General features: G+C 40.8%; 2 protein-coding genes and 1 non-coding gene across 3 annotated transcripts; 1 reads left to right on the top strand and 2 right to left on the bottom strand.

Moving 5' to 3' along the window:
• Positions 1-7,740: 7,740 nt before the first annotated feature.
• Positions 7,741-82,528, top strand: MATN2 (matrilin 2). The gene is made up of 27 exons (XM_059836050.1): positions 7,741-7,765; positions 18,329-18,496; positions 31,894-32,463; positions 36,989-37,111; positions 41,061-41,183; positions 46,957-47,079; positions 54,778-54,900; positions 58,833-58,955; positions 61,083-61,205; positions 62,745-62,867; positions 63,025-63,147; positions 63,445-63,567; positions 63,660-63,782; positions 63,996-64,118; positions 67,239-67,361; positions 67,456-67,578; positions 67,669-67,791; positions 67,964-68,086; positions 68,292-68,414; positions 68,557-68,679; positions 68,846-68,968; positions 71,072-71,485; positions 74,099-74,251; positions 78,358-78,417; positions 78,983-79,093; positions 79,343-79,432; positions 82,207-82,528. Exons 2-27 carry the CDS (start codon positions 18,343-18,345, stop codon positions 82,257-82,259), a joined length of 3,819 nt encoding a protein of 1,272 aa, XP_059692033.1. The 5' UTR covers positions 7,741-7,765; positions 18,329-18,342; the 3' UTR covers positions 82,260-82,528.
• A 1,604-nt stretch (positions 82,529-84,132) lies between these two features.
• Positions 84,133-88,122, bottom strand: RPL30 (ribosomal protein L30). Its single transcript, XM_059815439.1, has 5 exons — positions 88,081-88,122; positions 87,940-87,990; positions 86,819-86,964; positions 85,579-85,709; positions 84,133-84,302 (listed from the first exon to the last, which is right to left on the bottom strand). The coding sequence occupies exons 2-5, from the start codon at positions 87,958-87,960 to the stop codon at positions 84,253-84,255; spliced, it is 348 nt and encodes a 115-aa protein (XP_059671422.1). The 5' UTR covers positions 87,961-87,990; positions 88,081-88,122; the 3' UTR covers positions 84,133-84,252.
• Positions 84,537-84,671, bottom strand: LOC132316813 (small nucleolar RNA SNORA72). Its single transcript, XR_009483943.1, has one exon. It is a non-coding gene; the product is annotated as a small nucleolar RNA SNORA72 (small nucleolar RNA).
• Positions 88,123-101,925: the final 13,803 nt, after the last annotated feature.

Below are 101,925 nucleotides of genomic sequence, written 5' to 3'. Positions count from 1 at the left end.
TAATTCCAAAACTGATGCCTAGACAGTATGTTCAATGGCTGCCCAACCTTACAGATGCTTCAACTTGCTTGATGTTTCGCTGTTCCGTTGGTGCCTGCAGTTCTGCATTGCAGACCAGGTTTTCTCCAGCCTGTGGAGCTTGGTATTCACCTCCTGCCTTGGCCCCAGGGTGATCTGGTAAGGAGAAAGACCTGATAATTATGTTTAACACACCACGAGTTTGGACAGGGCTGAGCAGGCTGGTGCCCAGGTCATGCACAAGCTCCCTGAAGCCACCTGAGTCCCGCTGTGTGCTCTTACAACACCCCCAGCACAAAACAGCAGAAATCTGCTCCTCACAAAATGCAGAAGTGGCTCCTAGTGTCTTCTGCAGGACAGTCCGAGGTGCAGGTGTGGCTTGGCTGTTGCTAACAACTGCTGTTTGCACAGAGGCTTGGAGCATCTGCCCTGGAAGAGTGCCCGAGCGTGAGTACAGGGTGACCAGCTCAAGGACTCGTGGAGAGGCAGACAGACCTGCCGTCCCTTCTCGGCTCCTGAGGTCCTCTGCACAGCCCTGGCAGCAAGGACCAGACTTCTTGTCTTATGGGTGTTGCAATAGGATTGGCAACATAAGGAATTAACATCTACATTTCCTTACGCACATCATGAAGCACCAAGTTTTCCCAGGGCCATTGCCACAAACCTAGGTGTTGCAGGGCCAATCTTGCAGGAGTCAAATATTTTTTAAGGGATGTTTTTTTAAGAAACAACCAAAACCTCTGAACACATGCTTAACTTGAAGACCGTGAGTAATCTCCTTTAAATCTAAGTTCAGTGCAGGCTTTGATGCCTCCTATTATCTCCTCAAGATGGTTCACGAGTCAGACTTAACTGGAGGTTAGCATCATAGCTGTACCGTAGCCAAAAGAAAAGGTGCTTCCAGTACGCAACATTTAATCAACACCAAACTGGTTCATAATAGCTACAGTTCTCTGTGTTAATTAATATATGTTACCGTAATAGCCTTTTAATAGAGCTGGGTTATTCAGAGGCAGGCATGTTCCACTCATCATTTTTTTGTATTCACTTTTTTTTTAAAATATGGACCAGTGTATATGTTTAAGTACTGTGTTTTTGTTGATACCTGCTACGAAACAGTCTGCTTCCTTTTTAAAGTAGTAATATCATCAACTAATTTCATTGAAGATGAAATCAGGGTAAATCTCAAGTCAGGAGCCTCAGCAATGGCAGATCAGTCAGGCAGGTATTTCTGCTGCAAATGATGCCACAAAAGCACCCAGGGATGCATCTGAATTGGTTACCATTTGGTTGCTTGGCATCTGAATCACCAAAATTTAAATGTTGATGTCATTTTCCTTTTTTAAACTGTGCGCTACATAGTATGAACACCGTTAGGTCAAGAGCCAGACTGCCTAAATTCTGCCAAATGTGTAGTTCAGATGAAATTTGGGTGCCTATTTTGAGCACAACACAGACATTACCTAAGATTCATGAAGAACCTTGTTATTTTGCTTAAGATCCAGACATGAGTGAAAATTCAAACCAACACTACATTTAGAATATTTTTCATCATGCAAGGAGTGATTTAGAGCTAACAACTTGCATACTTTCTGAATCATATTGTAAGATCTAAGCTCAGCTCCTGGTGTATGTGATCTCGATTTTGTCCCAAGAGCTGAGTAAACAACCATTGTCTTGGATTCTGAAGGAAAGGAGGGTTGAATTTAAGCATGGCATGGCTTAAATTACCTAGGAAAATGCTGAAAATGCAATTTTACTGTCCACATGTTGAAAGTTACAGCAAAAGTAAAGCCTGTGAATATACTTGGCAGAGCGGCAATCCCAGGACAATTTTTCAGCTAGTTTAAGTAGGTGAGTGCTGTCCACAGATGAATTCTGTATATATTTTATCAACAGCATATAACTTAATTGAGTTCTACCTCTGATGATATCATATATCAAATTTTTTTCACCAGTAAACATTGCCCAGTCTGGACACTAATCATAAACTACCACACAATTCTTCGGAGGAAAATGAAGAAAGGATATAACCTATACATAAGGCAAATGCTTGCTTTTCAGGTACCAGCTGCAAGAGTTCTCATTTTCTTCTTTGAAAATATTTTAAAGAGTCAAATGGAGTTTCCAAGAGAATTTCAGTAGGAAAAACTTTGTTAATTGCAACATCTGGACTTCAATAAGCAAAACTTTTGCCTTTTGCCCATTTCTCTGAGCCACTGCAGGTGACTTAGGCTGTTACCCATGCCAACCAGAAAGATCGAAGTCTGTAGTGGTACAGAGACAGCAAAGCAAAAAGGGCTGAACTGTGGTTGTATATTGTCTGTCCAGGCACACCAGTGAGTTATTTGCTTTTTTCAGATGCCTTAAGAATATGAAGTGATTCTTAGAATTAAGTACAGAGCCAGCCAAGATCCTAATCCTCAAACATCTGGAACTAAAACACAGTAAAATCAGAACAGAAGTGTGGGAGAAAAGTAAGTGCACACTCTTCACAATTTCATAGTCCTTCAAACCCTTTGATCTGTTTCAGTTCCCCTGGTTTTATATATATATACATATATATATATATAAAACTAAGTTCACAAACAGTGAACAATGAACAGAACCATGTAATTCATGTATCATCGATCCATCATTAACACTCAAATGAGACCTTTTTACCACAGGTGAGAAATAAACACTTTGTCATTACATCTGTGTTTGAATTTTTACTGAATTTGTTTTTAACCAGCAGCATGTTCCTGGAATGTCAGCTGAACAGAAAGGATCCATGTAAGAAAACAGGATGTGTTTTCAAAAAATATCTCTCTTCCTTTCTTTTTAGAGGCTATGTAATGTACTATGTACAAATTAGAATCACGTAAGGGTCAAGGAGGTGGCTAGCTATGGAAGACGTGCTCAAAACAGCAAAGAAAAGAAGTTAAGCGTACACTTATAGTAGAAAGGGCTTGTGTACATAGCAAAAGGCTAATGTTTTTGGGGGGTTGATGAGATATAGCATATTATCTATCTACTTCTTCAGAAAAACAGATTAGATATAGCCTTGAACCGTATATCCTTATCTTTTATTTAAGTGATTTTGAGTGATAACAATGGAGAATGATAAAGTAATTGACAACTACTGACCAACTGTAACATACCTGCTTTACATGACAGTAGTTTCAAGCACAACAGACATCTAAGCCCAAAAAACCCCAAACTCTCTTGTCTTTATTTAGAAGAGTAGTAGAGGAAGAAAAGATTGACACAGTTTTACTTTCAAGCTATTGTAGAAATTTGAAAATCCCGCTGTAACTAGAAGGAATTTGCATTGTATGTTTCTTAAGATACCAAGCACCTGCTGATCTGGCACTTAAGGAGTCAGTGGAGACAGCTTCATTTCAGTGAGCACTGGACCCAGGAAAGGGTGTTGCTTCTAATTATATAATTAAGGCTGATGCTTCCATTGATAGCCTCCAAATTGCATATGCGTTGGAAACGGCTTGATTAATTGCAGTGCAGTGTGGCTTATAAACCCTGTGAGTTATTATTACTTGTACGTTATAACATTTCCAATCATAAGGCTGTCAGATACAAACTTTTGAAGTGATTTAAAAAATGTGGTTTGATTTCTCTATAGACTAATAAAGACACCTAATAGTACAACAGCTTTATGATCTTGTTTATAAGCATTTCAAACCTTGCACGTCAATAAACAAAAAGCTGAATTCCTCCACCAGCAAAAGCTATAGACTTTTTATTGCACTAACAACCATTTTTATGTATTTATTTCAACCTTTTTTACTAAGGTCTAAATATTTTCTTGTTTGCAATAGAAACTAACAAAACTTTTATCTAGGCCTTTGAGAAACCTGTCTTGCTTCTGCTTGTCTACCCAATGCTAAAAACTTTGCTATCTATAAATGTTCTATTACAGTCAACACAAACAAAGGCAGGATAATAAGCAAGAGCAGCAGCAACTACAAGCAAGGGAGACATGAACCTTAAAACACATTCACGTCAAAGGGAGCAGACAATTTCCATCCCAAATGACAGCACAGGTATCATAAAATTTTCTTAACAATTGGATTGAGTCAGATGGTGTCCAATGAAAAGCAATTAATACCTTAGAGCAACTTGATTTGTACAAATGCCATCTCAGATTTTATTCTGATCCGAGTAGTCCTAAAGACTTCAGAACAAATTTTGAAGCAAAGAACAATTAAAGATGTTGCAAAACATGAACAAGTGATAAATGCAGGATTAGTTTCCCAGCATTAGGTTGTGCTCATCTAACCTGCTTTTTTTAGGCAAAGGAAATGCAGTAGATCTAATCTGTCTGCACTTCAGAAAAGCATTGCCACAGAGAAAATTACTAATTGAAATAGGAACTAGGAGAAGGACTGTGAGGTAAGTATGGACCTAGCTCGTGGCAATAGGAAAATGGGATGAGGGAGTGTTCAAAGGGGAAAGTTAGAGAAAAAGTTGTTAGCAATTACTAAAAGATCAATCTAGGAATCTTATTTAACATTTAACTTTTTCATTCACTAAATTGGCAGGCAAAAGTGGACGTTTTCTGATAAAACATAGGACAGTCAATAGGCATTGTAAATGTAAAGGAGAAGGAGGATCTCATTTGGAAAGACCTGCATGATCTTAAGAATGAAAGAACTAGAAGAGAGATGAAATACCATAGCATAAAATGAAAGATCATGTATTAGGTAGCATTCATCCACTGGCAAACAGGTGCAGCTGCATATATAAACTGAACACAAAGATGACCATCAGCCATCAATGGTAACGCGGCCACTGAAAATTAAAATGAAATCCTAGACCACACCAGGCAAAGTATGTTCAATAAATAGAAATGTTCCAGTGAGAGCTCGTACAGCGTATCATGTTCAATTCTGCCACACACACCCACAAGGAATCAGATCAGCACATATACAGTGAGAACTTGCTTGTTGAGCGAAACAAGAGTGAAGGCTGAAAGAGAAGATGATTGCTGTCACTAAATACACTAGCTAGGCAAGCCTTGGAGAAGAAAAAGAGCTGTTTAGGTTGAAAGACAACATTGGTACTAGAAAACAAGTATAAAATGGCCATAAATAGATTTAGGCTGGAAATTAGTAGGAAGTGTCTAACTACCAGGAAGGTCTGAAACAGTCCTCTAACAGCAGGAGGAAAAACAATTCACTGCTGTTTTACTAAAGCACCTGCTTTTAAGATGGAACGTACTTTCTGAAATGTGTTTTTTACATTATGTTGTTGCCTGTGATAATTCAAAAGCAGCCTACATCACTGGAAGTTTCTTCCAGACTGAGAACTATCCTTCCAGGCACTGAGAGAAGCCAGGAAAGGAAAGAGAAGACTCAGAAATCTGGTATCCAGTTGGCAATCTTCAAGAAGCTTAGTAATTGCTTGCAGATCAAACCATGGCTTGATAGAAGCCTCCAGCTTTTTCTAACTTAACATCTTCCAACTTTCCTCTACCCATCCTCCCAAATGTTGACAGATGGAACAACATCTCTCCCAAGTTGAGAAGAAGTCACACCGTAGGAGTGGAGGACAGAAGCTCGTCATTTGAGGAAGGACAAGTTGCGAAGAGGCAGCAAGACTCTGTAATGTGAGGAATACACGGAACTTCTGGTACGGTATTAAATAAATAGCAAAGTTGATCAATAAAGTCAAATAAAAATCCCCCCATCTTCTAAGCTGCCTCTTATGAAACAAATAGATGCTTTAACATGCTGACTCACTGCCATTATACCCCTTCCTCTGATCTCCAGCTGGGATACCTTCCGTGTGTTCAACCTGCCAACAGCAGCAAGCTGCATGGCCTCTGGGAATAGCTAGTGTTGGGATTTCTTATGCGTAAGTTGGAGCTGAAGCCGCCAAGCCGAGCCTCTGGGACTCACATCGTCTTCTCACCACAACACTTTCTCTCCTGCCTTTTGCCTTCCTCTGGCAACACAAGTGGTGCCTCAAGCCACAGCACAGTGAAATCAGGGGTACAGATTCTGTATTTTGAGATGACGGAGCATTAATTGGGACCATGGCTAGGGCCTCATCCTATGCTGCATTACAAAGGATGAAACAGAATGTGTGAACTGTTCTGCACTTGGCTTTGCTGGGTCTGCTATAATGTCTATCAATGTTCATCTGTCTTTTAAATTTTTCCCTTTACTCTAGCTAGGAGAGTTTCAGGATCCAGTGCTCATAATGAAAGATGGGGTGAATCCAACCCCTTTCAGTTTGAGATTTGCTTGTCATTTACATCCCCCTTTTTAGGAATAAGATTTTGTACACCTACCTCATAGACAATTAATTGTGCCTTGCAAAACTTACCCAAATCCGCTGATTTCCAAAGTTTGCTTGCCATCCCAGCAACACTGGGGGGTACAAATCTCCTCTTTCAGACCCCGCTGGCACTTGATGCATCGGAATTGGCAAGGCTTGGCAATTTTATCCCTTTCTTGTTGGACGTGACAGTAAGCCCGGCTCACCTCTGCCGTTTGGAATGGCTTTCACTGCTGTTTTTTGCCAGGAAACAGAAATCGCAGTTGCTTTGGAACAAAGCAGGAATTTTACTTTTTCTTCTTCATACATAATAAAACTGTAAGTGCTGATATAAACCCCACACTCAGCTTTTTCCACCTGGACTATTGACTGTGCCGCTGCCGTGACAGCTGAGAAACGACCGTCCCCTCTACCTGGCCCATTTATTTCACGCCTCCCTCAGCGCTTTCCCCGCGGGAGACTCCCACAGGCTCGCCGCGGTGGCAGACACCCACATGATTCGCCAGGGACTGTTTGCCTTGGCCCGGAGGTCCTCCGCGCGGGGAATGGGATTTCCATTCCCCGACGTTTCCCTTGGTCGGCTTCCCTGGAAGGGAGCACGGGCCTGGCCCGGGGAGCACGGCGCTGGCCGGGGAAGGATGCCGCCGGCCCGGCACTGAGCCGCCAGACCAAAACCACACCGCTTTCCTCTAGCGGGGACCCCACGGCCCTCTCCTGCCGGGAGAGCCCCCTCGGCCGGAGCAGGCACTCCTCCTCGGGGCTGCAGGAGCTCCGATCGCCGCCCCCTCGCCGCGCAGGGCCAGGTCTGACAAGGAGGAAGCGGCGGCGGGGCCGAGGTGCGCGGCGGGCACCGGGCGGCGGGGCCGAGACGGGGTCCCCGCAACCGGGAGCCCGGAAGGGCGGGAGGGAGCGTGGCCGGCAGCCCGCGTCCCTGACGTGGCTGACGGGAGGGAGCGGGTCCCGCGTCCCTCGGGGGGCAGGCGGGAAGGCGTGGGGCCGACGGCGCGTGTCCCGTGAGGGCCGTCGATCCCGTTTCTTCCTGCACCGCAGGCGGGAGGGAGCGGGAGGACAGCCCGCGCACCTCACGCGGGACGGGCGGGAAGGAGCGGGACCGCGTCCCTGACGGCAGAGGCGGCTGAGGAGAGAGAGGGGCCCGGCCATCCGCGGCTGCCTCCTGGGGCCGCGCGGGGAAGAGCCGGCTTTGGAGGTCTGGGCAGGGAGGCCGGTATCTCCCTAGCGGGACCCCCCCTTTTCCCTCCCCTCAGTAAGGCTGAGCCGGGCTACGGCCGCTCGGGGACGGGGCTGGCGGGAGGCGGCAGCTCCCCTCAGCCCGCGGCGCTCCCGCGGGGGCGGGAGGGGGAGCGCCGTCCGGGGCCGTGCCGAGGGGGGAGGAGGCGCTCCCGCGCTCGCTCCCAGCCGCCGCCGCTGCCCGCCGCCGAGCGGAGCGGCCCCACCAGCCCCTCAGGTAAGCCCGGTCCTGCCCGGCCTCGCCCCTCCCGCCCGCCAGGCGGGTCGGCGGCGTCCCGCCCGGGGGCACCGGCAACCCCGCTGCCTCCCGCGCCACCCGGCGGGCCTCGGCATCGCTGACACCTCTGGGGCACGGCACAGCCTGCGGTCGCCCCCGTCCCAGGGCCCCGGCTCGGCGGAGGGACGGTCCTGCCCCGCGGCAGCGGTGCCCCGGGGGCCCCTCCGGGTGAGGGGGCGGCCGCGGAGGGCCCTGCGTCCGGCGGGGGCTGCAGCGCGGGCGACATGGGCCTGGCGGGGAGCGGGAGGCCGAGGCAAGGGGCCGCGGCGGGGTCCGGGGCTGGGTTAGATGCTCGTTTGCTGGGTCCTGCTGGCGTGGTTTGCTGCTCGTGTTTCAGCCGCAGGAGAAATGTTTCCCTTTCCTTTGGACTGCATGGGTCTGAGCAAACTCCCCATCTACCCTCTTCCCCGTGCATGCTTCAGTAACTCACTTAACAGTGTATGTTCTGTAAGGAAAAAACCCACTATATTTTAAAATCAGTGCAGAATCGGAGCCAAACTTTACCTAGAAACATTTGTAAGTGAGTAATCTGCAGGTGTCTTTACCAGCTTCTAGCAGGACAGGATGCGGCTTATCCCTGTGCGGTGGGTACAGCCCTATGGGTAGCTCTGCACTGGAGCAGTCACCTCTGACATGCAGCGTGGGAGCTGCTCAGGCTTCCTGAGAGCTGTGCATTTGCTGGAGATGGAAGGAGTGGGGGGCAGCTTGCTGCATGTAATATACTTACCCTGGAAACCCAGCCTAGATGGTCCTCTTTAATCTTATAAAAATTGTTGTGGCATCTTTAATGACCACATATTCCTCTTTCAGAAGACAGTTCTTTCCATGTCAGTCTGGCTGCTGTCACTGCTTAACCCTGGGTTAGTGTTGACTGAAAGGGAAGAATGCAAGATTTAATGCTTCCTAAATGCTTGGGTTTTCTTTCGGGGCCATCATTCAAGGAGTGAATGATCCTAACTGAGACCTGAAAAGGTGACATGCTGTGTTACACGTTATAGCTGTGCTACTGTCAGGCAGCTGAATACTTCATAAGAAATTATCATACTGAATCCCGTCATAAATTCTCCTTAAATCAAGATCTTAATAAAATGCTCGTGTGGCTTTTCTATAAAATCCTGCAAAATCTACAAAATAATTTTTGAATTATACACTTTTCATACAGATGTGTCAGCTTTAAGCACCGAATTTTTTAAACTTTTCCTCATGTACGGTATGTCACTATGATTATAACTATATTCATCAAATTAAATTTGATTTATTTTATATCTTAAGAAAATGTCGTACTCAGTTACACAAGGCTGCAGCTAAGATCTTCGATCTTGCATTCAGTATTCACACCTAATTACTTTACATGAGTCTTTCCATTGACTTCACTGGGATTTCTCACGAACAAACTAATGCACACACTAGTGCTTATGAGCTGGGACCCTGGGACCCAGCTGTAATAGTAAAAGATGTTTTAGTCAGTTCAGGCAAACTAGGGAAAGGCTAATCAGATCTAAATGCTCTCCCAAGACTTATAAACTATCTCCATGGGATGGTAAAACACTAAGCACTGCTATTTAATTATAATCTGGACATCATTAACAAGCTCCTTTTATATACTGTCCTCATTGTTAGATCATGTTTTCATTATGAGCAAGGAGTATTTGGAATGGAGTAGTTTTAATCCCCAAATTGTTTTACACTGGTGCTGGTACTGGGGTCAGTGTGGGTTTGCAAATAAACTTCAGAACTACTGTACCCTTTTCTTTTTAAAAAAAAAGCCTTTGTGTTCGCAATTAACAGTCTGTTATGGTTTGTGACTCTACTTCACAGAGACAAAACTAAGCAGCCCACATATGTATTATATCTTATATAATATATGCTTTCATATAAATACCTACTTTTCATGGTAAAAGTGAAGTTTCTCAGTTTCCCCATGTTACTCTTCTGGGAACTTTGTGGAAACTCTGATGTCTAGATCAGATTCGAAACCAGAATGTGCAAATGAGTCTTCCCCAAAAGAACAAGATAATGAAAAGGTCTATTGTCCAACTGGCAACTGAAGAAAATCGTAACATGGAGACTGATGCTGTCATAAAATAAGAATTCCCACTGCTAAAGCTTGCTGTCTGACCACTGGAAACTATGCAGAGTAAACCATACTATGGGTGCACTGTTCTAGAACATCACCGTTAACTTTTATATGGTGAGTTTCTGAAATTAATGAAATGGTCGTCAGCTTCAGCTCTGAGCAGGGGTTGGACCTGATGACCTACAGAGGTCCTTTCTGACCTAAATTATTCTATGATTCTATGATTTAGTAGTTATTAGTTTTACAACAGTGATATCAGGAAGTCTATATGTGATTCAAATTAATGACTTAAAAATAACTAATAGATCCCTTAATATTCATTAGAGTAGTAGAAAATTAAATTATACATGTAGTACAAATACTCTAAGCCCTTTAGATAACTGAGTCCATTGTGTAAAGGTCCTACCATGTTATTTACACCTCACAATAAAATTTAATGCTGATCTTTGCTCTTTCTGATACACTGTATATTTTGGTGTGTGTACTCATCAAGAAGTGTGTGTGCTTGTCTGACCTCTGTGCTTAGATAGGCAAGCTGTTCTTCCCCCATTCCCCCAAGCTCTTCTGACGGCTTCCAGAATGTGGTTGCCCTTCTGTATCCTGTAGCACATTCAGCTACACTCTGCATACGGGTACTCATGTACAGTGTTGGATTTGTGGGAATATTTGGCTGATTACCAAATATCATTCACCTCCCTTCTAGAAACTGCTCTATAATGCATTTTGGGTCCTCCCTTTACTGTTTCAAAATCTAAGGTAATTTAGTCCACTGTCACATTTGATTTTATTAGTCCAGGATACAACTCAGCTGTGGGTATTTGTAGCAGCAGTCAGAATAATTAGGTACTGATGGAGTTTCTTTCAGCTGCAGCCCAATTGCTATACAAGGCAGGGGGGTCTCTCAGTACAGAGAGCACTGGAGTATCCTTTTAGCTACTGACGTAGGGATACGTGCTGGACCAGGAGGACCATATGAAAGCACAGGAAACAAAGCTGGAAGACTTCATGAATCTGTGGTTGTCATCCTGTCCCCATCACTATGCAGATGTGTCTGGAACAGGCAAATTGCCATCACATGCTAGGATCGTGCCCTTCTGCAGACACAAAACAACAATGTGTGGCCGTAAAACTTCCTGTCAGGAAGCAGACCTTCATGGACCCATGCAAAAAATTTGTCCCAGTCTTCTTGTGCTGGAGTACACAACTTCTGGTTCTAAACCCAATGCAGATTTGGGTTACTCTTACTGTCTGGACTCTCATTATTTAGATTCATAAAAGACTGATGTTCCCAAGTCAACAGTTAGGTTTGTTCTTGTGGTGGCTTGCTGTGCTTGCGGTGTATGAAAGCTGTTTGCATTTGGGTTGTCTGTCTCAGAATACACATGAATTACTAATTGACTTTTAGGTAATGAGTTTCCCAGATTCATCTGATACTACTGACAGCACAAATGGCCAAAGTTAGCCTCTTAAAAGGAGCTAAAGAATGGGTTAACAAGGGAGTACTGCTCTGCTGCTTTGCAGGACTTGGTGCAGTGGTGGGTAGGTTTATGTGCTCATGTGCACATAGTGCCTGCCATCACGGTTGAGGAGCAGATGAGGAATTTACAAACTTAGAGCACCTGCAACCTGTTTTTTTCTTCATAATTTAACCACATCAGTGAGATGCAGTTGACAACCATAATTTAGGGAAGTTCTACCTGTCCTGTGTTGCTGAGCCTAGTGAAGCCCTGCTTGTGCAGCAAGGAGTCTCAGAAAATCCAGTGCATCATTTGGTGCAACAGGATGACAATAGAGTTCTCCTTTGTAAGGATGAAGGCAAGAGGGTGCTTCTTGGTGATGTGCTAAATATTATCCTCCTGATTGTGGTCAGCTGCTCCCACACAACACCTGCATAGCTAGGGACAGATACCCTATGATGTTGGACTCAGCGGGGCTCTATAGCTATTTTTCAGAACTGGAAAATGCCTGTGTCAGCAACTGGTCCAGAAAGATGGAGGAAATTATTCATACTCTATGTCCTGATACCCATGCCACACACAGAGATTTTAATGAGTAATGGACTAGTAATGCATGTGCTGGCTTGTGGATAGTGAAGTACCTTGGAACATGCTGTAACTGATAGTTAACGGGGCTTTACAGTGCCTGCTGTCCTTAATTTTTTTAATTTCTGACGTGATGGGGTTGAGAATGAGATATTTTGTGGCTTTCATATAATAAGAGCTCATTGGTTTTCCAAGTAATTCTCTATGCTTGCTAACCTGGGGACACAGACTCTGATTTTATTGACTTATATAGATCGTTTGCAGTTCCTTTAACTTCAGTAAAAGCTTTTGATTTGAGTGGTTTCCTGTTACCTTAAAAATGGGCAGATAATAAGGAGTGCTGGAAGAAATTCAGAATGTTTTCCCTTTTATGCACTTATGTTCTTTATAACTTAAAAACACTGAAGTTAGATTTGCTGGCAGCTTGATGAAAGTAAATGGCTGTCTCTTTTAACTGTCAAACAGGAAAGCTGAAGGCAGCCTCTACAGTGGTAATAACTGCTGCCTCTGGTGCTTTTTTTGTCTTCCCTTTTCTTCCCATCTATCATGAGAAATTATATAGGTTCAAGAGAGGGGATATTATCTGCAGTTACTAAAGGTGTTGATGTTCCAGGTAACTGCCAAGAATTTCCCCTTCTGTGCATTGTGCCAGTTTTGGTGGCAGCTGGAGAAAAGAGGGGTAGGGGTTTGTGAAGTTCATGTTTCTGATTTAGCCTTGGAAGGGAACTTGTACTGCAAGATGAGGAAGGAGACCACCCACAGGAGCAGGAGGCATGAGCTGAAACATATTACTACCCTGGTTTTCCAATTTCTTTTTCAGCATGATCTGCCCAGCAAAGACAGGTACATTTTTAAGGTACCTGAGTGAAAAAAAGGTGGCCTTCCAGGCCAGTGGAAGGGTTTCCCAATTCTGTGTGAAAGAAATTTCCCTGAAGTGGGGTAAGAGATGGAAGGACACGGACTTCAGCATGAGCCACAGAGCATCTCTTCTCCTTTGAGATTATTTAAGAGTTACCACAATGAAGAGGCCAAATCTTAATAACATGCACCATGCAGTGAAGACGGTCATTGATTTATCACCACTGACATTGAATATTCAGTAGTGTCTCAGCCATCAATCCCTTATGAGGAGCCTTCCACAGAAAGATATTTGAAAGGGTAGAAACAGGCTTGTGTTGTTTGAGTGCTGTCCAACAAAGGAAATAGGTATTTTAAAGATGAAGTCCCAATTTCATTTTTCAGTATTCTTCATGAAAATTGAAAATCCGTAACAGTGTGTCAGAAAAATTATTCTGTTGCATGGGTATATGGCTAAGCAAGCACAGGTAAAATTGCTAAGAAATATTTAGCTCTTGACTAGCAGCCAGTTAGGGAGCAAGGGAAGCCTGAAAAGAACAAGAGAGCCTGTCTATTTACTTGACATCTTTTAGGAGTATCTCCTCCTTTATACCAAACTTCTTCAAGACAGCTGCAGATATTGCAAGCAGCCCTCACCAGATTGTACCTCTGTGAGCAGCAGTTGCCTCTTCTCTGTTAGGAGCTTCTTCACATATCCAGCAGAGCAGCGTGCTGCACTGACTGCTCCAAGGTTTCTGTGAAAGCCCTGCATAGGACTGTCTTCTTCCTCTCTCTATGGGTAGAAGAATGGAGCAGGCGAAGCTGGTGCATCTGGTGCTCAACCTGTTTGAGCCCCATGGATTGCCACACTTCCTTTTGGTGTCTTTTGCTTTTGAGGTGTTCGGGATGTTTGTCATACAGTGACTTGGTCTTGGGTCTGCCCAGGGGAGTTGGCTCCCGATGGTATAATGCTGAATACTCCTGCTGCGACAGCTGGAATCCAAGTGCTTGAAACATATTTTCCAGGTAGCCACAAAAATAAGTGTTTGTAAGTTTGGTACTTGGGAATGTGTTTTCAGCTGGTAGAGTGTGGTGGATTGACCCTGGCTGGATGCCAGGTGCCCACCAAAGCTATCACTCCCCTTCCTTAGCTGGACAGGGGAGAGAAAATACAATGAAAGGCTTGTGGGTCGAGATAAGGACAGGGAGATCACTCGGCAATTACCATCATGGGCAAAACAGACTCAACTTGTGGAAATTAGTTTAATTTATTACCAATCAAAATCAGAGTAGGATAATGAGAAATAAAACCGAATTTTAAAAACACCTTTCCCCCATCTCTCCCTTCTTCCCGAGCTCAACTTCACTCCTGATTTTCTCTACCTCCTCCCCCCAGCGGCACAGGGGGACGGGGAGTGGGGGTTGCAGTCAGTTCATCATATGTTGTCTCTGCTGCTCCTCCCTCCTCAGGGGCAGGACTCCTCACACTCTTCCAGTGCTCCAGCATAGGGTCTCTCCCATGGGAGACAGTTCTACACGAACTTCTCCAACGTGGGTCCTTCCCACAGGCTACAGTTCTTCACAAACTGCTCCAGCCTGGGTCCCTTCCACAGGGTGCAGTCCTTCAGGAACAGACTGCTCCAGCGTGGGTCCCCCGCGGGGTCACAAGTCCTGCCAGCAAACCTGTTTCAGCACAGGTCCTGCCAGGAGCCTGCTGCAGTGTGGGCTTCCCATGGGGTCACAGCCTCCATGGGGTCACAGCCTCCTTCAGACATCCACCTGCTCCAGTGTGGGGTCCTCCATGGGCTGCAGGTGGATATCTGCTCCACGGTGGACCTCCATGGGCTGCATGGGGACAGCCTGCCTCACCATGGTCTTCACCACAGGCTGCAGGAGAATCTCTGCTCTGGTGCTTGGAGCACCTCCTCCCCCTCCTTCTTCACTGACCTTGGTGTCTGCAGAGTTGTTTCTCTCACATATTCTAACTCTTTTTTTCTCCGGCTGCTGTTGTGCAGTTGTTTTTTCCCTTTCTTAAATATGCTATCCCAGAGGCGCTACCACCAGCGCTAATGGGCTCAGCCTTGGCCAGCAGCAGGTCCATCCTGGAGCCGGCTGGCATTGGCTCTGTCGGACATAGGGGAAGCTTCTAGCAGCTTCTCACAGAAGTCATCCCTGTAGCCCCCCTGCTACCAAAACCTTGCCACGCAAACCCAATACATAGAGCAAGGGCTAGCCAGCAATGTGAAGCTACAGAGGGCTGTGCCAGCAGCCTGGCTTAGCCTGCTGGGAAAATGAGGTGTTAAATACCAAACATAGTGCAATAAACACCATCCAACTTCTAGAGTGAAGACAGGGGACCTTGCAGAAGACCCAGAAAATAAACAGAGAGCTGTGAGAGGACTGTATGCGGAGAAGCCATGCAACCATGTGTGGTCATGTAAAAATGCAAGCAGCAGTGGACACAAATATGTACCTGGAACTAGAGCAAAGTACACAAGTCCAGACTGCATCACCTCAGGAAAGCAGCACAGAAGCTTTCAGTGTGGTTGAAAGGGTGGCAATAGGCTTGGATCTGTGGCATCTGTTATCACATATACAGCCTTTGGCTTTGGGAAATTGGGTTTTTTCTCATTGAAAATGGAAGCAATTTCACTTTAATTTTTATTTTAGATTATCTTATCTATCAAAATTTGTAAGACGAGGCAACTAAAGCTCTCCTCTGTTAAACATTCCTTTCTTTTGAAACAGTATTTTAAAACACTGTTTGTGAGGGTAGGAGCGTGTTGATAACAGATCTCTTTTTTTAATGAGAATTGGATCTTTTTTGGTGGAACTGTAAATAGGCATATTTTCTGGTTATCAGGCTGGTACAGATATTGAAAACTAAGTTTCTAAGGTTTCAGAATCAAGATGAAATACTATTGAACAATAGAAGGTATGTTAAGTTTGAATAAAATGATCCCCAGAAAACTAGGCACTGTTATTCAATGCTTCTGTTTCTTTAGTACCCCCCCTTACTTTTCAAAGGAACTGGTAAAGTCATGCAAAATTGAAAATTTACTGCTTTAATACGTTTCAGAATTTGGTGACACCTAACGAATGCTTAGGTAGGCATTTTGGTTTATATGATCAGCTAATCATATGATATTTACATGCCATATAAACATTTTCCTAACAGAATTCCAAGGCTTAAAATCACAGTAAACAAACACTTTTTTTTTTTCTTACTTCTGAAGTTGCTTGGGGACAGTTGTGGTCCTAGTGAATTTGAAATTGCTAACCAAATATCAAAAATTGCTACAAAGGTATAAAATATGTTAAGTGCCAGAATGTAAGAGGGTTTAGTTTGGGGTACATTGCAGAGCTCGTAGGACTGTCCTGAGTCACTTCTTTATCTTGGTTTTCTTTGGCATCGTGCCCTTAGTGGATGGTTCAGCGACATATGAAGGTGCTCTGCCACAGTATCGTTGGTTCTCCATTAATGTGCCATCAGGAACAGGTAAAGTGGCTTTAGCCCAATCTCCACAGCTGTTTAGGATGGATAGGAAGGAGGGATGAGTTAGGCCACTGATAACTAGGTGACAGCCAGGCAGCCCTTTTGAACAAGCTGTTCATGCCTGGTTCCTGTGACAGCCTTGCAAATAAGTATGAGAAATATTTCTCTATGCTCCTTAGCTCTCTGAGCACGGCTTCTATGTTTCTGAAACATTGGTGCTAGAACTGGTGTGTATCATTGAGCTACATTTGCCTTGTGTGCTGAAGGAACAGGCCAGAGAGAAAGGAGCCCCCCTTGCAGAGCCCTGTGTTTGTTGCTGATGTCTTGAGCAGTGAGGAAACAACCTGAGAGAAGCTTTCATCGGTAATCTCCAGCAGTAACAACTGTTGCTTCTAGCAAAATTTTGTCCCATTTTCAGTGGTGCGTGCTGTTTGCAGTGTCCATCTGTTTCTGACTGGAGCACTGGAAATACTCTACCAATAATACCATCCAGGTGTCCATGCTGCTAGGGCTCCAAAAATTTAATTTTTGTGGCTACTATTATAAGCACCAACTATTTACATCCCTTTCCTAGTCTGAATGTCCTTAAATCAGGTATTGCCTGCTACTGGATAATATTGAACATTTAAGCAAGGCTGGCTGCGCATTTTGAGTGCAAAGGTTCAGTCCATTTTGCTCACTGGCATATACACCAGAACATTGTGTTCGCATTTGGGGATGCTGAGTAGGATACACAAAAGGAAAAATAGATTGATAGACAGAAAAATAGATCAATGTGTAATGGTTGTGCAGGACAGACTGAAGAATAATGTATAAAATCTCTTTATTAGAGAGAAAATATTTACTTAGAATTTTCTTTTCTGCCACTGAGTACCTCATGTGGGAAAAAAAAATCAATTCTCTTTCTGAACTGGGGCATTTAGTTGCCTTCTGTTACAGATCTGTGGCTCTATTTGCTTATCAGGTTTAGGACCCTATTAAAATTGTTTTCAAAATCTTAGTTACTCAACCAAGAATTACTGTTAAAATTTGCACTGCTTCTAAAGTTTCCTCTCAGTTTCAGGTAGAACAGTTCTTTGTTGTGAAAGTGAGTAGTTTTATCCATCTCTTGCACACCTAGGGGAGCTCTTGACAAAGCTTCATCAAATTACCAGTTCCAAAGCTGAATCCAGCTCCTACGAGATGCTCTCTTCACAACCCACAACTAAAGTTTTGGGGGAAAGTAGAAGGAATTGCCATCTGAAGAAGCCCACCAACAGAGGGCATGGCCAGAAGATGAGCCTTTAGCATGTCGGTCTTCGCTTTCTGTTTGTGGGCAGAGTCAGCCATGGTTTTTGATGGTGCATTAACAAACTCCTGGGCAGGAATCATCTCTCAGTGTAGGAATTTTGCTTGTTAATTTGTTCTTCTGTATGAAAAATCTTCTCCATAAGCTATGGCCAGCTCATTGCCAGTCCTCAGAAGTCTTCTTGAGTAAACAAAATTCATCCTGCACTGTTATCTTCATGCTAGTAACTATGGGCAGTCTTCTCAAAAGGAAGCATGAGCTGTCGCCAGTTCACATTTCTAGTTGCTGTTTCTGGAATATATTCCCTTCTCTTGTTTTAATTCTCCAACATTTTCTGAAGCAACTATCCCTCAGACTACAAGAACCATTAAACTTCTGAAAAAAATGCAGCGGAGTGTTGAGTAGGATGATAAAAACTTATTTGTGTCCTCCTCGAACCTTTTTATACTGACAGGCTGACTGAAACAAAGTTCCTTTTCTTGCTTTAAAAATACTTGATTATTATGAATGATTGTAAAAGTCGATACATTTTTAATATTAACTATGAACGTCAACTAACAATATGTATAAACACTATGTAGGCTCTGCTAACTGCTACTTTATTATGTAGATCTTCTGTCTTGAAGGTGTAGGTATTGTTCCATGCCAGTACATCTGCATGTTTGTATGTGATGGGAGGGAAGCAATGCAGCTGGGAGGCTGACATGGTTACAGTGGATCTTTTTGTGTCATCAGAGAGCTCATCTCCTCTCCTTTATTGCAGTTTCACATCTTTGAATGTCCCTCTATTTCTTGAAGATGAAGAAAATGATTGCATGCTTCTTTCTGCTGTTTGGATATACTCTGCTTTCCGCTGTCTCTGTCAGGGCAAAAGATCTCCCTGGAGGACATTTCACCCGAAGAAGGGATGTTAACTCACAATCTCTACTAGGTAAGTTACAAAAAGTAAAAACAAAACAAACCCAAACACTACCACCAAAAGCCATCTCACATACAAATTATAAAAGGGATGAGCAGCTGGCCAAACCTTGGCTGAGTGAGTTTATAATAAAAAGGAGATTGCCATTTGCAAGCAGGAATATGAGAAAGTTTGTTGACCAATTAGCAGCTGTTGAAAGAAAGTGTTTACTTTTGTGGTACTAGATCTAGTTTATGTAAGTGGTATGAAATAAATATTTGCTGCAGGACTGTTGTCTTGGAAGAAAGACCTTATTTTCACTGTTTAGAGAAAATATATATCAGTCCATGGAGGTTCTGTCAAAGCTGCCTTTTACCATGCCAGCAAGTTTTAGCTGTCTATATGTATGTGCTGTGCGTAAGGATGATTGAATGGAAATCAGTGGCTATTGAAATGAGGCTTGTCATTACATTACTTGATGCTAACCCTTCATTTTGTCAGGTTAATTTTATTTATAATGAGTAGGTAATTTTTCCTCTTTTGCCAAAAATCTGAGGACAGGATCTAGCAGTTTTAGCTTGTGGCTGTCATATTTTAAAACATAAGGTTCATATCTCTCTTGTGGATTGTTGCCTGTATGTCATCAGGTAGTTTGCTGGTCAACTTTTTCATCTGCTAACAGTTTGTGGCTTAGAATAATTTTCTTTTGCTCATTGTTTAAAATAATTGTCAGATTATGAAAACATAGCATGGATGGGGTTTAGACGGCCCATCATTAGGGATTCATGATACACATCAATAATAGATCTAATCAGGTATATCTCTCCAGCCACTGGGAGATGTTAAATGGCCTGTCTCCCCATAAAGGTCACCTAACCTGGGTAAACATGAAGAATGTGAAATGTCCTGCAGAATATGTATTGGGAAGAAAGAATAAAGAAAGCCAGAACATGGGAGAATGGGTGACAGAGAGGGGACCACCCAGTTTTATCAGTGAAACTCTTCTCCAAACAAAACGTAGTCCTTTACACATGTAAAATTCCATAAAGTACCATTTACAATCTGTCCTTTGTTAACTTGAAAACATTGGTTTTCAATTCCTATAGAACAAATTTAAGCCAAATGACAACAGATTTCCCTTTTGTATTCGTCTTTCTCAAAACTAATAGATGCGGTCTTAGGACACTTGGGGTTCTGCAACTGAAGGCTGAAAATCACAGCTCTAGAGATCTAGTCCATCAAAAAACATGGATGTGGAACAGCAAAGAGAAATACCCACATTCACACCTTACTCAGCAAGACTCTCAAATTTTCTAAAATCCTAAATTCTAAAATGTGATTAAACAGCAGCCCCTCCTGAATATTTTAGGGTCCCCAGAAAATACCCTAAGTGAGCTTATTACTTTAAGAAATAAACTACCCGTCTCTCTAGAACATGAACACAATAGCAAGGTGTTATGTGGAGAAACTAAAAGGTGTCACGTTTCTCAGCTTGCCTTTTTTCCCTATGATTTTTTAAATTGCTTTTATAGGCTCTTTTTCATATTTTAAATAGAGGAAAATATATGAAAAGAATTAGCACTCAATATAAATCAAAATGTATAGATTAAATTGTTTCTTTCTTCTTTCAAAAGCCAAGCGATTTGTGGTCCCTGCATTTGGAAAATTCTGGATCCCTATTCAGGTTGGCATGTGCATGATGCAAGCAATTCTGGCAGCTCTGGCTGAAAGAACCTTTTCAAGACATTAAATGATGCAGGAAACTTGGGACATTCTCTGGTCCAGCCCATAAAAGTACGTGGCAGTTTGGAGTCAGGCTCTTGGGCCTTGCATTCTCTTACAACAATAAATTAGGTCACCTGCTTCAGATTCAGCAGTGCATGTAAACAGTGGCATGGTTAAAACGTGCCTCTCTGTAAAGAACAGAATGTGTAAAATGCATGCCACTCTGCTGGAAAGCTGTAGTGTTCCTTAACTGACATGAGAAAGAACGGGGCCAAACCATGATCTCAGTGACATCAAGTCTATTGACTTAATAAAATCACTCCAGAATTACAGCAATTTAACAGGGATTAGAAGCTGTCCCATTCTATATACTATGTATATTATAAATAGTAGTGGCGATGACAATTTCTGCTGTTGTGGAAAGAGTTGGCTGGCAGGCAAAAGTGAGCAATATAGCTGCAAAGAACCAACAGATACCTGGAAAAAATGGAATGGATGAAAAATCCTGTGGGATTGTCCACATAGAGATAAAGATACCTTGGAGGATTTAATTTTTTGTCAGCCATGCACTAATACTTCATAGATTTCTTAATTGTCTTCTTAGGGCTAATAGCCTAGACATTTTAACAAAGACTTCAGAAGGAATGAGCTATGTCTTTTCTATGTTTTTCTTATCCCCAGTCTTTCTGCTAAACCTCAATGTCTGTTGTTTAATTTAGCAGATCTTTGCATTGCTTATTGTCATTTAAAATTATTATTGCTTTAGCTAATAGTTTTCGTTAAAGAGCTGAAATCTTTTGTGCAAGAATCAATTAGACAAAAAGTTTTTGGAACTCTCTCTATGTGGCCCTTGAAAGCTGAACTGCGTTGCAGGTTTTTCTTTCTTTAAACACTGAGTTAAACTTCAAAGTATTTAAAATTTGTCAACTGTGCCAATTTAATTAAATTTGTTAACATTTTCTCAAATATTTCTTTCAGCATATTAGTTGTAGAACATGTGCAGTTGCTTTAGAGATAGAAAATATACATGTATTTCTCATAATAACAGAATTTGTATTAGATTGCTGGAAAATATTGTTTTAATGTAGGTGTGTTTACATTTTAAAGGATCGTTTCCATAGTCCTACAAGATCTTGTGAAATAACAGAAAGAAATAGTATGGTCCATTTTTCTTTCCTGTAGTAGAGGGCGGTCGCCTCTCCCTTTACATGACATATGAACTAAATTTTGCCTACTCTTTCCCCTCATCAGTAATTTGATCCTCAGTATTAGACCTTTGGCCTTATCCTGATTCCTTAAAGAAAATTAATCTTTTGTTTTAGAATCTTCTCTTTTAAAGGCTTTATCAGAGCTCTGAAGAGTTTTTACTTAGCTTTCTGACAAAATCATTGTTCCTGCTGAGCGCAGCTGCTTTGTTAGATTACACACAGATCACTGAAAGCACAGTTTGCCAGCTTAGCATTGCTTTTTGGATACTAAAGAAAGCAGTAATGGAAATATACTTGGCTACATGGTTTTAAGGATAAAACTATGTCTCTTACATTAGCTAATTCCCTTCAGATATAGCTGAAATGGACTTCTGCACCTAAACAGACTGATGAAAAGCTGTGTCAGTTGTCCAGAGTGGTGCTTTCCATACTGTGATTTCAAGGCCACAGTCAGAGGTCCACAGCACCTTTCAGCAGGTTCCATGTTCAGAAGCAACATGTCACCAGTCCTTGCAAGATGTAGCTTTTTTTGGTGTTTGATGTTGTGGAGTTTTTTGGTGGAACGGATTTGGGACTTACATCCTACTGCATCTTAATCATTTATTATAAAACAAAGCAAAGCAAAATTTCAACATTGTGGAAAAACCACAAGTTTTTGTGTTGTTTTTTTTTTTTCTTGGTGAACTCTGTTCTTGTAAACTGGGCATGTATTTCATGTCACATGGGCATATTTCTGTGGAGAGCCCTGAACTGGATGCATGGGAATAACTGAACAAGCTGTAGAATAATATTCTAAGCAATATCATTCCTTCTGTTCCTTAGTAATATAAAACATGCACCTACATGTTTTTGAAAATAACTGTTTATGTGAGGAGAAAAGCTAATTTAGGGGGCATTCCTTTAGATACTACATGATACCAGAAGAAAGAAACTGCAAGAGATTAACTGATACTGGACAAAATTGAAACAGAGAGGGGAAAGGAGGCCAAGAAGGAAATGTACTTGGCTCCTGTTCAGTAGAAACTGCTGCTAAACACAAATGTCCCTGTCTGTGTTAAATTATATTTTGCAGCAAAATATATAATGATTTATCTCTTAGTTGTATATATATGATTCCACTAATAATATGAAGGGAAGTAATATGAAGTACCCAGAGTGCTCACTAAATTATGAATCCGTCACTACAGTCAGTTAAAATTACTGCAAACGTTCTTATATCCAAACTAGTTCTTAAACTTCTGTGTATGTAAATTTAAGTCACAAGAACATTATCAGGTTAACCATTCTGAGTTAAATTTTAGCTGCAAATCAGAAGGGAAAATATGTGACAAAAGTGAGTCTGGTCCATGATGCTTCTGTGGCATGCAGGTAAGATTTCTGTTTAGTTTTGGTTTAATTCATTGTACATTTATACACTAAGAGCTGGCCAGAGATATCTAAATCCTGGTAATATGGACTGCTGAAGCATCATGGGATGATAACTGCTGTAAGAAACTCATTCACAGCCTCAGCATATGTGTGTATGTGTTACTTCTTCACATAAATCACAAGATTTCTGTTTAGTTTTGGTTTAATTCATTGTACATTTATACACTAAGAGCTGGCCAGAGATACCTAAATCCTGGTAATATGGACTGCTGAAGCATCATGGGATGATAACTGCTGTAAGAAACTCATTCACAGCCTCAGCATATGTGTGTATGTGTTACTTCTTCACATAAATGCAACCCTGCCAAGTGTTTTTTGTCCTCAAACATGTTAAATAGACTCATTGTAACTGAAGTTTGCATTGCAATTGAAGTCAGAATTGTGTTTGTGAAGTCAGAATATGTGTTTGACATACTATGCTGGTGTAGTATTTTGGGAGATCAAAACTATTCCAGGCAGTAGATAAAGGTAGGAAGAGGTTGCAAATTACATCTTTTGAATTATCACGTGTTTAGTTAAAATATAAGCAAAATCCTAACCAAACTTTTATAAGCATACAAGGTAATCAAATACCTATCAATTTAGACTCTCTCTAATCAAAACATAAAATTGCCATATAAATAGAGATGTGTTATATTTGGAAAGAGAGAGAGCAAAGCGTTTTACAGTCTGCGAAATCACCTGTTTCTTCCTTCTGAGGTGTGTAGGTACATCTTAACAATCATTGTGCCTCAAGGCAATATTAGCAATTGTGTGCTTTGCTTCCCAGTAGCGATCGTCTCAATAGCTGAGAGGTCTTCCGTGGACTTCATGACAAGTCTTGAAACTTCAGCTTTCATCTCAAACTCTCAGCTGTCGGCCTCTCCCCTGCAATAGCTTTGTCCGTTATCTACCTGGCTGGTGTCTAAAACAGCAGCAGGAAGGTTGCACTTGTTCAGACCACCCCACTATTTCAGGTTTCTGCGTTTTGTTCCTAGTAGGAGAACTTCTCTCTATGGTTCTTAGGCTTGGTAGCCTGACCTGTGCTGAGGCTGTGCCTCCCCAGCCCCTAACAGGGGTCCTGGAGTCTGAGAAGGCGAGATCTGAATGGTGATTGTATTTCTGCCCAGACAGCTGTTCCCTGCAGAAGCTGTTACCCCTTAAGCAGGCCCAACTAATGAGCCATGAGGGCTAGCTGGGACCATGACAGACCCCAGGGAATTGTGTCCTATTCTGAGTATGCTCATCTGCAGCCAATTATCATGGAGATCAGAAAGTTTGGATTTTGGCCTGTGGTAGCAACTTTTAACCGCATAACAACATTATGCTTGCCAACTGTCGTATTTAGTATTCATTATTAATTTTCAAGTCCTGTATTAATAGCATTCACTTTTAAGCTGCTTAAAGGGCAATTCAGTAATTAATGTTATATGGGATATAATTCTATTTCTAGCAGCACAAGAAATTTTCTTGTATTTCTTTAACATGTAAATATTTCCTCTAACAAAGCCTTTTCTTGTTCCTCCTTCCTCTCTTCTTTCTTCTCTTTGTCTTGTTTTCTTATTCTTTTCTCTTTTTCCCCCCTTTTTTTCCTTTCCCTTTTTCCTTTTCTGTTTCCTTTTTTTCTTTTAAAGTGATTTGTAAGTTTTTCACACAGAGGAAAGAATATCTACTGCTACAAAAAACTGTCAGGTACTAAACTGCAAATGCTCTTTGAATTTCTGAAATTGTTGTTACAACCCCCACAAATTACTGTGAAATACCGTTTCTGTTTGAAAAAGAGTTTGCTGTACAATAATTCACTGAGTAAAATTACAAACTGTTTTTATGTGTATATTCTCAAAGAGCTCAAAGCCTCCTCTGTGTATTTTGTCTTGAAGGAAGATCAGGCCAAAAGAAAGAACACTGAATGTTCAAAAGTGTGGTGTTTTTGGCTTCATTGTGAGTACTTTAGCTTAACAATTAAAAAAGCACGTATGTGCAAAATTAACTTGAAAAATCCTGGAAACAGCATGACTTAAGGTACATCTCATTTTATAGGCATGAGAGGGTAATCAGACACTATTGTGCATGAAGACAACATGCCTTTAACTTGCTTTGGAAGATAGAGGACACCATCTCCTTATTTAAGTACTGATGAAGTGGTAGAACTAATGGTTTGCCAGTGGGCATGATGTCCCACATATTTTTGGGGGCAAGAGGATATGATATACGGCACTATCCCATGGTGCTGTTTCTGAAATTGTTCTGGAAAAGTGTCTAATACTTAGACTGTTACCAATGAATAGAAATATGTGGTTTCAGGTCAGCTGATCAATGAGTAATGTTGAGGTTGCTAACAGCTTTCCCCGTAAACAAAGACATGGGTGGCTTTAAAAAAAAGCGTGGATATGAGTTTTTAAAATGTTAAGCTAATGTCCTGAAAGGCAACAGCACAAACTCATTAAGGTCACATTTTTTCACTAAATTTTCTGCAGTACTACTAGCGGCTATTTAGGTTTAATCTCTTTCTTTCTCTAATAACTTGTGTCCTTCCAACAGTGCCCCAGATAGCTCAGGCAAGATAGAAGTTTCAGATCTTCAAGGAGAAAGATACAAAGATAATCTCCCATGCAACCACCTTTTTTTTTTTTTGTGTTGGTTGTGATTTGTTGTTTTACGGATGTGTGCAGGAAAAGCCAGAGTCATAGGCAGAGTAAATGCCTCCAGGCTGTTTGTGGGAACTGAATTCAGAGTAGCATTAACTGTGTGTACTATGACGCTTCTCCATCATGGCAGAGAAAATGAATTCCTCTCCTCTGACACCCTCTCATGGGTGTGAGCTGCGCTCAGCTGAGAGCACGTAACTTTTGTTTCTATCAGGAAGTGGTGGGTAGATGTTGATGCTGTCGGGACTGGCATGGGGATATCACGATGCTTCATTCTTCTGTCCAGGTGTTCCTCTGCCTGCAAGGGAAAGCAACCCACTCCCTGGTCCTCCTGGCCATGAAAGGAGGTTTGACTCCTGTCAGGAAACCCAACAGTTTCTGTCTCAGAACAGCTGAAATATGCAAAAAGAACTAAGAAACTTGAGAGTATCCCTACACCATACTTTGGCTTCATGCTGGAGACAGCACCAGTCTCAGTGAAGAAATGGAGAAATACTAGGAGTCAGTTTTGGGACCCTGGAATTAGAGAGACTTTATATTAATAATGACCTTGTTATTTTGGAAAGGATGACAGGGAAGGAATAGAAATAGTGAGGTGAAATGAGAACAAGGTAATGGACCCTCCCACAGTGACTGATAATGAAGCATTTGCATGTAGAAGGAAATGGAAATCTGTGGACAAGAGCCTCCTGCTGTACAGTTCTCCCAGAAATTTTGGAAGTTCAGAAAAGATTTTGTCAGAGGCAATAAAGAAATGACTGGAGGCTGTGTTGCGTTTAGAGAGTGTTCCCAGATGAAGAAATTTGTAAGGAGGAGTGGGTGAGCTGCCAAACTCATAATGAATCTTTGGGTTAGGGCCAGACGGCTGTGAGTTTGGGGAAAGGCTCAGAGCAAGGATGGGGCCAGGGAGTACGGGAGCAGGTCCTGGACCCAGGGTCTGTCCCAGAGCTGGCAAGAGGGGGAGTCACCCGCAGAACCAAGTGCAGCACATATGCATGCCAGGAAAGGGGTACTGTGCAGTTTCTAACATTTACTTCAGGAATGAGGTATGATTGTATCTGAAATGCACCATACCATCCTTTGCCCTTCTTTGAATTAAAATAAGAAAAAAGGAGTGGAAGCTAACTTGCACAAAACGTCTCACAGGAGCCAAGAAGTGCTTGGAATTACTGCTATTCTTCATCTACTCTTGGCAACAAACACAAAATGTGTTTTTCAAACAGCAACAATGTTACATTAACTGCTGTCTACTTCATGCTTGATCTTTGCAAATGAAGCTACTGCAGTTTCCTAGAAGATGTATGTAGGTAATACATAGATACGTCTTTCTTCCCATCTGCGCGTTTTGCTCTTGATATATTTATGAATGAATTGCAAATTTGAGAATTCTTTACTTGTATGATTATATGGCAAGAAGATTAAACCTTCTTAATGACCTAAGAAAACTTTTGGAAATATCTGAGAACATGTCAAACCCTATCTTTCTGGCTGGATATTTAGCTATGGAAAACCAGAATTCTGGGCTTTAAGAACAAATATTTGACACCCAGCAAGTTCATACATTTTGAAACAAATTTGGTAGGCATTATACTGAAATTTATAAAGAAAGATGTTGTAAAGAAAAGAGAGGCAAGTAAGGTTGAGGGCTAGAGGGAAAATGAAATAATAAAATGGCAAAGAAAGAAGAGAAATTTAGGAAGAAGTTTTATAATGTGCTGGCTGGGAGAATAATTTTCTCCTCTCTTTTTTAATTTTGAGTGAAGACTTCTGTTACTCAAAGATAAAATCTAAAAATAAACCTGGTGTTATTGCTGGCAGTGTTGCAGGACATGTAATTTTTTGTATATACGTTACTGTGAAGTGAGCTAAGAAACACAATATATTGAGTCTTAAAATTGCCATTAATGCATTGCCTGCTCAGGCAATAATTTTTCTGTGATCTCATTTTTTCTCAACTGATGTCATCCTTCCTTTTTGCTTAAATTGTCTTACTCTATAACAAACATCTTCATAGAACTAATATTTACTTGTTATAAATTACTTTTTCAACATCTTAACTTTGCTGTAGCATTTACGAAATTGAGCTAACCTCCTTTTGCTTTGCATAGAGCAATAGCCTTCTTTGACATTTATCTATTTTCATGTATTATGATAAAGACCTACATAACCAAGTAAGTAATATCCAGATTTAAAAAAAGTATTAAAGAGTCATAAAGATGTAGGACAACAGAAAATAAATAACTCATTTTTAAACAATCAATCTTTTTAAAGGAGCTGGCTTGCAAAAACTTTTGAAAAATCACTATCTAAAACTTGGGTCCTTTGAATGTGTTCAGTTTGAATATCCCAAAATGGAAATGTTTGAGGAAATTAAACAGTGCCAGGGGACATTCTTGGGCATTTGGACTCCACCGTTATTGTTGCTGTTGAATTGCTGGAGCTGTCTCTGGCCCACAGTGATGAGCACTCCCCAAGCAATCCCCATGTGTGGTTCAGAGGCTACAGGGGGACAGGGGTTATTCCCAGTAGGCAGCTTGCATACAGCCACTCTCTTTTAGCAGGAAGGTGAGTTTAATACTGTGGATGCAGGCCAGCTGCCTCTGAGCTTAGCTTGTGTCGTAGACTGCTCTCTGGCACTGAGACCAGCAGTATAAAACAGCCTGCTTCTGTACTACTAAATACCCTGAGCTTACAGAGCGGTTGCATCCATGTTGCTTCTTAGGATGGGTCCCTGGCTCATGCTACTTCCCATATTATGCCTGAGAATTGTTTGAGAAAATGTTAATTATCCTAGGACAAACAATATGAGGAACTGTTCTAATGATTTAACAGCCGAGAAGAGTCAGTTCTAATGCTCAGGAAAACTCCCTGGTGCTGCTTTAGTTGTATTAAGGCAATGTAGCATTAGTTAGAAATAAGCTGAGAGGGTACAAACATACTCTCATACAGAGACCCTGGGTGGGTGAGCAAATTCAAAGCAGTGTCAACTTCATCAAAGCCAAAGTAGAGGTTCAGGCCTGAGCAGGATTTGCTTTGAGAAAGGAGTAGAAGGAAACCTGCAGGGATCAGAGAAAATAATTTAGTAGAATTTTCAGCTTTAGAGGAAATTAAGATGCTCAGTGTGAAATATTCTTTTAAGCTTTGTTTTATGTATCTCTCAGTAATTGGATCCCAGATGGATTCTTCCAAGTAGAACTGGAATTTTCTTGCATTGTTAATTTTGCAAAGGTGGCATCACTATAACTGTCATTTACAGACAAACTGGATATTGAGTGGAGGAGGAGAACATATTTACTACTGACTTGACCTTTCCTTCCCTTGCCTTGTCTGTCCTTGTCTTGCCTCTCCTGGCCTTGCCTTTGGGTAATACAACTAACACTGAGGGGTTTTTTAACTTTTGTGTTGGCAATACAAAACCTCTGCTGACTTAGAAGCAGGTTTATGGATGAGTAGCTCTTTTCAATGAGTATGTCACTTTTGATAAGAAGAGTGGAAGGGATTTACTTTTGGGTAGGAGGATGTTTGCCAAAGTTGTGAGAAAGTTCCCTGTTTAAAATGAGAGCTGATAAGAGGAAGAGGTTATAGTTTACAGGACAAGTGCAAAAGCATGCAACTGCTAAAAAGGTATCACTGAAAGTTTATCTGAGGGGGATGAGTATTCAGATCTGTTAGTCATTACTGATTGCCACTCCTCAAAATACCATCCAGCTGGGGTTTTGCTTAGTAATAGAGTTACATTTTATTTTTCATGGAGCTCATCTCAGCTAAATCAACTTCAATAATGACAAGGTTATTAAAAATTCCCATCAAGTCAGAAGACAAAGATTTTAAATACATTTTAATTTGGAAATGTTTGACATTTATATAGATAGAATTTTGCTAGTGAAAGTGGTTTTGAAATATACTGTATTACATTCAGACTGATAGATTTTTCTTAAGTAATTTGACACAATGGGGTGTGTTTCTGGTAATACTATCCACTAATGCTGTCCAGGTTTTTTCCCACTACGATTCATACCTGACTTCAAAATACATAACTAAGTCTCTTCAGACTGGGATCAAATTATATATTCAAATTAAAAGGATTCAACACCATGGCTCTAGTTTTGACTTGTTTTAAGGGAAATAAAATAGCAGTCATTTTACCCTTCTCCCTTCTCTCTCCTTCACCTCATATGCACACACATATTCTTAGGCTTTTTTCTGTAATTATCTTTCTTTCCCTTTGCACTGCTCCCACAAACTGTATCTTAGAGTTATCTTTGTATTACAACCGTGCTGGAATATTTCATGTTATATTAGTAAAAATAATTAATAATTAGATATTCCACTAAGGTAATAAGATGGAAAATAGTTAATATGTCAGGATATCTGTATCCCATTAGAACTGGAATTTTGTTTCTGCTCAATTTGGCTTGCATCCAACATCTTCTGATTTTGAAAGAATAAGCAACCCGAGCATATTCGTATACTTATGAATAAAGCCATACTGTAGACTGCACATGAATAAATCCAGGCAGTCATTTTTATTGTCATGAAAGACCATTTTTATTCTATGCCCACAAATGTTCTTGGTAATCTATGAAAGAGGCCTCTGAATTAACAAGTGAAAACAGGCATCTTTCTCACCCCTTGCCCTGGCAGAAGTACATGGTTAGCATTCATCAGCAGTCACAAGTGAACTCATGTAAAGGCTTGTCTACAGACAGATGTTTTTCCAATTGAGTCTTTGATTGGCCCACTTGTACTTGTGCAGTATAACATGACCTTTAATTACACAGTCAAATACTACTTTTCCACTGAGCATTTGCCTCATTCAGTGCACAAGACAGATGAGAGTGCACTGGGAATTGGATTGGGTTGGGCAATAAGGGAGATTACTGATTAGGGGTATCTCAACTTAGTCAGTTGAGGATGCCACTGCACTTTGATGAGCATTCTTGCCACCTTTAATCTTTCAAGCCAGCCAGACAAACGGTCAACTAGCTACCTCACAGGTCTATTCATAGCCATAGGAATTTAAGAACATGAGCAGACATGCTGATTGAAGCCATAGGTCTATCTAACCAAGTGTCCTGTCTCTGACAGCAGTCAAAAGTAGATATATACCAAAAAGTTTGAGAACAAGACAGTACTACCTGCAGGTATTCCCCCAACTGGCATGCTTTTGTGGTCCAGGGATTTCCTAATCTGGAGGGGTCTTTAAATATAAAACCTCAGTTGATTTCTCTTCACCAGCATCCCATTAAGCCCTTTAAAGTCCTTTTAATCTTTTGTCGTATGCTGCCTTCTGTGGCAAGGCTCATGGCTCAACTCCCCCTGCTTGCCTTAAGCCTGCCATGTGCTGGCTTTCTGCGAATGGTCAGTCCCTATCCATTCTCATCATGCAACTCATGCATATGTCTCATATTCTTTAAAAAAAGAAGGATGCTGAGCAGAAGCCAGAGGATGTACCCAGGGTCCCAGAAAGCTTGTAGCATGCCCAGAAGGCAGCCAGCCTTCACTTCTGCAGTTATCCATGATAGCTTGGCCTGTCCGCCTGTGCAGTTGCCAGATACAGACATACCCAGTGGTATTTCTGCTTCAGTGGCTCTTGGAAAAAAAGGCTGCTGATGGCTGAAATAGAAGATTTCAGGAACAGTATGAGTGGACTTTTGGCCAAGTTGAGTGCCACTGTAGACAACAGGATTTTCTCTCTGATGCAGCCACAGAATTTCTGTGTGATGCTGAGCTAGTCCAACAGATGAGACTTTTCCCAGATGGCCATTAATTATGTGTTTGAAATCATGGGGTTTGATTTGCAGAAGTGCTGAGCACTCACAGCTGCAGTTGACGTCACTGAGAGCTGTACTTTGTACATGCAAAGTGCTACTTAATGCCAAGTTCCCTGAAAAATCAGTCCCTTCACGTCTCATATTGGTCACTGCAATTAACAGATGCTTTTGACCTGAATTTCTTTGTGTTCTGTTTCCCTGTTTGTAACGGAGGACTGATACCACCCTGCTTCATCAGAGTGTTAGATTTCTAAATTCTTAAGCACTACTACAAAAGCTTCACAGTGCAGCCCACTCAAATATTAACTATATAATTCAGAGGGGTTTTCCATCCTGTGTGGGGTATGAGGTCAAAATCCCAACAACAATGACAAAACAGGGTACTGCACAAGTATCTACCCATTCCACTGCTATTAGCCATTCTGGGCACTGATCTCACAAAAAAAAATAATATACTGCTCATGTAACAGGCAGCTTTTTTATTTACTGGAGGCCAAATTTATATTGCCCAAATAGCTTTAGTTCTGGCATCTCCTATTTTTCGTATATTTTCCCAGCACTTGTCAGGGTGTTTGTTTAGACAGCATGTTTGAGATGTCAGGTCAGCCTGAATGGATTTGCATTTTGAAATTCTTGTAAAGTATTTTTGTTTGCATTTTGCCTTCCAGAAAATACGTGCAACAACAAACGTCTGGACCTTGTCTTCATCATTGACAGCTCTCGCAGCGTACGTCCTTACGACTTTGAAAAAGTGAAGGAGTTCATTTTAACCATCTTGCAGTTTCTGGACATCAGTCCCGATGCCACCCGCGTAGGTCTGATTCAGTACGGCAGCACAGTCAAACACGAGTTTTCGCTGAAGACGTTCAGGAGGAAGCAGGATATTGAAAGAGCAGTGAAGAGGATGATGCACCTGGCAACTGGCACCATGACTGGACTGGCTATTCAGTATGCAGTGAACATTGCATTTTCAGAATCAGAAGGAGCTCGACCTCTGAAGCACAATGTGCCCCGAATTATCATGATAGTGACGGATGGGAGACCTCAGGATCCAGTGGCAGAGATTGCCACTAAAGCACGTAACTCAGGAATCCTGATTTTTGCCATTGGAGTGGGAAGAGTAGATATGAACACGCTGAAGTCCATTGGGAGTGAACCACATGAAGAGCATGTGTTTCTCGTTGCTAATTTCAGTCAGATTGAAACACTGACCTCTGCCTTCCAGACTAAACTTTGTGGTAAGGTTTTTAATCTTTAGATTTGAATGCATAGATGAAAGTAAAACACAGAAAAAAAATTATGCATTGTAATTAAGATTTTTTCCTTACATGGAACCTTATCTGTTAGAATGTATATATTGAAAAAAAGGAAGACTAGCCAGACAACATTCAGAACAGCAGTCATACATATGGGGAAAAACTAATTCTACTGCTAAGTGCCATAAAATGTGATCTAATTCCTAGTGGTCATAAGCAGTGAGGCAAACACACATACCATGATTTTCCTATTCATTGCATAATAGCAATAAATTTACAACCTCCTGCTGTTTGAATATTATATAAGTTGTTTCATCTATCGATTTTAAATGTGATCTCCCTTAGTACTGAAACTTCAAACTGAAAAACAATCTTTTGGTTATTTAAAAACTTCTGTGGAGTTTGTGGATTCCTCTTCGAAAGCTTACATATTAATTCTACGCAAACGATTATCTCTGCGCATGCCTTGTGACTGGAAGTAAGACGCAGAGACATGGTAGTGTTTTTATTCCATCTATTTTAAATAGAGAAAGTTAGGAAAAGCCATTACAGTGATATTATTCATTCATACAATAAAATAAATAATATTTTATAGATATTAATTTGCAACAGAGAAATCACTTCCATCTGTAATTCCCTGATGAGAAATTAACTTTTACAAATATCATGACATACATAATTCATTTTATTCCAATCTGTGTACTTAATATAATTTTCTTTTTTAGTTTTTCCTGAGATAAATATGAAAGATCTTCAAACAGATTTGGCATTAAGCTGAGGCATTTTCAGCAGAGTCCAGAAAAAGAATGCATGGTGAGACTGAATGCTCACTCATCTCTAGGGATGCTTTTGCCAGAAAAGAACTGAGGGTTATTGTCAGGATAGTCTGGAGAATTTTCCTTACTTGGTCTTTTCCAAAATTGTTTCAAAGAACAACAGGGCTCCAGCTGAACTGCATCAGCACAAAACACCATCACAGACATTCATCAGATAATAGATTTTTTCCTGTTTCTTCCTTGCCGTATTATTAGCTGGCGTAGTAAGATACATTTAAAAACCAAGAAAGAGTAAACTAAACATGGATTGCGAGTTTAAATGGAATGAACAGCAAATGCTTCAAAACTTCATTTTACTGGATTTTTTTAATTGTATTTTAGAAACAAGTCCAGTACAAATACCACTTACTCATTTTTTTCTGACTAGGCAGTGTCCAGTAAATGAGAGTTTTATAGCTTGCTTTTAATCCATATACATGTGATCCTCAATAAAACCACCCGCCCTGCAGACGGAGGAGTATGGAGGTGACAAGGATTGCTGCTGCCTCCTTTTCTCAGGGAATGCCTCCACAACATTTGCTGTGTCAGGAATTGAAGGTGAGATCCAAAAATGCACTTAAAAACCCAGGCCCAGATGCAAGAGAGAATTTAAGCTGTTAGATTCACATGGATTTCAACTTATGGGGCTAAATTGCAGACAGGATCCTTAACATTTTATTGAGTCTGGGCTGTGAAGCAACATTCAGCTTGCTGAATTTCAAGAAAGCAATCCAAGCATCCATAGCCGCTGCTTCCTAGAGCACCTACTTTCCCCTGGGGAAATGTGGTTAGTTTTTTTAAGTCCTCCCCAGTGTGGACTCAGAGGCAATATCATTGTAGCTGAGTCGAACATCTGGGCACCTTGTTTCTTTGCTATAGCAATTGAAGGCACCCCTCTGGTCAAGTCTCCTGGCATGCAGTCTGCTGGGCTTCATGCTGTGGGAAAAGATCTTGGCACCTGAGCTGTCCTTGTGTCTGGATTGCCCTTATGTCTGTGCGAATGTGTCTTCATGGTTCCTGTGAAGATAAGAAAAAAACCTGGCCAAGTGATGAAGCTCTGTGGGGAAAATAAAAAGTAAACCAAATTAACCACTGTTTACCTAGGGATGGCAGAGATTACCCAGTGCCTAGCAGCTATATTCTCAGAAGAATCCGTGTAAACTGGCTGTGCTCCATCCTCTGCTAAGTCAGACTTTCCCTACAGTTGTTCCCTCTGGCTGCTATAGATTTGGGGGTGTCAGAAACAGCAGTTGAAGCCAGGTGGTTCGAGGGGCCTCTTTTTATTACCAATCAGCAAGGTAAAAGAGAAGCAAACAGTATCCTGGAAAATCAGAGGCATGAGGAGTGAAACAAGAGTTGAAAACTCAGAAGAAGAGGAACAGAAGTGGGGACAGAATCCAGGAAAGGAGGGGGAGATTGAATAGAAGAAGACTGAGAAAGACAGATGTTGGAATGGAGCAGTCAGGAGCAAATAAAGTCTTTAGTATTCTCTTGTAAAGTAGGTAGCAGTGTCATCCCCATTTTATGTTGGAAGAACAGAGGCACAGAAACAGGGTAAAGATTGTCAAGATCACCCACTAACTTTAAATATTTGACTCAGTGCAATTCCTGGTGTGATTTTCTGGGGCATTTAGCATTTTTAGACTAATATAACATACCAGTCACAGTGCTACAGCCTTCATTTGCAGCTGAGAGCACCCTGCATTCTTGCAAATCGAGATTCAGGTGTCTCTAGCTGAACACATACAGTGTGAAGGTTGATGCTTGCTTGAAGATACTGATATTATTGGCTTACCCAAAATCAAATAAGCACCCTGTGACATAGAGATAAAATCTAATTCACAAGGCTCACATTCAAATTCCTTAACTATGAGATCACCCTTTCTATTACTTCAGTCCCTGGCTGTGTCCACCAAACATCTCCTGCAACAAATGAGGTTGTGGAAATCATACAGACAGCAGCCTCCTTCACCACAGAAACCTGACTGATGACCAGAGTAGCACTGATTCTTTGAAATGGGTGCAACAGAGACACTTTGGAAAAAATTTTATGTGATAGTGCATTGGCAGATTGGTAACAGATGGTAACAATATATTCTCAGAAGGGACTGAGTTACTGGGATGCCCATCATTGAATGCTTCTTTTTTCTTTTTTTTTTTTTTTCATTTTTTAGTACTCTGTTTTGCAGCCTTATGTTCGTTTGATATGGGAGGACTGACTGTTTTTATAGTAATGTTCTATAGATTCACATTCTCTAGCATTAGTATATGGGAAGATTTTCTGATGCTTAAACTACTGAAATGAGTATATTTTTCATTTGTCATATTTGAAAGTACTTCTTTGGTCATAACAAGCTATACCTAATATTGAAAACTAGTGAAATATAGCCAGGAAGAAAATTCAGTTTAGAAGGTATCAGAGGTCATAAACTTCATTTTCAGAATGACAGAAAGACGAAAAGACAAGAAGTCCAAGCAGGTCTGTATTCACATAAATAAAAGTACTTGAGAAGTTTTATTGTGTCAGAAAATTATGAGATCCAAAAAGCTGATTAAGAGATTTGGGAATTGTGGTCGTTTGTATATTAGTAATAAATGCATAACTGTGGTAACCATTCCAAAGAGCAGATACATAGTATTTAACTCAAAACTACTTCTCTTTTTCCACAAGTACCACACATACCACATCTTAAGTTGTTTATCAGGCTTCTGTTGTGGCTGCTAGAAGATTACTGTTAATATGTCTTCTATAAATTCTGAGATTTGTTGACCTAGCACAATAAGGAGCACATTAATCCTTAGTTGTTGTTGAGCAAAATAGATTATTTTCCACACAATGTTCTCTGAGAAGTAATTCACCTATGTATTATAGAAATTACATACAAGCAATGCTCCAGTGGAAAGAAAACATCAAGGAGATTTCTTAATTCCCAAATACTGTTCTGGAGAAAAACAGTTCAGCAATGAATTTGACAGAATGAGCCCACTATTCTTTTTCTTTCTTACTGTCTCAGTCTGTTGCATTTTACTGCTTGCTATTAGAGACATAAAATACAAACAGATTAAAAATAGACTCAGAAGGACTTATACTCTAGAGTGTAGCTCAGCTCAGCTCCCACTTACTGAATCTTGGAGATGCATGACCTCAGTGTCATCATGTATTGCTTATATGTTCCTCAACATTAATAACTAAGAAAGCAGGATTCTTCAATTTGTTTTCTAGTCATTCTTCTTTAGTATTGTGCTGTGTGGTGATTTTCTTCATTCAAGAAATGGAATGTTCTCTATAACAGTTTGTACTTAAATTCCACTTATTTTCTAAATTTCAATGTAGTGGGTTTGTTTCATTGTCTACTTGGGACCCCCAAGTAATTAGTGTTTCCAGATACTCTATTGTATATTTTTATTTTGTTTATATCTCCATTCCACACGTAATTTCATGTCCAGGAACATGCCACCAATGTCAACCAGACAGAAAATAAAAACCTACTTTTTTAGGAATAAATACATAGTACTGTTTGTTAAGGATTTTTTTTTGTAGTCTTATGGGGTTAAGCTTCCATTTTTGTCTTTACTGTCAACACTTACTTTGAAAATTCTTCAGTAAAATTTTCTACCTTTTTTTTGTTGTTGTTGTTCTTGTGACCACAAGTAAGACCAGCAGTTAATAACCTTTTACTTTTTTCTTTCAGTGCCCCATATGTGCAATACAGTTGAGCATCGCTGTGATCACTTCTGCATAAACACCCCTGGCTCCTATGTATGCAGATGTAAACAAGGATACATTCTGAATGCTGACCAGAAGACCTGCAGCAGTATGTTATCTTTCTTAACTTTTCTCTTTCATGGTTCCAAAAAGTGCTTAACATCAAATACCCTTTTTGTTGGGCTCATGAAGAAGGACTGAGCTCAGTATATAATTAATGATAATCATCAGAAAGAGTCTGAAAAGGTGAAGTTGTAATTCTTTTTCTTGTTTTGTGTACATTAATTTCTTATAAACCTTTCTGAAATACATCAAGCTAATTTTTATACACAGCTCTGCAGAGGTACACTGTAACAACGTAAAATTGCATTTGAATTTTATTGGTGTAATAAGTTCAAGAATGAATCAACAAGCAAAGAACGAACTGTTTTATCGTCTCACATGAAGTGAATCCAACTACTATAGTAACTTGTCTAGATAGCAACCAGTACTAAATAATACAGAAACCCCATACTAGAGAACTGTGAAATAACTTGCTGTTCTGGAAGCCTCTTCCTGCTGCTTGAAGTATAAGGGTTTGCAACCATTCAAAGAATAGTTTCAAAAGTCTTTGTCTCATTTCCTCATTTCAAAGAGTTTACTTTTTTCAGTTTTAAGTAATAGGCTTTATAGTTTATAATAACAAATTGTATTCCACTTTAATTGTGATTTTTGTAAGCAGTATTTCTTTTGTCCATTTTAACTTGCTTCCTAGTAATTAACAGCAGAAAACATTAGATGGGTATGCCCAATTTATTTCTGTATCCACCATTATTTCAAAGAAATTATGTAATACTATTTTTAATTACTTGTGGAAAATGTACTTGCTAAAAATGCAGTTTCTTATCCCATGACAGTACACAGATTCAAGTGAATTTTGCCAAACTGATTTTAGCAAGAAGAAAAATTTTGGAAAACGTCTTTTCAAAAAGCTGGAGGAGACAGTCATGGTGACAGCATAGGATGTACCCCTCAAATTGATAATTTAGAATTAAGGTGAAGGATGCAGGCTCAAATCCTATCCTTGTGTTTGAACTCACATGTTCCACATCTCAGGAGAGTGTCATAAAACAATCAGGTAGCTTGGGATTAGAGTATGTCAGTATCTGAAGTGACTGCAGCTTGGGGATTAGAGTCCTTACATGTGCAGTGGGACACATGGTTTCAGTCAGAGCCTCAGTAAATAGGAATGGGAACAAAAGAATGTCAGCACCGGAGTGATTTGGGCATTCTCACTGCTGCATGGAAGCATCTTCAGACCCTTTGGGCTACAGCAGGAAACTGCTTTTGAGCTGTTCACCTCTTATGCTGTCGAGCTATGGGATGTTACTTTTAGAAATCTATGTTTTCTAGTCTGTCTCACCAGCATCCTTCAGCAAATGTAGACATTTGTCATATGCATGTGTGTGAATTACAGGGGAATGTTTTGTGTTAAATGGAACAAATTTAACACTTTATTCGTGTTTTTGTTTCCTCAAAAAGATGCAAAAAAAATCAATCCAATCTGGAATATTTCCTAATTATTATTTGGTTTAGCAGCTGAGCCAAGACAAGAATAGTGACAAGAACAATTTTTCACACAGCCTATTTTCTCTGCTTCCACATATTTGCTATAGCTCTTCAGAAAGAGGGTGGTCAGAATCCCAAATGATGGCTTTAATTATGTAAGCACATTTCAATAATATTCTCTAACCTATTCTTTTCATTGTGTCCCTCTTAAAATGCTTCTCATTTAAAACTTTTGTATTCTTTAAAACTTTCTTTTTGACTTTCCTCATGCTATTAATTTTCTTAAAGAATTTTTAAGAAATAATTCTTTTGCTTTCAATTTTCTGGAAATTATTTGAAATTCAAAATTTCCCTTTTTTTTTAATTTCCTCATACACATTTTCCCCATCCTCACCCCTAATATCAATTTTGACAATTGAATTTTTTTTTGTGAGTCAATTGAAAAAATTTTAATTACAAGTATGGAAAATTCTTTCTTTATTGTGTCATCTTCTTTTTTATTGTGTTACATTTCCATAGTTTTTATCAGCCAGTAGTTCAGCTTTTGGGTACTGCACTGCTTCAAATTACAGATTAATTTCCAAGAGAGTTTTGGAATTATGTGTAGTTTTCCTACTGGTGACCCATGCACAGTAGCCCTCAATATGTTCCCTCTCTACCACTTTTCGAAGCCTGTTGCTGCATTGCTTTACTTCTTTTTGGCTATGACTCAGTCTTATATTAGTTTTCCCCACTTACCTATCACACATGATTTGTTTGACTGTGTACTTGCTTTGATCATCAATCAGATGATACTAGATTGCAATTTGCTAAATATTAAAGGGAAATGAGTCATTCACTGTGTTTGTAACCTACTTCTAATTGGACTTTTTTCTACATCACCAAACTATAAACTGATTTTAGTAATTAGCACAGGAAATCTAATATTGAGAGCCATCAAACTGGCCTTAAATGTGCTAGGATGATGCAAATCACTGGTGAAGGAGGTAGTTGATATGGTAACAGTCCAGACAAGGTCAGACCATTATGTCTAAGAACTCCCCAGAGAAGTAACAGAATTCATGAGGAAAGGTGACCAAGCCTGGACAAACTGGACAGCTTATTTCTGGAGGTAAGGGGAAGCATGGCGATAGAAAAACCCACAGTCTATGACCATTTTAGTTAACTTCATTGGCTGCTGATTGTCCACAAGTGCACAGAGACAGTATGTTCCTCACTTGACCTCTAAGTAAAATAAATCATCATGTTTATGTTTAACACAATACATGATCAACATAAAACAGATGTGTTTATCTAAGGTTTGAATGTATTTGTCAGCTCTTTCATGAACAAGTCGTTTCCTTACATGTATATTTTAACACTTTCTAAATCAAGCAATGCAGAAAAGATTAATGGTACGTATCTAAAATTATACTCTCTTTTCATTCTTCTGTACCTAAAGTTATACTCTTTTTTCATTCTTCTGTTCCCTTTTTTTTATGTTGTGAGAGTACACCATATCAGTATTCCCTTAACCTCAGGGTTAACTAATCATAGTTTTGTCCCTTGATACATTTCATTATAACATTATTTCTAAAAAAATTATTTCCTTGCATTGAAGAAAGAAAATCTGCCATAATTGTGATTTGTTGCTTTCCACATGGGGAAAAAAAAAAAAAAGGCAAGTCGGCTATCTTCCAGAAGAAAACTAGGAAAAAAAAGTTCTTTTTTTTATCTTGAAATATTCTTACATTTATTTCATTAAGATGGTTTTGCATCCACACAAAGGATGCTCCTTTCATGTACTGCGGTCTAACTTTTCTAGAGAAGAGTGGTTGTGTCAGATAATAGCTATTCTTTACTCACTACACTGTATTTGTTTGTTTAACTGAATCTCTTCCATTCTTCTCTAGAGATGTTCAAATCTTACATTAATACACAAAATAGTACAAAAGAGGAAATGTAGCTGAAACAAGCTGGAAAATTAACTATTTGTGGATGTTTATACTGGAACAAGAGAGTTAAATGACTGTTTATGCTGTTCATCATGCCACTTGATATGAAGCAGACAGCTATAAAAGAAGATTTGTATTTGCTTGGCTAGTTTCTTCAAATATGTTCCAAAAGCCTTTTTTGTAGCTGTAAATGATCGTTATGTGTTGAGCAGTCTTTGGGCCTGATCCTAAGCAACACAAAGTACTCTGCCTTCCAGAGATAATAAACCCAATTATTTTTTTTCCAAAAAAACTTCAAACTTTTTAGAGAAACATACAGTGAAGCAACTCTACTGGGCACCATTGGCCCATCAATAGTCATTGCCTTCAGCTGAAGGAATGAGCTCCTCAGCTTTGAGTGGTTGTTCCTGCTGGCATAAGACTTTCACTGTTTGACAGAACATTGACATGATCTGTGTTAAAATGAGCTCATCTCTAAAGAGCTGTTCATAGCTTTTCAATTTATTTTTGATCTATAGTCTACCTGTGCATTATAGAAGGTCAAGAATTTCATATTCATGCAATTATGTTTTGTAGCTCAGGACCTTTGTGCTGTGGAGAAACATGACTGTGAGCAGATTTGTGTGAACACACCTGGGTCTTACGTCTGTCAGTGTTATGAAGGGTATGAGCTTGATGCAAATGGAAAGAATTGTGTCGGTGAGTATGAGTTTAGCAATTCACATTTATCTCTTGACATAAACCAAAGGAAAATTCAATATAAATTAATATCCAGTTTAGCCATAGACAATGATGGGAAGCTCTCTTCTCCTATATGAGTGGTAGATAAAGAATAATACATATTGGCATGTTTGTAGGCCTTTATTGATAATGAATGGTGACTTAGGAAAATTGTTCCAACTAATTTCACACAGAAAGTAACATTGCTGTTTTGAAACAACACACCAGATGTTTTATTCTAGATCTATGTAGGTGGCCAGCAATGTACTGGCATGATATATGTGGCCATTGAAAAAACAACAAAGCCAAACTCGGTAGCTCCTCTTCAGACAGAAGTTATACATGGAAAAACTTGAAAGTGGACAATTTCTTGCCATTTCTCTCTTGGTTTTATGGTCATGCCAGGAGAGATTTCAAACTCTTTTTGGGAAGATGACTTTAAGGAAAGTTTAGCCCCCCTTAGGAACTCATCCACTATGTGCCTTAAATTTTCACTGTGGGCAGTAGAGAAGCAAACATCAGCTCTAAGAATTGCAACTCAAAAGAGTGAGTGTGGAAATACAGTATAATAATTTTTTAACACAAAACATACTTCCCTCTCTGTTACCATATAAGTATCTCACTCTTCTTCCCCATTTATACACAGTAAATACTTTTAGGATAATCTTTTTCACTAGCCTATTAGCCTTCTCATAAACTTTTCATTCTATGCTACATTTTGGGAAGATACTGTCTTCTGGTATCCACCACAAAAAAACCCTAGTGAGTCCTTGAAAAAAACCACCGTATTTGTTAGGTATTGTCTTCAGAACTTAAATGCATGCATAATTTCAAACACATGCTGAAATCCCATGGAAGTAAATCCAAGTGAATCCTTGGCCCCAAATCTGCCACAGGCCACCACAATGCTTTTGTCCAACAGCTTACTCTTTCTTGTCATCTTAAACAACTCTAACATAATATGATCTGTTTCTTATTACCTTCACAGAGCTATTACCTTGCAGGATAATCCTATTTTGAGATGCAAAATATATGACATTTTATGGAACTGAACTTTCTGCATGTAGTTTCACGTGGGACACACAAATGAGGTTTTGAGGTTTTTTAGACCTGGGATAACGTATGTGGTTTTGAAGAACATTCACTCTGTACTTACTCTTCAGAAATGTTTCCCTTACTTGTAGCTTCATGATCTCAGTATAGGAGTGTTTAAATTTCTCAACATAATTTATCCTCAGCATAATTTCTCCACTAACATACCGTTTTAAGAATCTGCTTTCTGAAGTTGAATTGTTTTGAATGCAGCTAATAATGGCTATTTAGGCAAGAAGGCCTGTTAGATGTTCTGGCCCAAATTTCTACATCTAACACTCCACAGAAGTTCGTCCAATAACCTTAGCTAATCCTCATGACCTTTACCTGTGTTAGGATAAAGCATATATTTCTCTGCTATTGATTTGACTATATCCTGCAACAGAAAATCCGTGACTTCTGTTGGTAGATTCTTTCATCCCCAATTCTTTCCTAGCGTATATTCTAATCTGAAATATTCATACTTAGTGTCATCAGCTGTTGTTACTATTTTCTCTCTTTTAAGTTGAAGGGTCCTTTACAGCCCAAGATATTCTTACTGGCAAGGTAGCTACCATAGCATCATCGGGATAAAATAAATTCTGGTGAAATTCCTTGTGTGTCAAACCTAATATTATCCTCTATAATAAATATGAAGTATATTTTTCCTATTAAAAGCTTTAAAATATTTCTGTGCAATTTATTGAATTTCTTAGAGTGGCACTCGGTATTTGCCTGTTAATAATTTCTCTGCAAAGTCTGAGGAGTGCTATTTGGAGTTGTGATACATCTTTAACTTTTTTTTCCTATCTCCTCACTGACTCTGTGGCATGGAGAGATACAGGCCTATTATAAGCTGTATTGATGACATCTGAAGCTTTCCTATTCTCAATTATTTACAATTATTTTCAAAATACAGTTCATGCATGGGTTCACTATCGTATCTTGCATTTTATAGCTGTCTCTCCTCTCCACTTGATTTCTATTCATTTATACCTAGTTTAGCAAAAAACCATGAACTCATGATATTCCTACCTCTGCAATAATTATCAGTATTAATTGTGATTTTAAAGCACATTATTATCACTTCTATTTTTCAATTTTCTTTTGCATTTATTTGACCATTTAAATTTTTAATTTCTTACATTTCCTGAGCAGGAAAAGATTGTCTGGATAATTTGCGGGTTTGATGCTAATTTGTCTGCAAATCCTATTAGCTGTCAGTCTCCAGAATTTGACTTTTCAGATTTGAACATTTTGAGATTTTTGAGAAATATGCTACTATCAAGAATGTACAGCTTCTGCAGATGTGATCACCAACCAATAATCATCCTTGCTGGAAAATCTTGTAAAGGAGACTTATGTATAGTACTGAATTAGTAGTGATAACTCCCAGCTTTCATTACACTTAAGCTAGTTAACAATTTCTTTCTGTGAAGTATTTATTATCAAATGAGCAGGATCAGAAGAAAGATCTTGATGTACACATATACTAGAGACCACTGAGTACAAGGACAGTTTTGCAAAAAGCAGTGACTTCATTAAAGTTACTCTGTCCTTTTCATCCAGAGAATGGAGAATTTCAGTAGGACATACATATTGCGGTTCTCTGAAAGAGCTGAAGGTTTCTCTCCAAGATATCCAAGACTTCTAAAATTTTAAATCCAGCAAAAGTAAATGAGAAAGTGCAGAAAGCTCATCTCACAGGCAGGTTTATTAAGTTCTCTTCCTCCTTTCTGATGGGCCAATTTCTCTGGTTAAGGATCAAAGGCAATACTAATTGCTTTATTGACACATGTGTCAGCCTGTTACCTGAATGGCAATAATTAAATAAAATCTCACAACCAGCAGATCACAGCGTATCCATTCAAAGTGACCACTGAATGGCCAGCCACTCTGACTGTTTGCAATGCACAGTTTATGAACAAATCTGTAGACTGAACAATATTTGAAACTGTCTGCTCAGTGATAGGTATGGCTGGCAAAGCACTATCACTTTGCCTTTTTAAACAGCTTTTCATGTTAACTGCCCTCCTTTCACATGAACAAAATCCTGTCAGTTAAAGTTTGGTGGTAATGAGCCATTCTTTCTCCATCATGCCGTTGGACACTCAGTCTCTCCACCTTCTTGGTGCTGCTGGACGTGCTGTCCTCTCTTCCCTAGCGCTGGTGCTAGAGTGTCTCCATATTGCTGCAGCTATTGGGCTTGGGACCTCTTCTCCTGGCAGTGGTTTGGCTGCTGGCACCTCTCTGCAGTCCTGGCACTGCTAGATTTTTTTTGGCTGCTTTCCAGGGTTCTTAAAAGTCTTCCATGAGTCTGCTCTACTCTTCCCCCACATTCTTTTTCATCCTCCTTATGCCTTTACTTATTCTGTCACCTTTTCTTCCTACCCTTTTCTTTTACCCTTCTCTTTAACTTACTTCATTCTCCTAAGCCTGAATAACCTATATAAATGTCATAGGAGTAAAACAACAATACAAGAGAAAGGTGGCCCGTGCTGTCCAGTTCAGAGAGGGCAGTGTAAGCACCCAGAGTGCAGAACCGGTAACTGGAAGGAAAAGGTGGCTCTCATCGCTTACCACCTAATTACAAGCAAGAAAAACAGGGTGGAACAAACATGGGGAGATGACAACTGAATTAGTTGTATGCTCACTAAAAAGGTCATTAATTCATCCTTTAGAAAAGTTTCTTATTGAAATAGGCATGGGCTAACATTAAAAACAGTGAGACGTCTAAGCGTTCACATTCTAGTGTATATCTCATGACTCAGTACAGAAATATGAAAATAATAAAACTTTTTAAAATTAGGAAAATATTATTCTGTTTTGCTTTTATACAAAACTGTGTATATTTTCTGCATACCAACTAAAGGATTACAGTACTTCAATATAAGAAATACAGATTTATAATTTTTCTCAGTCTTTTCAGGAAGATTTAACTCCATGGACAACTTACCTACTTTAACTTTTGGTCAGCCCTAAATTGGTCAGTCAGTTGGACTAGATGATCGTTGTACATCCCTTCCAACTGGAACTATTCTGTTCTGTGCTGTTCTCTTCTCTTCTCTTCTATTCTATTCTATTCTCAACTTTATAATCATTAGTTTGGCAGCTGCAGGTATTGTGGTAGAAATGCATTTCATTAGGGTTTAAATGCAGAGAAGGAGGTGACTTTATGGAGCAATCCATATGGGCTGTTTCCCAGGTATGATGCTAGGTAGAAAAAAAATATATATTCTTTGGCCTACTTAATGTGTCTTTTAAAACACTTGAAAATGTGCATGTGGTTAGAATTAGTTTAAGAGGAAAGCTGACTAATTGTATGACACATTATATCCTTGAAATATATATTCAGCAAATACATTTTTGTATGAAGCTATTCAGTCTGGAAACAGGAAGGTGCTTGCCAGGAAAATGGTCTCACATAGTAGCCAGTAAGTAGTCTACTTTGACTGGATTCAACACAAATATTCTGAAGGGTTAAAAGAAGCTCTTTCAAAGTAACTAAATGGATTATCTGCTTTCCTGACTAGCTGACCTTGGCTAAATATCTTAGCACACCTGAGTATACACATAATTTGTAAAGGCAGGGCTATTGAAGAAGGAACTGATTTCATTAAAACAAATTACTGCCTCTTAAAGCAATTCGGGAGGCTCAGCAATATAAAGTAATGAAAAAACTACTCAGTTGGCAAAGAAGGGGAACCTGTCTCGTTAAATGTCTGTGTGAAGCTGAGCACATTACTGTCTTCTGCAGAAAGAATCAGGTAAACTTGCCTAACATGAGCCTGGCAGCTCTTTGGGGACAGAACACCTAATTTGTGACTTATCTTTAATTTCTTCTAAGACTTTCTTTGTGAAGAAACAGCTTAACCTGCAAAGAAATTTAAAAAAAAAATCATTTAGCTTCTTTAGCGCTTTTGAATGGGCTTGACTGTGTAAAGTCTAAAGTATTACCGTATTGCCCTTTGGCAATCTATCTTGTAAATATGGGTTTGTGTAATAAATGACCGGACTTATGAAATAAGTGACTGGACTAGCTATGATATTTTACTTCTGTCATACAAAAGGCATTATATAAGCAAAATACCAGTGGTGAATATCAGCCTGAAGCTCTGAGGCTTCATAGCTGCAGCTGCTTTGTACAGGATGAATCTGGAGCACATTAGAGGGAATGAATGTACTGTCCTTGGTGCAGAAGGTATTGCCATGGGTCTCCTATATACTCAGGCTACGGGAACAGCTCTTGAGAACTAATACAGCTGGGAGGGTACTAAGGAAAAGTAGAGCAATTCTAGGACTGGGACTGGAGAGACAGAAGACAGAATTAAATCAAATGAACTTTGCTACGCCCTGGTCTACAGTGTGAACATCTGGACAGAGTTACTGACTGAGGCATGGTTTCCAGATCTGAGAAAACATGTTGAGAAGGCTCCTGACAGTCTGAGAGTTGATAAATGTTCAAAGGGTAGGAGAAATGATCCAGGACTCATATCAAATCTGATTTACCAACTGGTACTGAAAGTGCACTACTTTTTTGCAGAAAGGTTCTTCAGGACAGAAATTATGTCAGATTGTCCTTTTTTTATAGCTACTGTTTGTAACTAGTACCATAATACCTATGCATAATAGTTCTAATTTTGTTTTTCTAATTGTACATGTTGGTCTTGTTCTTTTTCAGTTGTAGACTACTGTGCTTTGGATAACCAAGGGTGCCAACATGAATGTGTTAACACTGAGGACTCCTATTATTGTAGATGCCACCCAGGGTTCATTTTAAATCCAGACAAAAGAACTTGCAGAAGTAAGTTGTGATAAGGTTTAATTATGAACAGTTTGTACTTCTTCTGTCTTCCAGTTCTCAGCAGTAATACTCCCACTGGTCCTGGGAACACTGAAATGCATCAGGTATAGAAAATGTTGGAGTGCCATGGAAGCCAAAGGTCTTGAAAGCAATGCAAGTTGTTTTGGGGGGTAGTTTGGCTTTTTGGGAGAGGGGTTAAGGGTAGGGGTCCTGCCTATGAACAGGAAGCTTTTAAAATGGAACCAGGCTCTTTTTCAACAGTAAAAGCCCAAAGCTTTGTCTTGCATAGTCTCTTTAATTATCCAGAATTTTCAGTTAGAATATCATCTCCCTAGCTGGGTAAACAAACAAGTCTGTACAAGACAATTTATAATCAGCTTGGTTTGTAGGACAAGCTAAAATTAAGTAGAGGAGTTCCACAATCAGAGGAAACATTGCAGAGTATTTTTCTATGGATTTTTCTCAAGAGTGAGTTCTTTGATAGTGTGCCAAAGCTCTGGCAACATCAGTATCTTCTACCAAGCTCCCATGATTCCACCAGGTTATAATAACTCCATGTCTTTGCTTGTTTGTTGTTTGTCAAATCTGATTGATACCAGGCTAACAAGCTCAAAACTTACCAGAGTTAGAAGTGGATATAAAGTGGGGGGGAACTGACAGACCAGAAAGTAGTCTTGCCAAGGCTTCCCGTAATTGGGAAAACAAGCTAAAACCTCCACAGTTTAATGTCATAACTCACTTTCAGGAAATGTGAAGGGAAAACCTTAATGTACCTTCCTAGTTACCTTTCTTCATAAATATGGGCTTTGATAAGGAAATGTTACCATTGCATCTGTAAGCCGGCAGACTCCATTAGTTTTAGGTGAGTGGAACTGCTGATGCCAGTGGTGAATTTAGCCTGTATTATTGAATAATGTATTCAAACATTATTTCTCAAAAAACGCATCAATATAGCACTGTATTTCTGTGCTTTTTACAGCCTTGGGGGCATTTCAGTCTTTATGAGAGACTGCGTTAACCTAGACTGTATTGTGTATTACGCTTGGTACCTATTTCTCTCAAATTTAACATTTAGAAAGAAAGCATCTAATCCAGGCTGTACATTTATTGACCTTATGATCAAGGGAAAGAGACGCACACTTCTGGAAGGTGATTGCTTACAGCTCTGACATAAATTTATGGAAGTGCTTGTATTTTCCGTGACTATGCAGAGAGCCTGGATGACTTGCCAGACTAGACACCTGATTTTTAGATGGTCAGAGTCAGGGAAGATGGATTTCCTGCCTCCCCAAGGGCCAGAGTACAGTTTGTACTGGTTCACGTTGCTTGTATATTGTATGAATTCACCCATTTGTCAAGTATCTGTCAGCTAAGGGCTAGCTAAATTCTCATATACTTCCACATCCATATATTTTTGAAATCTTACTATAGTGTAAGTGCTTTGCACTGCCCAAGCACAAATTTTTGTTAATTCCTTCAATTTAAGAATGTGGATTTTAAGGAGTGTTTTCTCCCAGTTTGAACTGAACAAAAACCTTAAAACAACGTAAACATTTTATATGTCTTGAGTGGTTTTTAGCTTATGGTCTAACCATATGAACTATTTTAACCTGTTTAAATCAGTGATCCACAGAATGCTGGAAGCTGAGAGAGTGTTCTGGGAAAGCAGTACTTCAGGATTGTCCTGTCTCTATCCTCTGACTTAGGCATCTATTGCTTGAGACAGCACATTGGGCTATATAGACTGTCAATCTGACCATGTGCTGCTGTCTTTATGTTAGAAACATGAAAGCCTTCAAATGCTGGCTGGACAGAATCTTTGGAAGTCATCTACTCTAGCCTCCTCTTCAAAGTGGAACTGCCACAAACAGTGGAACGAGTCAGCTATGGTTTTGTCTAGTTGAGTCTCAGAAAGCTACAGTGGAGAGTCCACAACCTCTCTGGGCAACCTGTTCCACTGCTGCACTATCCCTCTAGTGAAAAATATTTTCCTTATGTCCAACGTGAATCACCCAAGCCACAAGTGGTGACCATTGTTCCTCGTTACATCATCTGGCACTATCAAGAAGGGTTTAGCTCCATCACCTTTGTAATGACCTACAAAAAGTAATTGTAAGCTGCAGTTAGATACCTTCCTTTTCACCCAACTCAGTAAGATCAGATTCCTCAAGTTCTCTGCACAAGTCAGGTGCACAGGAGGTCTCTGTTGAGCCTTCTTTAGTTTATTCCCTTTAACTGGGGGGAGAAGGGAAGGGATTGCTCCAGAACTGGACAAAGTATGTCAAGTGCAGTCTCCAGCTGGGTCTGGCAATAGCCCTTGTTGATCCAGAACCTAACCTGCAGACTGACTTCCCAGCTTGAGCACGGCCTTGCCCTGCCACTATGGACCTACCCAGTGATCACTGGGCTGTGTCAGACCCTGGCTGCCCTCACCAGGAGTGGCCTCGCCTCAAACATGACATGCAGGCTGACTTCCTGGCTTGATGTCAGACTTGCCTCAGCAGCATGGACTTCTGGTTAAACCTGGCTACCATTTCCAGGCCTGCTTTGCTCACCTTGCTTGGGTACTCCAGGGCAGTGCCTGTCTGGCAAGGCCCTCACCCTGCTCAGCTGTGTTATCACCCTTGGCTCCTGGCTCTCCTTCCCTGAGGGAGAAGCTGACCCATGCTGCTCCCTGACAGCAGGTCACTTCTCAGTCTGTACAAACTACGGGGCGTTTCCAACCCAGGTGCAGAACTTTGCTATTCTTCTTGCTGAACTTCATAAGATATCTTCTGATCCAATCGTCAAGTTTATCAAGGTTCCTCTGTACTGAAGTTCTGCTATTTGCTTTCAGTCACTGTCCCTATTTTAGTGTCACCCACAGATTTGCTGAGGGTGCGCTTTGTGTCATCATCTATATCACTGATTAAGATGTTTAGCAATGTGACCTCCAGTACTGTCTCCTGTGGTACTCTGGTCATTATCAGCAACCAGCCAGACATGAAGCCATTGATCACTATCCTTTGAGGCTGGTGGCCTGGCAAATTTTCACCCCGCCTAACAGTTCTTTCTTCCAGCCTATACTTCCTCAGCTTCCAAATGAGAATGCTGTGGGAGGTAGCATCAAGAGCTTTACTAGTGCCAAGGTGTATTACATCCACCGATCTTCCCTTGTCCACAGATGCAGTCATTTCATCGTTGAAGGTGAACAGCTTGGTCAGGCGTGGTTTGCCCTTGGTAAATCCATGTTGACTATTCCTGATCATTTTCTTGTCCTTCATATATCTGGAAATTGATTCTGAGAGGATGTGCCCCATGATCCTGGGACTGAAATGATGCGGAGTGGTCTACAGTTCCCTAGGTTTTTCTTCTTGCCTTTTTTAAAGATGAGGGTACTGTTAACATTTTTCAGTTATCAGAGACCCCTTTCGGTCCCCATGAATTTTCATACATGATAGACAGTGGTGTCACATCACCTAGCTCTTTCAGCACCCACAGATGAATGAATACCAGTCATCCCATGGATCCCATGTATAAGCAGTTTCTCTAAGTAGTCTCTAACTGATGTTGCTAGCCCCTCTGCTTCCCAAACTGTGCTGGGTAGACATGCAAATGTGGGAGCAGACTTTGTCTGTGAGAACCAGGAATAAAAAAGGCATTATTTTTTTCAGCCATTTCTGTATTGTTCATCACTAGGTTGTTCCCCCAGCCGAAAGACCCACATTTTCTGTGACTTTCTTTTTGCTACCAGCATATTTGTAGGCTCTCTTCTTATGACCCTTAGTGTACCTCAGTACTAATAGGTCCAGCTGGGCTTTGTTTTTGTCCCAAAGTACCTAAGCAATGCTTTTATACTCCTCTTTTTTCTTTGTCCTTCTTTCTCCTTCTACTGTTTTTCCTCTTTGTGTTTTAGTTCACTGAGAAGCTCTTTGATTTTCTAAGCAGGTTTTCCAGCATAATGGGATCATTTGGTCCTGAGCTTTTAGCAAGTTTTCTTTAGAAATCATCTAGGTCTCCTGGGCATTCTTTCTCTTCTTGACTCTTTCCCAGGGGATTATTCCTAGCAATTCCCTGAATAAGCTGAAATCTGAGCTTGTAAAATATGGAGTCCAAATTCTGCTGTTTCCCCTCCCAGCCTTCTGGATTGTGAACTCAGTCATCTCGTGGGTCACAGCAGCAAGTCAAGTCAAGAACATCACCCCTCAAGAATTCATGTTAGGGAGTTGTCACCAAGTCTGTGCAGAAACCTCCTGAGTTGCCTGCACAATGGCATCTTACCCTCCCAGTAGATGTTTGGCTGGTTGAAATTTCCAACGTGAATAAAAGCCTATGAGTTGGAGACTTCTGCTATCTGTTTGTAGAAAGCCTTATTTACTACATCCTTTTGGTGGGGTAACAGTCTCCACCACCACATTCCCAGTGTCATTTCCCCTCTGTTCTTGACCAGTAACTCTCAGCAAGTACATCTATAGTTTCATGTTGGATCTCTGTGGAATGGAAGAGATCTTTAACATATACAACACAAAAGTAAACTGCTCCTCAAGGGAGTGCAAGCTGGGAGCCAAGGACGGCTACAAGGCAAGCAGGGTCAGTAATATCTCTGACAAGGCCTTTGGTCCCACAGTACCCGAAGAAGAAGAACAAAACAGGTCCTATGACAGTAACCAGGCTCAGCTAACAGTCCAATGATCACCAGACAAGTCCATGGCGTCAAGAGAGGTCTAAGGTCAATTCAGGAAATCAAGTCAGCCAGTCAGCAGGTCAGGATCAGCAAAATGCAAGGCTAGGCACAGGCATACCTATAACATATCTCAGCCAAGAACCAAGGTTGAGAGCCTGACATTAAATGCAGCTCCCAAGCCAAGGGGCAGAGGCCACAGAAAAGGCTTCTCACAGCTCTGTGCATCTCTGCCATGTGAATTGCATTCTGTTTTGTTGTAAATGCTGTAAATTAGTTACAAATAGTGAAACATTGGAATAGGCTGCCCAGGGAGGTGGTAGAGTCACCCTCCCTGGAGGTATTCAAGGAGCGTGTGGATGTGGCATTGTGGGATGTAGCTTGATGGACATGGTGCTGTGTGGTGTTGGGTGGGTTGGTTTTTGGTGTGTTGTGCCTTGTTGTTGTTGTGTGGTGGTTGGCTTGCGTGGGTTGTTTGGTTTTTGTTTTTTTTTTTTTTTTTCAGGTTGGACTTGATGATCTTACAGGTCTTTTCCAACCGTAGTGATTCTGTGATTCTGTGATTCTGTGATTCTGTGAATTAAGGGAGAAAATTCCATCAGGTTGCAATTAGGGAAAAAACAAAGTGACTGGACATGGTAGGCCATAGAGATTGATTCAGAAGGAGTAGTCAGGGAGGAATGAGCAAATACTATGTCAAATTCTCTTTCAAGATCCATGTCCTGAATCTAAGCATAAATAAAAATTATTATGCTACTTTTCCTTGCACTTGATATCTTCTGAGCCTTGCTAATAAAATAAAGCATGAATGAAAGAACTGTGTAGCTCTTAATGCTGCAAAAGTCAAGACAGCATGAGAGCTCTTCAGGGCAAAAGTGTCCCCTAGCTCCCATATGTTATGAATCACGCTGCCTTTGAGTCAGCATAAACAACATGAAGAAACAAACTTCAGATCACTGGATTTAAAATGTTTGTAAATTTAAAACCTTTAACAGAAATTTCTACATATTGGCTTATGTACTGAATCTCAGGGATGATCGCCAACTAGCCAAGACCTACACCCATGCCAGACCAGATCTCTGCATCAGCAAGCAGGCCTTGGCCTGGGGTGCCAGCTCCCGAGAACTCGTGATTATCTCAGAATCCTGGCTTTCCTTTCAAAAATAGAAAGTAAGCTTTCATGCTTATGGCTATGAAGAAAAGCTTGAAAATGTAAATGTTATCAGTACAGTCATGCATATCTGACAAATGTTTTCTCTGGGAATTACTCCAAACTTCTTAAAACGAAATACAAGGAACACGGCTCATGAGGGCAACCCTGCCAACACCAGCACAATACTCTATGTGTGGCTGGAAGAGAGCAGCAAATTCAGATTTCCAGTGAGACAGGTAGAGGTCATTCCCAACTGCTAGGTTAACTATTAAGGGGACTTTTGCCACTCTTGCTGCTCCCCTCAAGAGGACAGATGGTAGATTCTGCTTGTACTTAGGGGTGCTGAGCCTCAACCGTTGTTCTTTAGGGAAAGCTCCTGTTTGAGTTGTGGGTGGGTTCACGTGACCTGTAGCTGGTAGAGGCACTCTGTTAGCATCCTTAAATCTGGACTGTGTTAATGAAGTCCTGTGAAATGTGTTTTTAGTGTTCCCAACATAATAGCCTCAAGGTTTCAGCAAAGATAATAATAGATATTTTTCAACTCTTGTGGTCATCTTCAGAATCAGTTACCCAGGAAAAGTCTGTCCTGCACACTTGAGTTAGCAAGGATTTCAGCAGATAAATGCAACACAGCACTCAATAGGTCCAGAAGGCATACAGCTCTATTCCTCTGGTGCACACATGTGGCTTTATGGTTTCTGTCTCTTCAGTGCATTCTTGAATAAACTGCATTTTCTGATTATTTTTTTTTTAGTAAACAGATAAGATATCCCTGTGTTATGCATATGTGTGTATGTGCATATGCTGTCATAAAAAGCTTTGGTAAAGGAAATGTTCTATAAATCTATGAAGTGGAGTTCATAAATGATAAAATACTCCTCTCAGGTTTTCTTAGAAAGTAACATTCCAGTTTGTTAGTCCTGAAAACATAGGTGGTTTATTATTGCTAAGGGCTTTCATCATATATAAAGGTTCAATTGCATTAGCCCGCCACACATACAAGGAAAAAACAGTTCCTGCCTCAGGAAAGCAGTTACTTCTGGGAATAATAATTAACCTCTGAATGTCAGTTTTCAGGTTGTGTAATGAGGTATTCAAAAGTGCCTGGATGTTTTTAAAAATGTGAGTTACTTGATTTGTGACTTGTTTATCTATTTTTAGCACTGCTGAGGGGTTAAGACCACTCTTTCACTAGTATAAATTAATTAACTCCACTGATATAAAGCTAAGTGATAGCCAGACACTGCATCTAAGTGAATGTCAGGTTCTTTGACTTCTTCAATAGTGGTAGACACTATGTGGTAAATATCCCAGTGCTTACTGCACAACTACTTTCCATTTTAAGGTACTTTATACACAAGTGGTAGCTGTTTCTAGACTTCGCTCGTCTTCCCTTTTGTGAGCATTGTAAAGGGAAGAACTATGTAGCAAACACCCAGAGCTGGTAAAACACCAATGCTCGTTATGACCTGATTGTCCTGCTTTGATCTAACGAACGGCATTCAAAAGCACGTTTGTGTATTTATTACAGATTGTATCTAACTTGCTCTGAGTAAAATAAAGAGGCAATTTTGATGAGGCAACATATAGGACTTTTAGCTGCAAAATGTTAAGAAATATTTAAGATTCTAACTAACTTCTCTACTGTGTGTAGTACATGTGTTCTCGAAGAATTCATTGAAATATACATATCAAGTATACCTAAGTATAGCAGATATTTGGAAAAAAGGAACATTTTATTTTCACGGTTTGAAACAATATGTTAAAAAGTCAGAATGGTGCCTAGAAAAAAACAGGCTAAAGAAAAGAAAACAAAGTAACTCGTTTTTACCTAGCTTATTTCTGAGGAATTATATTCCTCACAGACACATTTTTTCCCATTTAGGACCAGATTATTGTGCTCTTCAGGACCATGGCTGTGAACAGGAATGTATTAATACAGATGATTCCTATTTTTGTCAATGCCAAGAAGGGTTTAGACTTAATCCAGATAAGAAAACATGCAAAAGTGAGTAATCCTTTGGACATAATAAAGTTCATCTGCTTTTATTTCTTAAACCTGCTGTGAATGGTTTCCTTTCTGAAAGGATGAAAGTTTTCTCTATAATTAAGGTTGAAACAAATATTTCTTTATAAACTCGAATTTTAACTGAGCCAGTCATGCTGGAAAAATATACTATTTGCTGTTTTGTAGACTAGATTGTATATTAGATGTTTTCTGAAGAGATTTATGGAAACCTGAGGAGTAATATAGGAACCAGAGTGGCTCAAAAACAATAAGTTCATTACTTATTTGAAACTTTCTGACCTTGTCTTGTAGTGACACAAACAGCTTTTAAAAACAAAAAAAAATTCACCTTGCTTTGCCCAGTTGGTTTAGCCAAGGAGAGATGTATTTCATTAGCTTGGGAAAGTATTGGATAGGTAACGTAGCTATTAAAATCAACTTAAAGTCACACACAAAACCCCAATTTCCTCAAAAAATTGTAAAAACAGCTTCAGCAATATCAGGGTTCTAAACCAATCACGCATACTATTTACTTTAAAAAGACTTCTGTGTTACAGCTCTTCCTGAGTGGGGGCCTGGAATCACAGCAGATTTTCAATGTAATGTTGTTAAACTTTAATGAGAATATATTTCGCAAAATAAACTAGCCTGATCTGGTGACTCAGTTCTTGGGGGGGGAGAACTGTACTGCTGATACTTTATGGATAAGAAGCTTGCCTGGAGCAACATTATTATATTTCTAGATGCTCATAAAATTTATCTTGTTTTGGAACTGGGTCTCCTTTCAGTCTTAAAGATGTGTTCTCATGAAGCATCTTTGTCTATACAATGCCATTTTTACAGCAGTCCATGCTATTCTGGTTTTTATTATCTATATGGTATTTTAACACATTCAGGTTTTTATAGATTGGATGTGCCTTGGTGAGTATAGGAGCAAAAGAACAGCATTGTGTAGAATATTTATTGCCAAGGATGTCATTGCAAATTAAAGGCAAACTGTAATTCCCATTTGGGGTAATTTTCCTTAATATTAGGGGGCTATGGATTTTGCTGTAAACCTGGTGACATTTCCAGGATTAAGCTCCTATTCCAAATCTTGTTATAACAAGGCTCATGTTAGATAAGCTTGTAAAATAAAGCAGAACATTTGCATATATGCCCTCTTTATAAATCAGGGAGAATGCATCACTGGTGACTAGCACCAGTCATTCCTCCTTCACCATGATGCATGACTTCTGATGACTACAGGGGCAGATCTATGGGAGTCAAAGAGAATTCTTGCGTACCCAAGTATTTGCAATCTGCTCTCAGATCCTCAGCTCACTGTCAGCTTTAACAGGTGTCCAAAGCACAGAATCCAGTATCGTTTAAGAAAAGTGAGTTTTTCTAAGATGTTTTACTTCAGAAACCCTCATGGCTGGCTTGAATTCTTCACTGTTTTTCTCTCCACAGAAGTAAACTTCTGTGCTTTAGGTCAGCATGACTGTGAACATGAATGTGTTAACATGGAAGAGTCATTTGTGTGCAAATGTCATCCTGGATACACCCAACGACATGATGGCAATACGTGCAGAAATGAGTGTGTCTCATGAACTGCAGCGACTAGTTACTGCAGCAGGGCGAGGTGTGAACAGAATGAGAAAACGCTCCTGGGTCCCTTTTGAGATCTTTCTGAGCTATGCAAACCTATGTTACTGTAAAGTCCACCACAAGCCAGGCCTAGTGAAGTAATGCTATAGTGAGATCCCTGATCCAACAGAGAACTCATCTTCTCCAATCCAAATAACTGGGAAAATGTGTTCCGCCAAGGGGTCTAACACAAAGACATTGCTTACTGTTGAACGTCTGTGTCATTGCTATGGGCCATGTAAACTGCAGCACACCTGACACTGATGTATGCTGATTTGTGGAGATATGTAGAGACTTTCCCCTTCTATATGTTTACACTTTCAGTGATCTGTTCGATAAAATGTCCTCTTTTAATAAGAATATTACTAAACGAAGGGTAAGTGTTGCACCAGAAAAACCCAACAACATTGCCCACTTGACATCACCCAGTTTTTAGAAGATACTTTTGTTGCAGAGAACCATTTTGTGCATCATCTAAAATATTGCAACATTTTTCTCTGATGTACTTATGACATATTTTTCTAAAGGAACACTCAGTCACTGAAATTAAAAAAAAGTTGATAGTCCAGGTAGTAATTATTTTTAAATAAACTCTTTGTGATAAAGCCATATTTAAGGAAACCTGGATGTGTTGCAAGAGCTCAGAACTTTTTAACAATTATGGTTTTAGGCTATTGCAAGTTGAATATCTGAAAATTAATATGTCCCAAGGCACTCGTTGTTTTTAAAAATATTGAGCCTTCCCCTGTCCCTTCCCCTTCTTACGTTTTATTTTACACATGTAATGAAGCACACATGATGACCAAATTTACAGTTATACTAATTTCTAAAGCCTGGTAATTAGCAACTTTGTGACTACTCCACTCATTGAAAAAGTGTGTTAAAATATTCTGCATGAGAACCCAAAGTATTTAGATGTTAAAATTCATGTTAGTGTGGGTGTTTGTATTGTAAAAGACAGTGCCAAACAGATGCAATTTTTCCCAGAGAATACTGGGGGGGGGTATTTTCTTTTTTTTGTTTTTTTCACATTTTTTGTGTGCTCTGAGAAGTTACACAAGCCTCTTCATGATGATGTAAACTCTTGGAAAAAGGAGAATGTTCCAGCTGGAACTTGCTTTAGCTAATAAAAACTGACACCTCAGCTCCACTTGTTCAAGCCAATGTTACCTCTGTCTATGCGTAATGGTAAATCTGGACCAATTACTGCAAACTCGTTGCTTAGTTGAATAAACTAATAAACAGCAATATTTAGAACTAAGTAATTTTACATTAAATACGGAATTTTGTTTTATGTAAACAAAAAGCTGCAGACATGCCTGTTCACATCTGTAAATGATTTGCAAATAGAGACATATGAGATTGTGTTTGTGTCTGAGGGAAGTCCACTACTTTTGATCAAGTTAAGCTAAAGTGATTTGGGCCTATATAACTAAAAATAGCCATTAACAAGTTGGCAATAAAATATTATGAGGAAGTTCAGTATAAAGCTTTTTTCCTAAAATGTGCTTTTTCTATACTTACACAGTCAGCAGATTACATAGTACATCTGCAAGTGCACGTATCTCACTGTACTGCTTCGCTGTCCATTCTATGAGACAATATAATTTTTAAACCCAATTCACACCTCTCTCTCCTTTCCCCCACCCTTCATCTTTCACACAACCAGTTGCATGCAAGACTAAAAAAAATATTCCGTTTTATCTTACTTGGAATAGGAATAGGAAAATCAAAGAAAAGGAACATATTAAGACACTCTCATACTCATAATTTGTATCTGTCCCCCACTAGACTTTAACTGCTTGAACCTGTTGGCAGGTTAAAGTTTTAAATTCGTGATTTCTCATCGTGTTGAAAAAAAATTACTGTTTATGAAATAATCTGAAAGCCATAATTTCTATTTATTTCAAGAGTTACTAATATTCATACTTTCTCTCTGAGAAAATTTCAAGGTGAACAAAAGAGAGAGTCTTGCTTTTTAAAGAAAGCAAGCATGATTCTGCAGGTAAGACCAAGTGGGACTTCAAGGTTCTCCCTTCACTCCACTCCACGTTAGTTTCCCTTTGTGATTTTTGGAAAGGGAGATCTGCACTTTGTCAAGTTTGTTATCTGCCAAATCCATTTCATTTAGGTGTTGTTAATTAACTCAGGTTACTCAAATAGGTGGGGATACTGCATAAATTAAAAGCTGTATTGATCTTTTTCCCTTGCTCTGCAAAGGCATCATGTACTAACTACAGTGTCATAGTGTATGTATCTAAGGCTCCAATGTGATTTCTTCAATTATTAACACAAATCAATAGGAGTGGACCACTGTGCTGAAAGCAATCACGGCTGTGAGCAACTTTGCCTAAATACTGATGGCTCCTATGTCTGTCAGTGCTCTGAAGGATTTGTCATCAATGAGGACCTAAAAACCTGCACACGTAAGTCTTGTGAGAACCTCCTTGATCTCAGCTCACCTGGGAAAGGTTTCTGTTTTCATACAGGGAAGAGGACACACCTTCAATTTATTCTTACAGTCTGCATTTTGATAATACTTTAATAATGATTTGAAAGCAGAAACAGGCAGAAAAAGGATTTAGGAAAGGATACTTGTCAAGATAACTGTAAATTCTCACATATTCAGAAAAGTTTTGGAAGATCTGTTCATCCCCAGGTGTTGAGGACAGTTTTTCAGTCACATGACAAATGTGTCTGACTGACAGATCATCTTGACAGCTGTGTCCCCCAGGCAAACTGCATCAGTGTACCTTGGGCAGGAGGTGAAGTGAGAGGCCCACACTGAGCTTTACATTTTGCATGGGAATACTTAATAAGTAAACAAAAGTTGTCCTGACAGCTCTCCATCCTTTATGAATCTAATGATCATTGAGAATCATTGCAGTTTTGCAAATACCTAAATTGCCTTCTTCGCTGGAAAAATAATATATAGAAAGGGCCAGGAAAGGAGGAAGGTGAATGCATTTTGCCTGTTGACTTTTCCTGGACCTCTTTGATGAGAGGGTTTTGGCCACTTTTTCTACAGATTTTGGAGGTACATTATTTTTCAAGCTTGTTGAGTGTTGGAGCACCTCCAGAGTTTGCTCCTTTTCTTGCACTCAGGCAACACATTTTTAACAGAAGTCAAACTGCAAGTGCTCAGTCACAAAAATGATCTAGGGAGAAGTGAGGCAAATCAGCAAAGGCAATTCATTTTTGTCTTTAACCTTGTCTTTGCCTCCATACTAACCTTTTTAGCCCCATCCAGTACTTTGACAGACTTTGCTTCAAGGGGCAGACAGTAATGCAAAAGCAGAACTAGTGTACATGTAACAGCGATAGGGTCTACTAGAAACAATTTATCTAGACATTTATCTAAAAGAACCACTGGAAATTTAGAAACAGCCAAACTATGGAGTTTTATCAACTTGCAAATGGAAAATCCCTTTTCCTTTGTAGTAAAAAGAGGTGTTTTTTTCACTCCTGAGTTTTTTTCCTCTAGGCCGTACTTGGAGACCTATCAGCAGCATTAAAACAGTGCTGTGGCTTCTGGAATCCCTCTGTGCCCTTTAGAATAGCTCCTCTTCTTGCCAGCACACCCCTCTCCTCATATGTATTTAGGAAAAAGATTTGTCCTATTCCTGAGCTCCAGAGGAGTTGTTCAAACCTTGTGGACATTTTTAGGCTATCATGAAAAGAGTTTTGGCACTTTGTGATTTCCTGAAAGAGCAGTTGAATGGAAGGGATTAACATTTAACATATACCACTCCTAATGGGAAAACATCTGGGAATTACAATTCTGGTGTCATATACACAGGCAGAAGTATCTTAAGACAGCTGTGGGAATACCTGAACGGTAAACAGATTTCCACTCTGACAACTAATTACAAAAAAAAGAGTGACACTCTGTGTGTAGCCAACAGACAGTAGCAAGCACTGCCTGCAGGATCCCAGGGGTCCTATGTCTTGGTATTACGGAGAAGAAACACTTAGGAGATTTGAGATGAAAAATGGACTGTATTTGACAGTGCTTGTCATTCGCATTTCTTTGCAAAAGCTTGAATAGTCTAAGCCAAAGCCCAGGGAGGTCCCTGAGAGGTTTTCTGCTTGCTGCCACAGCAGCTGGGTCAGGCACACAAGTGAGTTCTGGGGACTGCCACCTTCACATCGGGCCATGCAGAAACTGTATTTGAAGAAGAATGTTCACAACGTAGCTTTTATGTCTTTGCTACTGTCTTACATAAATTCATTGCTAAAGTGTTTTGGTTTGGTTTTTTTTAAATTCAATTTGTAAGTACTGAGACGTGGACTCTGTTGAGCTCTGTTAAGCACAGGAAAGTATGATTTCTCAACTCTGCTTAAAGCAACCAATGGAAAATACACCACAAGGCCCTCTCACATTTTATTGACGCTATATGTATATTATCAGATAAGGAACTGGATTATTTTTTAAGCAGTTCAATGTATTTATATTTACTTGCTTATATGCCATGCAAATACTTGAGATGAAAAATAATAGATTCATTATTTGTTTGGTTTTTTTTTTTTAACAACTTCAATTGCTCCTACAGGAGTTGACTATTGTGCTCTGAGTGATCATGGCTGTGAACATTTGTGTGTAAATGGCGACAGATCTTATACTTGTCAGTGTTTTGAAGGATACAGGCTTCGTAATGATGGGAAAACATGTAAACGTAAGTTATTATTCAGCAACTCAGAGTTAGAATTTTATTACACACATAGAAGAAATCTGTCAGGTAGGATTTGATTGCCTAAATGTTGCTGTCCCATGTAATTTTAAATGCTCGAGGATTCCAAAAGTTCATCGTTTCCCCTTTGGTGTCATATTTGCCAGGAATATGTCAGTATCTTGGATATGCTGGGGCATCTAAAGTGGTACTGGATGCATACTTTTAGGCACCTGTATCACACCCTAAATGTCTGTGCCATTTAAAAAGTAGCCCTGAAATTGGACTGTTGTGGATCCAAAACTATTTTATTCTGAATTACATCCTTATATGGGAGAAGTGTAATTTTCTTCTCAAATTAAGGCAAGAATATATATAGTTTCTAAAGTGTTATACAGCATGAAGCTTGCTATATTATTAATGGAAAGTTCATTTTGTCCAGCATGGGATAAACATTTGACTACATCATGCAGTTATGGTGAGTGGCAGATATCAAGAAAAAATTCATTGCAAATTTTTCTCCATTTTTATAGCTTTGATCCCTAAGTGATCAAAGATGAATCATGGATAAGTCTCTGAAAAACACACAGGCATTATGTATTTTGTAACTGTAATCCCAGTAATATCCATAGATCTCATCAACATCTGCAGATGTTAAAAAACATTTACAGAAAAAAAATTTAAAGTCATCCAGATATTATCATGACAGATTAAAAGCTCCTTATTCTCAGTTTGTTATCACAACAACACCCTACTTTGTTACTCCATGCAAACAGAGACAAATTCTGCTTGTCTCCAAAAGTACTGACACTCTAAAAACAAGTGAAATGTTCTGTCCATGCAGAAGTCCAGAGGGATCTAGATAGATTGGACCATTGGGCAATGATTAATGGCATGAAATTTAATAAGTAAGGCACAAGTATAAATTGGGAGAGGAGCGGCTGTATCTAAATTCTGTATCAGAAAACCCCACTGAACATCTGCTTGCCCAATTATAGGTGACAATTTTCCAGAATTTGACAGCAGGATTGTATAAATTGTCTTTCTCGCTACCCTTAAATACTACATACACCGAACTTTTGTAATCCTACTTTACAGAAAAATTATGAACACCTTCTGAACTTAAGCACAGAGAAAAAAAAGCATAACTATTTCAGGTTTGAGCATCTTCATTACTGAAGATAAAAAGATGATGATAGAAAGATCTGTTTCTCACCAGAAAGTTTACTTGAAATGTGGATGTGCAATTTAGGTGCCTTTGGAAATCCCTGTGGGTCATTAATCTGCATGCTAGGGACACGTGAAATTCTACAAACTCTAGAACTGGAACAGTCCGTTTTTCCTTAGTAGTAAGGTTGTAAAATTAGGAGGACAAAGATGTACCTTTTTGTTACAACAAAAAAAGACAGCTGGTGCTATAAATGAGTTGCAGGATTGAGTCCAATATACCAGCAAGGACAAGAACATTCAGTAGCTGGGAATTGTAAGACTTTCAACATTTTGCCCTTAACTAACACAATTTTTTATCTGTTAAATTATTCCCAGGTAAAAATGTCTGCAAATCAGTCAACCATGGCTGTGAGCATATTTGTGTTAGTGCTGACAATTCCTACATCTGCAAGTGTCGTGAGGGATTCGTATTGAGAGAAGATGGCAAGACATGCAGAAGTGAGTGACCGGTATCTATTGAACATTTTTGCATGTGCATCAGGAAAGGAAAGAAAGGGGTTTTTCACTTCTTACTGGAAAAAAGCCTGCCTTTTGATATCTACATTTTTTTAATGTGCTTTCATTCAAACCCTATATTTATATCAACCATTCCCAGGACGGGACATCTGCAAATCAGTCAGCCATGGCTGTGAGCATATTTGTGTTAATGAAGATGACTCATATGTTTGCAAGTGTCACGAGGGTTTTCTGCTGAGACAAGATGGGAAAACATGCAGAAGTAAGTACTCTGATAATTACAGTATGTAGATTTGTGGAAGTGTTTTAACAAATACAACAACAGTTTACTGTTATAATATAGGAGTAATATTGTTATACCTGCCAGAAGCTTGTAAGAGATTCTGTAGACAGAAAGACTCACAATTTTTCAGGTACCAAGAGTTAGAAGTGTTTGCTGCCTCATTTTTTGCCCTTTTCTTCCAGTGGTATCAGTAGACCTAATAAAAGATATTACTTCTCCCTGCATAATACTTTCACCGTAGATGTGCTTTAACCAAATATCATCATCTATTCTCAGATAAAGACATTTGCAGTTCAGTTGACCATGGCTGTGAACATGTTTGTGTTAATGCAGATGAGTCATACATCTGCAAGTGTTATGAGGGATTTGCACTACGGGAAGATGGAAAAACATGTAGAAGTAAGTATCCTTATCTTTAATAGAAGATTTCCTTTATAATCTGTGTATTCGTAGACATGTTTTAAATACTGGCAACCTTATTTTTTTTCCAGATAAAGATGTTTGCAATTCTATTGACCACGGCTGTGAGCATGTTTGTGTGAATACTGATAATTCATACATTTGCCAGTGCTATGAGGGTTTTGTATTGAGGGAAGATAAGAAAACGTGTAAAAGTAAGTTATTTTATGTTAGTGTATTTTTTTGCACTCAGAGGTCTACTGAAGAAACTTATTGTGTTAGAGGTAGGTCTTCTTATAGGGGATTTTGCCTGACAAAAAGGATGATGAATTCTTTATTTACTGGGAGCTTATTACTTTTAGTCTTTAAAGTTTTGGAAATGTTCTCATTCATCAAACTGTAGTAAATAACATCTAAATTATTCCTAGATAAGGACATCTGCAAATCAGTCAGTCATGGCTGTGAACATCTTTGTGTTAATAATGATGATTCATACACTTGCCAATGCCATGATGGATTTGTACTAAGGCAAGATGGGAAAAGATGCCGAAGTAAGTAGCTTATGAACAAAAGAAGAAATTTCATTTCCTTTTATTAGGAAATTTATTATTCACTGATTCATAGTGGTCAGAACAAAATATTGTTGTCTATAGATGAGAAGACTTCTATGAATTAATTATTGTTTGAACTAAAGATACATTTCAGAAAATCAGCCAATTTTAAGGTTTGAATGTAGCTTTTAAAATGTGAACTTCATGTCTAGATTGCGTATGTTGAATTTTAATCTTGAGCGTAGGATGTTGCTGCATTTTACTTTGATGGGTTGAAGTTCTAATTGCCACTGTGTTGTTCTGTGTATATTCATGCAGATCATGACTTAACCTGTTCCTTAACCTCTTAGCATGTTCTTTTGTAAATGATAAGCCGATGAAACTCCTTCAGGCTCTTTATATGTTTTCTAATCTTTTCATAAGTCTCTTCTTGCTCCTCTATAACCTCTGCTATTTATCAGCAGCCTTGTGGGGACACCACAGTGGTACAAAATCTTCTAATAGGAGACAGAGCAGGGTCCAGGGTAGAGGAACTATAACCCACCTAGTTCTTATTTGAATCTGCCTATCTTTTTTTTATCTTTTATCTTTTTTTTTTTAATCTATCTTTTTTTATGACCAAAGATCATTAGTCTGTGACCAAAATACTCTGCTAGCGCTTGTGTTCAGTTAGTTATCTACCATGATCATAAGCTGTTTAAGACTCTCAGTCACACAGGTGTCCCACATCCTGTAAGTACAGCCTTCATTCTGTGTTTCTAAATGTATAAGCTTAGTTCTGGCGATTTTAAAATACATGTGATTTGCTGTTATCCAGCTTGCAAAAAGGTTCATATCTCCTTATATCAGCAGCTGCTCTATTTTTATTTGCCATTCTCTCAAAACTGGAGTAACCTACAAACTTTGTCAGTGACTATTTTGTATTTTCTTTTGGGTTCATAAAAACATTAAGTAGTAGAGGAGCAGGGCAAATTCTTAGAAAGACAGACACTTGATGTTCCCCCATTTACAATTTACTCTGAAGACCTCTCTAGCCAGTGTTAATCCATATAATGATGATTCTGTAGTCTGTTTTCTTAATCAAAATAAATACCAAGACTGCTGCCTTACTGAATGCTTTGTTGTATGAACAGCATGAGCTTTATGAACCAGCCTCATAATCAACAAAAAAATATATTTATTTTGTTTTCCAGCATCTATTTTTCCATAACACCAAGTTGATTGACAATTCTCTTTCTTTGATTTTACTCTGAATCAAGTTCCACATTATATCTATTCCATTATTTTAGTGCAGATCAGTGTCAAGCTGACAGGCTTGCAACGAACTACTTATCCTTTTCAAACACTGCAACAATAGTATTTTTTCAGTGTGTGTGCATACACTGGAGACTGCTCAGTGTTTTGGGGCTTCCTTGGAGTTCCAGGAGTTACTGAAAAATAACTCTGAGCATCCAAGATGTTCTTCAGTCAGCTCTTTTACAACTCTTCACTGCAAGTTATCTGGAGTTACTGATTTTAAAATGTGTGTGTTCTGTAGGTCTGTGTGACCTACTTCTCAGCTGATGAAACTGTTCACTCCAGCAATGTCACCAGTAGCCTATTTCATAAGTTCAGAGCTGAATACACTAAATATTTTTAACATTTCTGCATTAAGACTGGCAATTCTACCATTTCTATCTATTAATTAACAATACATTGTTAGAATGCTTTTTTTTCCTAATAATCCTTAAATAACTTACTCGTACTATCCTTTATTTTGTTGTCCATGTACCCCCTTGTCCTTTATCTTATTATTTCAGTGTTTTCAATTTCCTAATATTTTCATGTTCAGTACGTACTGTGAATGTTCCTTTCCTTCAATCATTATTCAAATCTTACAGCTGTTTTCAATTTCAATTTCTAAATTAGGTTGGTTTTTTAACTACTACAGCATTCTTTTTAGATTATGGGACTACATTTTTGGGGGGTATCTAGTAAAATAACCTTAAATAGTACAATCATTCACTTATTTTTTTTTTTTAGTATTGCCCCCCATCCCGAAATACTCTGGCTCATATTTGGTTTCAGCTATATAAAATTCATCCTTTTGCAGTAATAGCCATGTCTGCTGCTGGTTTGTATTTGATTCTGTTTATAAACAAAAAATGTGTCTGAGTTGCACACAGCTGTGTATAAGCAGATGCTAATTTTTATTTACATGTTAGTTTCTTCTTTATCTGCAATAATGGGTTCTAGTTTAGATTGCCATGTCTTAAATATAATGCTTGTTGAGTTAGAAGATTGTCCTCTGTAGTAGTTTTTGGAATTTTTGTACTGGCAGCATGAGAACTCCAGGTAATTTTGGCTCAGATCAAAGTTCTTGTAAAAACGTAAGTTTTTCTTCCCTACACACTAAACCTAAGTATTTTGCTGAAGAGTCAGTCTGAACTTGGCTGTCGGTACTGTTCTACTTTCTATGTAAAGGTAGTTCTCCATTAGCAATTGAGAATATTTTCTTTTGTGTTGCAGTGAAAAAGAAACAGGGAATGCTGATAGATGGCTCTGCTTCCTTCTGTACTTTCTCCCCATCTATCCTTCTTGAAGAGGTTTTAACCAACTGGTTTTAACATTGCAGTCATACAAATCCTCCCATCAATTTTCAGCAATACCAGTTAGATTTTATTTATCCTCTTAAATGAGTAGTTCGTATTCTTCTGAGGTTTGTTTGTGCACTCTTGGCATTGATATAAGGATGATAAAGATTTATTTTGCTTCATGTCCTGATGTGTTTTGCTTAATTTTGTTTTTACCAGCATGAATTTGTGCTAAATGACTGTACTAAATTACTCCCTCCTTTCACTCTTACTGCTTTTAATGTAAAGTCCTCCTCCTTAATCTAGTCAGATTAATCCCAAAATGATTTATTGTCAGTGGGAGGCCATCCAAACCATGCAATTCTTTCTGCTCAGATGGTAAAGAACTCATGCTCTATGTAAGCTAAGCTGCCTATCATTTAACTCGCCAAAACTGCTTTCAGTTTGCAGGGTTCCATCTTTCTTTGCTCATGGGATTACCATCACACTCTTTGTATTTATAAAAAAAGTTTAACTAGCAAACCACATTAAATATTATCTATTCCAGGCAAGGATATTTGCAAATCAGTTAACCATGGCTGTGAACATGCTTGCGTTAATGCTGACGATTCATTTGTTTGCAAGTGTCAGGAGGGATTCCTGCTAAGAGAAGATGGAAGAACATGCAAAAGTAAGTAGTCTGACATTTATCAGCATACTTTTTATTTTCAGCTCATGCTTGTGTAGAAATGCATTAACCAGCAAGAGCTGTCATCTGTTTTCAGATAAAGATCTTTGCAAATCAGTCAACCATGGTTGTGAACATATTTGTGTTAATACTGATGATTCGTATATCTGCAAATGCCATGATGGGTTCCTACTGAGAGAAGACGGGAAAACCTGCAGAAGTAAGTAGCATGAGAACTTAATTTGATTAATTACACATATAATCGAGGCCTCTGCTGATGTATGTTGACTACCAACTCTTCTGTTTGCAGACAAAGATGTTTGCAATTCAGTCAACCATGGCTGTGAACAAGTTTGTGTGAATACTGAAGATTCCTACATCTGCAAATGTCATGAAAAATTCATACTGAAGGAAGATGGAAAAACATGTAGATGTGAGTAGCCTGAGCTATGAAAGTATGTTTTTATTTGAGGCTTTTAAGTGTTGTGGCTGTGAGTGTTTGCACATGTGTATGTTTGCGATTTCCAACTGTTTGAGCTGGTTAATAAAATATATTATTTTACCCTAACGAACCTCACCTCACAAACTCCATTCACTCTTCTCAGATAAAGATGTTTGCAACTCAGTTGACCATGGCTGTGAACATATTTGTGTTAATACTGATGATTCCTATATCTGCAAGTGTCATGAGGACTTCATACTGAGGGAAGATGGGAAAACCTGTAGGAGTAAGTTTTTTAATCTTTGTTTTGTACTTCCTGATCTGTTAATGAAACGCACTATGCAACAGTAAGTGTGTTATTTGTCTCTTTCATATAGAATCTACTTCATGGAAGTGAGCTCCTTCATGGAAGATTATTGCCATAGTTTTTACATTTTGTGAAAGTTATTTACCTAGCTAACTGTGCTAAATATAATTTTTGTTATTCCAAGGTAAAAATATCTGCAAAACAGTCAACCATGGTTGTGAACATGTCTGTGTTCCAACTGGCGATTCATACGCATGCCAGTGTCACAAGGGATTTATATTGAGGCGAGACAGGAAAACATGCAGGAGTGAGTAGCTGTATCTTCTATGGGGAGTATGGTTTTTTACATCATAAAAGAAATAACAGACTTAATTTCACTCAAAGCTTGTTCATGCCAGTTCTGCATTTGAGAAATGATCTAATAAGGAAATTCTCTTAACAATTCTCAGATAAAGACCTGTGTAAATCCATTGACCATGGCTGTGAACATGTGTGCGTTAATCATAACAATTCATACAGCTGTCAGTGCCATGAGGGTTTTGTCCTACGACAAGATGGGAAAACATGTCAAAGTAAGTAACTCAGTATGTCTGTCAGCCACTCTTCTCTGGCATGGCTACATAAACGAACGAAGATGTTATATTCCTGTGTCATACATTCTTCAAATATCATGTTTTGAGTCTCTGAATTTATAAATATGTTAAATAGAATACAGATAAATTTTTCAATTTTTCCTAGATAAAGATGTCTGCAAATCAGTTGCCCATGGTTGTGAACATATTTGTGTTAATAATGGCGATTCATACATCTGCAAATGCCAGGAGGGATATGTACTAAAAGAGGATCAGAAAACATGCAGAAGTAAGTACATTTTATTTAGAAAGCATTTGTTTCTTTGATTTCTAAAATTACTTGACCTCACTCCAAATGCTTCACTTCAAAAATTATATAATATTTGAAAACGCAAAGCATATGTGTGACGGAAAATGTCTTGAACAATTAACTTGATGCTCTTGTAAGCAAAAACCTAACAAATTGTAACAGTTGTTTTGGTACAGCATCAAGTACAATAATAATTCTTTCCAAACATCAAGGAAAAAAGCCAAAGTGAAATCTTATTAACAAGGAATGTGCTCTTTAATCAGATTCATATACTGTGGAGCTTTTATCTTTATATACTCCACTTTAAAATACCGTTAATTCTATTTGCTTATCTTCTAACATGACATGCTTAGAGTATGACATGCATTTATCTCACCACCCCTTAATACTTGGAGGAGAAATTCTTCTACTGGAACTCAGTAAAAACACTTATTCTGCAAAAACGGATGCCTTAGTTGGGGAGACTTTTACTACCAAAAGAATGGTAATATATTCATGGCTGATCTCAATCCTAACTGAAACCATTCACCACAAACTGCTGCCCTATGCTGACTTATGCAATGATATTGAGGTGGTTCTGATATTCATATTCATTGCATTTCCATTGCCTTAGTACGTGTGACACATCTTTTCCTCAGATGACTGCAGAAAGGAATTCTTGGACAGCAGTTTTAAAAAAGAGCTATTGTCTAAGAAGAAAAGCGCAACCTTTAAAGCTGAAAATTCCTTATTCCTACACTGACTTGGTAACAGACTTCTTCAGTAATTTCTGCAAAGTAATTTGTGCTGCACAATTCTCTCTTGTATAGTGCTTACAGCATTCTTACTACACAAACATCAGAAATGAGTGGACGTCAAAGTTCATTTGATCCAGACTAAGGTGCAAATCTTGCATTCCTTAGCATGGCATATTCTCCCTGGAAGTTACATTGATCAAATAGGAGCTGAGCATCTCTACAGCCAGCCCCTTGCACAAAGCGCACTAGTCTATGCTTACTGGAGGCAATTACTTTCCAGAATAAAAAAACACTTGGCAGAACCAGTCTGCAGCTTCGAAGACATTCTCCAGTCCCTAAATTCCCTAACCTTGTCATGGATACACAGTGCCTACAAACTGCTTTGATTTTTGTGTGTGCACTTGCCAGAAAGTATGAGAACTCCAAATTTGTCAGTCTCCTGACAAACTCCCAGCTATAATGGGTAAACCAGAAAAGACTAATTTCAGCAATACATAAGCCTTCTAATTACAAGATTGTTAGAGAGTTACAAGCAAAAAAACTTACATAAACAATTCTGATCCATGTTTAGCAGCTAGGCACATTTCCAGCATTTACTCTCAGATAGAGTTTTTTATCTGGTTTTCTGCCACTAGAGGTTTAAGTTTGTGCTATAAAAACACGTGCATTTTCTGAATTTTGTCCCCAGACTTGAATCTCATCCAAACCTCTAGGGCAGGCTACCTAACCGCTTCTCGCTCAGCATTCCCCAAGCTCTTTGGCTTTTGCCTCACTGTTCCCTGGCACTCTAAATATGACTCCTAGATTTTCACTGTATATACAAGTGTGGCTTCACTGACTCATTTCTTTGTACCACTTTTACCTTTTTGCTACTTCTGCAACACAAATGCAGCTCCAATGATTCTCTTCCATGTCTTTCAGTGTTGGTTATCTACACAAATGTAAAGTTAGCATACTGGCCTATCCCTGGAAGAAAATTATGGCAACTCTGTCTCTATATCCTAGCTATGTTCTTCAGTTACACACTTCTCTCCGCTGAACAGTCATTCTTAAAATTTGCTGATTGTTGCTCTATTTTTAAGAGTTGTAGTATTGTGCAAAGCAGTATGTCTCAAGAAGTATTTGCTGTGATTGTATTTTTGTTAAACTCTTGGTCATGGGCACACTCTTAGCTTTTGATATAGTCTGTACACAACAACTTTAGACACACTGGCAAAGTTGGATGAGTCAGGAACAAGTTACTCTAGACGATCTCTGAGTTTACGCAGTCCCTAGGTATCTAGGTCTCTTTTTCACCTTTGTGGAGTTTTTTCATGACCTGAACACTCCGCTGCTTATTTCACAGGATGCACTGAAGGCCCAGTTGACCTGGTGTTTGTGATTGATGGATCAAAAAGTCTTGGAGAGAATAATTTTGAAATTGTAAAACAATTTGTCTCGGGCATCTTGGATTCACTTGAGATTTCACCCAAAGCTGCTCGAGTTGGTTTGCTTCAGTATTCCACTGAAGTTCGCACAGAGTTTACGTTAAGGCAGTTCAGCTCAGCCAAAGAAATGAAGAAAGCTGTATCGCAAATGAAATACATGGGGCGAGGTTCCATGACAGGACTGGCTCTGAAGCAAATGTTTGAGAGAAGCTTCACAGAAACAGAAGGAGCAAGACCATTTTCAGCAAATGTCCCTCGAATCTCCATTGTGTTTACGGATGGACGAGCCCAAGATGAAGTCTCTGAGTGGGCTGCTAGAGCAAAGCAAAATGGTAAGTGGAGATGTGTTTGATTCATTCTAAAAGGCAAAAATTGTTATAAATAAGATGTGGCAATGGTATGGATGTGCTACACTATGTGCTAATCAAGAGAGCATTTGCCATGGGAGTCTGGCTAGCGCAGTGACCACTGTAGCAGAATATCGGATCTTTGGTGTTCACAGGAGCCTTTGCTACAAGGCATGTATGTCATCCCTAGTGCGGGACCCATGATGAGTGTCTCACCGCTGGGGTTCTGTGCCATCCACAGGTGGTGGTACTACCCACCTGGCATGTCATGCAGTGCCCTGAACATATCCATTAAGGGTAGACATTTGATACAGAGATTTGGGAACACTGGGAACTTCATCAAAAATTCTAAGAAAACAATAAAAAAACCCCAACCTGTCTCTTCAAAATACAGAAATCTATCCTCCTGAGAAATACCATGGTAATAATTGGTTATATTTTTATTTACACATATTCTGTATTTTTAACCAATTTTATAGTGCTGATGGTGTTCTGGAAGGAAGATGGGTCCTCTTTACAAAAGGATATAGCTGTAGTGCTCTTTATCTTTCTGCTTCTACATGCCTTATTAGTTATATGCTGAAATGTAACTGAAAACTGGTGATTTTTAATTTAGAATATGTCTGGGCAGAAACCCATCATCCTCTAGGACACCTGTACGACCAATTAGAAACTTTTCAGCTGTTTAGCAGAGTCAACTGAAAACTTTCAAAACTTTTCAAGAAAATAAAGGATCCCTTTTTTCTTTGCAAAACATTTTCTATTTTATGAGAAACTGCCTTAACAACCATGGCCCACAACACAGAAAATATAGCCAGAATTGAGAAGATGCTGCACATCTTTTTTCTGTTCTTCTTTTATTGACTTGATATATCCATCATAACTTGATACATGATTAGTATAGCGTTGGTCAAGACTGATACCTCTCTGCAAGGAGAAAAGGGAAAAATGTCCAAAGATATGAGAAGAGCATGTGCTAACAAGGGTGCCATTACAATGAAATGTAAACAAAGTGTTTTTTAAAATACTGAAAACAAACCCAAAGATTTATATGCTAACTAGTGAGATCTGGGAAAGTACATGGAGGATTTAGAGGACTGAAGAAGGAAAGAAGTACAAGCCAACCTTGCTTACTTGCTGAATGAAACCTCAGCTCCAGACTGCTCACACTGGTATTTGTAATGCTACAAACCAAGTCCATCCCCTGTGTAATTGCAGCATAGCCAATGTAGTAATGCTGATATAAAATTGGCCTTGAATGCTTTATCACTGATATCTCCAAGCCTTTAAAAAGCAACAGACCTGAGCATGACTGGTCCATTCATTAAATCGAATCAGCTTCTGGTGAATGTTTTACTTTCCCAGCTGAAGTGCAATGGTAGGCAGATTCATGACGAAAAGTAAGGAGATGCTTACATTAAATGTTAAACAGTTGGAAAATGCATATTTTATGATGTTATCAGGCCCAGGATTCTTCAGCAAAAAGGTTAAAGTTGCAATTCAGTGAGTGTGTAGCTGTTATTACCCTGTGATAATAAAGAGATATCAAGCCTCCCCATCCTAAGTTTTATCTGAAACCAACCAGCTGAGAAGGCAGCTTCTGCATTTGAATCTTATAAAAGAGCTTGAAATACTATGAAGCCAAGAGTTGTACTATGAATCACAAAATCAGTACTACTTGTAGACACTTTCTAAGCCAAAACTGATGTAAAGAGAAACGTTGTATCAGATCATATGTTCACGAGAATAAAAAATAACTGCTGAAAAAGGGGATATTGAAGATCACTACATTTTGTATTCATTGCTTGTTTAATATTCAGCTGGTGAGAGGGCTGTGAACCACTTCCTCCTTCCCTGCTTTCAGAGTGAAGAAAACTACACATCCTCAATTTACGTTCTCCCTAGCACCTCTGCTGGGGAAATGCCTGTCCCGAACATCCTTCTTGTAAGGATGTTCCTTCTTTCTCTCCTAGCCCCACAAATTGGTTTTTCCCCTGTTCTTACCCTTGTAGGTCTGGGTGCCTTTGCAGTGCCTCCCAGCCCACTAGTGTCCCTTGGAATGCAAGAATCTGGTCTCAGTGTGCTCTGAGGATTTCAATGAAACATTAAGTATTTGTATTTTTCTTTAAAAAATTACTGCCATCTTTCAGGATTCTGCTCCATTTGCAAATATATAACAGGTTTTCCCGTCAACCCAGTAATTAGCTTTATTGCACACACCCTAGGTACACAGACCCACTCAAACCAGGAACTTCCAGTGCAACCATGAGGCTCACTTGTTGTGTGATTCTCTTGGATGTTTTGCAGTACTCTTGCTGGGTTCATTTACTATCAGTAGTGGCCAGGCAACTATCATCTCTTTAACTTATAAACTGTCTGTTAAATTACAGCAAAGCAGCGAGTTTCTACACATCCCTCAGTAACAAAAGCATATTAAGCCTGTTCAAAACCAATTTTGAAGTTACACAGCATATACATTTCTTGTGTTCTCCCTGTCTCTCACTCTAAAATGACTAATGCTCATCTTTTCCTTTCATGGAGGAACAAGGGTTTAGGACTGCTGATGTAATAATTACGTGCAATTTCTTTTGAATCTAGGTATAATTATCTACGCCATTGGAATAGGAAAAGCAATTGAGGAAGAACTGCTGGAAATTGCTTCTGAGCCATCATATAAACATCTCTTCTATGCTGAGGATTTCACAGCTATGGAGGACATAAGCGAAGAGCTAAGAGCCCAAATCTGTGAAGGTAACAGTATTCCACTTCCACTGAGATAAAAGAGGAATCAATGCTTACAGATTTTTTGCAGGCCTAAAAGGACAACTAGTGTCATAGTGTAAGTCATAGATCATTGGTGTCAGACATTGCAAGGCATAAGTCACAGTAATTTTTCTGCCCTTTAATATGTGAGGAATATATACCCTTAATCTAGCACCAGGTAAAGGTATATAATTGACTTTCCTTTATTTTTGTAAAGGTTGCATAAAATGTACACTTCTGCGCCCAGACAAATCAGTTTCTCACTCCCCTTTCTTTTTCTACAGTTAAGTCAGCCATGCACTGAACCCCACCCTACCAAAGAACATGATCTACTTCCTTAGGAATGTGTGAAAATAATCAGGGATTTGTAATGTCTTAATGAGAATAAAAAATTACTCGTTAAGACCAGTGGCAAAACCTAATCCACAGCAAAACAAATCATCAAGAGCTGTTGTGTGTATTTGTAGAAGATTAAAAATAATTCATTGAACATACATTCACAACTACAAAGAGTGGATCTCAGTTATGCGTAAGCTCCAAGTTTTGCTCCACAAATGTGGAAGGTTTGTCCCAGAAAGCACCTTTCCTCACCCTGGCACAAACAGCCTCTTTATAAACATTCCCAGCTGAAGTTTTGCAAGGGAGGGGGGAATGTGAGCTGGGACGAAAGCTGTTCAGTGAGAGAGAGGACAGCACATCTCTCCCACTCACACATTCCCAGGACTTGGTGTTACTTGTACATTCAAATTGGTACCTGAAGCAAAATTCAGCAATGTCACTGTGAATAATATTAGTCATAGCACTAGCACTGTGCAAGATGATTTAATTTTCACTAGCTTTTATTTGGTTGTTTTTCTTGGAATTAAATGCAAACAGGTTTTATGTTCTTCTTCAACGTTACTGTGTAAAATTGGCTGGCAAGCAGCAGTGCATATCTTCCTCATACAGATGTCAAGGAAGAATCTGACAATGTTTCCTAGCTTGTATATTCTTTGTGTTTCTCTCAGTCCTAAGAAGTTCTAGTTCCATCTTTGTGAAATACAAAATACTACAATAACATGAAACTGTCTGTTCAATTAACCTTCTTATTAGGCAGATAATCTGCTGATGACAGCATGTCATCTTAAAAGCTTGGGGAGACACCAAAGCCAAAACTATCTGGCAACCGGTATAATAATTCTCACTCATTAGCAAACCCCAGAGCTCAGTGATGGAAATGCATCCTTCAGGTACCCACAGCAGTGTTTAGCAACCAGGACTTACTTTTTTTTTTTTAAACTACATTACTTACCATATGAAAAATAAGTAAATCCTGCCCCTTTGCGGCAGTTTCTAGACTACACCTCTAGTTAACTGGGCAGAGCTAGCGCCTCTCAGCTTCTGTCCTCCTCCTCTGTCACCAACAGGCAATGCCTCACACCTGTGAACTGAGGACTGACCCAGGCTTGTTTTTCTGGACACTCCAGGACTACCTATTGCTCATCAACTCACTCCACCAGAAATTCTGCCTCCAGGCCTGTTACACAAGCTGAAAGTTCCGGTTTCTTTCCTCTGTTTTGGTTTACAGCCTAATTTTTTGCCCTCCTTTGCAACAGCAGTAATTTCATTTTTACTCCAGCCTTGGTCCTTAGCTGAGGACTTCTGAGGCTCCAGCCTGTGAGGGCAGTTGGGAGACCCTGTGAACCTCATGGATTCCACTGACAAAGCCTCTCATCCTCGGTCCCAGCTGTGGATGGGCTGCATGTTTCCAAGTAAAGCAGAAGCCCTCCAAATATCTTTTGGGGTAAGGCTTTTTCCTTTCATTCTGCAAGAAAGCATCAGCCTTGTAGAATAGCTGCTGATTACTATTAATTATTCTTGATGACTAGTAGTAAAAAAAAAAAAAAGTGTTTTTCTCTTTTGCCTCTTATTAAGAGGAATTCAGTCGGAAGGTTCCCATTCATTGCCTTGGTTAATGTTCATTTCTCATCTGACTGGAAGCACTAACGAGGCTACAGCAATGTCATACATAATACGCACTCATCATGATTGCCTCTTCACCCCTGTTCTGAGCATGTGCATTGTGGGAACCTTTAATTACATGGTGACATACTATTTTTGTCACAAGACCCCAGCCCCGATCAGATGACAGTACTCAGCAGCCTGCTGGTTAACATTCTGTTCTCCTTCCAAATTGCGGATCGTTATCACTGCTGCAAATAGTCAGCCGCTGCTTTTGAAGACATGCTTTTTTGAAGACACTTTTTCACAGGCTTTTCCTAACTAAATTCTGTTCTGTTACAAAACAGAACACTAAAAACAAACACCCAACTTCAGCATTGTTCCTCAACAAATTTGAGTATTTAGGTTCGCTGCACTGACTTCACCAAGGGACTCGGGGTTAGCAGCTGCTGTCACTACTTGTCTGATTATTCACAGCTTTACAGAGGTGATGAGATCAGAAATCTTTGGGCCCCAACCAGTTTCTGAAGCCTGAAGAGGAGTTTCTGAAATGCCCAATTCCCATACCAAACTGGAAACCTTCTGCCACACCTCTACCAGGGTATCTGTCAGTCTTCTTTCCTGTCCCTTACATCTGAATCCTAATTACTTGTTACACCAGCCCAGTGTCCAAAGCTCAAACTTTTCAGGTCAGTGCCTCTGCCCTTTCTAGACAGACTCCTCATTAGCCTACAGCTCTTAAACCACTTCTAGAGCAAGTCATTACCCAGGGTTAAACACTCAAGGTTCATCTTACCTGTTTCTTCCCTCCCACACTGGAAATCTCACCATCCTTGTTCCCAGGTGATCATTCATCTGCTAGACTCCTTACCCAGTTTGTTTCATTCCTTGCCTCATGATCTCATCCCACAACTCTCTGCCCTGAACTCTTCTCCAAAATCTGTGTTCCTTCTACCAGCTGGTTCCCACACAGACTTTTTGATATATATAAATATTGTAGTTCTGCCCACTGAACTCTGATCTTCTTACTCAACCACTCATCTCTGTTCATTCCCAGTTCCTCATGCTCAGTCATCCCAGCCCCCACCCAGAGGGTCTCATCTCCTTGCCAGTGCAACTTAGCACAGCTGCATATTATTGTGCATCTGTCAAAATTCACCAGACCAACAGAGATCCCAATAGCCATAACAAACCTGTGGGACCCAGAAGCATCTTCCACCTCCCTACTGCATCTTCATGGCATATCAGGAGAGTTTGCACCATCCCCTTTTACTCTCACACATTCACTTTCAGTGAAGGAACTCTGGGTATATTTGCAGGGAGGGAGTCCCAGATGCTCCATCCACTCCCCTGGCATAGTTGATCAAGTCGTGCAGTTGTTAAATGTATGTTCTTCAGCTCATCTGGGCCATTAAGGGCTCCACAGTTAAATGAAGGTGAAGGATTTATTTTCTAGAAAAGAACCCATTCTTAAGGAACCAAAGCTGCCTCTACATTACCCTCTTGCGTCAGGAAAGGGGTAATGCACAGAATTACTCGAGATGGTTATACCTACATGTAAAATAGGTTTCCCTTTCTCTCCAGACACCCTTTGACTAAAAAGATGGGTATGTGGAGTCTGAAATAAATTCCTACATTTTAAAGGCTGTGCTTCATGAATTAGAAACTTGTATTTTTGCTTATAACTGTAGTGCATCAAAAACTCTACTGCACCCTTCTCACCTAAACACTCCTAACTCCCTGATCAGTGTTTCCCATTATAAAGGAGAAAATGGAAGGAGAGTAAGAAATTCCTTCCGTCTCCAAGCAGTTTTTATTCAGTTCACCCCAAAGGACTGACGGATGACAATGAAACATGCAAGAATTTTCACTAAAGGACACAAAGTAGTTGCTGTCATTTCAGATTGCTTCACTCCTATTAATCTATTTGTAAAGAACTTGTGGTTTTGGGAGAGTTCCTCTGATAGTCTGAGTTGAAGGGTGAGTCCTGGAGTTTCCATCAACACTGAACCTCTTCTAAACTGCACAGGTATGAGGCATTCTCCATGCGTTATGAGAGACAGAGAAACACTGAGTCCCTAGTTTCTAGGGAATTGAACATTTTTATTGCTCCTTTTGTGATCTCATTTCCTTTGGCAATTTCTTTCTACCAGCCCTGAAAGAGTCAGCTCACCAGCAGGATCCATCATCTGGGAGGATTCCACAGCCTTCAGGTTGGCTGTTTTAACTCAGTGTCCTGCTTTCTCCCCAGATCACTGCTAAGTTGCCTCTTCATGCCACCTTCTGTAGAGAATCCTAACAATTCACCTCTGAGAGAGTTGTTCATCCCATTCCCCTTCCCACTCCTCTCCAAGCCACCCTCCTTTCTGCAATTCAAATCTGCTTTATTCAAAAAAATTGAGATTCACTGTAACAAACGCATGGCTGCATGCTTCTTACACCATCCAAATGAATTACTTCATGGGGAAACTTGTATTTCAATACTGTTTTTGATATTTTAAAGCACGTTCAAGCTTTCCATCACTTCTGTTTCTCACCTTGACAACTCCCTTTCAGTTCTGCAACCCACAACTTAAATCATGCATACAGTAAATACAGCCTAACAGCTCAGTTCCTTCACATCTTTGTATCCCTAGTCCTCTCCATGAATGATGCTCACTGCAATCAGTGAGATTAGTCGCTAATTAAGGAGAACTCTGTGCATGTGAGTAGAAAAAAAATACTGTATAATTAAGTGAAGTAGGTTTGATTTTTAGACTTCTGGGGGGTTTCCTGCAGGACCTGAATCAACCACAATAGCCATCACAGATGTCATTGCCTGTCCCAATCTTGCAATACACCACAAGTATCTTTTTGAAGACAGTTACACTCACTCAACAAGAACAACAGGTAATCAGGTTACCTTTGTTTAGAATAATCCGGACTGCTCTTTGAATATATAGGCCCAAGTGTTGTGTACTGTTTTCCAATATTTACAAAATCTGTCCCAGAGCATTCCTTTGGATGTTGACCTGTTTTGAGAACAGGAAGCTGTATGAAACCTGCTCTGCATTTATAAGTCTGTCATTTCCTTCCCCATCCCATTTGATTTATTCAGCATTTAGCCTATGCTTGACTGTTTCTGTTTTTCAGCAAAAGCTTCAAAAGATAAAGACCAGTGCAAATGTGAAAACCTTGTGACATTCCAGACCTATGCAACCAATGAAGTAAGAAAACTCACCCAGCGATATATCCTTTCAGAATAATTGTTTCTTACCTATAAGACAAGGGAGGCAGGTTAAAAGAAACAATAACTCATCAAGTCTAAGCTGTCTCCATAGCTCAAATCAATCTACTGTAGTGAACAGCTAAACTGCTTAATAGATAATCTCCAAGAAGCAAGACTTTAAGACTTGAAATCTGCCTCTCCTTCATAGAAAGAACCAAAATATTAATAAGGATCTTAACTTTTAATAATCCCTAACAGTAAACACTTTCAGGAACAGCAAAGAAATGACTGGTCAAATTCAAGACTAACACTCTTTGCTTTGGGTTATTTCTTTGGATGGTACCGAAATAGCATTTACAACAGACAACATGCAGTATTTATGCAGCAAATTCCTGTTTTCTTCATGAAAGCTGCTTCTGCCTAATCAAATAATAGTAAGAAGACATCAAATCTTCTGTTTAAGGTTTGTAACTGTGTGCAAGTCCAATAAGCATTTATTTTCTGCACAGAAGAATGTAGTGATACCAACAGCTCATAACTGTGTGCTTCCTAGACAAGAACAGCTTCAGACTGAGGAACATGTGGAGTTTACAGTGTGTGGAGTCAGGCCAACAGAGCCCTCGGTGGTCATGGCAGCAGGCAAGACCACAGAGACCTCTGTTAACCAGATGCAAAATACTGCCTACCAGTTCAGACCTTACCTCCAGCCATTTTGTGTAACTGCAACAGCCTGCCTCACTCTTCCCAAGTGAATCCTTCAGCAGGTAGCTTAAGTAATCAAGTTCTGATCACTTTTTAATTATTCCATGCAAAGTAGAATTACTTCATAAAGGGGGACAAAGCCATCGCATAAAGTTATTGCTAGGTGCGTCAAATGCTCATCAACATTTATACTTCTCTGAAGGGACTTCTCCGAAGTCTCCAGGTAACTTTGGAGAAAAATCTCTAGGTCATTTCCCATATCCTTAAGAGGGTCATCCAGACACACAGAGTTCCAACCCAGCTGCTGACAAGGAAGGAGACCACTCCTTCCCCCTTCAGCAGAAGCCTTAGCCTCTTCACTGTAATCTCCAGCAGCTGGGCTGTAAGGAACTCTGAGCTTACTCAGAATCAAATAAAACAGAGCTTAGCAACATGTGCTTTTTTGCTTTACAATTTGAGCACGCAACCCTGTGATTTTTAGAGTCTGAGAAGGACTCAAGGTGATGCAAAAGCTGCTGACACCGAGCCGGAGACCTATGCATTTTGACAGGAAGAGTGCCAAGCACTTCCCCAGAGCACTCTGCAACCACTGCTTTGAACAGATTAAGAACTATTCAGTTTTCTCTCCATTACAAATCTCATTTCTCTGCCTTATCTGAAGAGTGGCTCAGATACTGAGTGATATACTAGTTCTTGATAACTGCAGAAGGCTGCTGGCCAGTCCTCATCCCAGGGGTTGGGCAGTAGGGGGGAGACAAACTGGCTGCAAAACTAGCTTGTTACAGAATATAGAGGGACCAATCCAAACTGTTGATGATTTGTATCCAACTACATTTAACTTTTTCTATCAGTAGATGAATGCAGTTTCTACTGCTTGAACTTTAACACCTGAGTAACATTGATGTTGCATTGAAAGCAGCTCAAATGATGCTAGCATGCATATATAGTAATCCCTTCTGCGTGACAGACAGCTGAGGAATTACCAAACATAAACCCAATGTACAGACAGGCTAGTCCCCAGAAGCAGAACTCCCACTCTTGATCCTCAGTAGCAAGAGGATAGATTCTCCTGCTCTCAACGCCATGGGGCGGGGCGGGGAGGCGGGCAGCGCATGGCTGTTCTGGCCAAATTCAGAGGCTGAATTCCAATTTGCCCATCTACCCTAACCGATTTTTAACAGCCCCTTGTCAAAGATCCCACTTTTGTATGCCCAGTTCTCCATTTTTCCTTGTGTAAGACCTTAAAACATTGAAATCAAGTCACTAGACAAACAAGCAAAGAGTGGGATGCAGCAACTCAGTCCTTTTAAGGTGGGCCTCAGTGCCTTCAGTTCTCTCTTGATGCTAGGTCCCCTCTTCCTCTCAGCTTCCCCTAGCTCCAGCCTTACCATGGCTCTTGAAGAGAGGTGGTCAAGTAAACGGTACTGATTCAACCTCTTCCTGCAGCAGACATAGCATTCCTGTCAGCTAGAGGTGCTCATCAAGAAAGTGATCCTGTACACCGCTTTGTGTTGCTACAGCTTCTTTCTTTCAGTGGAGCCAACCCTAGATCCCATGGACCTTATTGTGCTCTACTCCACATCTATCTGGAAACCACTGGCTTTCTAAAAGCAGTACCCTACGATATACCACCACAGGGCAGGAACTTAAGATCATCAGCAGACATTCTTACTGCAGTTATGGAACGCTGTACATTTTTATAATCTACTGTTAATCACATGGAAAACTACATGTAAGCTAAGTGAAACATTTTTTATGCAGCATTAACTAGGATAAATATTTAGCTTCCCTTTAAAATAAGAGGAAAAAGGCCAGTTTTCAGAACCAGCAGCCATTTTATTAAGCTGCAGCCTGAAATCCATGTCAAGGTATGCCTATTAATGAATGGGGCTTCACACAGCTTTCTCAACTCAGATGATCAAAGCAAAACAAGAAAATCCAGGGGACTATTGTTATCAGAAACTACCAGGAGTCAGAGAGGGTAAGAAAGAGTAGAAACAAGAGCAAGTTTATGGACTACTGCAATCAGGCAGCTGACACTGTTCTATTAATGCATCCTATCAGTAGCTCTCTTTCCTTAACTTTTGTCTACTGGAAGAAATGACAAAGCGAATGGAAGACTTGGAAAACAGGCTAAAATACTGATCAAAATTTGAAGTGTATACTACACTGTATATTTATACATACAAACTTGACAGAGCTATTTTCTTAAACTGGTTCAAAGTAAAATAACAAATCCTTGTGTCTGAAGTTGAAAAGAGTATTTTGGATCCCTGCATCTATATACTATGTGTTCTGTCTTGCATTGATTGCAGATAAGAAATGTTGAAAATTTTATATATGTAAACAATTTAGTAACTAGCACAAATTCTAAGTAAGCAGAACTAAACAACTGAAATAAGCTATGCAAAATAATAAAATGCTGTTATTTTTTTTGAAGTGAAACCTCCATGTTTTGAAGTACTTTTAGGGTATGAATTTATTTGGCTTGCCTTTCTGTATTTCCCTCCTCTACTCACTCTGCTAGTATTTTAAGCACCCTATCTGTGTGGATAGATATAGTTCTATATATTCATACATATATAAAAACAGAACAAGTGGGACTGCATTCACAGCAACGTTTCACTTACATTCTTCAAACAAGAGTAGACTACAGAAATCAGTTGGAAGTAAAAAAAATACAAATGTATATGTTTGTGTTGAAAATGTGATGAAAGTAAATGTGCTAAGTGGGAAGTCTACTGGATTATCAAGGTACCACAATCTGAAGTTTCAAGTACTTTTTCTCTTACCACATCCAGACCATGTAACTTCTCCCTACTGTTCCTTGGTCAGCGTTCAGTGATTCTCTAACTTTCCTGAATGCTACTGGTATTTTAATTATGAAAACATTCTCTGGGCAATACAACTAGCTGCATGTGTGTTTGTCAAACACTAAGACACAAATGAAAACAGCAAATTGCTTCCAGCCATTCTGGCCAACTGAAATGCCTTCAAGTTTTATTCCTTCTCCTTGGCAGCAACAGCATGCTTCTGCTAGCTTTACTTTCACACTAACAGCAGTATCTAAACTATCTCTTGAACTGATCCAGTGGTTTAATATGTAGAGACACTAGCACTTCCTCCTTTGCTTTGACACAGATTGGTTTGCCTCTTTACTATCTCCAAATGGAAATACACAACTTCATCCATTCTATACCAGAAGCAGAAGTAGTTGCAGCAGAACTAGATTACATGATCTCAGATAAACTAATGAGCATGCATGGATATGTAACAGCAAGCTTTAAGGTACCTTATGCTTTGGCATAGTTTGGCAAATGGAATGCAAGTTCTGCAAGGACAGCGGTACATGCTGATTTTCATTACGTGTTTCTTTTACTGCATGTCAGCAAAGCACTGGCACCTCAATTAATGACCACTAGTAATAAGGAACATCCTGCAGTAATGGTCTCGCACAAAACAGGCACAAACCTGCAAGATACCAATGTCCTCAGCAAGTGACTTCAGAACACCAACTCATCTGTCTCTAATGTAACATCTTCAAAAAACTAAAAAAAGGGACTATATAAAAACAGCTTTGAGAAGTTAACTGGTATCTTATAATAAGTATGGTGTTATACATCATGTTTAGCAGCTATCCTATTTGCCATTTGACAGACATATATTCTCTTAGAAGGAAAAGACAAAGGGGATAATTTGCATTAGTACTTTGTGATTGACCTGGTAAAAATAGTGTGAATTTTTTTGTTTAAGTAAACCCTTTGGGATCCTCCGCCAATATCGCAAATTTGCTACTGTACCTCACCGTTGCACCTTGGTTTTGCATTAGCACTCCAAAACCAAAAACTAAGGAAGCCCTAGCCTGTTAGGCATATACGTGCCATGATGAAGTCTTGGCACCATACTTGCCATGATCAAGTCTTCCTCCACTTACCTCTCAAGATCCACAACTTCTACAGAAACGAACAGGCAAGTTTTGTCCTATGAAGGTTATTTCTAACAGAACAGGAAACACAGCAGTGGTAATGAACCATTATTTATATAGTCTGTTCTCTAAAACCAGCAAAGGTAGTATACAAATTTTTCTTAAAACACATCTGTAACCAGTTTTATTGTAGAAATAACACCTTTACAGCATTTACTTCTCACTGGTTTGTTCTGGCATGCTTCTGATGATGTCAGAGTCACCTGTAAAACAAAAATGTATTGTTACAAGAGGACCCACAGAAAGATCTGTCTTCAGGAACAAGCCATAAAGTTAAAAAAAAAACCCAACACACTGATTCTACAAATAGAAAACAACTTAAAAGCAATACAAAGACAGTCTGTTTAGAAAAAAGCAAGTAATTTTGATGGCTTGATAAAAAATACTTGTAAGTGTATTTTGCTAACCCATACACAATATTTTTACGGTAACTATGTACCTGTCACTAGCATTTACAAAGCCAGTACTAGAGCAACAATCTAGTCCTGGAGGACACAATGCATAGTTTTAATATAGCGAATGTCTAGCCTCCCCTGATCACGACAATATCAGGACAGCGAGAATATTCGCATTCCCTTACACAGCAGTAACATTTACTTGCAGTTCCTTAGCTTACAGTTAGCCCCCCTCCCCCCCACCTAAAAATCAAACCTAAAAGTAACATTTTGAAAATTAAGTTTACAGCTAGTATTTGAATACAAGTAAGCTAAATAAAGTTTTCTGAAGAAACAGCAAATTCATACCGATGTCACTTGCGCAACATTTGGTGAAAGTTACTACAGAAATCATTAAATCCATGTGTATACATTTTGGTCAACAAACAGAAAGAGAGACTGATTCTAAGATTTTGGAAAGAGGATGAGAAGTCACCTAATTAGCAGTCTATATGAGGAACTTCAGCGAGACTCTGGCACAAAGAGTGCTACCAAACCATAGTAATTACACACAGATTTACAGTTTTAAAATGAAATATTTAACATAATTTTCACCCCTGGATTAGTATCCACCTGCATATAGGTTATTTTTGTACGTATTGTTCTGGGAAGCAGGACAACTCACAGTCCTTTGTCTTAGATTAAGAACAGTCAAACAAGGTTGATGTAAACAGCATGTTGCACAAGCTCATATTCTAGCTGATGGGCTCAGAAACATGTACTATAGAGTTGATTCCCAGCCGCTGAAACCTCATTACAGACTGACAGGTAGACAAAACACACACTCACGGGGTTTAGCAGTAAAAGGAGCTATGTGCAAACATAAGCAGCAGTAATTTCAGGTTGTAAGAACCTAGGACTCACAAAAGAAGAGCAGGATCTTGGTCAGAGGAAATTATAATTAGAGTTAAACCCAATGGAAAAGGACAGCAAAGTACGTCATTGCCCCTGCACATTACTTGCTCAGTGGTGCTACTCACAGGTGAGCGGGGCAACCACTGATACATACCCATTTGGTCACTATCCTGTAAGATTAGAGACATACCTGGGTCAATGATAGCCAGTGTGCACACTCTATAGTATTTTCCGCATGCTGTGCCCAATTCGATGTTGTTGCCGCTATAATGATGAACGCCAGTCTTGGCAAGCATAGCGTAGTACTCAATCTCTGATTTTCTGCAATTCAAGAACTATGTATTACAGTACTGACAAACAGTTCTGATTGACTGTGAGAGCAGCTTTAACTCCAATCACACTTAAACCTTACACAGTTTTCCTTCCCACCCAGAAAAACACATCTGTTCTTTGACAGCAAACATCACTACTGTGTTGTGGCTCAGGAACCCTTATCCAGAAGCATGCTGAAGATATGTAACAGCAAACCCACTCTTGGAGTGCAAATCCTTGAGGCTGCTCCTGAACATGCTCATTTCTACAAGAAAGAAGGGGATTCAAGACTTTCAGACTTCTGAAAGCCGAAGTGCATAGATGATGATCATTAATAATGCTGATACCCAGTGGCCAGATGCTGAACAGAGATTTGACTGCTGCTAGCTGTAAAAGAAACTGTGTATTTTTCTTTTTTTAAAAAAGTCAGTCTATATTCCCTTCTCTTCTGATTTCCACCAGGAGATTCTAGTGATCAACACTGTTCCTCAAGCACTTTTGGGACCCCCACTAACATGTTGCCTGCTGTGACAGTCCTGCCATTTCTCAAGCATCTAGTTTTGGTTTTCTGCATTTACAGTTTTCTGAATCTGTTACTGTCCCTTGAAGACAAAAAGGGCCCAGAAATTCCACAAGGGAAGTATCGGTAAGGTAGTAAAGATTTCATTCTCAAAAGAGCAATTTCACTAGCCAGGAATCTAAATTTATAACTTGGACAGCACATTTTGTGTGTTTCAAATATTTTAAATCAGTGTCAATTACTGGTTTTCCTACCTGTAAAATTATTTTCCAATACACTACTTTGAAAAAATACAGGAATTCAGCCCCATTATACTTTAAATGAATGCTATCACATTGTGAAAAGCTTCCAGAATCTTCGCTAGTGCAAAACTCTTTGAATTAGAAAGCTACAAAAATGTTGTGAAGCATTTCAACACATCCAGACCCGAAATCATTACACACCAAACAACCCATCACTTTTATTTCATAGCACTCTGGAATATGCCAGCAAGGTATTCCACATTAATAATTCACTGTAGCGATTAACATGAAGTACATGCTACATTTGTACAAAGAACCTGTGTTAAAGAGAACTGTTTTTTCATATGTCGGCTTACCTCAAAGCAGGACAGTTGTTGGCTAGGATGACCAACTTGGCTTTGCCCTGCCGAATCATTTTCAGAGTCTGTTTGTATCCTAGCACATATTTACCACTTTTCATAACCAGTTGAAGCCTAGAGTTTATGGACTCTAGGGACTTTTTCTGAAAAAGATGTAGAAAAGCATTATTGTATGTTACTTTAGATTTTGCAAGATGGTGGAGAACATAAGGAAGAAATTCCAAACACAAGCAATCTTTTAATAATTCCCCTATAACTTGCAACATGGAATAAAAAAGCCAGCCTACCATATGAATATGAGAAAGCTTGTGGATAAGGGGGTTGCTGATATTATGTTTTCCCAACTTCATAAAAATAACTCTCAGTCACGTATCTTGCAATAGGAAAATACATCTTAAAGCATTGTTGCTGCCATCTACGTTAATCAGTAACATCCGGGTGTACTTGACAGGCCTTAATCAAAGCACAGCTAGTCAAGTCCAAGTAAATACTACTTCTGCCTTGCAAATCTAGGCCAGGTTTGGAGCATATCTCTTCCCACGGCACATACTAATAGCATCGTATCGGTCAGCAGGAACAAGTAATGACATGCAATATGAGCTAATGCTCCAACAGAAGACTGCGATGCTCATGACAATAGGTAAGTGCATTTGCAAGGACTAACACCACCATCTAACGGGAAACCCATACTTGCCAGAGTCACTCTAAGAAAAAGGCAAGAACATGGCAGTCAATGTAAAAGCTGAGCTCCAACCGCACTAGGAACTCAGCACCAGCTCCCCCTTCCTCCGGCTAGCACAGGAGCCCTGTAAGCAAGCCGGGATAGTGCACAGGAGGGAACCGAGGACAGAGAAGCCGGTGGGAAGGAGCCGCAGGGGGCGGTTGGCAGCCTGTGCAAGGAGGGCACGGCCCGAGCTCCGAGGGCCGCGACAGGCGTCTCCGGCTGTACGCAGCGTCCCCCGCCACCACCGGTCTCCGCCCCAGACCATGCCGGGGCCCAGTCTGCCTCACCGCAGCGCGACCCACCCCCACTCCGCCGCCTCGTCCCGCGCAGCGCCCGTCGCTGGCGGAGGCCGGGCCGCCGCCACGTGAAGCCGGCGCGGCCCGCTCCCACTCACCGTCTTCTTCGCGGCCACCATGTTGCTGCCTCACGTCGGGTCGGGCGGTAACTGGAACACAGGGGTGAACGGGGGGAGGGGTTAGCACCCGGCAGCGGCACCCCGCACCCTCCCGCGCCGCCCCGGCTGAGCCCCACTCACCGGAGACGCGCCGCCAAGATGGCCGGGCAGCCAGAAAGGAACGAGCTCCCACAAGGCATCGCGAATCCCCGCGCGGCAGATCTCGCGAGAGCCGCGCGCAGCCTCCCCGCCCCTCCCTCCGGCTGCCCATGCGCCTGCGCCCAAGCACCAGTGGCCCGCCCGGGCGGGACGCGGCGGCGGAGGGCCGCCAGTGGGGGCGGGGCCTGGCTAGGCGCGGGGCGGAGCCAGCGAGCCGTGCGCGCGGGGCCGCTGCCATGTCTGCTGCCCCCGAGCGGGTGGTGGGTTGCCTCGCCGCCTGCCTCCCTCCGCCCGCCCCTTCCCCAGCCGCACAGCCCCCCGTGTTTCACAGAGTGATTTTAAATGCCCTTTTTCCCATAGGTTCAACAAGGCCAAGTGCCGGGTCCTGCACTTGGGTCACAACAACCCCATGCAACGCTACAGGCTTGGGGACGAGTGGCTGGAAAGCTGCCCCACAGAAAAGGACCTGGGGGTGTTGATCGACAGCCGGCTGAATATGAGCCAGCAGTGTGCCCAGGTGGCCAAGAAGGCCAACGGCATCCTGGCCTGTATCAGAAATAGTGTGGCCAGCAGGAGTAGGGAGGTGATCGTGCCCCTGTACTCGGCGCTGGTGAGGCCGCACCTCGAATCCTGTGTTCAGTTTTGGGCCCCTCACTACAAGAAGGACACTGAGGTGCTGGAGCGCGTCCAGAGAAGGGCGACGAAGCTGGTGAGGGGTCTGGAGCACAAGTCTTAGGAGGAGCGGCTGAGGGAGCTGGGGTTGTTCAGTCTGGAGAAGAGGAGGCTGAGGGGAGACCTCATCGCTCTCTACAATTACATGAAAGGGGGTTGCAGAGAGGTGGGTGTTGGTCTCTTCTCCCAAGTGACTAGTGACAGGACTAGAGGAAATGGCCTCAAGTTGCGCCAGGGGAGGTTTAGACTGGTTATTAGGAAAAATTTCTTTACTGAGAGAGTGGTGAGACACTGGAATAAGCTGCCCGGGGAGGTGGTGGAGTCACCATCACTGCAGGTGCTGAAGGAAGGTGTGGAGGAGGCATTGTGGAACATGGTTTAATGGGCATGGTGGTGTTAGTTGATGGTTGGACTTGATGATCTTACAGGTCTTTTCCAACCTTAGTGATTCTGTGATTCTGTGATCACAACTTTGTGGGAGACTTGAGGCGCTGATCAAGGAAGCCCCTTGCAGGGAGAGTCCCAAGGGGCCTGAGCTTCCCGTCCCTTGTGGGGACTGTCACTTCTGCCACAGGGCTGATGTGGAAAATTACAGTAGGAGAAAACAAATCTCGGTGTCACAAGACAGTGGAGCGATAGTCACATGTGCTGGCTTGACCTGGTGGTCCCTGCTGTGAGCACCAAGCACACAGGCTTTCTACAAAGCAGCAGTGCCCTCCTTTCGCCAGGCACAATGGCATCTGCCTGCCGCTGATGCTGCACTAGGGTCATAAATAAACTGTCCCAAGGAATACAGCCCCAAACTAAGCAAACACCTGAATTTCAAGCATTAAGCGTGCCACTGAGATTGGGAATAGCTGTGGGCCTGAGGCTGCCTGCATGAGCGGGTTCAGCTTTGGGCACCCTTAGTAAAGCTCCCGGGTTTGCTGGAGGAGATGGCACTTCTCTCCCACCTGGGGATGGTGCTGCCATGTGCTCTGGGGAGGGCTGTGTGGTGGCCTTGGCCTGTGTGAGGGCAGCTCAGTCCTCTGTTGTGCTGGAGTCACAGTGCAGGGAAACCTCCTCCTGCCCGCCGTGGGCTCTGGAAACCATCAGCTTGAAAATTGGCTTGCTGAACACACAGGTGCTAGCTAGGAACATGGCTGACCTGAGGCCCTCAGTTTCAGGCTAGGAACGGTTGCAGTTGATCCCATGGTGGTGTCCGGCCTAGAACAGACACGCCGGCTGGGTGTAGGGAGGAGCAGTGAGCACCAGTTCAGCTGGCACCTGCCTGGGCGTTGGGGGGATGAGCAATGTGGGTGCTCAAGGTATGAGTTTGGGGGTTCCCTTGTGACACCCCCGCAGAAGGAGGCCCAGAGGGTCCACCTGCAGGACAGCAAGTCTTCTGCTGGTATGACTTCATGCTCTTAGGACACACCACACCAGAAAGGCACCCCAGCGTATATATTTTCTTACGAAATTACAAAGCTAGCATAAAAGCTTTTCTAGAGTTGCCTGGGTTAGCACAAGCATGAGAGAGCATTGTGCTTGTTGGCTGTAGGAAGTTTGATGCCTTTGCCAATATCAGCTATGCAGCAACAAACTAAAAAGCCAAGCCAAAACATGTTGTAGTCAGTTATTCTAGTATGCTTATATTCATAGAGCTTATTTCAAATAAGGAAAATAATTTATGGCAATATACTGTTATGCCTTTCTACTGGTATGTGTACATCCATGCTGACTTTTTTCTGGTATATGATCACATACCTTAACAAAAAATTTCTAACAGGATAACCGTCTCAGTGACAAGCAACCTTTGGTCAAAATGCACACTATCAACCCAACCATTTTTCCTTTGTAGACACTGAGTAACAACCTTAGGTTTTGACAGATCAGCTTAAGCACCTAGATTAAGATCTAAACTGCTAACACTGAGATAAAGATGAGATAAAGGTATGTTAGAAAAAATACCACCAGACTTAAGCGGAGCTTAAATATCCCAGGTGAAACTCAGACACTGGTCCATCTCTAATTGTAAAGTCCTCTGGGAATAATTTCTAGATTAAGCACATATAAATAATACACGTACTATATAAATAATAATATAAAAATGTTACATTTTTATGTGTCTCTATAGTCAATTTCACTTACTGAAACAAAATAATTTTCAGTCCTATACAGGGTATAATTAAATCAATTTTGAAGTGTACTTCAAACTTTTATTTTCTTTGGCAGCTGAAAAGTAAACTCCATTCTACATCTCATTCTTTCCTTGTTCCTCTTCGTCTCTGTGACCCAGTACTCAGGTGCATTGCTGTTATTCCTACTGTCAAATTGTGACTTTGCTTTTAATTCTTTAAACTTTTACCTGGTTGGTTGTGGCCAGGCAAAACATTCATCTTGCTTGCTTGTTGAAATTACCGGCAAGAGAATACAAAGATCACTGGGCCTCGTGTAGTCATCGGTGCGATTCCTTTTGACTATGCCATGTTTTATGTTACCTTGCAAAATGTGGGAGCCGTGAGCGGCTCCGGAAGAGGGAGCTGTTTCCCTTGCAACCTCCGCTCAGATTAGGAGAGAATGCAGTACTTTCCTTAAGAGTTTATAAAACTAGTTCTTTCCGGTGCTGTGTTTTTAAAAAAAAACCCTGCATTTCCTAAAGAACTTTCTGACAGACACTTTGGTCATTGGACCCACAATTCTGTTCCTAAATCTGGGTGGAATAAGGATCTGTGGGGGGGAAATACCTGCAGAAATAGGCCCTATTTTGTCTCACCCCCAAAATCTCCCTTCTGTGGCCATGAAGGTTACTGCTGGGGTCTGTGGTCCATAAAATGTCCTTTATAAAGGCAAAGACCCAGTCCAAGTCAGGTGAAAGCAACACTATCACAGAATCACAGAATCACTAAGGTTGGAAAAGACCTGTAAGATCATCAAGTCCAACCATCAACCAAAAAACACCACCATGCCCATTAAACCATGTCCCACAATGCCACGTCCACACGTTCCTTGAATACCTCCAGGGAGGGTGACTCCACCACTTCCCTGGGCAGTTTATTCCAGTGTGTCACCACTCTCTCAGTAAAGAAGGAAGGAAAAGCTTTGGCCCCATCAAAGTTCCTTAAACAATATTATACAGCCACTGTTTTGTTAAAAATCAGCAGCTGGGAGCATACATCTTTATTTTACCAATATGACCAAAGCATACTATTTTGATAGGATGAAAATATGCAAAAATAGAGTCCTGTTCTTTCTTACATTTTTAGTCCCGTCAAAACCTCTGCACAATTACACAACAACGTTGTGTGAACACCTGCAGCTATTATTTGCTCCTTTTGCACTTGTCAGGGCTATTAAAAGTGACAGACTGAGTTTGCTGATAATCATCGCATTTACAGCAAATGCAAACATGTTCATCCAATTTTCACAGGGTCATGCATCAAACTATTCCCTGTATTGTCAGGCAGACAAATGCAGCTCTTTGTTTCAGATCGCTGGGAATCTGGAATCCCAGTAATGCACAGGTCTGCTGGATCTGGATGCAAACCTCTCCTCAGCCACCCTTCCAGTGGCTTTACTATGAAAAAGGTAGGAAGGAAAGAAAAGAACTGTAGAGGAAAATGGGCCAAATGCAGACAAGTTATCTCATTAAGGAACAGGGAAAATCTTGAGGTTAAATACTCTCTATCGTGAGCACCTGGATATCTGCACACCTTGGATATATTTTCAGCCAGTAAAAGAATGCTAGGAGTATGTGTGTACGCATATATATAAACAAATACATATATAAATACATACATTTGTATACCTATATGTGTAGCCAGCTTAAATATAGTGCCAGTACAACAAGATACTTGCTTTTTCTAAGGGCCAAATTGTGCAGAAATTCACAGGTGCAGATTTCTAAAGGTAGTAATCAGTCTGATAAGAAGATCTTCAGATTCCCTCCTTTCCAGGAAATTACAAGGTATGTCCTAGGAGCTAAGTCTCAAGGCCATTGCCATCCCAGGCAAAACAAAAATAGCTGTTTCAGAAGGCAGTTCTCTGCAGTTCATAGATCAGCATCACAGAGCAGCCTTCAGTGGAGCTACACAAATTTGCATCAGTGGAACATTTGGCCTGAATTATCTGCCACAATAAACAATTTAGAATATTTTATTGTCTCGTCAGTACTGGTCTTTCTGTACAGAACAGCCAAAGAGTTGAGAAAAAGAGTTGATTAATATAATGTTTTGAAAAGTCTACTGTGATTTGGAAAGTCCCGGGATTGGGTCTACCAGAAAGTAGGTATAAATTTAGTATCTGCAGTAGGAATCGTGTCTAAAATGCTCAACATTATTAACAGCTAGTGAGCTCTGGAATGAGTGAAACAAGTTTGATCATGTAGTACTGGCCTGGGGAACTTAAAAATTGCCAGGACCTTAGAGAAATCTTTACGAAGTCTGCTTTTGGAAATGTATTTCTGCTTTTGTATAAGAGGACATAAGTATTTGTTGCTTTACCTCTGGAAATACTTTAGTTTATTTGTTGTTAAAGGTTATTTTTAGCTACATTGGTACTGCCTTCATTTGGGGCAGTACCAGGGTGGTTCAGATTAGAGAAGGCAGGGAGTCTGTGGAGAGGTGCCCTGCCCAGGGGAAGGGATGGGAAGGCTACCAAGGATTTTCATCTGCCAACATCATGCTGCAGCTGCTGGATCACTTGCAGTCATTTTTTGGGACACTGTACAAGCATGGGGGCATAGCTTGTGAGTGCCGCTGCCATAGCCCTGCTCCCATACCCTCTCACTCCCTGCTCCTGCCTTCTCCCACCGCCTGTTACACACCCAGGAACCTCATCTCGTTTTCAGTCTCACACTTATGTCTCACTTTCCCAGCGCTGAGACTCCTACTTCCAAAGCTCCTCACACTGCATCTTCCCTGGAAAATGCATGTTACTACCACTTACGCTGGCCAATAGGTGAGCATGCTAACACAGGGATACACACTATCTAGAAGGTAGAAATAAAAAAGTTTGAGCCTGATTGGCATCAGCCCCAGCCCTGTCTTGGCCTCAGTGGTGTTTGCTCGGACATACAGCGGCTCGAAGAAGGGAGCATGCACCAGTTTGTGTTTGCACAGTGAACTCTTGCTCTACATCACGGTGTGTAACCTGCCCGCATGGTAAACCGATGGAGTTACTGCTTTTGGTGGAGGGGTGATCATCTTGGTGCTCCCAGCAAGGTAGGGCAGTGGCACAGAGGTAGCTGCCGAGCAGCATGTTATCCTGCGGCACTGTGTTTGTGCTGAATGATCTGCAGAGGGCACACGTTGTCTAAGCCTGACCTGGTATGTGACAATGCAGCTGATGATACACTGAGGTGCAGCCTTGTCCTAGCATGGCCCTACCTACGTCCAGCTCTGGCACTGGCTCTGTTGTGTCCAGTCTTCCTGCTAAAAAGATGCAACTTCTCTTCTACTCGTGGGAGGAGGGAAGAAGACCATGAAATTGCTATTTAATGACTCCCGGAGTCACCTGCCAAATGGCACTTGGGTTCTCATTCCTATTTCTGTACCTTATCCAAGGACTGTTTAAAGAACGTGAGGTACAGAGCAGCCCTGCCCCCCCGCTGAGCGCCCTTGGCTGCCGACACATGCCCGCACATGTTCCTTCCCTCTGGCCTTGTAAATCTTGAATTCCTTTCTCCACTGTTTCACTAAGATGGATGGTAGGTGCGCTCTGCACAACTTACCCTTTGGTTAGGACACGGAGGGAAGCAGGTACAAAGCTCCGCAGGCAAGAGAAGGAACTGAATGTAGCTTTCCCTTTTTTATTTTCCTCAGTGCGCAGTGCTCGATGAGTCTGTCCTGGTGGCCTGGCCTCCTTGCTTTGTTCTCTGAAAGAACATCATAGAAGAAAGGTGGGATATCAGATATGTTTGCCATCCCTCCCTTGCATATGTGCTGTCTGCAGGCAGCTTCCTCAGCTGTCGGTTCTCCTGCGCAAGAACAGACGCTTCTACTTTCCTATCTGTGGCAGCAGAGCCCGTCCCGGTTGGTAGGCAATAGGTGGGCGCCTGCGTGTCTTCACACGCACATCCACCTCTGACGCTGAGGCACCCGCATCTGTGCTGTACAGGGAACCCACAGGTGCTGTGCAGGGAACCAGCCTAGCTCCCACCACAGGGCTGTCGGGACTTCACACCAGCAGCATGAAGGTTAGATATTTCTGAAATTAACTTTTAAGTTGCTAAGCCCTTTGTTGCATTTCAGCCGTTGTGCTTACACAGCAGCATGCTTTGCTAATGCTAAAGTTACGGGCATTTCACTGTCCAGTGGCTGGTAGAAATCTTATATATAGCCACAGAGAAATCTATAGAGCCTACAGTTTTTTCTATTATTTTAAAAAAGTGTCCCAAAAATGAACTCAAGCTGAGAAAGCAGAAGTTAATGTGTTTAGGCTTATGTGGTGTATTCCCTCCTGTGTTGCTCCTCGTATGTTTGCCAGGTGATATCCCAGAGTGACACAGGTGCACTCAGTGTGCATTGCACATGCAGTGAGTCTGACGGCTCCAAGGTACACCTTATATCCATGTAATACATACCTTATCTGTATCAGTCTTTCCCAGGTGTGCCAGAGCTTGACACTAGTGCTACGGTGATAGTACGCATACCATGTTGTATACCACATGTCCAGGATTTCCATATGTCCTGCAGCCTGGCTGGAGTTATTGCTACTGTTCCACCTTGGCTGCAGGACATCAACAAACCCTGGACAAGTGTCCAAAGACAGTATGATTTGCCTGGACAAGTTTCTGGATGGATAACAAACATTTATTTAGAAGAATGGGTGATTGCTCTGAATTTGAAAGACGTAACAAAACATGTCTTGGGTGCAATAAATAAAATACACTGGACCTACTTATGCAAGCAAATACATGACAAACATTCTTCATTCGTACTCTTTGGAAAGTTTCAAAGCCACCTGGACTTCCCTGGACATCTGCTGATTTGCCTATATGCAAATACAAAAATCATATTAGCTTTATTTCACCTTTAAGGCTGATGGTACGGATGTTACAGGTGGCTGTTGAATCCAGAGGACTCTCCAACCCAGGGATTCCTTCTTGCCTCCCAGCTGCTGAGACCCCAGAGGTCTCCCCATCCCAGTCCCACAGATGCATCCACTGCTCTTCCCGTTTGCAGGGTGGGCCAGTAGCGAGGCTGAGCCCCCTGCGTGTGTACAAGCACACACACAGCCGGGACGCTGAGACAGAGCACTGCATTTAGCAGCACCTACATATACCACATACACCGTAAGTGCAGATAGCCCAGTCCTGCTGCTCCTCTCCAGCTGATCCGGACTGGGGTTCCCTGCAGAAACCCCACACCCTCAGTCTCAGGTTCACAAGCACAAACACATTCATGGACCCTCAAACATCAGCATGGCCTCCAAGTCCGTCTAATATCCCTGCCCAGACCCTGGACCCTCTTACTTGACATACGGGTCTCGCTCTACTCGATGCTAACCTGGCTTGAAGTTTGCTAGCGAGTTTTACCTACACGTACACGCACCCAGGATTAAATTCATGGGTCTCCAGCTGCTGTCACCCAGACCTGCAGCCCCTTTCTCGGCTGCTGCCACTTAGACCTTGTGGCATCCGCACACAGCGCAGAAAAAAGCCTCAAGGGCAGGAATGAACAAGACGGGTGGCCGGGGTGAGCAGGGCAGCCCCGCCAGCTGGGGTGGGAGTGTTTTAAGGCACCATCGCCAGGGCCACCCCTGCGGCCGCCCCGGCTCCCTCTCCGGCGCTGCCCGGAGGCACCTCCAGCCCCTCCTCACCCCGCCCCGGGCCGGGCAGTTGGGAAGAGGCTGCAGCGCCGGCCGCCGCGCCCCGCCATGGGCTGCTCCAGCAGCGCCCGCAGCCGCGCCCAGGAGCCGCCGCCCGCCGCCGCCGGGCCGCCGCCGCGGGGTGAGCCGAGCCGGGCCGGGCCGGGGCGGGGGGCTGCCCGCGGAGCTTGCTGCGGGTGCGAAGCCGCGTTGCTGTGGGCCGCCGGCGGCCCGCGGGGTGGTCCCGTCCCTGGGGAGCCGCGGGTGGGCGTCCGGTGGAAAGCCCGCGGGGGGCCAGGAGCCCGTCGGCTTTCTCCCGGCTTTTAATTCTGCCCACGCTGTCGATGGAGCTGCCCCTCGTGAATGATGTCTTCGTAAACTGCTGCTTCTTGTAGATGAAGAAGTTATTAGCTTCCGTTCCCATCCGCAGGCTTTTTTTTTTTTAAATTTACAGACAGGTCCTGCGGGTGCTCCTTTTGTATAACACCTTGTCAATCCAATGCTTTTTTTCCCCCCTTTAAAATAATAGTGAACTAGCAATACCTGACCCCACAATCTCTCCTTTTTCTTACAAAATCTGTCCATCTACCCCAATACGGTTTACAGCACTGGCAATAGTCTTGTGACTTTGATTTGGCTCAAGTCACAAAGGATTAATTTTGGGTGCAAGGCCTATTTGTAGGATGCTCCATGAGAATATCCTTGCTACTCAGTGGAAGTTAAATAAAACTTTGTTTCCATATTCGTCTTATTTAGCTCTTTGCTCCAAAGGAGGTTTGTAAGAACCTGAATGCTGCCGTTACAGCTACTGTCCTCTCCAGAAAGATACATCCTGAGGATAGATACGTAAAAGTTGTTTGCATTTCATTTTACTGCATTTCTTTCCTGTATTCTTGAGTTCAAAATATCATCTGTTGCTGTTATTCTGGCTGCAGCATCCGTGTTTTTTGTATGGGTTTATTTTTCATTTGTTGTCTTGCGGTGGTGTGGTTTGTGACTGCAAAGATGATAGCAGGTTGTATGGGGCGAGTGTTGTCTGTGCCACTACAGAGCCAGCACACATCTGCAAACTGAGGAGCCCCACTGAAAATATTGGCAGAAATCTCTTTATGCGGTACCTGCTGCCTTGTTCACCTGGTTAACGTACCAAATTCCTGCTGCCTTTCCTTCCTCTACTGAAAGGTATTTGCACAGGAGCACTGAGGGGCTCAGGGAAACAGCTGAAGTAATTTATTCTGAGCATTTTAGGAATTCTGTCTAAAGACCTGTTCATGTTAGGATAGGTTATGAAATGTACTAAATACATAAACTAATGTAACGATAATAATAAAGTGCAATTTATAATTACAGCTGAAAGATCTCCAGTAATTGGGCAGTTACTGGCCAGATATGTTAGTTATTTTCTAATTTAGTTTTATAAGAGAGGATAATTTGAAAGAAACTTCTCTAAATGTGTTAATGGAAAAAAATGTATTTGATTTCCTTCCATTGATGTGTAACACAAAAATGTGAGGCTTTTCCAAAAGGAAAGAAAGAAGGCAAAGGGAAAAATATTGTAGCCATGGCCCACTTAAATTCACTGGGCTTTTCATTGTTTCTCCAGCTGAAATTGTCTATAGCAGGGAAAATAAAAATTATAAATTTAAAAATAAGACAAAACTAGAAGGCATCCTAGGAATGTTGACTGCCACATGATGTTCATTCTTTTCGGGGATAAAGGTATTGAACAGATTACTGGGAGGATTTATTTTTTCTATATTAGAGAATTCTTTGCATTTCAGATGAGAGCAGAGGAATGCTTCCAGGGGTTCCAGCAGTGTGGGTCTCACGTTGCATGGCAGTATTTTATCCCAATTTATTTTATTCCAATTTACATAAAACATCTTGATGAAGACAGGGCTAGCTAGAAGTTACAGGGCTGATGTTTATATGAGCTGCAGGAGATTCCTAGTAATAATGGGTTCGAATTGTTGCTTTTACTGGTAACACCAACTGAAAACTCTGTATAACATGCTAGTTTTCATGCCTCATTTGTTTCTGTCTGTAGGCTTTAAATGCACCCTGTCCACCTGGTACCAAAAAAGGTGAAGGCATGAGAAGTGTCTAAAGGGATAAAAAATAAAACATGAAAAGATCAAGTCACTGGTCTCTGAGCGTACACTGCTTTTTTTTAGTCACTGCTTAGAGTAGTTCAAGTTTAAGACCTACTTGCTGTTATTCTGATTGGGTATCTGTTTCACATTGAGCTTTGTGTTAGGAAAAGAAGTGCCTGGAAAACAAGGTGTGATAGAGGTCTAGAGAAGGTCAACAGGGAAATATATTTGCGGTTTCTTGTAACGCAAGAACTATGTCACTTGATGAAATTACTAGCAGCAGGCTTAAGACCAGCAAAAATGTGTTTTACAGGGGGTGTAAGCAAGCTGTAGACTTCACGGCCCATAGTTATGATGGAGGCCCAGTCCATAAATGGATTGAAAAGGGGCTTGGGCAGGTTCACAGAGGAACGTCCACTGACGGACTGAAACCTGTCCCCGTGGGCTGGGTCCCTCTGCCCTTTCCGCTGCCCCTCGGCAGCTGTCAGGGACAGGGTGCTGCCCTGGGTGGGTCTGTGCTCTGATGCACGTAGCTGAGCTTGCATTCTTTTTTTGAGTTGCATTTATAAATAGCTATAACTCTGTGAATTTGGAGGGATTGGTTGGACCTTGGATGGTTTTGCAGTTCCTGGGACAAATGAGATTTTACATGCCCCATAGTCAAAGTTGTTTTCTGTCTGTCTTCACACTCCAGATTCCCTGTTCTTGCTCTTCTCCTGGCTTTGCCATCCTTCCTTGTGTCTGTAGGCACGTACTAACTAGGTGATGCTTGCTGGGGAGGTGTTTTGCTTGAATGCCTTGAAAGAACTGTGACGTTATCTTAAGAGCAGCAGTATTCAAGCAGTTGTTTTAAGAGCAGGTTGTATTACATTTTTTCGCTGTTCATCTGTCTGTGTATGAAGTATCATATGGTTCTGCTCACTGGCTTTGACACCACAATCATAATTTTCTCAGAAAATAAATTTTTTCCAGCTTTGTAATTATTATATAAACAGATTTTGTGCATGGGTTTTCATCCTGACATTCCTTTGGAGAAGGTTAAGTACAAGCTCTTGTCAAATTGAATTTAATCAGAAAGTTATTAAGTCAGTCTGATAGGTAGGTATAGCTCATTTTGAATGCTCAACTTTTATCCCTAAATACCTGACAGAGTAATTTTGCTATTTCTTTATTCATAAATTTTGTCTGCCAAAAAGGCCCATTTCTTTAGTTAGCCAATATGTTGATGAAAGATGGAAGAAGCAGAAGTTTTAATTTGTTTAGGCTTCCTGTTGCTGAATGTTTTATTAGACAAAGAGTACTATAAATGATAGTTTACAGACAGACAAACTGTTTTTTGTTTTAAGAAACGGGCACTGCTCACCCTCTGGGATGAGCAGGTTCTTCTCAGTGTTTTTCGTCCAGCTCACCAGAGGCATCACAGAAGCTTCCCACGTGCAGCCCAGGGCAGCAGCTCCCTCCCAGAATCACAGAATCATTAAGGTTGGAAAAGACCTGTAAGATCATCAAGTCCAACCATCAACCCAACACCACCATGCCCATTAAACCATGTCCCACAATGCCTCGTCCACACGTTCATTGAACACCTCCAGGGAGGGTGACTCCACCACTTCCCCAGGCAGCTTATTCCAGTGTTTCACCACTCTCTCAGTAAAGAAATTTTTCCTAATATCTAGTCTAAACCTCCCCTGGTGCAACTTGAGGCCATTTCCTCTTGTCCTGTTGCTAGTTAACTTGGGAGAAGAGACCAACACCCACCTCTCTGCAACCCCCTTTCAGGTAATTGTAGAGAGCGATAAGGTCTCCCCTCAGCCTCCTCTTCTCCAGGCTGAACAGCCCCAGTTCCCTCAGCCGCTCCTCATAAGACTTGTGCTCCAGACCCCTCACCAGCTTCGTCGCCCTTCTCTGGACACGCTCCAGCACCTCAATGTCCTTCTTGTAGTGAGGGGCCCAAAACTGAACACAGGATTCGAGGTGCGGCCTCACCAGCGCCGAGTACAGGGGCACGATCACCTCCCTGCTCCTGCTGGCCACACTATTTCTGATACAGGCCAGGATGCCGTTGGCCTCCTTGGCCACCTGGGCACACTGCTGGCTCATATTCAGCCGGCTGTCAATCAACACCCCCAGGTCCTTTTCTGCAGGGCAGCTTTCCAGCCACCCGTCCCCAAGCCTGTAGCACTGCATGGGGTTGTTGTGGCCAACGTGCAGGATCCGGCACTTGGCCTTGCTGAACCTCATACAGTTGGCCTCAGCCCATCGATCCAGCCTGTCCAGATCCCTCTGCAGAGCCTTCCTACCCTCAAACAGATCAACACTCTTGCTCGGCACATTGATTCTGTGCCTGGTTTGGGGCAGGAAAAGGTGCTTCCTTGCATAGCATCCTTTCACCAGCAAACCTTCTGCACACTTGAGATCTGTAAGGCAAAATGTAATAGGACATTGGCCTGTAAACAAGTCAGCTCTCTTCATATAAAAATATATGATGTGCATCAAGCTAAAACTTTTTTTTTTTGTGTAAGACCAGAACCATCCTCTACTGGATATGTATAAGAACAGCAGGCCTGTGAAGGAGTATTGTCCATAGCCAGGTGGGAGCTCTTTGACAGGTAGTGCTTGTGCGGTCCCTGTGTGTCTAGTTCTCATCTAGCTTACATGCCCATTCATCAATTATCTGTAATTCTCTTTTTCTTTCCTTGCTCTGCCGTAACTAAAAGCATCATCAGGTGAAAACATCCTGACTCCAGATGATCATGAAACCATAGCTGACCAAACACAGTTGGACCCAGCAGAGGATGTGAGTCTTGCCGCTGAGGAGACAAACCTGGGCGAGCACCTGCCAGGAGAGGAGGCTGCAGCCGTGATCCTGGCCGTGGAGGGAAAGATAAATTCAGTCAGTAAAAGGGAGGAGCCGGATGGCACCGAGCCCCTGCCTGCAGGAGCAGAGGAGAGCTCTGAGCTGTCATCTGCGTGGCAAGAGGAGAGCAATCGGCCTTCACCTCCAGCACCGGGAGAAGATGCTGGGTCACCATCGCCAGGACCAGCAGAGGACAGTGGGCTGGTAGAGGGCAGTGACAGCTCTATAGTGGAAATCATGGAGAAAGTTCATATTACTGAAGAGGACCACCTCATTGAGGGTAATATTTGTGTTTCCATAAATTCAGGAGACCAAATTCTCCCTCCAGGGACTTGTGCGTGGGTCCTTTTGACTTTACTGAGAGGCATATCCAGCCTGTCCTAGAAGCTTGGCTACTACACAAGCAGAATAGAAGTA

This window comes from Gavia stellata, chromosome 3, assembly GCF_030936135.1.
Source record: "Gavia stellata isolate bGavSte3 chromosome 3, bGavSte3.hap2, whole genome shotgun sequence".
In the NCBI taxonomy this organism is placed as follows: domain Eukaryota; kingdom Metazoa; phylum Chordata; class Aves; order Gaviiformes; family Gaviidae; genus Gavia; species Gavia stellata.
Note: the sequence above shows the minus strand (reverse complement) of the source record. Positions and strands in the feature narration are given on the sequence as shown.

Bases quoted from the DNA above. Each gene is read 5' to 3' on its own strand.
- RPL30 (XM_059815439.1), bottom strand. From the start codon at position 87,960: ATGGTGGCCGCGAAGAAGACG. The intron at 85,710-86,818 runs GTAAGCCGACAT...CTTGAATTGCAG, and splicing joins AACAACTGTCCTGCTTTGAG to AAAATCAGAGATTGAGTACT. The intron at 84,303-85,578 runs GTATGTCTCTAA...TTTGTTTTACAG, and splicing joins ACTGGCTATCATTGACCCAG to GTGACTCTGACATCATCAGA.
- MATN2 (XM_059836050.1), top strand. From the start codon at position 18,343: ATGTCCCTCTATTTCTTGAAGATGAAGAAAATGATTGCATGCTTCTTT. The intron at 41,184-46,956 runs GTGAGTATGAGT...GTTCTTTTTCAG, and splicing joins AAATGGAAAGAATTGTGTCG to TTGTAGACTACTGTGCTTTG. The intron at 61,206-62,744 runs GTAAGTTATTAT...AATTATTCCCAG, and splicing joins TGATGGGAAAACATGTAAAC to GTAAAAATGTCTGCAAATCA.